The following is a 144,179-nucleotide window of genomic DNA, read 5'->3' as shown; positions in this document are numbered from 1 at the left end:
GGGCTCCCTGCTCAGCAGGGAGTCTGCTTCTCCTTCTGCCTGCCGCTCCCACTTGTGTGTGTGTGTGTGTGTGCATCTCTCTCTCTCTCTCTCTCTCAAATAAATAAATAAAATGTTTTTAAAAAATAGTGTTTCTGTCAAACAGTTGTTGGGAGAATTAAATGTGGACAGGGCTTAGAACAATGCCTGGGACTGAGTAAGTGCTATACAAAGAATGCAAATGCATATCAAGCATTCTATAACCCAGCTTCTGAAGATGACAACAGCAACATGGAAAAACCTCATTATCTCCCACCAAGCGTCCTTTTTCACTCACTTTCCCCCATTTATTCATCCGTAGATTCTAAGTTCTAGGAAGAATAAAACATGCTCCCTGCCCTGGAGGGTGGGCCTCCAGGGAGAAATAGGCCAGAAAACAGAACAATGACTATTCTCTGCCAAAATCCATGCATAATAAATGGTTGAACAAACATGCCTGGTGGGCAGCCAAAGCAGCAAGTGAAAGACCCTGGACTAGACAGGCTGGTGTTCCACATGCAAGCCTGCAATTCTCCTGTTAAAAAGCAGCCAGTGCCCCGAGGTAAGGCTCGGCTGGCATTCACCCTTCACCCGCAGGGCTGCCCTTTCCAGAAGTGCCTCAGAACTGGGAACCACTGGGGCTCTTCCCTGCCCTGCTTCCTGGTGGCTCACCCTCCGGGCCTGGCCACGGTATCTCCTCACCATGCCTGTTCCTCACAATTTATTATTTTTTTATTTTAATTTTTTTTAAAGATTTTATTTGACAGAGAGAGTCACAGCAAGAGAGGGAACACAAGCAGGGGGAGTGGGAGAGGGAGAAGCAGGCTTCCCACCGAGCAGGGAGCCTGATGCGGGGCTCGATCCCAGGACCCTGGGATCATGACCAGAGCCGAAGGCAGACGCTTAATGACTGAGCCACCCAGGCGCCTATTCCTCACAATTTAAATCAAAGACTAAGGCCAAAGCCTGAATGCTTTGACAATGCTGGCCAGGAAGCTCTGGGCAGAGCGTGAAGACGACAGAAAGGAGGGACCCATGCCTTTTCTGCACAGGAGGGAGAAATACATTCTGCAGGGGAGGTCTTGACTAAAGAGCCCTGGATGGTCTGAATCAGAACAGGGCTCCATTCTACCCTCAACTTCAGGGGGTTGTGATAAATGTGTGGTGTCTCCCCAGCCGGGATCCCGCTTGTGCATACTCACAAGGTATATTAGTGCCCATACTTGGAAGACATTTAAACTATCATACAAATGCAGTCTATTTTTAGTAACTGGACTTGAGTCTCATATCCTTGGATAATTACTTAAAAAAAATCTCCCTTCACAAATGATAAAAAAATTCAAATGAAGTGAGAATTCAATTTATACTAGGTCTTTCAGATGAGGTTTAAATAACATCACAGTCCCACTATTAGAATGGGTCAATAACCTGGACTTGAAACATACGATGGGATAATAAATATTAAGATAGATATCTAGCTACTGTTACGGAAAAGCATGCTTTTAAGTAGGAAAAAAAAAAAAGAATGTTAAAGTAACATGTAAAAAATACCTGAACCAGGTTTGTACATGCAGAGGTATGTATGTCTGAAGGACAGACCATGAACTGGGAAGGGGGCTCACACTCTGGGGGGACAGGCAGGATCGGGAATAGAGAGTAAGAGAGACTGTCACTTTGGCTGAATTTCTCAAAACACAAGAATGTGTTTAAGTATAACTTGGGCAATTTTTTAAAAGGAAAAATAGAGGGGCACCTGGGTGGCTCAGTCGTTAAGCATCTGCCTTCAGCTCAGGTCATGATCCCAGGGTGCTGGGATGGAGCCCCACTTCGGGCTCCCTGCTCCTTGGGAGCCTGCTTCTCCCTCTCCCACTTCCCCTGCTTGTGTTACCTCTCTCACTGTGTCTCTCTCTGTCAAATAAATAAACAAAATCTTAAAAAAAAAAAAAAAGAAAGGAAAGAAACAATAGATACTGTTGCATGTAAATATACTATCGTCTATGAATAAAGTAAAGCTGGTTTATAATTTTAAATTCTTCCTCCCTTTATTCTGGTCAGAAGGGGGCTCATTTTCCACTCTTCAGAGATCTGAAATGACGGTAATATTAAATTCTGGTTCTGTGTGACCTTAAGGAGCACGTAAAGAATAAAAGACCCCAAGCCAAATCTTAAAATATATTAATAATGGATGTATGATTTAGAATGTGATGTTCCCAGGAGAAATGATTCTCCTGGGTTTATCTGGCTAAGCTTCCTTTCAAGCTTGTTTGTGGATGATGGTGATACCACTAGGAATGAACTTGAGGCTGTGTTTAAATAACTGCAACCAACTAGCTCCTCTGACATCTTTGTATTCACTATTGACACAGTTAATCTGCTTAATTACAGTTTTGTTGATATCTCCAATTCCCTTATTTACTTTGCATCCTGAAAAGTTCTTTGAAACCTAAACAGTCTACCTCTCAGCTCTGTTTGGAAAGGTTACAATCTTACAATTATTTAAGGGGCATACATCCAGCACTGAGTGCAATGTGGAAATAATCTAGGAATAGATAAATATACTGAGTTATTCTCAGCAACTTTTGCTCTCTTGGATCATCATTGTTCAGTTTGAGGAAGTGATTTCTTAGAATTTATAGTAAGACTGATAAATACAGAAAACAAAATATATTCCAAAGTATAATATACTGTATGTGTACCCACTATGGTGGGCACAGCACCAGCATCTGCCACACAGCATGTTCTCAATAAATATTAATTGGCTTATTGCATAGGAAAGAAGTACCAGATGACTTAAATAATGAAGAAATAAAAAATCATTTCTATTTCTTTCAGCAAATACTATCTGAACTCATATGTGTGCCAGGCACTGCCCCAGGTACTGGAGAGTTACAGGCAAGGTGAGATTTCTTTCTTGTCCTTAAGAGTTCACAGATTAAAGAATGAAAATAAAGCATAAGCACTTTCTGTTGGGGCAAAACATCAAGGGTTGCTTATTATTTCCAACGCTCAAATTCATGTCAAACTTGTTGTACTATTATATCTAATCTAAAAGCATCCATTTCTGCCCTTGACCACCCGGTAACATTTTGATTATTTTAACAGCATGTTCAACATCAGTACTGATCTCAACAAATATTTCCTGGTACCAATATGTGCTAGGCATGAAGGACAATACAACACCAGGTCCATATTCTAAGAGCTGACTCGTTAGGGAAATGAAATAAATACATTCATTCAACGACAAGCCTTACATGACATTTTAATGGGACAAGAGAAAAGATCAAGGGCCAAATTATTCAGACAGATCAAATTAGTCTGGGGATCTGGAGTAGCAGGTGATCTTTTCTAGCTGGCTGGTCCAATAAGGTGTTAGAGAGCAGATGGGGTTGGCTGAATGTTAGAAGACATTCTAGGCCAGTGAGAGAAATGACACGCTACTCGTCATCAGCAAGTCCAAAGACAAGCCGGTCTGTATGAACTATGCAGAGGCCCTGAGCATAAAATAGAAAACTAGAGAGAGAAGCACCTTCACAATCATAATGGGCTGCCTTCAGGCCTGTTTATTAACATATTCCAAAAAAATCACTGCTTAGTTACATCCACATATGCCTTGACATGAAGGTGACTGCCTGGAAAGGGATACAAGTAGAGGGCAGTATATAATGCCTTGACATTTGTAATTTTAAAAGAGTTCATATGAAGGGCAATGGCATTAGCATAATACTGGTTCTGGGGCGCCTGGGTGGCTCAGTCGGTTAAGCGACTGCCTTCGGCTCAGGTCATGATCCTGGAGTCCCGGGATCGAGTCCTGCATCGGGCTCCCTGCTCAGCGGGGGGTCTGCTTCTCCCTCTGACCCTCCCCCCTCTCATGTGCTTGCTCTCTCTCATTCCCTCTCTCTCAAATAAATAAATAAAATCTTTAAAAAAAAAATACTGGTTCTGGACTTTGGATTTTTAACCAAATGTTCAAAATGAGTCGTTTCTCTTGTCTCTGTGTGTGTTTCCCTCACTCTCTTGGCCCATTGCTCTTTTCTCTTCCTTTATTTTTCTCTCTCCACCCTTTTCTGTGTAAGTTAAAAAAAAAAAAATCAATGCCACAAGCCTGTATGTTTAAATTCAGCCCACGTGACATTTCCTTCGAGTTTAATTGCTTCCATACAATTTATATCCGCTAGTCACGCTAGACCCCAGAGTATTAAACATGCTCTTTTACAAAGAAGCTCTTGTCCTATAATAACCCCCATAATCAAAAGTGCAGGAATTATGGGTAAGGCCCAGCCAGATGATGGGCGAAACAAACAGGTTTTTAATTCGGGCAGGAAGCAAATCGAAGCCAGCCACTCCACCATCAGGCTTGAGAGCAGAAACACTGGGGCACTAGCTCAAACAGAGGTCTGGGTATCTCTGCACGTCCAGCCAAGTCTAAATGAAATCAGATAGTTTATCTTAGGGTCACCACACATGCCACTTAAAGACACCAGGTTACATTCTCTCTGCTTTCAAGTCAGCCCATCCAAAAAAGATCTATTGGTGGTCTCCAAGGGCCCCTCTTCAAAACATCTTTAAAATGAACAAATCGGGGCGCCTGGGTGGCTCAGTTGGTTAAGCGACTGCCTTCAGCTCAGGTCATGATCCTGGAGTCCCGGGATCGAGTCCCGCATCGGGCTCCCTGCTCGGCGGGGAGTCTGCTTCTCCCTCTGACCCTCCTCCCTCTCATGCTCTCTGTCTCTCATTCTCTCTCTCTCAAATAAAAAATAAAAAAAAAAAAGTTTAAAATGAACAAATCGGGCGCCTGGGTGGCTCAGATGGTTAAGCGTCTGCCTTCGGCTCAGGTCATGATCCCAGGGTCCTGGGATCGAGTCCCACATCGGGCTCCCGGCTCAGCGGGGAGCCTGCTTCTCCCTCTGACCCTCTCCCCTCTCATGCTGTTTCTCTCTCGCTCGCTCTCTAAAAAATAAATAAAATCTTAAAAAAAAAAATAAAAAATAAAATAAAATGAACAAATCATTCTTCATTTTTATTCTGAGTAGACTAAAATTACCTCTTCTATCCTCCTATAAACTACTCAGGCAGTATTTCTGGCCATGTTCTATAGGAAAGAACATCTACAAACATCTCAATGTGTCTTATAAACCCTTATCTTTCTGGACACTTGTTCGACCTATCCCATTAGCTTTCCCTCCGCTAAACAAACCGCCTCCCCAAAAGTTCACCTTTGAAATTTACACCTGTACAGAGGTGTAACGTGACTCCTTAGATCTCCCTTATTCGGGTAGCCCACTTTGTTCAAGAACTGTGCCTATTTTTCTTACAAAATCCCTTTAAGCAACATTTTTGGTCCTCCTTATATTCAGAAAAATGCCTCTCTAGAATGATCAGGAGTTTCAAAAACAAAAAACAAAAAAACAAAAAAAACACCAATTTTTTTTTTTTTTTAAGATTTTATTTATTTGACAGAGAGAGACGCAGCGAGACAGGGAACACAAGCAGGGGGAGCAGGAGAGGGAGAAGCAGGCTACCCATGGAGCAGGGAGCCCGATGTGGGGCTCGATCCCAGGACCCTGGGATCACGACCTGAGCCGAAGGCAGACGCTTAACGACTGAGCCACCCAGGCGCCCCAAAAAACACCAATTTTTAATTCCATGCAATCTCTCCTCATGTTCAAAATCCATTCAGGGCAAGAGCAAACAATCTGAACTACTTATCAGATCCACACACTCACATCTTAAAGGATTTATTCAATGTTTCTACAGCTTACCTCTCTGCTTATGTTTCCTCATTGATTTTCATAAACCAGTGATTCTGTCTATGAATAAAGGTTAGAACCAATACACTTTGGATCAGGTATGTTATTCTAGTCTTAGAAACTGACAGATGAAAACGTTTTGCTTACTTCCAATGAGCTACTTTCAACCTATTGTAATAAAAAACCAATTTCTATGGTATCACTAAAACACAATGCCATTTGAGTTTTATTTCTCTTTTGCATGCTATACATGTGTATTATTTATTGTAGTCCAGATCTGTACACATTCAAACCCATAATCTCTTTATGCATCAAGTCACTAGGCAAATCAAAGAAAAATCAGACTTTTAAAACATCCATTTAGAAGCTCATACTTACATTCTGGGAAGGAAACCTTATATTTTAATGGTATGAGACATTATTTATTATGCAATGTCCTTTTATCTTATTCCACAATATAACTTTTTTGTTCTACACTTGGCAGACTTTACTCTCACTGTACAAAACAGACATTGTTTTAAAAACCCATTTGTAATAAGTGTCAGTAAGTGTGATCTTTCACTTCAGCTGAAGCAACCCTGTGGCATCAGTTTACACCTCCATGCTCACTTGGAAATGTATAATACTCTTTTTCAACAGCTCTGGAAATTAGACTCCGAAGAGATACATACCAGTCAACCAGGATGTTGACCAGGGCTCAGAAGGACCTTCAGAGAACTCTTCAACTTTGTTTCTAATGCTTTGCTTTAAGGGGAGTATAGACAATGACTTTAATTAGCCGCACCATGGGCCCTCTAATCCACACACGGGATGAGCCGGACATTCCAATGCATGTGCAACTGGGAAATCTGCGTCCTATAATGGTTTTCAACTAATTAACTAGGGCTGGCCAACTATTAGGTTAAATGAAAAGCACTGTGGCAAAACCTGACTCACTTTACCATGGCTAATAATTTAAAAGGCTGTGCTGGTCCATCCTCTGCACTGCTCACCTGACAAAGTTTCAGGCAAAAGTTTCAACAATTCTGGATCTAACCTTTAAAATCATTTCTTTCATGTTGACGCTCCAAGTTGTCCATAATTACTGACCCTACAATCTAATCTGCTCCTACTGTTAAATATCTGTTAATAATCACTGACTGCTCAATAGTTATTAAAATGTAAGCAACAGACAAATACAGAGAACAATGGATCCACTGTCTACTCAATGGGTTTACAGCCCTCGGACCTTTGCTGAGAACTCTGCTTTCCAAAGCCCAAAGCATAGCCCTTGCTCTCCTAACACAGAAATGCAACATCAATAAATTCGAATTTAATTTTTTTAGACCACAGATAACTAAACTTTAAAAGCCTAAGTAAAGAAGCAATTGTATTTGTAAAATACACTTGGGTAGAACTTTACCTTTAAGTAGCTCATCCTTTCTCTCTTCCTGCCTTTCCTTCCTTCAAGTTTTTCTACAACATATATTTATGGTTGGATTTTATGTTAAAATGCACAAAAAGACAAATACATGTTGGATGGTATAATTACTTAAGAGGAATTCATATTTGCCAAAAGTTCTATATGCATAGGCTAGTATTTCACACAGTATGTAAAACAAAGACCCATGAAAGTGGAAACAGTTGCACTAGAAAATGTGTCTTCAGAAAACATAAGTACTTTTATAAACAGCACCAAAGTTCGTTGCTTCTTTTATGATTCTCAATCCCAGCTACTAACTTTACATGTTTATACAAATCCCAAACCAGTAATAAGGCTACCAGGTACTCCCAAATTAGCAGAAGGCAGCAGAATGGCCTTTTTTTTTTTTTTTTTTTTTTGTCAGAGAAAGAGAGAACACAAGCAGGGGGAGCGGCAGAGGGAGAGGGAGAAGCAGGCTCTCCGCCGAGCAAGGAGCCCGATGTGGGGGGTCAATCCCAGGACCCCGGGATCATGACCTGAGCCGAAGGCAGCCATCCAACTGACTGAGCCACCCAGGTGCCCCCAGAATGGTCTTTTGACTACAAAATGTATCCAAACCCAAACTCCAACTCAAACCAGTTTGATACAATCAAACATGTTTTATTTACCTTACATTGTGAAAGGGTAAACTGGCCTCCGCATTTACCTGCATTAATTTCGGAATCCCCTTTGCCAGGTACCAGAATCAGTTCCGGAAAATGGAGAAACAAAAGATAGGAGAGATAAACGTTTATCTGTAACAACAGTTCCATAATATTCTGAACCATAAATTTTTAACTGACACTCACCAACCATAATCTGCTATTTTTATGGCCACCGTTAAGTAGGACACGTCCCAGCAATAACAGTCCTGCGTGTCACAAACTGTGGCAAAGGTTTTACCACAGTCAGGACTGGAGACTGTAATTTTCCTCACGGCAAGGGATTATCATACCAATTAGAGTAATATTTTTACCCAAGTCTTTTAACTTATCTCAGTCAGTTATAAAACACTGATTTCAAACCTTGTTTTAACAGGATGTTTGAATAAGCAAATGTGTGGTCTTTCCATACGGCACTGGATCTGCACCGTGAGAGAACCATGCTCCTTAGCAGGGATGTGGTAGAGTATACGGGAATTTGGGGGATGCCCCTCATCTAACTGCATGCTTCTTTTCTTCATTTTTTCCCTCTTCAAAAACTAGATTGTAGAATTCGTACCCCAGGCCCCAGCTTTTGCTCTACCCTGGGGAAAGAAAGCGGCCTCAGTGGAAAAATCCATTCACTGAAAATCTGTCAGTTCTCATCTTCCTAGAGCTCTAAGAAACATGACACAGAATTTAACCGTTCCTCTTTCTTACAGACAATTTCCTCCCTGGATTTCTTGTACTATTTTCTGCCTTTCCTCCAACCTCTCTGGCTGTCTATCCTTTACAGAGTCTGGACTTTTCTCACTCGATCTGTAACCTCTCTCTCCGGGATCTCATCCACACCTGGATTAGAATAATTATATGTAATAATTACAAATTACAAATAATTACAAATATTACAAATAATAGATCCGTCATTCTAATTAGAGAGAAAGGTCTGCAAATATACATTTATCTCCCTTGGATATCTTAAATTCACCTCAAACTCAACATGTTAAAAATTTTCTCCACCTCTTCTAAACTTACTTCCCACTTGTCACAATTACAGGCACCTCTGTTCGTTCCAGGGACAGCCAGCAACTTGCAAATCTTCCTTCTCACCTCTTTTCCTCACTCCCCATATTTAATCCATTGCCAAAGCCTGTCAAATTACTTCCTTAATATCCCTTAAATGGTTTCACTTCTTCCCTTTGCTAAAACCACCCAAGCAATTTCCCAGCCATTAAATCACTCTTATGAGTTCCTTCATTCCAGAGTGGGAGATTATTCAAGTCACTGCTCCTGAATTCTGAAACTGCAGCTAGAATGTCTACCCCCATTTCATCCCAGTATGGCCCACAGCAGAAAGTCTTTGAAAACCTGATCAGTTTTGGCGCACCAAAGACATCAACGTCCTGAACCACAAAGCTAAACCCCAGGCTCTGAACCACAGTTACACCAACAAAGCTTTTCATCCTGAGACCTCTCCATCAGGCATCACATCTAGTTCTCCATAATTTAATCCATAGCTATACTCAGTCCTGAGGTTATGTGAGGGTCAGCAAGGAACAAAGACCACCTACACTGTGCTTCCCACAATACCAAAACAACCAACTGATGCCATTATAAATGAAGTCATGTAATGCATAATAAAATGCCTGGAAAATATACAAGCAATTGTGAATAGTGGTTACATCGAAGAGTAAAACTAGTGGGTGGAGTACTTTTACTTTTCATTTTATATCCTTCAGTTCTGCTTCATTTTTTATTTAAAAAAAAAAAACAACTTTTAGGGGTGCCTGGGTGGCTCAGTCAGGTGAGCATCCAACTCTTGGTTTCGGTTCAGGTCATAATGTCAGGGTCCTGGGCTGGAGCCCCATGTCAGCGGGAAGTCTGCTTGTCCCTCTGCTCCTCCCCCTGTTCCTACTCTCTCTCTCAAATAGATAAAAAAAATTTTTAAAGCCAGTTTTTAAAAATAAACCTAAAAGTAAAATCAAGTCAGTAAGAGTTATGTCTGAGCCTGGGTGGCTCAGTCGTTAAGCGTCTGCCTTCAGCTCAGGTCATGATCCCAGGGTCCTGGGATCCAGCCCTGCATGGCGCTCCCTGCTCAGTGGGGAGCCTGCTTCTCTCCCTCTCCCACTCCCCCTGCTTGTGTTCCCTCTCTCCCTGTGTCTCTGTCAAATAAATAAGTAAAAATCTTTAAAAAAAAAAAAAGAGAAAAGGTTGTCTGTTCATTTTAATTACATTTATCATTTGTTTGCATTTTCTACTTTCTGATGGGTTATCAATGGCATCCTCAACCTCTGAACCCTAGGCCACGAACTGTTTTCCATGAACAAACTGAGAGAAAGACAAATATTCAGTATCACAGTATTTGCAGAAAAGCCACCCCAAAGGAATATGTATTTTTACTAAATTATCCAGCATGTGTATTTTTCTCCACTCACCATGTTTTGCACTGAGTCTGTAGCTGACAGTGCTTGCAGGTAGATTAGTCACAAGAAAGAACAGGATTTAGGATTATCCACAGTGTTCAGAATTGAAGGGTGCGAAAGCATATTTTTAAAACAATGAGCACAGTGGCCAAAAAGACATAAAATATATTATGTACTAGAAAATAGATGATAATCATTCTTTGTGCCACAGAATTTGTTTTCATATTAGGACTCAATATCCAACATCTTAGATTAATTATTTTTGTGAAGTTAATGAGAGGTATAATAAACTGATACATAAAAGGCAGTTGTAAGGATGGATGGAAAAATAAAATGATACTTAGGTAAATGGATGGTGGATGAGAAGAAAGAAGAAAAGAGAAAAAAGAACAGAAAAAAAAAGAGTTAAGAGAAACATATCAGCATCTCTCAAACTATCTGTGGAAAGGGATCAGGGTTTTTCTATTTTCAATCTGTCAAGATCAGTATGTGGTCCTATTGTAGATGCCTTGTACATAGCTTGGGCCACACATGACTCATCACACAAATTTGGCACACCCAAATTACCGTGTTCCATTAGACAATCCCACTGATCACATGCTTAGATGTCGAAGCCGTATCATTTTGTATACAAGTCTCTAAACATTCTTGACTTCTGTATCTAGTCTGTAACGGGTGAGTTACATACATCTGCACATTAGTGTCAGTTCAGAGACCCCACTTTGAGTCACACTGAGATACTTGATCAGCCACTTCACGCTGGGATACCATTCATTCTAATCGGTAGGGCATCCATCTAACTGGCCAGCGTGCATTTGCCAGACCATGCACCACCCTTGTATAAGAAGGGTAGGTATAATGATTAATAGTTAGGATAGTAGATGATAGATAAATTAGGTAACAAGCAAGCTAAATAGGTAATTAATTAGATAGGGGCCATACTGCTGCTCTTTGTGTAGAGTATCTCTGGATAAAGTGTTAACAATGGTTCTCTATAACCAGGGATCCAGGGAAGATCAGAAGAACTTATTTTTCCATCTTCATTCCATTTTCATCCCTCCAGTAGTGTTTGGGCATATATTATTTTTATAATTAAAAAGAGAAAATCGGGGCGCCTGGGTGGCTCAGTCGTTAAGCGTCTGCCTTTGCTCAGGTCATGGTCCCAGGGTCCTAGGATTGAGTCCCGCATCGGGGTCCCTGCTCCGCAGGAAGCCGGCTTCTCCCTCTCCCACTCCCCCTGCTTGTGTTCCCTCTCTCGCTGTGTCTCTGTCAAGTAAATAAATAAAATCTTTTAAAAAGAGAAAATCAGAAACAATCTAAATGTCCCATCAATAAGGGATCAGTTAAAAAAAATTATGCTACATCCATACGATAGAATACTACAGTCATTAAATAAAACAGATACATACGTACGGAAAAATAACCATCAAGAAATACTAAGTGAAAAAAGTTGCAGCTGAGTAATGTATAGTACACTACCATTTGCACTGTACTGAAAACAGTCTAAGTGGGTATATGCATACACATGCTTACACTCACATAGAGTTTCTTTGGAAAGACAAAAGAAACTGGTGCTCTAGGGAGGGGACCAGAGGATTAGGGTAGGGTGAAACTTCTCACAGTATGTGCTTTGGTACTATTTGAATATTTTTTATCATTTATGCGTATTTACTACCTAGTCAAAAACTTTTTTTTTTTAATTTAAAGAAGTTATCTGAAAACATTAACACGTGACTGAGCATTGTGACTTCGTGTGCAAAGGCTCTCGATAGGCTTCCCTAACAGTTCAGGAACAGCATCAGGAAGGATGTGCTTGAGAGGGAGGTCCTGAGCTGCTCAGCCAGGCACCCTCAGGGAACAGGACCTAGGCGGGCTTCGGTGGAATAACTGCTTCTGGAATCTCCATTTTGCCTCTGCCCAGTTGATCAGTCTCAGAGAAAACTGAGAAACTATCCAGAACCACAAGAAAGTATTCTGGAATCAGCCAGACCCGCAAGCTATTCGTTTATAAGCAGAAATGGCAGATTCAGTGGGGGTGGGCCTGACTCAAGCGTAGCCTCATACCCTACTGACTTGGAAAGCAAAGACCACCCACTACTGTGGAACAGCATATGCTAAATTGAATATATGACAGATGGATAGATCTATGGAGGGACAGATGGGCGAATGAATTGTTATGAAAGGTTCTATTATTTCAGATTCTTAAATCAGTATAAAATCCTTAGTTCCTTAAAGAACTAAGAATATCTCAACATAGGAGGCAATGGTGGGGTCTTGTGCTACATTTGGATAAAGCCAGGACTGGTGTATCTCAAAATTAGGGAATGAGAAAATTGACACTGACTAGCAAAATGGTCAGTATGCCCATCCTAGCTGAGGTTCCAGAGCCTCAATGGGATGCACAGGTCATCCACCAAACATCACTTACTTTCAACCCAAGTCAGGCCAAATGTTTCTGGGCCTCAAAAACACACCCTGAGCACTTCCGCCCCTGAACTTCTCTTCCTGCCCCTCTTTCCTAGAAGGCCTCTTTGCTCACCACATTCCTCCCATTTTTCAAGGCTCCATGTATGTCCAACCACCTTTACAGAGACTTCTCTGAAGAACCACTCCCCCTCTGTCCACCTTCTCCACCGCATCACAGTATGCGGAGCTAGGATTCTAAACTTGTAGTCCAAGGGGCACAGACATGATGCGATTATATTCCCAAGCATGGGAGAGTCCCATGAGGAATTCTAGTGCACGAGCTTGCAATGCAGATGGCCACCAGAAAGTATTAGAGGAGTCCTTCCTTATCAAGCATGCACCTATTTGCCAGGCACTGTGCTCAACTTATACAATGATGAGCAAGACAAATATCAATCTTGCCCTCATGGAGGTGATGATATAGTGAAAAAGACAAATAACTAAATAGAAAATGGCACTAGTGTGGGGGGCCTGTGAGTCAGGGAAAACCTCCTGCAGCAGCATAGGAGTTAACCAGGCAAGAAGCAGGAAAATAATGTTCCAGGCACAGGTAACAGATTGTGCCAAGTTCCTGGGGCCAGCGGGAAGACTGCCAACGAGAGAACTAAGGGACGTTCAGCACGGCTGCAAGTTTCAGACCTGTAACCATAACAGAAACGATTGCCTTATTATGACACCCCTCCCAAGAGCTTCCAACACACAGCGAGCAGCTGCTCTAGGCTCTACGGCCACAGAGGGCCCAGAGGCTAGCCTGATTTCGTCTGTGTTCTCCTCGTCTCCCCAGCTAGACCATCAGCTGCCTGAGGTTGGGGAAACCTGCCACACATTTCTCCCCTCACAGCATACTGCACAGGGCTAGCACACAAGAGAAGCTGGTGATTTTTCATTGTTGATGCTGAAACAGCTAACGATCCTTCCGGTGGCATAAAGGAAAGGTCCCGGGAGATCGCACACACATCCCTGCCACCGCCATCTCAACTGGGACCAGTAACAGTAATAAACTGTCAGCAGTGCTTACTGTGCCAGCCATGTCTCCCTTTCTTATTTATCATCTGCTGTGCCTGGATGGAACATTAGAAGTCCAGGAAGGAGGGCATGCAAATAAAGAATACGCTGAAGGAAACTCGTGTGACCTAAGGATCTGCCATAACCCTACCTCTTATCCTGAGGTAACTTTAATGGAGAATTCTGGGTTAAGAGTTTAGCAATTACTGTGTCAGTTCATTCCTAAAAAAAAAATAACCCCAAACAAGAAAAACACAAGCAGTTCCCAAAGAGCATCCATTTAGTAAGATAAGCTCCAGGCTTCAGTTACTGAGCTATGGCTGAGAGATTTCCCCACACCCTACCACACCTACCCAAATCTACGACTCCACCTTTTTTTTGTTTGTTTTTAAGATTTTATTTTTAAGTAATCTCTACATCCCATGTGGGGCTCGGACTCACAACTGAGATCAAGAGTCGGAAGCTCCATCGACTGAGCCAGCCAGGCGCCGCTACGACTTCATCTTTATATGCTTCTTTGCTTTCTTTCTCCTGAAGTTTTTATAACTCTCCCACCCTCCAATTTAAAAAGAAATATATGGGGCGCCTGGGTGGCTCATATGGTTGAGTGGCTGCCTTCAGCTCAGGTCGCGATCCCAGAGTCCTGGGATCGAGCCCCGCGTGGGGCTCCCTGCTCGGCGGGAAGCCTGCTTCTCCCTCTCCCCCTACTGGTCCCCCTGCTTGTGCTCTCTCGCTCTGTCAAATAAATAAAATCTAAAAAAAAAAAAGAAGAAGAAAAGAAAAGAAACATATGTTTATTGAAGGACATCTGGAAATACAGAAAGGCAGAAAGTAAACAAGAAAAATCATCCAGAATTCCAGAAATGACCATCGAAAACATTTCGGTATCTATCCTTCTAGCACATACACACACACACCTTTAAAAGTAAAATCAGGATTATGCTATTATCACTAGGTATTGTAATTGTTGGTTTTCTTCTGTTATATCCCACTTGTTTGATATTTAGGACTTTTTATTTCCAAGCATTAATAATTAACTATTAAATCAAGAGATATAAATGAAAATATACTACGTATCCACAAAGCACACTGAAAAAAAAAAACCTTTAACTTGATTCAGATATAAAAATCTCAACTATAGGCGCCTGGGTGGCTCAGTCGTTAAGTGTCTGCCTTCGGCTCAGGTCATGGTCCCAGGGTCCTGGGATCGAGCCCCGCATCGGGCTCCCTGCTCAGCGGGAAGCCTGCTTCTCCCTCTCCCACTCCCCCTGCTTGTGTTCCTGCTCTCGCTGTGTCTCTCTCTGTCAAGTAAGTAAAATCTTCTTAAAAAAAAAAATCTCAACTATAAAAAGGCACAGAAAAGGTTTCCCAAAGTATGGTCTATATCCTGAGTGGATGGCAACAGACGATAGTTGGAATAAAAATGTTCAAATCACATGTGTTTGTGAAATACTGGCTTAAACAAAAATAAACCAGTTTTTCTGATAAGTGACTTTGGAGTATAATGTATATTGTGAAATTCCAAGAGAGGGATAGAGCATGCAACATATCCCAAACTTCCTGGTCCAGAAACCCCCATGTTCACAAAGCATCTGAATGGACTGGGGTTCCAAAGAATACAGTTTGGAAAACCCTGCTCTCCTGATATTTCAGTGCACTAAAACATGCACAGTCACCCTCAGACCAGTGAAAGGGCCACCCTCTCAGAATCTGCCCTTCATTAATAAGCTAATTACTTCAGTCCTGTCCTTCAAACCACCTTTCTAAAAGAAAACCATCCCCTGGACTGGTTGATTATTTTTTTTTTTTTAAGATTTTATTTATTCATTTGAGAGAAAGACAGAGAGCATGAGCAGAGGGAACGGCAGAGGGAGAAGCAGACTCCCCGCTGCGCAGAGCCCAATGTGATACTCCATCCCAGGACCCTGGAATCATGACCTGAGCTGAAGGCAGACGCTTAACCAACTGAGCCACCCAGGCACCCCTAGGATTGGCTGATTTCTTTTACTCCCATCACCCTCTCCTGTGATTAGATACATAAATAAAGAAGGAAGGAAAAGAAGGAAGAGAAAAGAGAATGATATATAAGGCTGTAATTCCTACAAGTCCTAACTGGTCAACAAACAAAAACCAGGACTCAATACTGCCTCAAACCTCTACAGCAATTTATTTCTCATCAATCTCTGCAACGATAAAGGCAATAAGAAGCAACCTGGCTCTTTTCTTCCCTTGCAACTACTTTACTAACATTATTTAATTAACCCTCTTAACAAGCCCTCGTCAGTGTACCTGATCCTGACATCCATTAGGTCATCTGCCTTCCCGGTCACATCTGTGTTCCCTATAAAATGATACACATTTATTAAAGGTGGAAACCTTGACATGAATAAAATATAAATAGGCACTGTGGATATACTATCCACTTCTGGTTTGTTTTTCTCATCACCTCTCTCTCTCTAGCACCCAGAGCTCCAAATTTGACCACCCAGACGGAGCTCAGAAGCAAACTCCAATGCTCCATCCACCACTCCAGAGTTATCTGGTCACCAAGGAGACCTAATTACAGGGCCTAATTATGGGCACGTAATTGGCATGAGGCATCATGGTGCAGGGGCAGGAGTACAGGTTTTAGAATCACATAATTCTAATCACATCCCTGCCACTCACCTGATACGTGACCCTGGGCCACTTACTCCACTTCACTGAGCCTCAGTTTCCTCAAGAACAAAATGAGATAATAGTATGTACCTATTCACAGGGTCACTGTGAGGGTTTAAAAAAAAAAAAAAAAAGAATATATGTGAAAGTACCTAGGGTTATTAAAAAAAAAAGAAGTTTCACACACACGTGTTGGGAGTGTACTCCACAGGTGACACTGGGGTTGTCTCTCTGGAAAGCACTGACTCCGCTCTCTGCCTTGTCTGGCACAGAGCAGGTCATCAACAGATGTCACTTACTCCCCTCCTCTTCTCTCTCCACTTCTTGATCCCTCCCCCCTTACACACAAAATGGGCCCAACTAGTAGCTATGAGCCAGATTCCAAAACACCGAAAAGTAGACCCTCTTCAGAAGAGATGCCGTATCCTCTGCCCAAGGAGCTTAAGTCACGGCGCATTCCTATTTAAGTTGTTTAACAGGAAAACTGACTCAGTCTTTATTTTAAATTTAAAAAGCTGACTTACAATTCCAGATTCAGGTTGTCATTCAGAGCCATAACTATAACCAAGAGTCACAACCAACTTTCATTCTACTGTCAAGGTTTCTGCATCTGATTTTGGCCAGGTAGAAAGGGTATGTGTGTGGACAAAGAGGCAACTGGAGGCAAGAATGAACTTGTACTGAAATTCTGCTATGTGCCAGACACTTCAAATATGTTATCTCATCTAGTCTTTCAAATATCATGAAATAGGTATTACTCTTACTAACAGGTGTTTTACAGACAAGGAAACCAAGGCAGCTGACAATATTTAAGGACAAAAGGCCCTTCATGAAAACAACTACATTATATTGCCACCCAAAGGTAAATTAAAAAAAAAAAAAAGTCAGTTCTTTTTTAAGAAAATAAATATTTTCAAATTAAAAAGTATTTGAACATTTTACCTCCCATAAACACTTATTAAGTTACTCAAGCATGGGCGCCTGGGTGGCTCCGTCGGTTAAGTGTCTGCTTTAGGCTCAGGTCATGATCCCGGGGTCCTGAGACTGAGCCCCGCACTGGGGTCCTGAGACTGAGCCCCGCATTGGGCTCCCTGCAGAGCAGGGAGTCTGCTTCTCCCTCTCCTCCAGCCTCCAACTCCCCCCCTTGTTCTCTCTCTCCCTCCCTCTCTGTCCCTCTCTCTCTCTCTCAAATAAATAAATAAATCTTAAAAAAAAAAGTTACCCAAGCATGTACTCCAGCAAAATGAGGGCATAAATCAAAAGAGGGAGACATGAGAAAAGGAAATGGAAATGATGCTACTTCCGGCCATGGAGAGAAGTAAAGAGAAGTGCCAGGATGACAGCTCTGTTGGACGCCTAGAGAACAATCAGAATCCAGAATGGCATAGAAAGATACAGGAATCTGGGCATAAAAGCTTAGGGAAACAAGACTTGATAGAACTGATGGAATTTAGAGCCTAAAAAATTCTGAGAAGCAAATAATATATAAACAAATAAGAAGGCAATTAGAAATACTTGAAAAAATGTTTCAGAAAGTCAAGGTCCAATTATGAAGGTCCCATCCCTGCCACTCACGTTATCAGGTGAGTGGCAGGGATGGGATTAGAATTATGTGATTCTAAAACCTGTACTCCTGCCCCTGCACCATGATGCCACAAATTTAAACAACTGGTTAAGAATTTGAGGGGGGCCTGGGTGGTTCAGTCAGCTCAGGTCACGATCTCAGGGTTGTGGGATGGAGCCGCATCCAACTCTGTGCTCAGTGCTTGAGATTCTCTCTCCCTCTGCTCCACCCCCCCCCCACTTGCACGCTCGCTCTCTATCGCTAAAATAAAAAATAAAATCTTTAAAACGAACAGAAAAAGAGTTTGATGGAAAGAAAGAATCCATTCAACTTTGGTGCTAGATATATCCTCCTCTGATTGCCCAGGAGTCCTGACATGAGACTGAATGTAGCAAGTCTAAACTTTAACCTTAATATAAAAGGCAATGAATTATAGTTATAGAAATGTAATAATGTAAATGTTGTCTCTAGATTTTCAACTTTAATAATAATTTATGAATAAGAAGGTCAAGTTAAGAGCAAAGCACAAAACTTTTATTGGTTATGGGTTCAGGGCCTGGACCGTTAAGGTGTATGGACAGAATGAATTGTAGAACAGGTAGCCCCCAAATCTCCTTGACTTGCAAAAGGGGGAATCAAGAAATAAGTTGACAAAGAATAACAAAGGTGATCTAACAGACAAACTAAAAATAATATAAATATTAAATTTGGGGGAGAAAAAAACAGTTTAAGGAGCTACATTCTCATTTTCAATCAGAAGTTAAGAGTCGATAAATCAAAAAATTGTGGTAAAAGCATACTAGGGTTAAGGAAGTAACAATCTAAGAATTAAATACAGAAACAGTTAAAATAAAACCTAAAAGGCTCCCTCTGTGAGCCTTGAGGAGGTGAAGGAAACCATTGTTTTTCAACAAAAGTCCTTCTGTACTATTGGAGTTGTTACTGAGTGCAAAGATCACTTTGACAAAAATAATTTTCTATGACACTTTTCAGAAAAGGGAAAACACCAAAATTATTACTAAAAACTGGGAGTGGCAAGCAAATGTTATCGCTGAAATTATATTTAATAGTGGGGATAACAGGCTCCCGGGTGGTTCAGTCGGTTAAGCGTCTGCCTTCAGCTCAGGTCATGATCCCAGGGTCGGGGGATCGAGTCCTGCATCGGACTCCCTACTCAGCGGGTAGTCTGATTCTCCGTCTCCCCCTGCCCCTCTGCCTGCTTGTGCTTTCTTGCTCTCTCTGTCAAATAAATAAATAAAATCTTCAAAAAAAAAAAAATAAAGGAATGGGAATAAAGTATTTTTTCTTATAGAACGTTACTCATATAAAATTTTTCTGTAAGAATATAAAGTCCTACTGAAGCCAACTGTTTTGTTCTTTATAATTCTGTTTTCTGGTTTATGTGTAATAAATATGTATCCCATTTATACCCAGAATTTCTTTTTTAATTTTTAATGTGATCAGTGGTCAAAATCAGTGTGCCAGGTGGCTAAGAGCCCAACACCTACATGCCCCCAGCCTGATTTATGAGCTTTAAAGAGCAGCAGGAACAGGGCAGTAATTTTCAGGGGCCGTGTGTTTTCACATCAACCCTCTCCACTTGTGTATGCTACCCTAAAGAAACACTGCAATGAAAGGTGTGACCGCTCAGAAAAGGTCCCCTTTAAGAGGTAGCAGAAAGTCATTACATCATATACATAGGAACAATCTTACCTAAGAAAATCACAAAAAGCTTTTTAAAGCTTCTTAATGGCCCAGCTTTGTTTCCCATAAAAGTCATTGTTCAGCTGGGGAAGTGACAGGGGGGATAAAGGTAGGAGTGAGGAAAATGGAAAAGTGCTCTGTAAGTAGTTGTCAACAGACAAGAGGTCCAGTCCAGGGTCTACCATTAAATAACCACATGACTTTCCCAAAGTCACACAGTCACCCTTCCCTGGCCTTGGGTTTTCTAGCCAAAAAAAAAAAAAACAAAACAAAAAAATCAAACCTGACCCTGGTCCAATCTGAAATCCTTTTAATTTCTCATTTATAAAAGCCTTGAGACAGAATCAATGATAGGATGGATGCCACTGTTAGCCCCATTTCACAGATGATGGAGCAAAATAGATTTTATGACAATCAATTCAGGGTCAGTTGCCACTATTTTTCAAGCTTCTATTTAATCCATCAAAATACGTTGCCTTTGGTGGCTATGCAACGAAGTATGACATACAACATTTAACTTACTCCAACTTTAAACAACGCCCCCCAAAAACCTCAGACAACTCCTGGCAGATTGCTTGTCCTGAAAGACAATAGTCACAATGACTTAAACTTGGCCAGAAAGTTTCCAGGGACCGCATCAAATCAGGCTAGCCTACTACCTACCCATTTTTTCAGCTGTGGTCTTCACTGACTACCCAAAGTGAAAGAAGATGTACTCTGCTTTGGGCTGCAGGGTGGTTGTAGTTGGGGGGATGGACAAATGAATCTGAGCAACTTTCTCTAAACCCAAAGCTAACTTCCATTTTTGTCCTAGTTTCAATCATTCCATCATTATGCACTTGTGCATAGAAGGGAATTTTTTTGCTTTTGGGGGGGGTCCTTTTTTTCCTAGCTTTCCTCTAATATTAGGCAAGCCTCTTATTTCATATTTTTAATAACCACAGTTATACTGATCATATATCATATACTTGTGCAAGTGTATATTCATAAGCACAGTTTAAGTCATTTGGGACCAAAAAAGATAACCCTAAATTACTGTAAATTATTGGACCATTTTTCTATTTGCATTTATTACTAAGTCCATTTCTAGAAAAGTCACAATAAATACTCAAAACCGCACTTACCTAAGTAACCTTAATACAAGATCATTTTGGAGCTTTATGTACCATAGAAACTAATGTCAGCCTTCAGAACAGTATCATCACATTTAGAAAAATGTCATGTTATTACATCACATACTTGAATTCCACCAGCCATTAGGAAGTCAAAGCATCGAGTACATGTCCACACTAACACTCAAAGCCTGGGGGAAGGCCAGTTGTGGAATGACCATCAAGTCTGTTTCAGGACAAGTGCTTCTCAGCATCACACCAACCCCAGAAACAAAATAAAGAACTCCTCCTTGCACAAGATGTCAACAGCATTGGGATGGGGAAGCAATAATTGGTCACCAGTATGAGTCAAAGAGTTGACTGTAGCAAACCTCATTCATTACTGTGTATTTGTTGTAAGATCCAACTGACAGCAATCAAATACTAGTGCCAAAGAAAGGTTTGATTATACTTTTAAAAGAGCACATAACGTCCTAGCATAAGTTTTAAACTAAGGCTTCTCCATCAAAGCAATTTCGGCTTTAAAATAAAGTCTACGGCAGGTTCTAAGAAGCGAAGTTTCTTTCCATGGCAGTGAATGGCCAGTCAGTGCAGGCAATCCGGAACCAAGTGGACCAGCTGCTGGCACAACCTCCAGCCAGGCCATCAATAGCCTGACCCCCCTTGACCTCACTGGTTATATTTCAAGTTCCAGCGCGTTTCTCCTCTGGAACATAATTATCTTAGGGTACCACAACTGAAACAATCGTCTTTATGTCTGTGAATGTATTTTCCCTTACAGTCTAATTGTAAAAATCATCACATCAGGAAAGCCCTAACAATGTGAAAGGGAAGAGTAACAACAAAACAGGCTCCTGATCCGTTGGTATTTTAGGTTACTAACTGCGCCATAATATAACTCCTGACCCAATTTCCGCACAATTGATTTTCCAGCCCACAACTACTTCACCACGGAGTTGCTAATTACATCACCGTGCGGTGTGGTCATTACATCACTCAGCTGGGAGCAGAAAGGCCTACCAGGCGGTGTTCACTTTTCTAGCTTGCTTTTCCTAAGAATGGAGAGACTGTAGACCACCTACACTACCAAAAGTCCCTCTCCTTCCCAAGCCTCAAAAATGTTCTAGAATTTATCTCCATGTCACATCCCAATGGACCAGGCTCTGGGACATCTAAGTTGGAGTGGACAGGTAAGGGCGTAAGGGTTTGTGCCCAGAAGTCACTATTCCAGATTCAGGGCAAAGTCACCTATGTGTTTCATGAGAATCACCCCAAAACTACTTTTTTTTTTCCCTCCTACTTCTACGAGTTTCCAGGTCCCCAATCTCTTGGAAATTCCAGGACCCTGGAAGAACCTCACCAGATGCTCTTCTTCTGATCCTTTACCATTCCAACACCCAGAGACACACTCTCTACTTCCATCTTCCCAGATCTTTCGGAAACAAACGTGGAAGGACCCACACCGCGCGCGCGCACCCCAACAAGCATGCGCACCCTGGGCACCGTGACTGTGCCCCCTGACTTCGGGCTGACTTACTTGAGGAAGTACCTCTGGCCAGTGGCCGTGAAGGTCATCTCCCAGCCCGGGGGCAGCGGCAGCTCGTCGGTCACATCGTAAGACTGCTGGCGGAGGTGCGCATGCTGCTGCGCTGGACTGCCTGCAGCACCCGCGCCGGTGCCCAGCTGCAGGGACGCGGGCGACGAGTGCGAGCGGACGTGCTGGGCGCCGCTGGCCAGCCGGGGCCCGGGGTGGCCGCCGGACGAGTCGGTGCTCGACTGGCGCGAGTGAGAGCCAGAGTCAGGCTCCTTGAAGAACGACTCGGGCAGGATCTTCTTCCGCCACGAGCTGGGCTTGGGGTTCATGACCGAGTTGAAGAGGGCTTCGAGGTCCGTGTCTAGGTCCTGCGTGACGTGGATCACTTGCTGCCCGGGTGGCGGGAGCGGGGGGGGCACCGAGGCCGGATTCATCTTCTGCAAAGAGAAAGGTCAGATCAGCCTTTTATTTAAAGTCGCAGGAAGGGGTCCGGGGGCAGAACAGAAACAAAAGAAAAAGAGGCGACAGATAGGTGTCCGCCTCGGGATCCCAGACACGCAGCGGTAAGGCCAACCGGATGGGGGAGGGGTCCCTCCTGGCCTGGAGAATTATGCAACTTTCTTGAAACAAGTAAGTTGCCGGGAGGAGGACGACAAGGAAGGGCGGGGGGGGGGGGGGAGTAACTAAACTCGGGAGGTGGCTGAACTGCTGCTGGCGAAGGACAGGTCGCAACTTTCCCGGGCAGGCAGCCCCCCCCCCCAAAGTCTCAACCCAAGCCAGCTCCACGACATCGCGACTCCGGAAGCCCGAGGAGCCCAGGCGCCCTGGGGTGGAACGGGGTGAGCGGGCGCGCTCCAGCGGGCTCTACCTGGGCGCGCAGCGAAGCCGAGTCTGGGCGTGCGGCGGCCGCCGTCCCGCCCGAACTCGCCGTCGGGCCTCAGTCGCTCGGTGCGTCCCGAGCTCGCAGGGCTGTAGCCGGGGCCCGGCTGGCAAATCCCGACGTGGTGCCTGGCAGCCGAGGGGCTTCGGCTCTCACATCCCCCGAACTGGCCTCAGGCGTTCGTGCTCCGCGAGAAGGAGGCGGAGGAGAAGCAGACAGCGCGGCCGCCGCGGCTCCCGGACTGTCCCATAAACAAAGTTTGGAGCGAACTCCCACTCCCAGAAAAGAGGCGGGCCCCAAAGTTGAGCTGTTGAATTATGCATAACCTTCAAGTCCTGAGCCTGCCTGCCCCCGCTCGTCCCTCCCCTTCCTTCTCCTCCTCCTTCTCCTCCCCCACCTCGGCTCTAGGGAGCCCCGGGCGTGATAGGTACTTTGCTGGGTAAGCGGAGACGGGTGCCCCCCATCCACTCCTCCCGGTCGTGCGGGCCTTTCCCGCGGAGCCCTGGACCTGCATTCCTTTGAGTTTACCGCGGACTTAGGGCGGGATCAAAGGGAAAGTGGCCTGCGCCTGTTTAATCAAGGGCTTGTGGACCGAAACTAAGGCTGGGGGCGGCGGAGGGCACGCGGGTGAGCGGCGCAGGCGGAGGAAGGGCCGGTCCTGGCTGCCGCGCCCTCCCTTCGTGCTTGGTGCCGAGGCCCGGAGCGCCCAGAGCGCCGCGCCGATCCGAGGTTCTGCCTGAGGGCGGGCTCGGGTCCGCCCTGGCGCAGGGAGACAGGCCAGCCTTTCCACGGGAGGCTGCTTAGCGCTTGTGACCATATTTGGTCTGGCGAGGAGGCATCTTGGCTGTTTGGCTTGCAGTTGTCTGCTAGAGCGCAGACGGTGCCCAGAAAGTGCCTCTGTCGCTAGAGCTGCGGCTTCGCCAGTGGGTGCGTTGTAAACAAACAACCTTGAAACCATCCATCAGTCTTTAGTCTCCTTGCGTGACTCGGGTCACTAGAACTTGAGAGGAAACCTGGTCAAAGCTGGGTACTGGAAAGGGAGAGCAATCGCGCCCCCCTCCCCCGCGACATCCGCGCGGGTTGTGGGAGGATTGGAATGTCCCTGACGCCCTCCAGAGAGCCTGGAGCCGGCATGGAACCAGAGCAGGTGGCTGGGAGTAGAGAGGGTGCACCAGTGACCCGGAAAAAACCACCCACCCTCCCACCGGCTGGATCTAGGAGAGGGGTGGAGACCCCCAGCCCCTAGATCTAGCTTGGCAAGACAGCTGCGGGAAGTGGGAGGCAGCCTTGGCCTTCGGAGCAGCTCAATTCCTTTTTCCCTTGTCCCCTCTCCGCTGGAGGGAAAGGGAAAGCGGCTGCGAGGTAAGTCACGTTTCACAAAGCCCCTACCCCATGCCATTTGATTCAAACAGAAGTTTTTCGAAATAAGTCAAATGAGGCAATATATGTACAGACAGTCGGGACTTAACAGTGGTTGGACTTAACGATTTTTCCACTTCAGGATGGTGCAAAAGGGATATACATTCAAACTTTACTTGGAATTTTGAATTTTGACCTTTCCCCAGGCTAGTGACACGCCGTGCCATGTTCTCTTGATGCTGGGCCTGGGCGGCGGCAGCCACAGCTCCGGGTCAGCCCTGCCATCAGAAGGGTAAACAGCTTACACTTACAGCTATTCTGTAACCATATACAATTGCCTTTCACTTTCAGCAGTAGCCAATAAATTACTTGTGATATTCAACACTTTATTATAAAATAGGCTTTATGTTAGATGATTTTGCCCAACTGTAGGATAATGTAAGTGTTCTGAGCACATTTAAGATAGGCTAGGCTAAACTGTGATGTTCGTTCGGTATTAAATGCATTTTCAACTTACGGTGTTTTCAATTTACAGTGGATTTATCAGGACCTCATCCTACCTAAATCGGGAAAGATCTGTAAAACACTTTGAACAGCACCCAGCCCATCCACATACCTCTCTGTTAAATAAAATAGAATTGTATTAAGTGCAAGTATGCACCTCACTATTTTTATAAGGGTGAAATAAAGTCAAAATCTGGAGTTACTTTGAAGGAGAAAAGTTTACAGTAAAAGACAAGACCACCCCATAGTTTTGCCTTGGAAAAGGCCAGGGAGTATTTAGGGGCCACTCCCTGAATGGCTACTCCCTGTCATGCCCACAATAGAACAGAGCCCACCAAAATGAGGCACCTGTCAGCCCATTATCTATACTTGAGGGTGTGCTCTGATTCCAGACTCCCCACAGAGGAAAAATCAGGGCTGCCTTAGAGAAAGACAGCCACATGGGTCACCTTCAAAGATAAGCAGAGCATAAGCTCCTCTCCAGAGACTCTGGAACCCCAGATTTCCCATGCAGCAAAACCCTCTGCCCATAGGACCAGCAGAAGGAAGGGGGAAGCGACACGTCACTCCACTGGAAATAGTATCAGCAAGCTATCGTCAAAAGCCACCACAGTTATGACAATGGGGAAATTAGCTATGGAACTAGAGGAAGTAACAGGACCAAGTGATTACTAATCAGAAGCTGCAAGGCTAACTTGATGATTAAAGGATGGAAACTTGAGTCCAGCCCTACTCCAGGAAGCTCCTCACCCAAGAAGGAAGGGCCCACTTTGTAAGGAGTATCTGGCAGCTACCAGAGAAGAAGAAAATGCTGAGGGAGCCATGAGAATCAGCCAGTGAGAATCAGGATTGGGATCGGATGGGCAAGGATGCTGTCTTCATTCCTTGCCAAGCTTCAAGAAACAGATGGTGAAAGACAGAGAAGTTGATGCCTGAAAAGGAAATTGCCCAGATCACAGGATAACTCAAAGGGAAAATCCCCAGTTCCCAAATAGCCTGTGTGATGTGATGGTGGATGGTTGAAGACATTTGCTCCGTCCTTCGAAAACAGCAGCTTCAGATGCCATAACGTTTACAGCTGCCTTGTATGTGTCACGTACTACCCACGTGAGGCCGCACGGTGTAGTGACTAAATGTATAAGCTTTGGAGCAAAATACCTGAGCTCTCTGTTCCCCAGTTCCTCCTTTGTAAATTAGGTGCAATAACAGTACCCTTTTCACAGGGTTCTAGGTTAAAACACTACAAATTTTATCCATTGACCCATGATAGAACACAAGTTTTGAAGTGCCTAGCTCTACTCTTTTCATTGGGCAAGTAACTTAGCTTCCCTAAGTCACAGATTATTCATTACAAGTTGGTGATAATATTGTGGTAGTCTGTGACATTGCTGCTTTTCAGGGGACCACCCTCCCTTATGGAGTCCCTTCCAATGTAAATCTGGACTAGGCCGGTGACTTGCCTTAACCAGGAAAATACAGCACTGAATATGTGCTAGCTCCCCCAACCCCACCCCACCCCCACCTTAACCCCTAAGAAGGTGTGGAAGTTTCTATTTTTGTACTTTTGGAACACCTAAGTCCCTAGATAAGTCCAACTACCCCGCTGGAGAAACCACATGGAGAGGGAGAGGCCCTGAGATATGTGGAGAGAGGGAGAAGTCCAGTCACCCCACTTCTGAGCTGAGCCCAGCCCCTAGCGGCCCATCAGCTGACTGCAAACACATTAGTGACTACCATCTAGATGAATAAAAGAACCACAGAGCCTAGCCCAGCCCAGATTGCAGAACTGTAAGCAAATAAAATGGCTATTGGGTTAAGCCACTAAATTTTGGCATTTTTTTTTTAAATGCAGAATGAACATTCTAAGAATTAAAAAAGAAAATGCAAGGGCGCCTGGGTGGCTCAGTTGGTTAAGCGACTGCCTTCGGCTCAGGTCATGATCCTGGAGTCCCAGGATCGAGTCCCGCATCGGGCTCCCTGCTCAGCGGGGAGTCTGCTTCTCCCTCTGACCCTCCCCTCTCTCATGTGCTCTCTCTCTCTTTCTCATTCTATCTCAAATAAATAAATAAAATCTTAAAAAGAAAGAAAGAAAGAAAGAAAGAAAGAAAGAAAGAAAGAAAGAAAGAAAGAAAGAAAGAAAGAAAATGCAAATAAAGTTCTTAACACAAATTCTGTTACATACTAAGGCACTCAAATGACAGTGATTTAAGCCTCATGGAGACCCAAAGAATAGATAATATATTTTATATCCCCATTTTACAGATAAGGAATCTGGCCCAGTGAACTCCAGAGCATTTTGTCTTAAGTACATACAACGAATTCATGAAAAAACCCTCCGATTCAGCCTAGGATTTATCCTAGATCAGAGTGCTCTTTCTATTCTCCCATCCTGTGCGAGTCACCATTTGCTCCCTGGTATTGTCATTTTAAATCAGTGTGCTACCTCCTGCATGCCTATCTCATAGAGAAACTCCACAGTTTTTATAAGATAATCAATTGAGAGTAAGTAAATTTTTCTCCACTTGCAAAGACTTTCCACTAGAAGTTGATTCCTGCTTCCTAATCTTCCCCTCAGCACACTTCCTACTGAAAGCTTCCCTGAGCCATCCATCCCTCCTCCCTCTCTGTCTCCATCCAAGCAATAGCAAGTGATTCTTTATCCTGGTGTCCCTCAAAACCATCCTTCCCTTCCTGCTCCCACAACAAGACCTTATCTCAAAATGCTTGCAGTGGCCTCCTACCTGGTTTCTCTGCCTCCAGTCTCTCCTTTCTGGCCTCCTATTTTCATGGTGTCATTCCCTGGCTCACGAGATTTTAACAACGGCCCACATGAATAAAGGTCAGAGCTATCAATCTAGCACCCAAGGACTTGCAACAAACTGCCATCTTCATTGCTTTCTGACCTTGATTCTTACACAAATATGTCTTCATCCACTCCAGCCAGGCTCTGACCCAAGCATATTTAGCCTATTCCTTCACTACATATATCTCTATTTGAACCCTGCTCAAAATTGCCCTCCATATTCCATTGTCAAGCCTCCATTAGTCTCTCTCCCCTAAATTAATATTATTCATGTCTTTTTGTTTTCTTGTCTGTTTTTTGACACATAATCATATAAAACACTGTCTTATATTCTAACTTTTACCTCAGTTATCTCTTGCCTCCTGGGGCTAGAAGAATCCTACATGTCTTTATGGAAATGCTCCTTTGAAGCCCATAATTCCTTATTGAGGCCATGATGATCCTTACATGATTTTGCCCATTCTTCTTTTAGCACCCACTGGCATACTCCTAACAGTTTGTAAGGTAGCCTCTTACCATTCGTTACAGTTTTGGGACTTCATATGGAATCAGCTCCCTAAGAGAATTGCAAGCTCTTTGAGGACAGGTCTAAGAGGGCTTCGTTTTCTTCTTGTTTTTCCCCACACCTAACAAGGTGTTCCCTACACAGCTGGGTTCAGTACCGGTGGTCACCCAGCCCAATGGCTGTTGTCTTGACTTTGTCATCTGCCATATTTGCCTCAGGAAAGCCACAAGCTGCTTTCTTCAGCCCTACCCCTCTGAATTGCTGACTTGGTGTGGGTGACTGGTTCCTGCTGAGACGAATGGTCAGAAACTTGGTGGGGTGGGTAAGTTGTTAGAGGATCCAGCCCAGAAGCCCTTGAGGCAGAACCGGCCTGGGCTTGCTGAACTAGTCTGGAGAAAATTCTCAGAGCAGGATCACCATTAGCAACTGAAAAGGAACTAAACAGACCAGGACCTTGAACAGATAAGGGTTTGAATAATAAAGAGTCCAGAAAACTGTTGCATAAGATTAATCTTTATTTCACTAGGAGGATCAGCGTTGACCAGTTCCTTGACAAATCAAATGTGACACTTGTGTATTCCTAATTTACTGCATCCCAAATGCCTAGCAAAATGTCCAGCGCACAGCAAGTTTACAAATACTTAAATCACAATGAGTTGGTCCTGCCACACATTTTTGCACAATATTATTCTTTGCAGGTACAGGTCTCATTGTCAGGCTTCACTCTAGTGTTCCTAATAAATACATCACTGGCATGATCATAAGGAAGACAATTTTGATAATGATGATGATGGACGGGACTGTTCTGCCTTATGTTATCTCTTGCTTCAGCAATGCAGTTGGACTAGAGGAAAGGGGGATTTCTGAGATTTAGTCTTTACTTGAGTACTGTGTGCAAGTGGTCTGTCCTCTAGTATTTTTGCTTTTTTTTTTTTATACTGGGGAAGATATTTTTAAATGGAAAAAATTAATTAATACATATTTTCTTTTTTTTTTTTTAAAGATTTTATTTATTTGAGACAGAGAGAATGAGAGAGAGAGAGCACATGAGAGGGGGGAGGGTCAGAGGGAGAAGCAGACTCCCTGCCGAGCAGGGAGCCCGATGCGGGACTCGATCCAGGGACTCCAGGATCATGACCTGAGCCGAAGGCAGTCGCTTAACCAACTGAGCCACCCAGGCGCCCAATACATATTTTCTTAGAAAAGAAAAATAGAGGGGCGCCTGGGTGGCTCAGTCGTTGAGCGTCTGCCTTCGGCTCAGGTCATAATCCCAGGGTCCTGGGATTGAGTCCCACATCGGGCTCCCTACTCAGCGGGAAGCCTGCTTCTCCCTCTCCCACTCCCCCGATTGTGTTCCCTCTCTCGCTGTCTCTCTCTGTCAAATAAATAAAAAAGAAAAATAGAAAAGAAAAATAGAGTTTAGCTATCAAGCTATATTGCAAAGCTATATTGCCAATTGCAGCATAATCTTAATTAGAAGTATCCTAAATATTTAACAAGAGATTGGCTAAGTATTTGTGAAAGCTTAATACCTAATGAAGTTTTTGGTAGCTATCTGAAATAGTACTTTTGAGGGTGCCTGGGTGACTCAGTTGGTTAAGCAGCTGACTCTTGGTTTCAGCTCAGGTCATGATCTTAGGGTCCTGAGATCAAGCCCTGCTTCGAGCTCTTCACTAAATGCAGAGTCTGCTTGAGATTCTCTCCCTCTTACTCTCCCTCTGCCCCTCCCTCCACTCATGCAAGCTCTCTCTCTAAAATAAATAAATAAAATCTTTTTAATTTTTATTTATTTATTTATTTATTTATTTATTTATTTATTTATTTATTTATTAAGATTTTATTTATTTGACAGAGAGAGAGAGGGCCAGAGAAGGAACACAAACAGGGGGAGTGGGAGAGGGAGAAGCAGGCTTCCCGCAGAGCTGGGAGCCTGATGTGGGGCTCCATCCCAAGACGCTGAGATCATGACCTGAGCCAAAGGCAGACGCTTAACCAACTGAGCCACCCAGACACTTAACCAACTGCCCCCCTTTAAATAAATAAATAAATAAATAAAATATTTTTTAAAATATGAAATAGAACTTCTGTAGATAATGTACCAATGTGAAAAGGATAATTTTTATTATTTTTGAAGAAATATATCTGAAAACAAGTATCTATGAACACTATAATTACAACTTTGTTCAAAAACATGGGGAAAAAAATGAATGAAAAGATGCTAAAAATAATACCTAAATGCTAAAAAATAAAATGTAAAAATAAAAAAGTTAAATGTTTCTATGTACTTAGATCTGTGTAAATCTATAAATGCATTACATGATAGAGAAATTGAATCATCACTCTCAGAAGCCCAAACCATATTATTAATATCATTTTGGGTATGATGAGAGAACTAATTAGCAGTGTTTAGAGGTAAATTTCAAGGTTCTCAGCATTATTTATATATTCAAGAAATATATATATTGTTTGAGTGCCCACTGCATGCAACACAGAAGTGATCTTTCAAGCTAAACTTGAAAGAGTCTGCCACCTGATAGGATAGTCATTGGTTGACGATGTCATTGAACTCCTCCCTCTACCCAAATAAGTCCCAGATCTGGTTACACCAGCTGTTCAAGCCACTGCCCTTCTCTGGTCTTATTTGTCACGTTGACAGCAGCCCAGGATATACAAGCTCTACTCTTATCCCTCTGTCTCAGCATTGTCCAGACTCAAGGGAGGCCACCTTTCATGCCTGGTCAGAAAAGGTCAATGCCTTTTGGAGCCAAGAAGAGGAGAGGAGCAGTCAAACCAATGTGGGATGGAGAGAGGGCCCAGGACTCAAATTCTGCTCCACGGGAGCACTGACCCGATGGACATAGGTTCAAGTCACACTTAAAAATGACAGAAGTTTTCTTTAAAGATACATATTTACAGATAATCTTAAAGAGTGAATTTATTCTCATGTAGTGTCTGCCACATAAGTCCTAATTGGACCATTTGACCATAGACATTTCCACCTAGTCATAATAATTAAAAGTTGTTAGTACTTCAATTATCATGGTAATATTAAATAATATTTATATATTTTACAGACTATAAAACAATTTCACCTGTACAATTATACATGAATCTTACGGTAACTCTGAGAATTGGCAGACAAGCATTACTAGGCATCCTATTATACAGAAGAAAACAAAGTTCAGAAAACTTTGTGCCTTGCCAAAGGTCATCAGCTTATAACAAGAGAGCCAGAACTCAAACCCTGTAATGCCTCTAGGCTTTCATATTATATTTCTTTCATAACTTTTTTTTTTAAAGATTTTATTTATGAGAGCTAGAGAGCACAAGCAGGGAGAGAGGCAGGGAGAGGGAGAAGCAGACTCCCCACTGAGCTGGGAGCCAGATGTGGGGCTCAATCCCAGGACCCTAAGATCATGACTTGAGCCGAAGGCAGATGCTTAACCATCTGAGCACCCAGGGAGCCCATTTCATTCATTTCTTATTTTTTTTTAAGATTTATTTATTTATTTTAGAGGGGGGTACAGGGGCAGAGGGAGAGGGAGAGAATCTCAAGCAAGCTCCCTGCTGAGTGCAGAGCCCAATGTGGGGCTTAATCTCATGACCCTGAGATCATGACCTGAGCCAAAAATCAAGAGTTGGATGTTCAACCGACTGAGCCACCCAGGCTCCCCTATTTCTCTCATAACTTCTTAACTGAATCAGAGTCTTAATTGCTTCCTTCTTTGTGAGATTCCAGAATTCTGTCCCTCAGAAAGAGAGAGAGAGGGGGTATTTTTAGTTCTTTTTCTTCCATTGACCTATCCCTCTAATAACATTTCATAATTGCTTTGTCATCTAATGGCCATTCAGTGCACAGAGGCTCCTAAAATTTAAATTCTAGTTGTCTCCTCCCTCTCATTAAATAAATGAAAACTCAAATGTGTTGGAGCATACTTAAAATGCAATCAAACTCTGATTAATGGAGTACTTGGTGTATTAAAGAACCCTTCTGTCATGTGAAGCCTCACTACTAATTAATATGGAGCAGTCAGTCCCAACTTTTTTTTTTAAGGGTTTTATTTCTAGAGTTATTTTATAAATTGGTCATTTGAAACTCAGAATGTGTTTTGTTAGAGAAAAAAATATATTACAAATGATGGCTAGGCACCACAGCCATCCTTGGGAGCCCCAAAATTTCAGTGTGTCCTGGTCCTCAAGTTGAGTCTTTCTAGACCCTTAGAGGACTGGTGTGGGAGGAGAACACAGAAAGCAGGCAGATTTGTTTTACAATAGCAGCAAGAGGAGGCTCTTGAAGGGTCAATACATATCCTGTGACTTCAGGACTACGTGGTTGGGCAAATTCACATTTTCTATATCATACATTCTCGAGAAGTGGGAGGAAAAGTAGTTAAGACTCCTCTTGGATGCAGGTAAAAAAATTTTGTTCACATAAGCAAAAGGGAGCAGTTATAAGGCTACTGCATGGAACATAAGGAAGTGCATACCTCTTTCCCTCTCCTTCTCTTTCCCTCTCCCTCTGTCTCCTGTCTCTGCTTCTCTCTACGTTATCTACTTCATTGTTTCTGGACAAATGACCCTTTTCTGCTCTTCAATCTACATGGTACATCGTTTTCTATGCCTCACAGTTTCACATATTACAAGCAGTTCCTCTTTTTCTTTTTTTAAATGATTTTATTTATTTGAGAGAGAAAGAGAGTGAGTGAGAGTGAGCACAAGTGGGGGGAGAAGGAGAGAGAGAAGCATACTCCCTGCTGAGAAGGGAGCCCCACGTAGGGCTTGATCCCAGGACCCTAGGATCACAACCTAAGCCGAAGGCAGACGTTAACTGACTGAACCACCCAGGTGCCCCTACAAGCAGTTCCTCCTAAAAGAGAAACAGACTTTTGCCTCAGGTCTAAATCCCCAGGGAAAGGTCTCTGATTGGTTTAGTTTGAATCAGGTGTCCATCTTTGGACCAATCACTTTTGATGGTGGGGGAGGAGGATGATCAAGGTCAAGAATAAGTACAATGAGCATAACCCTAAAGGGAAGACAGGAAGCTCCCAGAAAAGAAGGCCCAGGTGAGAACCCCAGAGATGGAATAACTGCCTGAGTTCATATGCTTGGTGTTTCTTAGCATGAACACAAGTCTTTCAGCTGTTTGCCTTTTAGAAATGAACCACAACAAAATCCTTGGAGGAACCACATGATGCTCTTGACAGCTAAACAATTTTAGGGCTACCTGGGCACTAACCTAGAGGCTGCACGTTGTAATTCTATTAAATCATCATCTCCCACTTTTTGAGCAGAGATTTCAGGCAAGAGACATTCGTTCTATTTATTTCCTCCCACCTGTCAAAATTGTGTTTCACAGAAGAGAAAATAATCTGCAGATACTTGAGAAGAGTTTTACTTAAAACACCTTGATAAAATGGCAAAGAAAAAGTGAATGAGAAGATCCCTGAGATTTAGCTACCACTTTACTAAAAAAAAAAAAAAAAAAAAATCCATGACTACTATCTGTGAAAGTGTCAGTCGAGGCTGTTCCCTTGTATAGATTGCAGGGCCAGGAGTTCAATATTAGAGATTATAATAATTTAGACTTTGGCTGGTTGGCATTGCATCTATAAAAATAAAACTGGTGAATGGCCTTCAAGGAAAAAAGCCTCTAGAATTTTAGTCTTCCACTTCTCTTGTAATTATTACAAGATAGGGGCGCCTGGGTGGCTCAGATGGCTGGGTGTCTGCCTTTGGCTTGGGTCATGATTTCCAGGTCCTGGGATCGAGCCCCCACATCAGGCTTCCGGCTCAGCATGGAGCCTGATTCTCCCTCTCTGCCTCTCCCCCTGCTTGTGCTCTGTCTGTCTCTCTCTCTCTTAAATGAATAAATAAAATCTTTTTAAAAAATTATTACAAGACTGCCTTAACTAATTAAATATGGCAACGTAGACCTTTCAATGAGAAAGGACAAAGTTGTGATGTTGATTGAAACACATTCTCGGGGCGCCTGGGTGGCTCAGTTGGTTAAGCGACTGTCTTCGGCTCAGGTCATGATCCTGGGGTCCCGGGATCGAGTCCCGCATCGGGCTCCCTGCTCGGCAGGGAGTCTGCTTCTCCCTCTGGCCCTCCCCCCTCTCATGCTCTCTCTCTCTCATTCTTGCTCTCAAATAAATAAATAAAATCTTTAAAAAAAAAAAAAAAGAAACACATTCTCAAGGGAGAAATCTATCTCTTCTGGCCATCCTGTGGACAGGTATATTAAGGTGCTCCCAGGTGCTTCATTATGTCACATCACAAGATAAGGTTTTGAGTTAGAAGTGATGGATTCCATTCTTGGAACAAAATTCATCCCTAATAGAGGGGGACCCTTTTGATGAATTATCTGACAACTCAGGAGCAACAGTTACATTGATTCCTCCACATAAGCTCCTATAGACACTCTACTCACCAAAAGACATCACAGGGCTTTCAAAACTTTTTTGTGTTAGTGTTTGAACACCCCACAAAGAGACTGCCAAGAAGTAAGTTTCAGTCTGTTTGGCTCAAAGGACAGACACAATCTGGTGGTAAATTTCATTCTTGCTAATGAATCCTCCCTTTGACTTTCTGGACAGCTTGGCCAAATAAGTTTGGAGGCCAATCTTTACAGCCTCCAAAGCAAGCTGTTGGTATGAAAGAGACCAGACCATTGTACCTAAAATCACCAAAAACCTTTGTGCCAAGTCCAGACTTTTACCCTTATTAGTCAATCTTTTCTATTTCACCACTGCCGGTGGGGGTTGTTTTTTGGGGGGAGGAAATAAGAACCCCCCATACAGGCGTTTTCCCACCCAGACTTATTTACTTGCAAGGGAAACTTGGTGGCCGCAAAATCCCACCAAAGAAAATCCCAACCGAGTTTATTCTTGTGCCAGTTTCATTAATCCACAGCTTGGAGCAGCCGAGTGTAGCTGGTCTGGGAACAAGACTGTTCTTTCTTTCGGTTTATCACAAATCCATCTGGACTCAAAATGGCCTCACTTAAATCAGGAATTTCTATTCTCCCAAATGTCATGTCATTTGAATTTGTAGTTCTATGATCTAAAGGAAACAAATAAGGTCCCTACCACTGGCGTCCAATGGGAGGAGAAAGGAGGGAACCATGAAAGTAATCCAGGAAAACACTAAACGTGAACTTGCCCTTCAGCAAACACAAAAATGAACCTCTAAGTTCTAGATGACACTAACATGTTCTGTAATTGCTCTGCAGAGTTAGGTTAGAGTAAATTGGCCAGCAGAAATACCTGTATTTATAAGGTAGGTGTCTGTTTAACCTTCAGTATTCAAACTCTTCATCAAGACACAAAAAAATTGAGAAAACAGATGATTACCTGGAAAAGAACTAGCAATAATGATTTGTGGGTCTGTTCAGAGCCACCGGGAAGCAGATGCCAAGATGGAATTAGATGAGCAAGAAATGAATTATGGGATATGCCATAAACAATAAAGGAGAGGAGGCGCCTGGGTGGTCAGTCAGTTGAGTGACTGACTCTTGGTTTCAGCTCAGGTTGTGATCTCAGGGTCATGAGATCAAGCCCTTTGTCAGGCTACGCGCCTAGCCTGGAGTCTGCTTGGGACCCTCTCTCCCTGCCTCCGCCCTGCTCTCTCTCTCTCTCAAATAAATAAATAAATCTTAAAAAAAAGAAAAGAAAAGAAAAGAATAAAGGAGAGAAGGAGGAAGAGTAGGCCAGGAAAGCCTTCAGATTGCCATGTAGGTCTGACACCTATGAAAGAAGGAAAGCGAAGGAAGGAAGATTGTGTGGAAGTGCCTCAGACTGCAGCGCAGCTTGAAGAAAGTCCCAGCCAGGATGATGAGAAACTTCAAGTCAATGACTGACCACTAGAGGTGTCCCAGCACGGGCAGGGATGGCTCAGCTTTAGCGCGCTGCTGGGCTCAATCACCAGCAGACTGAGGAGATCATGGGCTTCCCTGTGTGAATGAGGCAGTAATTCCACAGGGGTGGTGCCTGGAGCTGTCAGCTGACTGCTCTCATAGGAGGTTCTCTACTGAAGGGAGCCCTAAGCAGTGAACCCACATGGCTTTCACCACAGTCTATACAAGCTGCATCAAACAGACTGACTCCTCCATCCATTTCAGGATGCAGTTCTTCCATGGTTCTCCAGGACCTCTCTGCTGAGGGGAAATTTAAGTGGTTAGTGAGACAAATCACAGTCCCTGCTGTGGCAGTTGGTCTTGAGGCCAGAACTGGTATTTATCTTCTCTCTCAACTCCACTATCCACCCTCAAGTCTCCACAGCCTATGCCATCTTCTCTGCAGGTGCTGATGGCTTGCCTACCTGGTGGTGCTTCATTTTTAAGGGGGCCCCAGCCCTTGGAATCCCACCCTTTTCAGACTGGGGCTTCTGAGTATGTTCATTCACAATTATAATGGGGAAAAATAATCCCCAGAGGTACCAAGTGGATCACCTGGTTGTGCACATTCCTCCCTGCCTAACCCCTTGTGTAATAGCAGCCTTTACTCCTCCTGCTGCTCAGGGTCATTGATCCCAGCCAGAATGATGGTGACTCTTCTTGCTGTTGGCCCCTGGACACAGGAGTCTAAAGTGTGTACATGGCATTCACAGATTATAGTTAAATGATACTGTTGTCATGTCCCCCTAGCAAGAGTGCACTCCCGGGTGCCTGGGTGGCTCAGTTGGTTAAGCGTCTGCCTTCAGCTCAGGTCATGATCCCAGGGTCCTGGGATCGAGTCCCGCATCGGGCTCCCTGGTCTGCGGGGAGTCTGCTTCTCCCTCTCCCACTCCCCCTGCTTGTGTTCCCTCTCTCGCTGTGTCTCTCTCTGTCAAATAAATAAATAAAATCTTTAAAAAAAAAAAAAAAAAAAAAAGAGTGCACTCCCTTTGGGGACCTGAACCTCTAACCCCATAGATTCCAAAGTTATGAAAATGGGAAACACAAAGTTCCCCAAAGGATCACTGGGAGTGATGTTAAATAGGTCCACTTTTGCTTCCACCACTTTGTTCTTAGACTCATGCATTCCTCCTATAAGTGATATAATATCAGAGAGAGGTCTTTGATTCAGTATATACACTGCACCCTGAAGGGTGGCACCTCATCCCTGCAGAATATTGCCTATAAGCTGGTGCTTTAGCTGTGCCTTGACTATGAGTTTAGCTAATTCTAAATATTGCAGTATGTAATATAATCAGTGCATTCTATAGCCAAGGGGTAATTTCTGTACCTCCTTCACTGCAAAGTGAGTTCCCTGATCAAGTGCTATGTTGTGTGGGATTTTATGTCTATGCATCAGGCATCCTGTAAAGGTTCCAGATAGTGGTGCTAACAGGCTCTGTAATCAGTAAAGGCAAATCTATACTCAGAATAGTTATTTATTCCTATGCAGACAAACTGGATGGAGCGGGCCTACTATAGTCAACTTGCCAAATGGCTGGTTGGACTCTTCTAGGAATAGTGCCATATTGGAGGCTGTCTCTGTTGTTGGTATATTGAACATTTAGAAGCAGCAGGAACTAGATTAGCTTTGGTAAGTGGGAGCCCATGCTGTTGGATACATGCATAGCTTCTGTCTCTGTTACTTCTCATTTGTCTATCATGTCAGTTCTGGGATGGTTGATGGCAAAGACTGCCTGACATCAACTGGCCAGATCCATTTTGCCTACTTGGGTTTTTTTAGTGCCTCTTCAATGGTGAATACTTTTGAGTGGACATTAATCTGTAACACAAAATCTTCATACTTCATGCCTGCTCTCATATATCCATCTACATGCTTCTGCTTCTGACCTCTTGGCCTTCAGTGTTCCAGTCCTTTCCCTTTCAGGGTCGTTGCACAGGAAAGTGTATATATTCACATCTCAGGCAGTCACCTCTCCTTCCACACAAAGTAAATAACTTGAAATCCTTGAAGCTCTACCCACTGGGAAGTTTCTGAGCCACTGTCCATTTTTGTCTTGTACCCACATACTGAACCGACTGATTCATAAACCAAGCTTGAGCTTTTTCCTCCCCCTGGTTGGGACCCTACAGAGAATGAGGGCAGCTGGTACATGCTTGGTGGATGACACAAGATCTGGGATACCTACTCATGCAGTTTACTTACACCCTCTGATCCTTCTCAGGCTCAATCCCAGATGTACCACTACTCTTGGGCCTATCCAATTGTATGACTTGATGGATCCAAAAGAACCCAGCTTAGAATAGGCCGTTCTAAACGCAGGCTCACGGGCGCCTTGGTGGCTCAGATGGTTAAGCTTCTGCGTTTGGCTCAGGTCACGATCCCAGGATTCTGGGAGCGAGTCCTGCATTGGGCTCCCTGTTCAGCGGGGAGCCTGCTTCTCCCTCTGCCTCTCTCTATCTCTTATGAATAAATAAATAAAATCTTTAAAAATAAATAAATAAATGCATGCGTACTTAGTGCCCCATGGCCAACTGCTCTATCTCCACCAGGTCCTGGTAACACACCAGGAGCTGTTTCTCCAAAGATGTATAACTCTCAGCTGTGGATGACAGGGCCTTGCTCTAGAAGCCCCAGGGCCTATGTTGTTATTCTCCCACTGGGGCTTCCTATACATCCTGCACTGTATCTTTTCCTACCTCCAATACTATAGGCTCTGGCAGGTGGTATGGCAAAGTAACAGCGTTGCTCCCACCACAACCTGCACTTGCTATAGAGTCATTTCTAGCTCTGGGTCTCTCCCATAAATAAAGCCTTCCATAAATCCTAGTGTTTGGGCTACAATAACATTCCTAGGTATGGACTATGTTGCCTCTAGTACATAAAGAGACCCACCAGGCATTGTGTTTCCTTTTTTATAGTAGGAGATGCAAGATACAGCACTCCATGTTTTACTTTGGAGAGGTTTTCCCAAATTACCCCTGACTACTGAATCCTTCTAAACTTTACTTAAGTGGCAGATTTGTGAATCTTCGTAGAGTTTGTCTCCTGTCCTCTGGTGTGAATGTCTCCCCGCCAAGGCTTCCAGCATCCTAGCCGTATCTTGCTCATTCTGCCTGATCAGCACAGTGTCACTGATGCAATGAATCACAGTATTGTTCTCTGGGATGTTCAGATGGTCCCGATCTATATATGAACTATATATAACAAAGGGTAGGAGAGTTAACATATCTCTGGGGAAAAACTGTAAATAAATGTTGTCCCTTCCATGTGAATGCTGTTTCTGACCCTTTTATCTAATTGGAATGGAAAACAACTCATTTGCCAAATCAACCACTCATACCAAGTACAAGGAAGATGTGCCTGGCCTATCCCTCCGTGATAGATTTCACTCCACAGGCTAAGGGCCCAATATGGGATTAATCCTATTGCCAAGTGTGTCAATCTCAATTATGTGCTCAGAGAGATGGATCTGCAGACTTAGGGAATCTGTTCTAAGTCAAACTTTAGCCAGAACTCCATTTATTTATCTGGTCCCCACATCCCTATATCTAACTGTAGGCAAAGGGGCATGACAATGCTTCAGGGCTCCAAATGTCAGTATCAACTGAGAACCTCTATCTGATAATCCTTGAAATGTCTGAGTATTCTTTCTCCAGTATACAATCACCCAAGAAAATAGCCATAGACTCCTTTGAAAATGGCCGAGGATCCTTCCAGTATTACTTGCCATGGTGTTCCAGGGACCCTACTCCTGAGAACTTGGTCCCCTCTTCAGACAGTTGGGCTCCTGACTGACAACTGGCTCAGATCCCAGGAACTGAGCAACAGTTGGTAATGTTTTATTGGTTTGACCAGTATTAACTTCCTTTTCCTTTATTCTTGCCTTATTCTTTTTTTTTTTTTAAGATTTTATTTATTTATTTGAGAGAGAGAGAATGAGAGAGAGCACATGAGAGGGGGGAGGGCCAGAGGGAGAAGCAGACTCCCTGCCGAGCAGGGAGTCCGATGCGGGACTCGATCCAGGGACTCCAGGATCATGACCTGAGCCAAAGGCAGTCGCTTAACCAACTGAGCCACCCAGGCGCCCTTGCCTTATTCTGATTATAGATGTTAAGCAGCACCCTTCAGGTTATGGACAATATCTAGAATGTGAAAAAGGCTAAGGAATATTTTAAATGCTGTCATTAAATGTCAAAGATGACTCATTTAAAAACCAATCTTAATAGTCCAAAATATTTAAAGCCACGAACTTCCACTTCTAGGTACAAACCAAGCAGAAACTTTTACATATGTTCTCCCAAAGGTATGTATTAAAATATTCATAGTTCATAGCACTAAAAACTCTAAATTTAAAATGCCCAAATACTCTTCAAGAGTATGTTGAATACATAAATGATGAGGCACTATGTAGCAATAGAATGTAGAATAAACAAACTATAACTACGAACATCATATGATCTAACCTCTGAAATCACCACCCAGAGTCACTTCACCACATTCTGTTGGCAGAAAGGTCACAAAAGTCCACCCAGGTTTAAAGGAAGGGATCTAGATGCCACCTCTTTTTTTTTTTTTTTTTTAGTAGGCTCCCAGCATGGAAACCCAAAACAGGCTTGAACTCACAACCCTGAGATCAAAACCTGAGCTGAAGTCAAGAGTTGGACACTTAACCGATCAAGCCACCCAGGCACTCCAGCCAACTCTTGATCAGAAAGGAGCAAGGTCACATGGTAAGGTGATCAGGTGGGATGAGAAATATTGGTACAGCCATCTTTGGAAAATATTACCTGCCACAGTAAGTTTCTTTCAATAATGTTGAATAGATGCTGGCTGAGTGAATACAAGGTATCTTTGTTATCTGAATATTAATTCTCAGGAGCTCCACTGAAACACTGTAATATAGGAAAGCAAAAGTCACCATAATAAAAATATTCACTAATATACACTCAGGCATCTCTCTCCGTTCAACACTGCGAGTATCTCTGATTATTGGAAGTAGTATTTATTCACCTATACAATGCAAAATGAAAAGGTAAATCTTGAAAAAATAAAGATTTCATTAAGTCAATTATTTTTAGAGTATACAGTAGTCCCCCTTACTTACAGAGAATATATTCCAAGACTCCCAGTGGATGCCTGAAACCACAGATATTACTAAATCCTATATATACTATATCTTTCCTCTATATACATACCTATGATAAATTTAATTTATAAATTAGGCACAGTAAGAGATTACCAACAACACTATTAATAAAATAGAACAATTATAACAATACACTATAATAAAAGTTAAGTAAATATGGTCTCTCTCTCAAAATATATTATTGTACTGTACTCACCCTTATATGATGATGATAAAATACCTAGTGATGAGATGAAGTGAGGTGAATGATGTAGGTATAGTGATGTAGCAATAGACTTCTATTAACCTTCTGATAATACATCAGAAGAAGGATCATTTGCTCCTGGACTGCAGTTGACCATGGGTAAGTGAAACCCCAGAAAGCAACACAGTGGATAAGGAGGGACTACTGAATTTGGAATCTTGTGTAACTGGTAGACCAGTTAACAACTGGAAAAAAAAAAAATCATCGAGCATATGTTAGTGGAATTATCTGAAAATCCAAAGATTAAGAAAGGCACTAGGGAAAGATTTTGAAACCCTTTGATTATTTCTACATGTTAAAGTGAAGGGTATTCTGTGTGTTGTTATCTTTTGTTGGAAAAATTATGTGCCCTCAAAAAAAAAAAAAAAGCAATACTTGACCCAGTTTTTGTACATTTCAAGGACTAGCCCTTAGTTTCTATAATAACCTAAATTTGGTTACCTTTAAAATAAAATTATTTTTATAATTTTTAGTTCTAATAATCAGATATAGTCCAAGTCGAACTTCTTCCTGTGAAGTTTTGATCCCTTTTTGAGTGGATTGACTTCAGTGGCCTTTTTTTCCATTACTGAGAAACAGCCCTCTTATAATCTGCATAAGCTTTCATCCTTCTCTGGGAAGTTAAGTATGAGCAATATCAATTAAAATTACTTCAGTGATAGTATTTTTAGAGCTTTCTTAGAAAGCCTATTATATTAAGTGAAATGAAACCTGAGATCTTACAAGAGTATTAGTTTTGCCTTAGATATGAGAGCAAGATGCATCTGTAGTTATCTGCCAGATACTCTTTCATCAAACATTTATGGAGCACCTGCTTTTTGCAAGGCAGTATGCTAACGTACTGTGGGAATTATAAAGATGAACTGACTCTGTGATGAAAACATTAGCTTATGTATTTTTATTCAAGGTCACTGTGAAGTTTACACCACTGTGTCTACCATGGCCCCCTTCACCTTCACCACCACCACTACCCCTACCACCATCATCACATCATCACCTCTACACCATCATCACCACCACCATCAGCCCTACCACCATCATCACCACCATCACCCCTACCACTGTCATCACCATCATCACTTCTACCACCATCATCACCATCATCACCTCTACCACCATCACCACCCCTACCACCGTCATCACCACCATCACCCCTACCACCATCATCACCACCATCACCCCTACCACCGTCATCACCACCATCACCTCTACCACCATCATCACCACCACCATCACCCCTACCACTGTCATCACCATCATCACTTCTACCACCATCATCACCATCATCACCTCTACCACCATCATTACCACCACCATCACCCCTACCACCATCATCACCACCATCACCTCTACCACTGTCATCACCATCATCACTTCTACCACCATCATCACCATCATCACCTCTACCACCATCACCACCATCACCTCTACCACCACCATCACCCCTACCACCGTCATCAACATCATCACCTCTACCACCACCAGCAGCAGCCACACAGATCTAACAGTATAAAACACATTTATTATGAAAACTGGAATTAAATAAAGAACTTTATTTGGATAACAGCATCTCTCATTCATTTAATTCGGTTGTATTTCTCTTGGCATATATTGCACATTCCCAAATGATACATACCAATATACTGAAGTTTTCAGAGCATTTTTGCAGCATTTTGACATGCTAAGAGGAAATTTTTAAGTGTGAAGGACCCATAGAAATTACTTATTCCAATTCCCTCATTTCTTAGATCAGGAAAAAGAAGCTCAGAGAGGTGAAGTGACTTATGAGTCACTGTGAGTAGACAAGGACAGATCAAAATAAGAACTCAGTCCTCATAATTTACTCACTGTCCTACTGACTCCTGGAGTAGGAGGACAAAGGAAAGACTATCAGTTCTGCCTGAGGACAAAGTTATCACACCTCTTAGGCGGACAGAAACTCTCTGAAGAAAAGGAGAAAGTGCAAATCCTCTCCCAGGAAACATTTGTTAGCTCAATTTGTGTGGCTGGTTATGTAAATGAAGAGGCCTTGCAAGGGGATGGGGTCAACAGTTTCCTGGGGGTTCAGCTTGGTAATGGTGTATGGCCTGGAAAGAAAATGATACTTTGCACTTGCATAATACTTTTCATCCCTCCAACAATAACAAATGCAACTTTGTAGTTTCAGCCAAATACTGCAAAGTACTTCACAAATGTTTAACTCAGGAATCCTCAGAACAACCAAGAAAGGAAGACTTCTGAAAGGAAGGAAGAAAACAGCTCTCATCCTCATGATTCAGTGAGGAATCTAAGGTCAGAAGAAATGTAGTCTACCCCTAGCTGAGTGACACCACTGGCAGGACTCTTGACATGCAAAGACATTCCTCTGTTTGCACACTTTCTAAAGTGACCTGGACACGGGATTTCAGAAAGGGCAGAGGTGGACCAAAAAAGCCCCTGCTTGTTCTTCCAGCCCCGTGAATCTATGAAGCTTTCACAAGAGGTTTGGTTTTGAGTCTTTAAAGGTTCTTGGAATTCTCTTCAAAGATTTTTGGCATGTCTCCTAAGGGAATTTTTTAAAACCATGAATCCCTTCACAAAATTTTTAGTTGACATCTAAAATATTTCATATGTTTAAATAATTGCAAAGGCTATAATTTCCAGCACATTATTAATATACATATTTTAAAATAAACTATAGCTATATTCTTTTTAAAATATCCAGTTGCATCTAAAACCCAAGCAATTTAATGCCCACCATCATCCATATATATATATAAATATATATAAACAAGTTTTTTTTTTTTAAAGATTTTTTAAATTATTTATTTATTTGAGACAGAGAGAATGAGCGACAGAGAGCATGAGAGGGAGGAGGGTCAGAGGGAGAAGCAGACTCCCTGCCGAGCAGGGAGCCCGATGCGGGACTCGATCCCGGGACTCCAGGATCATGACCTGAGCCGAAGGCAGTCGCTTAACCAACTGAGCCACCCAGGCGCCCTATAAACAAGTTTTTTAACAGTCAGAAATTTTATATCATTCCCTTTTCTCCTTAAGTTCATATTCTTGTACCACTTCTCCTATGTACTTTTATCTATATTATTGTGCCCAAAGGTCTTATTCATTATCATACTTTTCTGCAATAAAAATCTTTGTAAATTAATTTTTAAAATTTTCTGTATTTTTGCTAGGCTGAGCTACAGTAACGAGTTGGCCCAACCATGTAATGGCTCAACACAAGGTCTATTTCTTTCTCACATAATAGTCTTGGTGAGATGCTCTAATAAACAAGGTGCTCTCCTCCACACGGTGATTAAGAGACCCAATCTCCTTCTATTACATGGCTCTGCCATTCCCCTGAACAACGATCTAGCTTGTCAGCCTACTTTTATGTGCCCTGGGAGCTTTACATTTTTAAAGGGCTATTTAAAAAAAAAAAAAAAAAAAAAAGGCAGAATATGAGACAGAGGACTTACCTGGCTTTGTAAAGTCTAAAATAGTTATTGTCTGGCCCTTTACCAAAGTTTGCCAACCCCTTTCCTAGAGCCTCATGAAGAAGCAAGGAGTGCATAGAAGAGATTTTACAGGGAGAGTCCTGGAAGTGACCTGCATCACTCTCACGCACTTTGTGTTAACAGAAGAATTACATGGCCACACCCTACAACAAGGAAAATGGGAAAATGTAGGCTAGCTGTGCAACCAAAGAAGGGGAGAACAAATTTTAGGAAGCAACTAGTAGAATCTACCACTGTCAGGCTCTAAAGTATCAAAAAGAATGTTATGATGACCAGTTGTGTAAAATTTATCAAAATAACCCACATATATGATGGATTAAGATAAATATTAAACAAGGGTGACTGGGTGGCTCAGTCAGTTAGGTGTCCAACTCTTGATCTCCGCTCAGGTCTTGATCTCAGGGTCATGAGTTCAAGCCCTGCACTGGGCTCCGTGCTGGGTGTGGAGCCTACTTAAAAAAAAAAAAAAAAAAAAAGATAAACATTAAACATAAAAACGAAAATTTTATTAAAGGTGCAGTTCTTTGTTTTTAAAGATTTATTTATTTATTTTAGAAAGATTGGAGAGAGCATGCACAAAAGTGGGAGGAGGGCCAGAGGGAGAGCGAGAAAAATCCTCGAGCAGACTCCACACTGAGCAGGAGCCTGACTCCAGGCTCGGGCCCAAGACCCCAAGATTATGACCTGAGCCAAAATCAAGAGTCAGATGCTCAACCGACTGAGCTACCCAGGTGCCCCAAAGGTGCAGTTCTTTTATTTATTTATTTATTTATTTATTTAAAGATTTTATTTATTTATTTGACAGAGAGAGACACAGTGAGAGAGGGAACACAAGCAAGGGGAGTGGGAGAAGGAGAAGCAGGCTTCCTGCTGAGCAAGGAACCCGATGCAGGGCTCGATCCCAGGACCCTGGGACCATGACCTGAGCTGAAGGCAGACGCTTAACGACTGAGCCACCCAGGCACCCCCAAAGGTGCGGTTCTTAATAAGATGGATGAGAGGTCTCTTGCAGCAACGCGAGTGGGAGCACCAGGCGCCGGCTCGGAGCGGAGCTCCACGGATCGCTTTAAGAAATGGCAGACAAGCCGGACATGGGGGAAATCGCCAGCTTCGATAAGGCCAAGCTGAAGAAGACGGAGACGCAGGAGAAGAACACCCTGCCGACCAAAGAGACCATTGAGCAGGAGAAGCGGAGTGAAATTTCCTAAGAACCTAAAGGATTCCCCACCCCCGTCATCTTCGAGACACACCAGTCGTGATGTGGAGGAAGAAGAGCCACCTGCAAGATGGACACGAGCGACAAGCTGCACTGTGAACCCGGGCACTCCGTGCCGACGCCACCGGCCTGCGGGTCTCTGAGGGGAACCCCCCAATCGGACTGCCAAATTCTCCGGTTTGCCCTGGGATATTATAGCAAATTATTTGTATGTTTAATGAAAATAAAACACACCTCGTGGCAAAAAAAAAAAAAAAAAAGATGGATGAGACTGTTTTCTTTTCAATTAGCTCGTTTCCCAAGTTAGAGCATCAGTTTTATTTCTACTTTTCATTTTTATAAATGTTACTGCCAAGAAAGTTCCATAAAAATAAGAAAATGGGAATGGAAGAAGCTTTATTTAAAGGCAGTCTTAACTAAATTATATGAACTTATTCAAATCATCAGCTAACAACTCAACTAAGGACTCCTTTAATTTTATGGAAAGTTTTTTATTAGAAACAACTTGACTTGGGGTGTCTGGGTGGCTCAGTTGGTTAAGCGTCTGCCTTCGGCTCAGGTCATGATCTCAGGGTCCTGGGATCGAGCCTCAAGTTGGGCTCCCTGTTCAACAGGAGTCTGTTTCTCCCTCTCCCTCTTCCCCTCCATCCAGCTCATGCTCCCTCTCCCTCTCTCTCTCAAATAAATAAATAAAATCTTAAAAAAAGAAAGAAACAACTTGACTTGCAAAATGATTTGGTACCCAGTTATAAAAGCCATTCATGGGGCGCCTGGGTGGCTCAGTCGTTAAGCATCTGCCATCAGCTCGGGTCATGATCCCAGGGTCCTGGGATCGAGCCCCACATCAAGCTCCCTGCTCAGCGGGGAGCCTGCTTCTCCCTCTCCCACTCCCCCTGATTGTGTTCCCTCTCTCACCGCGTCTCTGTCAAATAAATAAATAAAATCTTAAAAAAAAAAAAAAAAAAGCCATTCTCATCTGCAATTTACAGGGGGTTTGTTAAAAATTTCTACTGGGGCGCCTGGGTGGCTCAGTTGGTTAAGCGACTGCCTTCGGCTCAGGTCATGATCCTGGAGTCCCGGGATAGAGTCCCGGGATCGAGTCCCGCATCGGGCTCCCTGCTCGGCGGGGAGTCTGCTTCTCCCTCCGACCCTCCCCCTCTCATGCTCTCTCTCTCTCTCTCTCTCTCACATAAATAAATAAAATCTTTAAAATAAATAAATAAAAATAAATAAAAATTTCTACTAAGATTTATCAAACAACTACCTCTGTTCTCTTTCAATTAAATGTGCCTTGTTGGGGCACCTGGGTGGCTCAGGCAGTTAAGCTTCTGACTTTGGCTCGGGTCATGATCTCAGAGTCCCGGGATCAAGGCCCACCTGCACTCCCCAGCAAGCCCCACATCTGGCTCCCCACTTAGCAGGGAGTCTGCTTGTGCTTGTCTCTCTCCCTGTGACCCTTGCCCTGCTTGTACTCTCTCTCTCTCTCTCAAATTTATAATAGAATAAAAATCTTTCAAAAAAAAAGGTGTCTTGTTTACTCTGTAAATAAAAATTTTGATTTTAATATACCTTTGCCAATACATTTTTTAAATGCTTTTATTTTAACATTTTAAATATTTTTGTCAGAAGCTTAGGGCTGCTGATTTAGCTCATTCAACTTACAGGAAATACTTCCCATACAGACTAATTGGAAAAGGCATTCCTCATTGTCAAACCAATCAGCTAAATCAGATTTATATTCTATTGGAAAAGTCTGAATTCATTTATCAATTCAAATAAGTAAGCTAAAATGCAATTTGAGGAATAGTATGAAACCACTGAAAAATTATGGAACACATCTTATAAGATAAATTATTAAAAGCCATATATCAGGATGTACAGCTAATGTAATTAATGTATCCACTTTAAAAATGTATACAGCAATTTAAAAATACTCTTTCTTGAGGCACCTGCGTGGCTCAGTCCGTTAAGCATCTGCCATCGGCTCAGGTCATGATCCCAGGGTCCAGAGAGCCATGATCATCAGGCTCTCTGGCTCAGTGGGGAATCTGCTTCTCCTTCTCTTTCTGCCACCCAGGTGCATGAAAATATAATATTTTAAAAGAATAAATGAAAACTAACTACCACTGGAAAAATATTCCATGATGTCATTTCATATACATAAGTTTTAATTACTCTATTCAATGATGCCCATATAATATCAAGAAAGCACATAAAATTTTTATCTATAAGTCATCTCGTATAGTAGAGTAGTGTTCTCAGAAAACATTTCAATTAAATTTTTAAAAACTGCATATCACCCCCCAAGTTGCACAGGTTTAGAGAGCATCATTCACAATGTATTCTAGTAAAGGTGAACAACACTCAGGATGTGTATGAGAATCCAACGTGTGCCCCATTTTGTTGTCACTCAGCCCTGCATGAGCATCAGGAACCTGCACAGATTCTAATTATGCATAGATGATTCTTTCCAACTCATGGTACCTCCTAGGGCTGGATTTTGAGAATAACTGAAAACAAATAGAAGACACCATTTTCAACCCTTGAAGTATTCTTTACTTTGCTATCATGGGTCTCTCTCAAGAGTTATGCATTCTTTGAAAATAATCAGGGAACAAGAGATACTGAATCACTCCACCTCTACCTTCTTACAACACACCTAAACTCAGAGCCTCCCAACACAGGCCCAAATACCCCACATCTAAAGCCACACCTCACCCTTAATGGAAAGATCTGGTGATTTTGCTTAATCATTAAAGGAGGCTTTCCCAAAATCAATACTTCAAATCATCCTTTTGTCTCCCTTTCCCCCCATTCCCCAGAGGTTCTCAAGACCCTGGAGGTAATGTCCCAAGGTAAGATCCAAGACGGGTAAGGAGAAGGAAGGTTTTTTTGAAATGCACAGTGAAAATGAATTTGTATTACCTCATGGCTAGTTTTCATAAAGAACAAGTTGAAAATCTGGAAAATGATTCTCTTAGAAAAATAAATCCATGTGCATACACCCCCTTGGAAAGTTGCTTAACTCAGTTTGATGATTGCTCTTTTAGGGAGATTTCTATAGATTGTGCCTTTGGTTAGACAAAAATAAATGTTTAGGTGAGACCACACACATCTGTTTTCTAGTCCATTTAAAGCCAATAGTCCTGGTGCCTGCCTTTGACATTCCAATCTCCCTGGGCCGTCCAACTCTTATGTTCTGTGTTTTGAAATTTTTATGGTAAAAGGCACCTGCCTGGCTCAGTGGGTAGAACATGTGACTCTTGATCTTGGGGTCATGAGTTCAAGCCCCATGTTGGGGGTACATCCTATTTAAAACACTAATTAATTAATTAAAGACCTCTTTCCATTAAAAAAAGATATTAAAACATTCTATGGTAAGATTGAAAAATGTTTCTCTGAAGGTCAGAGAGAACTGATGACATTTTTTGATGAAAGGGTTATGTGGCAAAGCAGTGTTTTTGGAAGATGAATCTGACAATATTGTGTAAGTGGGCTGGGAGGGAAAGAATGTTGGGAGACCAGTTAGGAAGCCATTATATTTGTCCCTGATGGAGGTCACAAGGGCTTGGACTAAGATGGTAGGAAGAAACTAGAATGACATATCTTCCTTCTTTTGATTTCTTCTTCCTTTCTTGTTAGTAGAACTTTTATTTGTGTATCCACATCTCAACAGAAGATGACTCTATCCCTGGCTCAGGGGTATATCCTGATTGGTTGAAGCCAATCATGAGACTCCTATACTCCTTGCTATTGATTGTTTTAGTAATAAGTATATGACCCAGTTTCAGTCAATGAGATGTGAGAAGTCTGCTAAGGGACTTCTAGGACAGATTTCATCATTCTTACTAGACATACATGAGATGGTGTCCTCTCTTTATCTGCACATCGGGGTGTCTGGTTTTGATGCCTAGATCTCTGGCAACCATCTTACAACCAGAGGGCCTGAAGATCAAGAACATTCGAGGTCCTCGATCATTTAATTCAGCCACCAAGCCTCCCAATTTTTGAGCTTGTATTATTAGAAGAATAAAGGCACTGACGAGAGAAATAAGGAAGGTCAGGGCTAAGGAAGGATCTGGAGGAAGACAATGAAACTCTGTATTATAAATGTTGAACATGAAGAGAGGCAGTGTTTCAAGGTGGAAATGGCCACCACCTAATTAGATGCATGAAAATAGAGCTTAGGGGTGATATCAGAGCCCCAAATGTCAATGTGGATTTCTTTGCAGAAACTGGTATCTGCAAAGGAAAGACGTAAGGAGGAGCATTGTCCCTGTCCTAATGTCCCACACCTAAATCCCTGAGGGGAATCTAACATCGGAGGAAAAATAATAAATTACCATCTGCTTAAAGAAAAAGGAGAGAGAGCCCTGCCAACCTATGCTTACGATAAAGATCTATTCATATTCCAGAACAGGAATCTTCTTTCTCCATAGGGAAAGGAAAGAAACAAAAAAATTTTCAGCACTGCTTCTTCATCAGCAAAATTTAATGGGAATGTTTCTAGACAGTTTAAGGATTTTAGCACCTCTGGTTTTAAAGGGGAGTCCCAATCCTCTACCATCCCCTCAGCAATATGAAAATTCAGTCTCATTCTTATTGAGTCAGAGCATAGTCTTTAATTAGATTCTTTGTGTTTTTCACAGAAAAGAGAAACAAGAAAAAAAAATCCATTAGAGTAGATGCCCTATTTGATGAGAATAGCCCCAGCTTTAGTATGTCAGGTTTTGTATAGGATGCTTTTACATATGTATTGTTTCCAGTCCTCTCAGCAACTCTACCAGGGAGATATTGTTAGTCAGATATACAGATGAGGAAAATACAGAATTAGACAGATTAACTTGTCCAAGGCCACAGTTAGCTGGAATTCTCAATCAAGCCAGCCTGCTGCCAAGGCATATACCCATTTTGCCACGCACCACTTTTTTAAGGCAGAGAGTATAGAGCAGAAAGGCAATGGGCCTTGGAGTGTGCACACTTTTTAATGGAAGAAATATGCTAAAAAGTCAAAGAAGGAACAACCTAAAAGAGTGTTAAACCCTGAAGTCTATTACCACTATCCAGTCTCCAAAGTCACCTGGATGACTTTAAGACTCTTAAATGTAGAGAGCACAGTCCCAAGACAGTGTGATACTCCACTTTGGGAGCCATTTCATATTTGCTAAAAATGTCTTTCTCCCAAAATACCATTGATGAAAGAGACCACTGTAGATGCAAATAGCCCTAGGACTGGAGATGGTGGTCGGAGTTCTGTCCTTGCCTTTTTGTCTTCTCACTACACGATTATCTTGGTCAAACTCACCCATTTTTATGGCTTTTACTACGTTTCATATGCTGACAAGTCCCAAATGTATAGCTATCTAACGCTTTCCAGCTCCAGACACCATCTCCTCATGGTGCTCCCATAGGCACTTCAAACACAATGTGTCTAAAACCGAGCTTATCATCTCACTCTCACTCCTCAATCTGTTTTTCACCCCACATTCCCTCTCTTGAGAAGTGCCATCACAGCCAAGTGGTGGTTGAAAATGGAAATTTGTACATCATCCTCACAGTTTCCAGCCCTCTGTTCCAGTGCAATTCTACTGTCTAAACATCTCTCTAATCCTATACTTCCAAACCTTCTTCTGCATCATGGCATACAAACTAAATTTGTGAAACTTGGACTTGCTCTGACTGAAATAATCTATTTTTAGTTTAGTTTTTACAAACCAGAGGATGAACACATAGGTTCATGGCTAACTCATAAAAACCAAGAGCATTTAGGTGATGCATTTAGGTCTCGGTAACCCTCTAGATCTAGGGTCTGAAATGCAGGAGGGAACCCCCAAATCCCTCTCTTTCTCATCTCTCTTCTTTTTTGTTTTATTTTTCTCTTGAAGGTCAGCTCTCTCAGTTTCCCTATTCACTTAGCAGAAGGTGATCACACCCAGTGGATGAACTGGAAATTTCTTAATACCAATTCCAAGGTCCCAGATGAAAGGGCTCATTGGCACAGTTTGGATCAAGCAGTCATTCCTTGTCCAATTGACTTAAAATTTTTTTTTAGTTTTATTGAGGTATAATTAACAAATACAATTTTAATATATTTAAGGTGTACAATGTGATGCTTTGATGTATGCATGCATTGTGAAAGGATCCCACCATCAAGTTCACATCCATCACCTCACATGTGTACTTTTGTTGTGGTGGTTATTGAGAACATTTAAGTTTTACTCTCTTAGCAAATTTCAGTTATACAAAATAGTATTATCAACTACAGTCACCATGATATACTTTAGATCCTCAGATCTTCTTCATCTCATAAATGAAATTTGTACCATTTTACTAACCTCTCCCTATTTCCCTTACCCTCCAGCCCCTGGCAGCCACCACTCTTCCCCTACCCCTGAAATCAGCTCTGCCAGGAGGGCTATCAGTTGTAGGAATCCTCACTTGAGCAAATAAAGTCAAGGTTTAAAATGTAGAAGGTGTTAACATTTACCATGGACCTAAATCCTTGCTCATCTTGTTACTCACCTGGTTACTTTCTACCCCTGATGCCTTAAGTCCAAATCTACCCACACCTCACTTTATAGAAAGAAGGTAGAATATGAAGTTTCCTATGAAAATAGATATTGAAATGTAAGAGTTTCTCATTATAGAGATTTTAGTCATCAGAGATTTCTCCCTTGAGAGTTGCCAGGACATGAGCTGAAATGAGTAGATTTAGGGACTTGTGTTTGGAAGACTCGGGTGTTGTTAAGGAGTATGTCACAAAGTGGGAGCCTGGATTTCAGAGCCCATCTGGGGCACACATGTTGTTTACATCTATAACCACATAAAAGGTGATGAACAACCCAAGAAGGTTTTGCCAACAAATAGAAACATTTACCACACAGCAGTTGTAATGGACAAAATATTAAAAACTGGTTAGAAATTAATGAATACACTTATAAAAATATTCAAGTAGATTGGTTGATCTCAACAGAATTCTTTGATCTAGGATTCTGGCAGAGAAAATCTAATTTTTCTTTTTTTGAAGATTTTATTTATTTATTTGACAGAGAGAGAGATAGTAAGAGAGAGAGCACAGAGAGGAGAAGCAGGCTCCCCTCTGAGCAAGGAGCCCAACACGGGGCTCGATCCGAGAACCCTAGGATCATGACCTGAGCTGAAGGCAGACACTTAACTGACTGAGCCACCCAGGCACCCCTTAATTTTTCAAATAAATCATTAAATTAAGAATATCTTCTATGAAACATACTGATTAAAGATGGATGATTGAACAAATGTCTTTATCCCTCCCCCAAATATCCATTAAAAATAGAAATAAAGGGATTTTTAAAAATTAAAAGGAGGAGGACATAATGATAGCAATGAGATATTAGAAGCTGAAAAATAGGACAATTGTTATCTGATTTAGTAAATTGAGAAAGCTAAGTCCTAAACTAGCAGAGAGGAAAACCAGGAAGCAACCGAGTTCCCAGGATAGGTCACACCAAAAATCCTCTCCCAAATGCCCCTTAGTTGACTGCCTCTCCCCAGTCCCATGAGAACACTTGAGGTTTTCTTCTATAAAGGGTATAATAAAGGTCCCTAAGTCAGAATTAGGGGCACTAGGCATGATTAGGATTGGGAATACTATACTGAAAGCAGAGAGATGTGGAAAAAAGGTTTATATAATGAAGTATTATGATCCCCAGTCCACTTCCAGAACACTGACAGCTTGGTATACCTGACCCCTGTAGACAGAAAAAGAGTAAATTTTTTTAAAAATATTCAAAAACTTAAACAGACCAAGAAAAAAACCTAAAGACAATGACATTCTCCCGACCCCCAATATAAATGGCCCAGGCAGATCATCCTAAAGACTGAACTCAACAAACTTCATCTATGGCACAGAACTTCCCATCAGATCTAAAATATTAATAAAGGGCAGGGATTATCAGACATCTGAAGAAAGCCTCTACTAGGAAATACAGAGACAAAAAACGAAACAAAACAAAACACCACAAAGGGGGGAAAAAAAAAACTAGAGAGGAAACAGAGACCATGGAGCAAAATAAAAGCTTCAAAAAGAAGCAAATATTAGTATCTTCAGAAAAGTAAAATAGATATTATAAGAATAGAATGCTATAAAAAGAATCCGTAGAGAAAAAAACTCTTGGAAATTTAAGATATGGTAAAAGAATTTAGAAACTTAACAGAAGGTTTAAGGTGAAAAAGTTGAGGAGCTCTCAGAAAAATAAAGCCAAAAGACAAAGAAAAGGATAATAGGAAAGAAGAGAGAAGACAATCAGAGGATTAGTCTAGAAGGCCCAATATTCTAGTAAATAGGAGTTCCAGAAAGAGAGAGCAGAAATAACGTGGAGGAACTCATAATAAATCAACAGTTCAAGAAAACTTCCAAAACCAAGAGACACAAGCTGCCAGACTGATAGGGCCCAAGAAATACCTGATGCAATGGATTAAAATAGACCAACACCAAAGCACATCATTGTGAAATTTCAGAACCCCGGAGATAGGAGAAAATCCAACAAGCTTTCAGAGGGAAAAAGCAGGTGTCATACAAAGAACCAGGAGTCTGGGGATGCCTGGGTGGCTCAGTGGGTTAAGCATCTGCCTTCAGCTCAGGTCAATCATGATCCCAGGGTCCTGGGACCAAGTACCGCATTGGGTTCCCTGCTCAGCGGGAAGCCTGCTTCTCCCTCTCCCACTCCCCCTGCTTGTGTTCCTTCTCTCCCTGTGTCTCTCTCTGTCAAATAAATAAATAAAATCTTAAAACAAAACAAAACAAAAAAACAAAGAACCAGGAGTCTGAATATTGGAAAACCGTATGAGATGGGAATTATTAATTTATATAAGAGACAGAATACCACTTTAGTTTCTACAGAATAAAGTGAAACAGTAGGTAGAACTCTAGGCTAATACTTGAGGAGAAATCCTAATCTGAAAACATACATTTGTAGGCCAGAAACTGAAAGCAAATACTCCATGTTTTGTTGGAGTTGGAATGAGAAATAGATTATAGCTAGGATTTCTTCTTAATCCTTGGGTATCAACAAAACCACAATCATAATAGCTAACCTGGGCCAGGCATCTCACTAAGCACTTCTAACACACATTAGCTTGTATACACTTTCTTTCCTTTTTTTGGAGGGGGGGAAGGGGCAGAGAGAGAGGGAGGGAGAGAATCTTAAGCAGTGAGGAGCCAGGCGTAGGGCTCCCTCTCAGGACCCTGAGATCATGACCTGAGCCAAGATCAAGAGTCAGATGCTAAACCGACAGAACCACCCAGGCGCCCAGCTTGTATACTCTCTATGACAATCTAAATAGGCAGAAATAATTACCACAATTTTATGCTAATTAAGTAATTTGCACAAGGTCACACAGACCTAGAATCTAGAATCCAAACTCTAAAACCCATTCTTTCAACCACTATGCCATGAAGCGTTGGGAAGTAATGTTCATATTTAAATATTTCAGTCACAGTTTTTATAAAGCTCAGTATTTCTGACAACACTGACTTCTTAGAGGCAGCAAAAATATGTGTACCAGAACTATATCTTTATATTTTGAGAGAGAACAAAAAGGAAAAATGGAGATTAGCTTAAAATTATTATAAAATAAAATACTAGTTCATGATTCTTCAGAAAAGAGTATCTTGGTTAGCTGGCTAGGAGTTCTAGGAAAGCTTTTAAGAAAAGGAACTCAAAGATAAGGACCCAAAAGAGAGTAGGAGTATTTCAGTTTTAGCTGGCTTACCACTCAGTTGCTCAGTGGTATTAATGCCCAAACTACAAGAGCGTTTTGCATAAGGCTTTTAAAGTTGGCCTGGCAGCCATTTTTATGTACACAAGCCCCCCATACTGAATTTTCCACATTAATGTGCTTCCATTGTTCTCAGTTGGGCCTGCAGTAACTTTAGCCCTCTTCCAGATGTTTCCTGACATCAGCATCCAAGATGTGCTGGCCAGCTGTCTTTAAAATTGCAGGAACTCTGTGTTGTGTGCATTAGTTATGCAAATGTGAAAGCAAGGACAAGAAGCCAATGTAGAGGATAAAAAAGAACCAGGGGAGGGATTGGACCAGGGCTTTACTGGCACATGTAATGTAGGTAGAAAGCCAAGACAGCAAGCTGTCTTTGATCAAAACCCCCAGCAGCCTTCACTACCACTCCCCACGCAGAAAGGTCAGTGTCCTCAGTTCCCAGGTCAGGCCTGGATTTCTGGAAGTTTCCTCACTCCACTTTGGTGACTTAATAAAGCCACACTGAATACCCACAGAGCTACCAACCCTCTAACCAGTTTCTCCTTTGCTCTACTTTCTCAACAGAAAAATATCTGCATAGACCAGAGAACAATTCCCTACTGTGTAGTCCTCAGTAAATTAATAGATGTCTCATGAAAAAAAGGATTGGGTAGTCAAATGAATTTAGAAAAACCTAGGTTAAACAAAGTTAAGCAGTTCTCTTTCCCAAAGCACTCTCAGGGCCTCTGATATGTTCATGGGCACTGGGAATATCAGAGGGAACCAGTTTTCAGAGGACTGAGTCCTCATGAGAAAATGCTGGACAAGTGGCAATGTGGCTTCTCAGCCCCAATCACCTTTTCAGATGTCAAACTAAGTGCCTCCTGAATAGCTTTGCATTTTCCAAACTTAACACACACATTACTGAACTCACAATCGCCTCTTCCACCTGCTCAGGCTCCAGCTTCCCCTTCTTGGGTTATGCAGTACCATCACCATCCTCCTAAACTAGAATTAGGGCAATCATCCTCCATGTTTCCTTTGTCCTCACCTTCACCCTCCCCCATCTAATCCACCCTGCAGTAAAGGGCTACTGCTTTGTCTTCCTAACGCTTCCATGGGTACAGATCACCAGCCTCAGACCTGCATCCTTAAATGATGACGGGACATTCCTATTTGGTTCACTCAGGAACACTGTACCTGAGCCGGTCAGTGACTGGGTTCATGCCTTCCTTACCCAATGGGCAGGCAGCCTTTTTTTTTAAAGATTTTATTTATTTATTTGAGAGAGAGAGAATGAGAGGCCGCCTTTTTTTTTTTTTTTTAAGATTTTATTTATTTATTTATTTGAGAGAGAGAAAATGAGAGACAGAGAGCAGGAGAGGGAGGAGAGTCAGGGGGAGAAGCAGACTCCCCACTAAGTGGGGAGCCTGATGTGGGACTCGATCCTGGGACTCAGGATCATAACCTGATCCAAAGGCCGTCGTTTAACCAACTGAGCCACCCAGGAGCCCTGGGGCCAGCAGCCTTTTAAACTCTATTACTCTGAACAATAGAGAATCACTGTGTTCTCAGTCCCACTATGGTGGGTTTTTTTTTTTTTTTTCTAGTTTTTATTTTTTCATTTTGTTTTATTGGTTGGTTTTTATTTGTTTGTTTTATTTTTAATTGTGCTCAAATGCACATAACATAAAATTTACCATCTTAACCATTTTTAAGTGTATAGTTTGATGGTTTTAAGTACATTCACAGTGTTGTACAACCAACCTCCAGAACTCTTTTCATGTTGTAAAACTGAAACTCTGTATTGATTAAACAACTCTCCATTTTGCTCTCCCCCCAGCCTCTACTATTTTCTACACTCACCATTCTGCTTTCTCTATGAATTTGTCTACTCTAAGTACCTCATATAGTATTATGTACCTCATTCAGTATTTGTCTTTTTTGTGACTAGCTTATTTCACTTAGTATAATGTCTTCACGGTTCATCTATGTCATAGCATGTTTCAGATTTCTTTCTTTTTAAAAGCTAAATAACATTCCATTATATGTATATCCCACATTATGTTTATCCATCAGTTGATGGACACTTGGGTTGTGTCTACCTTTGGCTATTGTGAAATAATGCAGCTATGAATATGGGTGTACAGGTATCTCTTTGAGACCCCGCTTTCAATTCTTATGGATATACACCCAGAAGTGGAATTGCTGGATTACATGGTGAATCTATTTTTAATAGGTTGCAACCTAGGATAGATTACTTAATATCTGTGTTTTGGTTTCTTCATCTGTAAAAAAGATTTAATTACAGCACCTATCTTATAAGGTTATTGTTAAGATTAGAAGAATTAATACCTGCAAAGCACTTATAAAACATAATAATTATCCCTTTTTAACAAAGGAAGAATTTGAGGCATAAAGAAGTTAAAGAACTTGCTCAAGTTCTCATATCTCATCAGGAGCAGAGCCAGGATATTTACCCAGGCTCAAGGCTGAAGTCTGTTCTCTTAACCACTCTGCCAAAGTGATTTCACTCCCCAGTTCCAGGACACTTTTACTGATGAACTCCACGTAAGCTGATCATGTACTGATTGACTTACACGGGCACAGTTTGGGAGGAAAATAAAAGAGGGCAGAAGAGGGAGCCCTACATACCAGAAAAAAAGAATCACCCAAATCTTGATATACTGCCAAAAGGATATGAGATCAGTAGTAAAACATAACAAATAATTCTATTATTATTAGCGTGACTTGTTAGAAGTGATATAAACCAAGTAGATTCACTTCTGTTTATTTTGAGTTGTTATTTTGAGTTGAGTGTCAGCAACTTCTAGAGTGTGTGTCTGTGAGCGGGAGTGAGGGTGTAAGAGGGTGTATGTGTGTTGGGAAGCGGGGGGACATTATTGTGCCCCAATTCCACTCACCTCACCAGCCATGGGACACTCACTATGAAGTTATTTCTTTTTCTCTTCTCTTCTTAGGGGTTTATATGAAGGCCATTTTCATAAGAAATAAATGCCAAAAATGAAGGGAGAAGGATGTGTAATAATAATATTTTACAACGAAACTATAGCTTTAGGTTTGGTACTTATGTTTCTTTATAGCAATGCTTCTAAAAACCGCAGAAGTGGCTAACAAGTTTTCTGGCAACCCCGCTTATCGCGTGAAGAAATTTCACAGAACGATTAAGTAAGTTGCTTGTTCAGAGAGACTTAGTAATACACTCTAGGCTTTCATGAAGATGAGCTAATGGATAAATTTGGTGGTGTGGTCATTCTGAATGAAAGTAGTTCAGCTTGGCCAGATGCTCCATTGAGTGCCACAAAAGTCTGTGCAGTTACACCCAAGAGAGCTATAAGATGCATTTGTTTCATGAGAGAAAGGCACTGGAACTTGTTATGTTGTCTCTGAGAGAAAAAGTGACCTCGGAGCCTGGGCATACACAACCTGGTTCTGTCCTTTGCAGACTTCTCCCCCTCAGCCTTCACCAGCTGGGCTTCCATCCAGATCATCCACTGACCCCGCTCTTGCCCAGGTCACCAAAACCCATCTCAAACAGTCACTCCTGGTTTTCATCTCACCTACTCTCGGCAGCACCAGCCAACCAATCTCTTTTTCTTGAGACATTTTCTTCTCTTGCTTTCTACCGCACCACATTTTCCGGGTTTTTCAACTACTGCATAGGCTGCTCTTGCTCAGTCTTCTCTGACAGCTTCCTGGCCATCCGTCTGACCTCTTAAACATGGAGGGCCCTATGGCCCACAGGGATTTCTCCCAGTGCCTAGTGCACAGCTCTCCAGGCCCTCTTGCTGTTTCCATACCAGCTTTGCCCTGGCTCTGCCTAGAACACTCTTCTTCCAGGGATCCACAGCGCTAACTCCTCCCTTCTTGGAAATCTTAACGGTCACCTTGTCAGTGAGACCTCCCTCACAATCCTAATCCTCCTTATCCTTCCCCTTTTTATAACACTTGTCACCTTCTAAGATAATTATGTATAAAATCTAAAACCTAACCACCGTCTAGACAGTCTTTCACAAAATGTCCTTCCCCCTAGCCTACCTCTCTGACCTTCTCTCCTACCATTCTCCCATCACTCGTCCAGTTCTGTTCCTTACAACAAAGTTCATTCCCACCACAAAGCCTAGACTTCTGCTGTCCTCCATACCTATAAAGCTCTTCTCTCAGATCTGCAAATGGCTCAGACCTCATTAGGCAGGTCTCAGTTCAAGGTCACTCCACAGAGAGGCCTCCTCTGACCAACCCATCTAAAGAGGCTTCCCAGTTACTCTGTTATATTTGTTCGCTTTATTTTCCTCATAACATTTAGCATTCTTTGAAATCATCATATTATTTATGCTCATTTATTTATTGTTGCTTACTTACTGTCTGCCTTTCTAACCAATATGAGTTTCATAAGATCAAAGACTATGGCTCTTTTGCCCATCATTGTATTCTCAGTTCTTGGCACAGTGTCTATTATGCAATAGGTGCTCAGTTTATATGTCTTGATTGAATAAATGCTGAATGAGGTTGAAGTGGCCAAAAGGCAAGAAAAGGGGAGGGGAGGAAGGCAGAATTTTATTTTGCTGTTTTAAATCTTAAACTATTGGGAACTTTGATAGAGAAAAGAGAAGAAGGAGTGAGCAAAAACACAAATAATGATCAATTCCCCAAGTCAGATTTTCTCCTAGCCATGGTTCCTGAATTCACAACAATTCCTGTGTTGTGATATGATATGACCCCACTTCTTGACTACTCAGCGTGGGTGTTTTAGTTGCTGATAAAAGTTTGTATCAGGGGCGCCTGGGTGGCTCAGTCGGTTAAGCATCTGCCTTCAGCTCGGGTCATGGTCCCAGGGTCCTGGGATTGAGTCCCACATCGGGCTCCCTGCTCAGTGGGGAGCCTGCTTCTCCCCCTGCCCCTCCCCCTGCGTGTGCTTTCTCTCTCTCTCTCAAATAAATAAATAAAATCTTTAGAAAAAAAAAGAAAAAAAACAAAAGTTTGTATCAAGGGGAAAAGCAGGGGCGCCTGGCTGGCTTCCTTGGTAAAGTCTGTGACTCTTGTTTTTGGGGTTGTGAGTTTGAGCCCCATGTTGGGTGTGGAGATTACTTAAAATTTTTAAAATTTTCAAAAGAAAAAAAAAGAGGAAAAATAAGCTTCCCTGCACATTAGGATTGTGTACGCCACCTTCACATTCTTGAAATTTATGAATAAGACATTTTTAAAAATTAGACACTAGTTAGCGTGAGGCCAATCCAAAGCTAATTCCTTTGGCATAGTAACAGCCCTAGGTTTCCTGACTGTACTCACTACTCTAAGCCATAACTGAAATGGTAAAATAATTAACTGGTAGGTATTACCCAATTTACCAATAAAGAGGATGGGAAGTATTTTAGAACCAATTACACTCTAGACCAATGCAAATGATATTTCATTTAATCCTCAAAATAACTCTAAGAGGTATATATTATTACTGTGTGATTGCTGAGGTGGGAACTGAGGCTCAATCAAATCACCACTTTTGCTGAAGGTCATGCTGTCAATGAGTAGGGAAAGGAGGTGTCTGATGCCCAGGGCTACATTTTCCTCTCTACCCACACTGCCTCTCAAGCAAACATCCAGATTTGACATATCCTGTGATGTGAATGACTACCCTGGTGAGCAGGGTATGTGGATGGAAAGGAAGGGTAATACTGTAGTCCCTGGTTCTCCCCAGGGGATCTGTTCCAGCAACCCTAGTCGGTGCCTGAAACTGCGGATGTATCAGACCCTATATATACTATGCCTTTTCCTCTATACACTACCTATGATAGAGTTTAATTTATAAAGTAGGCACAGTAAGAGATTAACGACAATAACTAGTAATAAAATGGAAGAATTATGACAGTATACTGTAATAAAAGTGATGTGAACATGGTGTCTCTTCTTTCTCAAAACATCTTATTTGCTGTACTTACCCTTCTTGTGATGATGTGAATGATGAAATGCCTAGGATGAGATGAGGCAAGGTGAATGAATTAGGCTACTGTTGACCCTGCTGATTCCTCTGAAGGAGGATCATCTGCTTCTGGAGCAGGGTTGACCACAGACAACTGAAGCTGCAGAAGACAAAACCGTGTATAAGCAGAGACTACTGAGCTGAAGAATGAGAAGGGGTCTGGAACTTATGATTTGGGATCTGATTGGAGTTGGGGGAATTGAAATTCAGAATATAATTTTTCATGTACTCGGTATTAATTTTAAAGTATATTTCAAGTTCAAATATTTGACTTAAAAGAAGTTTTTCACACATAAACCATTAGAAATACAGGACTGTGGTCTATATGCCAATTCTAAAAAAATAGAAAACAAAAACAAAACACTAATTTTCCTGTAAAGATGTGTATCTTGAATTTTTAAATCTATCAACTTATTTAACTTCTCTGAGGCAGTTGCCCATCCCATAAAGTGGAGATGTATTTCACATGAGTGTTGGGAGATGGATGAGTGTGAATATGTATGAATAAGGGCTGTACAAGTATTAATGTCTCTTCCTACTACTTACAGTAATCACAAAAACAGTTAAAGTAAGTTGACAAAAAAATCTTTTTATCCAGGGAGGGCTGTTTGTGTTGAATTTAGAAACTGCCAGCTGTGGGGCACCAGGGTGGCTCAGTCAGTTAAGCGTCTGCCTTTGGCTCAGGTCATGATCCCCGGGTCCTGGGATCAAGTCCCAAATGGGGAATCCCTGCTCAGTGGGGAGTCTGCTTCTCCCTCTGCCTGCCACTCCCCCTGCTTGTGCCCTCTTTCTCTTTCTGACAAATAAATAAATAATCTTAAAAAAAAAAAAAAAGAAACTGCCAGTTGTGATACTCTGAAGTCTCTGATCCCTTCAGCTAAATCTGATCATAGTTGTCAAAGGATGAAAAAGACATTAAAAACAATCCTAAGAAATTTAAAACTACTCTAAATATACTGTGACTGAGGAATGGCCCAAGGGAAAATAAAAATATTCTTATTTGGTACTAGGGAAAAAAGGATATTCTACATATCTGTACTTCTACATTTTCTCTTGGAATTATTTACTTATTGATGGTTGAGACCTGATTTCTCGCAGTAAACAAAAAGTCATATTTTACTTTTTAAATTCAATTTCTAGATTTCTTAAAATCCACAATATTCTATAAATGAATAAATGTCTAGTTGAGTGGTTCTGAATGTGAAGTTTAGGATAAGTCCACAAGAGTTAACAGGTTTAGAAAATGAAATTTTTTCTTCTTTTCTTTCTTTTTTTTTTTTTTTAAAAAAAAGGAAGCTCAACAACAAACAAAATCGTAAGAAAAAACAAATTATAAGACTACATTCACAAGGACCAAAAGTTTAACTTTACTCCTTTAAAAATGAATCCCTGGCAATCATTGTTGACCATTTATCGATTACTTATTAGGCAAACGACCTTGTCTTGTTAACATATCTCCTGGAGGTAACCTACTTTGCAATTATATGGTTCTTCTTTCCCCTTTGAAAGCAGTTTCACTTCTATTATCTTCATAAGCTTTGAAGGCTAGAGTAATGAATTGAATTTCAGATTGTCTTTAGCCTAAAAACAATTAAAAGTTAACAAGAACAAAAAAAAGATTATGAACTGATTGTTTACAAAGACTATTTACAAGGACACTTTTGATTGTGCAGATTGATAAAGAGTGGTGGGGCTGCCTCCTGAGTTATCCTTACTTTCTGTCTCTGGTAGGTGTGTTGAACTAACTAGCCATTGGAAAGATATTGTCAGGAAGAGCAAAACTGAATTGTTCCTTTAAACTTCTGCAAGGTGCTGGAGCAAATCCAGAGAAAACTTTGCAGTGGAGGGAAAAAGGGTTTGTGTCCTGGGTAAGTGAGATTTAAGATGTCTGCCCTCTGGTGCCCAAGAGGTGAAGGACAGGGTGACAATTTTCGCGTAACCAGTTCATAAATGTGAAACCAGTTGAAGGACTTTAATTCCCTAATTAGGTGTGAAGAAGAGGTAGTGAAAGAGGATATTCATAGGTAAAGGTAAAGACATAAAAATTCATACATTTGGAAGGTCTGACTTAAGTGGAAATTTAGGAAAAGACTGTAGTAACTTTGAGTATTCACTTTTTCTAAGCATTGATGTTTCTCTCCAAGATTTTATATCACTGTTAATAAAATAAGTAACATTATTTTTTTTAAAGATTTTATTTACTTATTTGAGAGAGCGTGCGAGCATGGGGGGAGGGGCAGAGGGAGAAGCAGACTCCCTGTTGAGCAGGGAGCCCAACATGCGGAACTCGATCCCAGGACCCTGAGACCATGACCTGAGCCAAAGGCAGACGCTTAACTGACTGAGCCACCCAGGCGCCCCAATAAGTAACATTATTATATTCATTTCTGAAAGAACAGAAATTGTCATATTATGAAGGCTGGATTTATATGGAAAAATAAGTGAACAACAGGGGGAATTAAACAAAATTCTATCCCTAAAATGCCTATTCAGGAAAACTAGACCATCAACCCAAAAATATCATAAAACTGTTTACTCTTTTACACAATGCCTCAGTATCAGTATTATTAGGTTACTAGGCCCTAGAGACTTTTTTTAAGTCTATGGGACTGTCAGAAAATTAAAGTACTTTCCATTAGTAACCTCACACCTTTTTTTTTTTTTCATAATCATTTCATCAAACTTGGCATTTAAGATCTCAAGAAAGTGGGTTATTCTCTCAGAAAAGCAAATCAGGAAAAGGGAATTGAGGAAGAAAAGGAAGCAGATGGTGGGGAGATCATTACCAACCACTCAGCCACAGGGTGACATGGGCCATTCACCTCTGCTCTCCTGACAAACTCAGTGGCTCTCAGGGACTTTTTCTCAGGGTCTTCTTGCTATCTCATCTGGGGCCCTTTATTTAATTTTTTTTTCTAATCTTTTTTTATTGTGGTAAAATAAACATAACATAAAATTTATTATCTTTTTTTTTTTAAGATTTTATTTATTTATTTGAGACAGAGAGAATGAGAGAGAGAGCACATGAGAGGAGGGAGGGTCAGAGGGAGAAGCAGACCCCCTGCCGAGCGGGGAGCCCGATGCGGGACTCGATCCTGGGACTCCAGGATCATGACCTGAGCCGAAGGCAGTCGCTTAACCAACTGAGCCACCCAGGCGCCATTTTTTTTTAACCATTTTAAACCATTTTTTTTTTTAAAGATTTTATTTATTTATTTGACAGAGAGAGACACAGCAAGAGAGGGAACACAAGCAGGGGGAGTGGGAGAGGGAGAAGCAGGCCTCCTGCAGGGAGCCCGATGTGGGGTTCGATCCCAGGACCCTGAGATCATGACCTGAGCTGAAGGCAGACACTTAACGACAGAGCCATCCAGGTGCCCCTATCTTAAACCATTTTTAAGTGGTATTAAGTACCATATTGTTTTTAAGTGGTATTAAGTACCATATGGTTGTGCAACCTTCACTTATCATCCATCTCCTGAACGCTCTCCATGTTGCAAAACCAAAACTCCATACCCATTAAACAATAACTCTCCATTCCTCCCTGCCCCTATGCCCTGGCAACCACCATTCTACTTTCTGTCTCTATTATTTTTCTATTCTCTGTTTTGTTTACTTCTGCTCTGATCTTTTATTACACCCTTCCTTCTTCTAGCTTTGGGTTTAGTGTGCTCTTTTTTTTCCTAGTTCCTTAAGTTGTAAATTGATGTTGATTTGAGATATTTCTTGTTTGTTTTTTTTAATATTTATTTGTGAGAGATGCATGCATGTGTACACTCATGTACAATGAGCAGGGTGATGAGGGGCAGAGGGAGAGAGAATCTCAAGCAGACTCCCCTCTGAGCATAGAGCCCGACGTGGGGCTGGATCTCATGACCCTGAGATCATGACCTGAGTCAAAATCAAGAGTTGGACGCTTAACCAACTGAGCCACCCAGGCGCCTGAGATATTTATTTTTTAATGTAAGCATTTACAGCTATAAATTTCCCCCTTAGTACTGTTTCACTGTGTTCCATAAGTTTTGGTATGTTGTGTATTTGTTTTCATTCATCTCTAAGTGTTTTCTAATTTCTTGTGTGAGTTCTTTTTTAATTTCCACAAATTTGTAAATTTTCCAAAATTCTCACAGAGTTTCAGCCATTATTTCTTCAAATCTCCTCTCTGCTCCTTTCTCTCTTCTTCTGAGACTTCCACAATGTGTACTTTGGTCCACTGATGGTGTCCCACAGGCTTTGTTTCCTTCTATCTTTTTCCTTTGTTCTTCAGATGCTATAATTTTTATTGTCCTCACTTCAATTTCACTGACTCTTCTACCTGTTTGAATCTGCCTTTGGATCCATCCAACAAATTTTTAATTTCAGTTATTGTACTTTTTAGCTACAGAATTTTTTGTTGTTAAGGTGTCTCTTTTTTTTTTAAGATTTTATTTATTTTTCAACAGAGAGAGAGAGACAGCAAGAGAGGAAACACAAGCCGGGGGAGTGGGAGAGGGAGAAGCAGGCTTCCCGCTGAGCAGGGAGCCCGATGTGGGACTCGATCCCAGGACCCTGGGATCATGACCTGAGCTGAAGGCAGACCTTAACAAGTGACCACCCAGGCGCCCTAAGGTGTCTCTTTATTTATGTTTCCATTTTGTTCATATATCATGTTCTTGACTTTCTCCACATCTCTTTTAGTCTTTGAGCATCTTTTTTTTGATTTTTTTTTTTTTATTATTATTCATTTGAGACACAGAGATACAGAGAGAGAGAGAGAGAGCATGAGCAGTAGGAGAGGCAGAGGGAGAGGGAGAAGCAGACTCCCGGCCGAGCCAGGAGCCCGATGTGGGGGCTCGATCCCAGGACCCTGGGATCACGACCTGAGCCGAAGGCAGACGCTTAACCATCTGAGCCACCCAGGCGCCCCAGTCTTTGAGCATCTTTAAAACAGTAGTTTTATTTTTTTTATTTTTTATTTTTATTTTTTTAAAGATTTTATTTATTTATTCACGAGAGACAGAGAGAGAGAGAGAGAGAAGCAGAGGGAGAAACAGGCTCCCAAGGAGCAGGGAGCCCGATGTGGGACTCGATCCCAGGACCCTGGGATCATGACCTGAGCCAAAGGCAGACGCTTAACCATCCTAGCCACCCAGGCGCCCAAAACAGTAGTTTTAAAGTCTTTGTCTACCAAATCCCCCATCAAGTCCTTTTCAGGGACGGTTTCTGCTGGTTGTCTTATTTTTTTCTTTGAATGGGCCATACTTTCCTGTGTGTGTGTGTGTTTTTTTTTTGTATGCCTTGTGATTTTGTTGATGTTGTTGAAAATGGGACATTTGAATCTGATAATGTGATACCTCTGAAAATTAGGTTCTCCCCCTTCCCCAAGGCTTACTGTTTTTTGTTGTTTTTCATTTTTGTTGTAGGCTGTCTCTGTGCCAAGGATCAGCCTGAAGTGTAAGCTTAAGGTCTTCTCAAGTTTTTTATGAGCTTGTGCCTTACCCTGAGCATGTGCAGTGACTTTCCAATTTCCCCTTATATGCAGTTGCTTTTCAATGTCCTAGTTTTCAATGCCTGGCTCGCAAAAGGGAGAAAAGAAAAATTGAAGGGTGGGAGGAAGGTGCCCACTCTCTAAATCCCTTGGAAGTCACTTCAGCCCCAGAAGGGTAGGGGCTTGCAACAACAGGGGGACGGGGTGGGAGGGCGGCGCAGGGTACAACAATGGCTGCCTGCCTCTTTGTCTGCACCTCTGTGATCAGAAACAGCAATCTATAATCAGAGCACAGATCCTTGGTATTTGGAGGACAGAGTCCTTTATTCCCACCCTGGCTCCTAAAGACTGTGTGCAAACTGCTCCAGAAACACACACTGGGCGGCCTGCCAAGGGGCTGAGGGGTGGGAGATGAGTAACTACTACTCTACTCAGAACTGAAATTGACCAAAATTAACCTCAACTTACCATCCAACCCTTCTCCTGGAATTTGCAAGCCTTCCATAGACTTGAGAGTTTTACCATAGTTATATCAGACAGATTCTGCCAGTGCAATTAATGTCTAGGTGGGAAGATAGATTTCTGGTGCTTCCTACTCTGGCATCTTCCCAGAATCCTCTCTGGGGTGCTTTATTTTTTTTTAAATGTTTTATTGCGGAAAATTTCAAACCTAATTAATCCCTATGTACCGTCATGCAGTTTCAACAATTACCAACTACCTGTTCTCGCACCTGGAATTTCCATCTATGTTTCTTATCCACTTCTTTGCCTTGCCCCCCATGGCAGGCTTCAAACAATATGATTACCTGCCTTCTGCTCCAGCTTCAAGAATCAATGGGATCCCTCCAGATAGCTGACTAAATCAATATGCCCTCTTTTCTATTTTCCTAACTTGAAGATTTTATTTATTTTTCGGAGAGAGAGAGAGCACAAGCAGGGGGAATGGCAGGCAGAGGGAGAAGCAGGTTCTCCACTGAGCAGGGAGCACGGTGTGGGACTCAATCCCAGAACCCTGGGATCATGACCTGAGCAGACGCTTAACTGACCGAGCCACCCAGGTGCCCCTCCAGACTGTTTTAAAAAAAATAAGTAAGGAAAAAGGAAGCACTATTTAATCCTTTCCAATGGTTTGAAAATCTGATAAAAGCCTTGGACCATTTCTCCAGAAAAAAAGGGCACATACACAATTTTGCTTGCAATTTCCGGAGGTTCCTGGATACCTCGAAGCTCTCCAAAGATTGCAGGTTAAGAATCCCAGTTTAGTTTACTCTATAAGGTAAGTCCCCCTTCCTCGGCCTCCCTGCCTTCTTGCAGGGTGCCCTTTCACAGACACTCAGAGCTCTTTTTTGTTGTGCTATTGAGGCAACTAGACATAATGTGCTGGCCCCAGATCCTGGAGAGTGAGCAACAAAACTAGAGGCTCCACTAACAGTTTTCACACTAACTGTATGCTGCTATTTTCTTGCCCCTTTGAAGAACAACTCCAAAATAATCCTAAAGCCCACTCTAAAAATACCTTCTTTAGCATAGTCTATTCTCTCTTCTCCTGTTTATTCACCTGCATTGCATTTTCATGAAATGCAAGGGGGGGAGAAAAAGTACTAATAGGCTCAAAAGCCAGAACAGATTAATTAAAAAATTAATTCAAAATAATTTCTTAACAAGTATATTTTAACTACAAGGGTGTCCATGCTTCGTTGTCAAGATTCAGTTTATGTTTGGCTCTGCTATTTGCTCATCTGTAGGGAATCTTCGGGACGGGTTAGTCAACTAATGCTTATTCACATTGTGTAGAAGTTTGGGTTGAGTCCTCTGGGGGTGTTCCCTGTACATTCTCCCCAGTTCTTCTAATGCAGGACCTCAACTGTGGCGGTACATCAGAATCACCCGTAGAATTTTGGAAATTAAGAAAAGAGGTAGGCTCACATTAGTCTACTACTCCAGGTTTACTGATGTTGGGGCCTGGCTGCAGGTGTGCAGCCAGGGATGAGAACCCTGATCTAATGCTGCGGGCAAGGAATTAACATCATTACTAGTGGTGTAAGCGTGGGGGAATGCTAAAATTGTTCCACAGCTTGTAGTTCAATAATAGATATTTTTTTTTTTGTCTTTTTGTTTAAAAGAAGGGGGGAGGATTTCAGAAGGAAAATTTAGAAGGAACTTGGCAAATGTAAACCACCCTGGGGTGATATTAAAATATGCTATTTTTTCTCCCTTATTTAATTCCTAATGTAGCATAAGCTTCTTGGCTTAGCTGGAAAATGGTTTTAGGTAATATATATTTTTAAATATACATTTCTATCTTAGTTAATTTATGTTATAAAAGTAATACATATATTTTGTAAACATTTTTTTAATGTATCAAGAATACAAAGTGAAATCCCAAAGGGAACCCTGTTAACAGTTTCTTTTTTTTAAGTAGGCTCCACACCCAGCATGGAGCCCAATGTGGAGCTTGAACTCACAGCCCTGAGATCAAGACCTAAACCAAGATCAAGAGTTGGATGTTTACCCAGAGGAGCCACCCAGGCACCCCCGCACCGCCTGCCCCGCCCCCAACAGTTTCTTATGTAACCTACAGATTTGCTATCCACATCAACTATGTATATGACATGTTAATATTTATTTATCTCTGGTAGGCTCAGGATTCACAGGTCATATTTCCTTTACTTCTGTCCTACCCATGGGGTAACAGGAAGTCCGATCTTCATCAGGTTCCCTTCCCTAATAACCCTAAGAATCCTTAGGAATATCCCACTGTCCCATAGGACCATCATAGTCATTGCACTTGGCTTTGAGGGGTGAGGGATGGACCTCTGTGCAAATGCCTCCTGCAATGTCAGGACTGGTCTCTCATGGCACGTTGCTGCTACTATTGTACTGATTTGTCCTATGTGTGTACCCAACCTCTTTTCTTAATTTCACACCAGCCTGGTGAAATCAGAACACAACTTTTAATAATGACTTTGTTGAAGATTCAGAGATTATAGAAGGAAAATACAACATAGAAGACAACCTATAATTCTTCTTAGATGTGGCCTCTATCAGAATGTTTAGCCTATGATCTTAGACCTTCTCTGCCTAACTCCCAGCCGGACTGAAAAACGCAAGGGCCAGGTCTCCTGCCTCTCACCCAGGTGGCCCCCTAGCCTGTTTCTCCTAACTGGAATATGAGCCCTCAAGTTCCCTCAGCCCATGAGAGAAAGGCATATATATTAATGTCAGTCAAATCCCACTGTGGCTATCTACCTCCAAATGACAATGGGAATGTCTACTCCCTTCAGGGAATGCCTTTACCTTTTCACTTAGAAGAAACTGTGGTTTTTGACTCAAAAGGTAGTCAGAACTCATGACATGTTTTCCACAGTCTGGAATCTTCAGTGGTAGAACAAAACCACGTGTGGGAGCAGGAGTCTCCCATGGCCCACTGTGCTGAGTCAAACCCGGGCTGGTTCCCTAAGACTCAAGGTGAGGACCTGGCCCGTGCGCCTTTCCTGCAGTCCTCAGACTTGCTCTAGATTTCCTGTGGTCAGCCGCTTAAATAACAGCACGCCTACACTCCACCGAGAACAAATGAAATTTTACTGGTATAATGCAGCCAAATCCCATACTTAGCAAGGATACATTACTGTAAGGGAATCATAATCTGAAGAAATGCAAGTTTCCTAACTGCAGTGACCATTTTCCTATTACCATCCAAAACAAGTTAGCTCTTCAACTAAAAAAAATCTCCATCTCAGAAATGTCTGAGATTTGATTCAAAATTACATGGGAGTGGAAGTGGGTGCCACAGAGCAAAGTGGGTGGGGTTTCAATGAAACAAAATCGGCCATGAGTTCACTGTTACCAAAATTAAGTGATAGGCGTATGAGGGTTCATTATACTATTCAATCTACTTTTGTATATGTTTGAAAAATCCCCTGTAGCTAAAAACAAAAACTGCATCTCTGCAGAGGGTTTGCCCATGATGTTTCATCACTGGAAGACCCTCAAAGTGTTTTAAAGAAGAGTAGACCTTGAAGCCCTGCAGATGAATTTGGTCTCCACCTCTTGCAAATAAGCTTCTTTTCTCCCTCCATGGGAGAAGTTTCCAAAGATTTTATGGCCAATATTTACTCAATGCTCACATTCTAGCTACTGAGTTCTTCACCACAAGCGCTCTGTTTCAGGGAACTTCTAGGTTGATGAGGATACCAGAGGGTCTTGTTCTCTCTTTACTACATCGAGGGATGTGCACTATCTTGCTAGGTATACAGACAGAATTCAGGTACTGCATTTCTAAATGGTAAAAGAAACTCTACCTGTGCTATTTTATGCCTCTCTTTTAAATGGATTTTACTGGTACAATTTGAACAGAAAAGATCTGGTGAGGGTGGCTTGAACGACGACTGTCAGGCCACCAGGACAGGATAACATCTCTGGTCTTAGTAAAGTTTTTGTTCTGGAATGTGGTCTTCAGTTTTATAAACTCAGAAACTTAAATGTTAGCACACAGACACAGTGTGTGGTGTCTAAGTCCTGATGAACCCCAATAAATTAACTTGCAATGAGAAATATAACTATAAGCAGACTCCAAATCTGGTTATGTCTTCTGGTTAGCACATTTTCTGTCTATGGGAAACTTTTTATGCAAAGCCGCATTATAATTAGAAGGATATTTGGTGAGAGTAAGCTCTAGAACTGTGAGTTTCCAACTAGGGAGAGTTAGCAGCCCCTGGGGGATAGGCAGAGGGAGGAGGGCTTTTAGGGGAATTTGTGTGTGTGTGTGTGTGTGTGTGTGTGTGGTATTTTCTTTTTTAGCATGTGTCATTAGGAATGGCTTACCCAATATTATAATTCAATAATATATTTCGGGGGAAATTTAAACCCTATCGCCTTCATAATGAAAATTATAAAAAGCAAAGCTCAACAGAATCTTTTTGGCTGGTAACACTCAGCTTAGAGGATGGGAATCCACTAATCAGACACTCTGGAGGGTCTAAGATTTTTTTTGTTTTGTTTTTCAAAATGAGGCAAAAAAACCATTGTTCACTGAGGCACTAAGCAAACACCATACATGAGGCAACTTACATTTGCAGGATCCAAATAAAATTTTCTGGTCTTAAGTTCTTTCTCACTAAATGGTTTTGTATTGAATACAAATCATATTTAGTTTATTAGTAGTCACTAACTGTAGAAATTGATGTGGAAACATATCTATGTTACTTACCTTCTTGAGTTATTTTTTGTTTCTGAAATACAAATGATCTATGTTACTTGTAACATACTATGTACTTTATAGTATAGTATATAGTATAATACTATAAAATACTACTACAGTTTTGTGAACAAATTCTGCAGGTAGGCCAAACCACTGTGGAGTTATAGCAGACATTTATTTGGTAGTCTCAGCATTGATTTTTCTCCCCTTGTCCTTCCCCAAAGACCTTCTATTTGTTTGGGAATTGGTATGATTCCTGGTAAGACAGCTCCACTTTTGTTCTAGCACATTCCAACCCATTGAACACAGCCATTGGTTTGTAACTTAAACCAGTCCAATCAGAGTGAATCTAAGAACTTCTAATAATGATACTGGGACAAAGATGGGCTCACCTTCCAGGCACCTTTGGCAGTCATCTTTGGCCATGAGGAGGGTGTAAATTAGGAGCAAGCCAACACCAGGACAGGTAAGAGAAACAGAAGGATATGGGGTCCCTGGGGCCATCACTGGGCCACTGGATCAAGTTTGCCTGAAACCAACACTTCCTCTGGACTTGACAATTTTTTGTCCCAGCAAATTCTTTTTACTGTTTCAGCCATTTTTAATTGCAGTTGAAGCACCAATGGGTGGATCAGGGCACTGTTGAATCTGGATTGTTTGAATTTCTTGTTCGCCAACAGGTTCAAATATCAGTCAATGAAGCATGTCACAAAGAAAAAAGTCCAGTACCTGTCATGTTCTTAACTTCTGCTGTAGATCAGAATCATGCAGATAGCTTTCACAAATCTCAGTCCAACTAAATGACAATCTACAAGGATGGGACTCAGGAAACAGAATTTTTAGAAATTCCCCAAGTGATTCCAAAGGACAGCCTAGGCTGGAAACCACTGTTCTAAGTAAATATCTGGTTTTGTCCATTCAACAGAATCTGCAGACTAAATGTTCTAAACATGTCTTCCCACTAAAGGAAAAAAAGAAATGCTGATATATAATTGTATTGTGAGGTTAATGCAAACCATACTTGTGTGACAGAAAAGCAAAATTTGTTTGGAGTCTTGCTTTACCTTTAAAATGTGTGCAGATTTTGTTCTGTGCTCCATTTTATATTCCTTTCTCTCTCTCTCTGCAACATTTAATAGGAGCTTAACATGTACCAGTCATAGTGACAGACATCAGTGATACAGAGGAAAACAAGAAAAACACAGTTCCTACAATACAGAAAAAAAGGTAATTAACCTAGTAATTACACCAAAATTTGTTAAATCTATGATAAGAATAGCACAGGGTACAATGTAAACAGAACAGCTCTCCTAACCTCCTTGAGGAAATGATGTTTAAAGCTGAAACCAGAGGAATGCATATGAGTTACTCTGGTAGCTGATGGAAGAGGATCCAGACAGTGGAAGTGCAGGAAATGAAAGAACATAGCATGGGAAGAGGAGAATGTGAGAGAAATGAGACTGGAGCTAAAGGCAGGAGCCAAGGCTTTATCCCAAAAGCAATGCAAATCAACTGAGGGCTTTTAAGCAGTCAAAGGATGTGATTTCTATTTTGGAAGATAATTCTGGCTGCTGTGTAGGGAATGCATAAGGGTGAGGAGAATGGGGAGCTTAATAAGAGGGAGTCAAGGGACCAGTTAACTGGAGACAGAGAAGGTAGCCCAAGCATGAGCAGGGAGGCCATGGGAATGGAGAGAAGTAAACTAATCTGAGTGATATTTAAGAAGGTGGAATTGATAGGACTTGGTAATGGACCATTTGTGGTGAGTGAAAGGGAGAGAAAGAAGCCAAGAGTGACACACATATCTCTGATTTGAGCTACTGGTTGGAAAGCAATGTTATTTCTTGAATAAAGAGTACTGGAAGAGTAAGTTTGTAAAAGATAAGTTGAATTTTGTTCATCTTGAGTTTGAAGTACCTGTTAGACATCTAAGCACAAACAGATGATAAATAGTTACATGTGTCTCAAATTCGGGAGAGCAAAAAGGGCTAGAGATCTAAAGTGGATAGTCATCAGCAAATTGATGGCAATTAAAGCCAAAGAAATGAACCAAATTACCTGGCATATGTCTGTGGAGAGAAATGGCTAAGGACAAAGCTCTGGGAAAAATGTACAGCTAAGAGGACTGTCTTGCAAAGATTGAAAACACATTGCTAGAGATGTAGAGGGTAAAACAGAAGAGTGTTTGACATCCCTCCCCCTCCAAAAAGTGTATTTTTTAGAAAGAGAGAGTGATCAATCATGTCAAATGTTGCTGTAACATCTAGTAAGATGAGGATGTGCATTGGATTAGCAACATGGAAGGTCCTGGAAATGTTACCAGGAGTGGCTTGGGAAGGTGAACTTCTTCAGAAGTTACTGAAATGGAGGAGAGTGTGTGGTAACTGGAGAGGGATGTGGGTCAAGGGATATTAAGATGAGATAGATTGGGGAAAAAAAAATTTTATGAGAAGAAATCAGGAAAATGGATAAATAGAAAATACAAAAGTGGTGAGATAACTGGAAAAGACAGAATCCAGAAACATGAGGGATGCCTCTTCTACTGGAATAGGAGAGAAAGAGGATTATCAGCACACAGAACAGTAAGTTTGTTGGTCAGAAGTGGAGAAAATTCCTATCTGATCACTTTTATTTGTTCTGTGAAGGAGACAGTTATTGATGGAAAATGAGAAGGAGTGGTGAGTGGGTCAGAGGCTTAACAGGAGCAGAGAAAGCTTGAGATAGTTGTTGAAAATGAGAGAGCTGACTAAGGAAACAGTGGGCTAGTCAGGCAGTATTAAAGGCTTGAGATTAAAGACCATTAATATAGAAGCTTGGTAGTCTGGGTGGTTTCTGCATATTCTTTCCCGTAGGTCTCAGCAGCCTATATACTAGCAAGAAAAAAAGATGGACAGTTGAATTCTTATATGGTAGACAAGATAGGTCCAATGCAAGGTACAGCAGAAAGGATCTGGAATATTGGCGGTAATGGGTTGTGAATCCAAGCTGGATAAGGAGGGAAATATAGATAGGCAGAGGCTTTTAAATAGAGGTAGGGCAGTGCAAGGAAATTGAAGGTCCATCTGAAGCTGAAGAACTGGGCTGTTAGAAGTCATATTGACCAGGGTGGGGTGGGAGGGATGGGGTGACTGGGTGATAGACACTGGGGAGGGTATGTGCTCTGGTAAGCGCTGTGAATTGTGCAAGACTGTTGAATCTCAGATCTGTACCTCTGAAACAAATAATGCAATATATGTTAAGAAAAAAAAAGAAGAAGATAGCGGGAGGGGAAGAATGAAGGGGGGAAATTGAGGGGGTAGACAAACCATGAGAGACGATGGACTCTGAAAAACAAACTGAGGGTTCTAGAGGGGAGGGAGGTGGGAGGATGGGTTAGCCTGGTGATGGGTATTGAGGAGGGCACGTTCTGCGTGGAGCACTGGGTGTTATGCACAAACAATGAATCATGGAACACTTCATCTAAAACTAATGATGTAATGTATGGGGAATAACATAACAATAAAAAAAATAAAGAAGTCATATTGACCAATGAGTGGGATCAATTTCAGAGGATGGAATGTCTGAAACTGATTTCAGAAACAGCACAGTTCAGGTGGGGACAAGGTCCAGAGTGCAGCAGTGGAAGCAAGTGGCTGAAAGAAACAGAGGACCCCTTGGGAAATGAGACCAAAGAAATGAGAAGCAGGCACCTGGATGGCTCAGTCAGTTAAGCATCTGCCTTCGGCTCAAGTCATGATCTCAGGGTCCTGGGATCAAGCTCCACATCAGGCTCCCTGCTCAGTGGGGAGCCTGCTTTCCCCTCTCCCTCTTGCCCCTCCCCTCAGCTCATGCACACACTCTCTTTCTCTCTCAAATAAATAAATAAAATCTTTGAAAAAAAAAAAAAAAGAAATGAGAAGCCAAGATGTTGGATTGATCATCCACATACCCAGTTTGGTGGAAGGACTTGGGCGAGAAGAAAACATGGAAGCTAAAGGCCCCGTATCTTGCTGCTGCCTAGTCCTCTGATCACTTCTATCCTCACTTAACTCCAACCACACCAACCTCTTAAACATACCAAACTCATTCTCATCTCAGAGCATTTGTACACTTTTCCTGCTGTCTTGAATGCTCTTCTTCCAAATATTCCACTGCATACTCTTTCACTTCATTCAGGTTTCTGCTCCAACATCACCTCTTCAGAGATTTTTCTGGCCAGTTTACCTAAAATAGCAGATCTCAACTCTGACTCCTCACTCCGACCCTTAATCTGTTTTTATTTTTCTTCAGAGCAGTTAGCACAACTTGAAATTATAGTTCACATTTATTTTCCCTATTACCCATCGCCCCACTAGGACATAAGCTCACTGAAAACAGTCATATTCTCTTGTTCCCACTGTATTCCAAGCACCTAAAACAGACCCAGGGCATATCTGCTCAAATCCTGCCCTTCTCTCAACAACTCAGAAACATTTTTCTGACCACTCCAAGCTGCAGTGCTTTTTCCCTACTCTGAAGTTCCACAGAGCATGTTGTATATACTGTTCACTCATCACTCTTATTTACTCATTGATTTGTTCATTAATTTAACTATTATGTGTCAGCAACTAATATAGGCATTGTTTCATTTGATTAATTACTGTTTCATGTTTTCATCTTATTTCTACAAGCAAACTGTAATATACTAACTAAAAGGATTACAGTAAAACCACCAGATTTTGTAAGTTCTAAGGAAACAGCTTACAGGCACAACAAAGAAGATACAGAAAGCAAATAAAAGAAATAGTAGTAGAGCATTAAAAGGAAAATGCTAATTAAGATCGTTTGTTTTGAATCTTGTCTCACTAATCAGATGGTGAGATCCTAACATGAGTTTGTTACAGTCAACCTACATCCTAAAATAATGTCTTTTAGATGCATGACAATTTGCAAAGTTATTTTACAAAAATCCCACTTTATGAAATAAAGTATGCAATTTTACAAAATTAATCTAATTGTATTTTTATCCTTTGTAATGCTTAGGGTTTGTTAGATCCTAACTTTAACAGAGAATAAATTTATTGGACATATTAGGTACCCTACAGAATAAAAGGGCAGCTCTGAGCAGGTCCTTAAAGGACAGGAACATTTTTATGAGGCCATGTAACAAGTCTCAATCATCTTGCAAGGCTGCCACTAAAATGAGTTTGTGGGGTATCTGGGTGGCTCATTTAGTTAAGTGTCAAACTCTTGATTTCAGCTCAGGTCATGCATGGTCTCAGGATCCTGAGATTGAGCCCCGCGTCGGGCTCCATACTCAGTGGGGAGTATGCTTGAGATTCTCTTTCTCCCTCTCCCTCTGCCCCTCCTGCCCCCTAAAATAATAAATCTTAAAAAAAATAAAATAAAATGAATTTTGTCAACCAGTCTCTCTGACTCCTCAGGTTTCAAAGTCCCAGGAGAGACTTATATTATAGGCTCAGCATGAAGAACAGAAGGCGTGGAATCTTCTGACAGTCCCACCAAACAATATCCAACTGGGAAGAGATTATTTCCCAAATGTAACTTGGGATGCAATTACCAAAAGAACAAAAATGATCAAGGGAAAAAATGTACCAAGCTGATGACCCTAGTGAGAACCACTCCCTCCCTCTCCTACGTATGCAGAACTCCTTAGCTGTTGTATCTCTTCCTATGCCTCATCACACTCTGAATCAATGTTTATGTACCTTTCCATTTCATCTACTAGCTTATGAGCCCCAGACAGCAACTGGCTGCAGCAGTTGTATTATCCAGAGAATGGTATCCTAGAGATTCCCCAAAATTAGTTTAGAAATATTCTGAGAGAGGGGCACCTGGGTGGTTCAGTTGTTAAGTGTCTGCCCTTGGCTTGGGTCATGATCCCAGGGTCCTGGGATCGAGTCCCGCATCGGGCTCCCTGCTTGGCGGGAAGCCTTCTCCTCTCACTCCCCCGGCTTGTGTTCCCTCTCTGTCAAATAAATAAATAAAATTTTTTAAAAAATAAATTAATTAATTAAAAAAAGAAATATTCTGAGGAGTAAATTTAAGCAGAAGTAAATGCCTTTTTTCTCCATTCTATTATAGACAATTTTTATAAATTTTTAATAGTTTTACCTAATATGAAAATACATGTATCAAATATGGGAAGACATAAATCCTCCTTAGTTCCTTTCTTATCTTCTCTAAATATATAAAATGTTCACAGAACATTCCTCATTTTAGCTGGAAATCTTTTATATTAAAATAAAAAAGATATAATATTAATCTAATTTTCTCTGGAGCGGATTTCAGCTAAAAGTCTCTCCAACAATTTAACTGTTGGTATAACATCTGGTATAACTTTTGAATAAGGCTAAAAATAAAACATTCTGTTCACTGGAGAATAACTCTACTATTAACTGGCTAGGAAGAAACTGTTCTCTGACTTTTCTTCTTTTTTTTTTTTTAAAGATTTCATTTATTTATTTGAGACAGAGAGAATGAGAGAGAGAGAGCACATGAGAGGGGGGAGGGTCAGAGGGAGAAGCAGGCTCCCTGCCGAGCAGGGAGCCCGATGCGGGACTCGACCCCGGGACTCCAGGATCGTGACCTGAGCCGAAGGCAGTCGCTTAACCAACTGAGCCACCCAGGCGCCCATGTTCTCTGACTTTTCTAACTTGTATTTGGGAAGGTAATTCTAGAAAACCACCATGGTAGAAAATACATGATTAAATCTGTCAGAGTCTCTCTTATAAACACTATAAAATAAAATACAATAGATTAATTCCATTGTAAGACCAAGAATAAGACTCAGTCAAGTACTGTAAAAGTCAAATACTGAATATCCATACAATGGAATATTATTCAGCCATAAAAAGGTATGAAGTAATGATATATGCTACAACATGAAGCTTGAAAACATTATGCTAAGAAGCCAGGCACAAAAAAGGCATATATTATATAATTCTATGTATACAAAATGTCCAGAAGAGGCAAATCTACAGAAAGTAGATCAGCGGTTGCCAGGGGAGGCAGGAGTGGAGGGCGGGGCGAGGGGGGTGGCTGGAACGGGGGGTAATAGAAAGTGACTGCAGATGGATATGGATTTCTTTTTGGAGTGATGAGAAGGTTCTGTAATCAGATAGTGGGGATGGTTGCACAACTCTGTGAACATACTAAAACCATTCTTTGAAAGGGTGAATTTTATGTGAATTATTTCTCAAAAAAAAGTTTTTTTAAAGGAGGGAGGAGGCTTAATGAGATTTGGCATGAAAAGAAATTGTTGTAAAGGCCTAAAAAAGGCATGGAATTTGGTATTAATATCCAGGCAAAGACAAAGAGTGGAAGAAAGAAAGCATAGAAAAGAATACCCAATAATTACATCCTTAAGAGTCTAAACTTTAAAAATAAAGGTTTTAATTACATTGTTCATGAGACAAATCATTTTCCCCTTTTGGGAATGTATATGGTAACTTGTTTTTTTTTGTTGTTTTTTTTTTAAGTACTAAAAAATTACCAGCAGCCTTCCTTAGTTCTTTTAGGCTATGAATTGTGCAATAGTCTCAGCTGCAAATCAAGCAACTTTATGATGTTGTATCATTTAAAATCACTTGAGCTTTGTTAAGAACTTTTTATTTATTTGCAATAAAAGCATACAGTTTGTACTCCATGCCAGGAAATCATATCCTACCCATCTATACTTGCCCCAGTGAAACTCAAAGACTTCCCTGGATTTTCTTTTCCTCATTCTTTGAATTTTAATCTGTGTGTTTTTAGTCTTTGAGTTAACTAAGAAGTCTTTTCGTTCTGTGAACTAAGCACATTCCTTCAAAACCACAGGCATCCACTTCTCATTGGATTTATGACAATCACAACATTGGCATGCAGGTAAAAAAAAGAATTCAATTTGCTTTTCCCATCACACCTCCGGTTACCTCAGGGAAGCCCACTTTAATGGGAAAGAAGGAAGGACAATTTATGCCATCCTAACCATGTCCAAGTGTTCCACAATATTCCTCAGTAGTCTACCCTTTCCTCTAGAGCTCTAGTATTGAATCATTAGAGTTTTGCCTTTCAGAAAAAGGTGGCGTTTCAAGGAAAAGGGATTCTAACAAATAGCAGCCCAGAGGAACTTCCCTTCTTCAAATAGCCTCTTTAGGAAATTCCTTTCTAAATCTAATAAATTTATGGATTAAACTACTTTCAAGGATGGGATGGCCTGAGAGCATTCTAAACTGAGATTAGGACTTTATCCTTTGTTCAACACACAACACGGATCACTCAAAGCACTTAATAAATATTTAACAGAATTGGTCAGTGACATTCTAAGAGTTAGAAAAGGCTTTAAAACTTGCTTTGTTTTTTCTATCAACACAATGACAAACATAAATGGGTGGATTATAGCTCAATGTAAAGAGAATAAAGAGAATAAAGATTAAGAATAAAAGAGGTGAAACACCTCATATGGTTTCTGAGAAAGGCCAAACATCCTATTTGTGTTGCTCTTTTTAGCTGGTTATTGGGCAGACTGCTCTACAAGAGAAAATGTGATAATCATAAGAGAGGAAAATGAAAATTGTAGTCTTTCCACTAAAAAGGGTCAATTCAGTCTCAAGAACAATAAAAGAGCACGGCCTCCCACACTGTCGGCTATATAATTAGTAATATTTCCTACGATAACAAACATAATTTACACTATAATTATTAAAAAATTCATCCTACAAAAAGTTGCTTGAGTTTAAAACGACAACCTTAGTACAACATTAGAGTACATTGATGCAGCTATTTGTATTCCTGATACTCCATTGTACTTTGAGTCCACTAAGAACATAAAATTACTTTTCTTAGATTTTCCCATATGTTAAGTACAATCTTATGGATTCGTGGCTATCAGGCAGAATTAAGTCACTTGAATTCCTGGGCAGAGAGGAGTGGAGCTATATAAACATGAGAAAAAGAGCCATTACCATTCAGTGATCAAACCATTAAAATATATATTTTATTGCCATAAAGTGTATCATTGTTTTACCACCATAGTATACTGTTTTTGCAAAGTTGAGAAATAATGGGTTTATTCTGCTTTTATAATTAAAACATCACTTTCAAAGTTTGTAAAGCTCACTGAACTAACCACAGTAATGGTGGAGTTGGGCTTCCTTATTTTGTTTTTAAGGGAAGTGTTTAAGTTTGAAAGCAACAGTGCTGGTGGTTTTAAAAGTAAATACACTGATATTAGAAGCAATGTAGTATGATACTCTTTTCACCAAAATATTTTCTACCATTTGTGAAAGAAAGGAAAAGAGATGAGAATAACCTATGATTATGTAAACTGTGGAAGGGTAAATTAAGGAGGGACTTAATCAAATATATATTTTTAAAAATAAATACAGATAAGAGTACTCCAGAAACCAATATTGCACTGTATATTAACTAACAAAGTTTAAATAAAATTTAAAGAAAGAAAAAAATACAGAGAAGAGTGAGTATATTAGGGCGCCTGGGTGGCTCAGTTGGTTAAGCGACTGCCTTCGGCTCAGGTCATGATCCTGGAGTCCCGGGATCGAGTCCCGCATTGGGCTCCCTGCTCAGCAGGGAGACTGCTTCTCCCTCTGACCCTCCTCCCTCTCATGCTCTCTGTCTCTCATTCTCTCTGTCTCAGGTAAATAAATAAAATCTTTAAAAAAAAAAAAAAGAGTGAGTATATTATAGTAGGAAGACTTTAATACAGCAGCTGACAGAACTTCCCAACCATAAGGGCAGTGAAAAACTGAAAGAAGTATAATGTGTTTTCCTTTGGAAATTGAGAACACAGATAATTCTCCTTAAATGTAATGTTATATAGAAAAGAGAACTGGTTTGGTTAATGTCTTGACAGTCTCATTTTTTTTTTCACTAGTATGAAGGTAAAAAAGACAGAAAAAAGGGACTCTGGGCCAAATCCATATGTACAACTCTCAGCTTGAGTTCTTTAGGGACTGAGTAGTTTTGAATAGCTGAGTTTTCTGGAGAGGTATGTGTATATCATCCCAAGAATTAAAATTTTGAATGAAAATATTACTAAATTGTATTTATGATCTTTATTCTTCCCTTCAGACTTCAAAGGCTTTTTAAAAATACTATGTGAGTCATGGAAACTTATAGAAATTAAAAAGGAAAAGAAACAGCCATAATCTTACCACCCAGAAACCACCAGGAGGTACACAGAACGTAATTCAAGGCTGTAAAATAATGAGATCCTCAAATCTACATGAGTATTTTCTAAAGCCTGTTACTATGCTATCCATGTTACTCTGCTAAATTCAAACCCTTTTGTCCAGCTCCAAAGACTAACCTCTTAACCTTCTCCAAGGCTTGTGCCCTAAAAGGCCACACATTGTTATAAATTTTAAGAGCTCCCACACATGCATCCTTGACACTATAATTTTTCAAACTTTCCTTAGCATCAGATTCTCGTTTTTCAGTTTTCAAAGATATATTTTCTTTTTATGGTATTCCCACCACCTTTCCAATTTGCTGCTTTAAATTTGCTTAAGCTTGTAAACATCAGTAACAAAACAAGCTCACTGAAATCTTGTGAAACACAAAAAAGACTTCCAATAGGTGAAGTAGCTATAGACTTTGTGATATATATATATTGATCATTCCCTACTCATAGTTCTGTTCTGATAGAAGAGATGTTACTATTCTGGCTTTGAGACATGAAAGATAAGACATTTAAGTCTAAACATGCATTAGCCAATCTTGAAAAATCAACATACTTATAACCCAAAATGATTTAATAAAAATTTAGATAGTTATAGATGGAAAGGCACATTACCCAGTCAAGAAACCTGCTCATACAGCAGAGTGGAACAGTGACTACATCTGCAGAAAATATGTTCATATACAAGCTACAAAAAAATCAAATGTGCCATAAAACAAGGCAGGTGAGGAGTCCCTAAGGATAAGGAATGTTTAAACAAGAAAAGAGGCTCATTCAATGCTCTGTACTAAAAAATGAGTCTCAGGTTCAAAAAGAAGTTAGGAGGGGCGCCTGGGTGGCTCAGTCAGTTAAGCGTCTGCCTTTGGCTCAGGTCATGATCCCAGGGTCCTGGGATCAAGCCGCACATTGGGGCTCCCTGCTCAGCAGGGAGCCTACTGCTCCCCTTGCTTGTGCTTGCTCTCTCCCTATGTCAAATAAATAAATAAAATCTTAAAACAAAACAAACAAAGTAGTAGGAGACTGCTCCTAACTCATTCTGGCCCAAAAAGGTGAAGAAGGCAGACCACCAGAAAGAATAATGGAGTAGAGAAAGGAGGCCAGGGAAGTTTGACACAAATAAAGACTAACAGCGGCTTTCTTGTTTTGATTAGGGGAAGACCAGTGGATATAGAAGAAAGGTTGCCTTGAAGGCAACACAGTGCTCTTATTTCAATCTTGGCTGGGGTCAGCCCTGTTTATCTTCCACCAAATGTGGATAAATAAGAAGCCTCAAAGAGCTGTTTTTATCATATAAACTTGGTAGGTATATGGCTTTTAAACCTGATGACACATAATATATATGTGTGTATGTGTATAATTTCATTATATAAAGTTTCTTTTTGTTTGTAAGGTTAACATGACAGCTTCATTAATCAAGTTATGATAATTAAAATTTATTTGATTAGAGTTTAACTAATATGTAATATTAGTTATTTTGCAACTATAGAACATATGCCTCTGGGAAAGGGGGCCCAATTGCTTGCAGTGGCAATTAAATGGATGGCAATTAAACCTGTACTTTCCTTCCACTGGCCTCTGTTCCCTGCTAGGCTCTCGCTTAAGAGAGAAGAAACATGATGTCACTCTGACCCAAAAATCTCTAATTCTTAGGATGGAAGGTATTGACAGAACCTAAGAGTTTGATGGTTCTAAAGGCATTCCTGAGTTGCTCCATGGGGATGAGGCTCTCAGAATAAGACCCTGGATACATATTTAAGACTGAAACCCCATTTCCACCCTTCCATGATTTTTCTCCTTAAGTCTGCCACTCAAGTCTCCTTGTCCCCCTAAGTCTTCCTGTGTCCTTGTACTCTATCAGGATGATGTGACACATCAGCATCTGAGTTTTTCAAGCCAATAGCTTATAGTTACTTACTAAAAAACAAACAAACAATCAAGTTTGTAAAGAAGGGATACTTACATGTAGTAACCATGGCCTCCCTTTGCCCTCTTTATACTTTATTCAAATAAAATTATAAAAAGGGACTGTAATTTATATTCAGATAATTAAGAAGTGATTTTTTACTCCTGCATCCATTGTATATAAATGTAAATGACAACATCTCTTAGATGCTTTGGGTACTAGGGGAAAAAAGTGGTCCTTGATAAAATGCAACATTATCACACAGATTTGAGTACCATGTAAGTAATTAGCCATGACAACTCAAACTTAAGCAACATAGTAAGTACTTATTACCTTCACTAGCAAGGAAAAATGCATGAACTGCCTAAACAATGTAGCATTTTAAAAAATTCTTATTTACTTCCAGCTATTCTGTGGCTATTAACATTGTGGGTGCTTTTAAAGGTCAAAAACAATGAACTGTCTAAAAATATTCTGAATAGCAATGGTATTACATTGTGAATTTTATTTTCAAATTTTGGTCAATAAAGAAGAAAATAATAAAGTTAAGCAATCAAAAGAAGTACCAAAAAAAGACATTCATATACACAAAAGATATGAACAGTATAGATTCACTTCCAGTTGATTCAATTCTACTTACACATTTAAAATATAAAATACATCTTAATTTGTGAAGAAACTGACCACATTTAGCACCAGGAAAGGAACTTTACTTTAGCTTTTGATCATGACTTCAATATCTTGTCATAGGAAAAGAAACTGCATGGAAACTATATGTATTTATCACTGTCAATTAATAAAAAATTAATTTTGAAAAGTAACTGTTGCTTATCATCAATTCACAAGTGATTCAAAGGGAATAAATCCTTAAAACTGGAACTACTTGATATTGCGCACAACTCTCCTACAGTGGTTTGTTTTCATCTCTTCCAATGCTTGTTCCAATTGCTGAACCAAATGGAGAAGAGTGGCTGGGTCTGTCTGCAGAACTCTGGTGTTGTGATCTCCGTTCTGATTAAGGTGTAGCTTTATAGTCACTGATGGTTTAATCTGTTGCCTGAGGCTTCTGCTTGCAAGCTTCATTTTAAATGGAATAAGAGTATAATAACTATTTAACAATCATGCTGAACACACAGTATTTATAATTACCTTATATCATATACAAAAATCAAGTTTTACATGAATCATAGACTTCAAAATGAAAAATAAATTTTAAAAAACTTCGGAAAGAAAAAAGAAGAGAATATACACACAACCTTGCCATACAGGATTTCTTAAACATGATATAAAAGACATAAACCATAAAGAAAAAAAACAGATAAACTGAACCACATTCAAATTGTTACATTTTCTTCTAAAGGATACCTAAAGATGGTGGGAAAACAAACCACAAACTTAGAGAAGATAGTTTGTAACGCATATAGCCAAAAAAAAGATTAGTATTCAGAATGTATGAAAAACTGTTCTGATTAAAAAAACAACAAAAACAACAACAAAAAAAAACCCTACAAGACCAAGAGAAAAATGTGCATGAGACCTAAGTAAGCACTTCACAAAATAAATAACATAAATAGATAAACATAGGAAAACATGTTCAACTTTATCAGAAATCAGGAAAATGGCCAACAAAACCATAAAGTTCTGTTTTATACATATCAGACCAGCAAGAATTAAAAACCTGTCCAAATGAAGGCACTGTGAGCAACAGTCATGGGAACTCTCCCACTGCTGGTGAGAGTGAAAAGAGAATGGCTTCGGAAAATATACATTACCATCAATTCCACACCTAGGTATATACCTTGAATTTTTACATGTATATATTACATTCATAATAGTAATTGTTTTTGTTTCCAAGAGTCAAAAATTAGAAATGTCTCAAATATTCTTTAATAATAGAATGGATACATTGAGAATGCTCATACAATAAAATGCTTACTAAATGGCAATGAAAAGAAACGAACTACAGCAATATAAATTGTTATGGAGAAATCTAAAAAAATGAAAAATCAAGTTGCAGAGTAATACATAAAAACTAAAGTTAAATGAAAAAACATGTGTAAAAAAAGAACTATAAAGAAAGGATTAATAGAAAATTCAGGATAATGGTTACCTCCAGAGGAGTGGGAGGGGTTGTAACTGGGGGAGGTCATGCATGGTTTTGTTTTGTTTCTTAAGCTTGGCAGTGGGTACTTGTTTTATTATTATTCTTTAAACTGAATATCTATAATCTTGATATAGATATTCTGATATAGAATATATCAGAATGATATATTCTGAAATTTTTTTAAAAAGTACAATTGACATATTTTTAAAAGAAAAAAAAATCCAAATACTAGAAACAGTGGCTAACTGTCCTAGCACAAGACTGTTCTCTAAAGACTATTCTTCCTTAAAAGAAACCAGGACCTCCTTAAAGGAATACGTGGTTAGAGGTCTGGGACAACAATTGTACAAGATGAACCTGAAACATCTTGTTATACAAGAAAGCAAGACTGTTACCTAAAACTATTGGAGTCATGGCAAAAGGACAAGAAGCCAATCTGAAGAGACTGCCAGTGAGTAACAAATCTAAACCTGAGATTTCAGGATTAATTTCATACCACAACACAGAATATTCTGACTAATAACTCCTTCCAATTAATTCTAGGTGATCTGGCTTCCAAAAGAACCTAATATACTGACCCATGGCTGAAATTTAATGTCAAAAATAATCTGGAAACAAGTCAATCCCCTTGAGTGAGCCAGTTCCCAAACAGAATATAGGTACTTTTAAGTTAAAGTATGATCATTTCTCTAGTACAGAAAATTATAGGTATGAAAGATAGGTAAACTATTAAGTATGATGACTGAAAATACCACCTATTGATTCACTTATGCACTGTTTATACTTCTTTTTTCTCTATATAACTGCATTGACAGATGGGGACCAAATGTATCTAGGTGTGTAATTAAGCCATGAACTTTTTGTTTAGAGACTTAAGGTCACTCAATCTATCCTTAAATTTTTAGACAACATAACACCTAAATTAATATCCTTTACAAATAAGTATCCATACCACTCTTTAAAATTTCTAAATAAAGATTACATAACATCCCTAACAAACACCTAGTAAGACATAATCAAACCTAATTTTTTCTCGGAAAGAAATTTCGATGACAATACAGGATAAAGAACAGTAGGCCACGAAGTTCTTGATATGGACTTATTTTTTAATAGGGAGGAAATTCTGTCCTTCTTGTAAAAATAACAGCAATTTAAATGGATCAGTCCTAAAGGTAAAATCTCAGATGCATTCAATTTACTGATGCTATCAAATGCATTAACTGTGGTGGCAACTTATGAAGGGAAATGTTTCTATTAGAAACTAAACTATGATGATTAATGTAAGCAACTGCACAATAATTAGATGGTAACTGTCCATTCACTACCAGTGTTCATGAGACAAATCAGTTACTCAAAAATGAAAGGTCCTATATCCTGTTATTAGTTTCCCAGCCATTTAGCTGATCTTCATCTGACAAGTCTTCCTCCCATAAACAGAAGAATCTACTCCAGTTAAACTCCCTTGTAATAATTAAGACTAATGAGCTCAGAAAATCAGTTAGTTCTTTAAGTAGCTTTTTAGCCATAAATGCATTTCACCACATGAAGCAATATTCATTCAGTACACCCTCAACTTTAAAATGTATTAGTCCTTGCAATAACACGGCTATTCAAACCTATTTCACTGGGTAAATGAGCTCTCCCGAGTTTTAGAAAATTCAATTGCTTAAGTTTCTAATTTCTAAAAATGTATTCATAACGGAAAAACTCAAAGCAAATCACAAAGCCAAAAAAATAACTTCTAAGGGCTACCAGAACCCAAATTCAGAAATTATCCCCATTCAAAAGAACGGTAAAGATGTACAAGATAAATTACTGCTGAATCTCATGAACATGACCATCCCCACACCTCCTCTACCTGGTTATTATGAGAGGACTGAAACATAAAAGCTTAGCAATAGTGATCTCCTCCCCGGGAACCCCACAGGATTTGCTTCTTATGGTGTCTCCAAGAGCATGAACTGTGTCTGGTTCTTTGTGAATCCACATCACCTAGCACATTATAACTGTACAAGAAGCTTTTAAAAATTCAGCACTGGATGCCTATTATGTACCAGGCATTGTGCTGGGGACAGACTAGTGAACAAGACATAGTAATTGCCCTCATGGAGCCTATAAACTGGTTTATACCATATCTGTGTTTGTACCTATTCAAGCACTCATCACATTGGATTATACTTGCTAAACCCTCTCACTGAATTTCTGTAACCTGTTTGGACCATCTTATCACCATTCAAATCAGTAAGAATCCACTGTAACAGTGGTTTATAAACTGTAAGCTAGAATTACCTGGGTAACAATGTTTAAAAAATCCTGATGCCCAGGTCAAACCCCATAACAATAAATCAGAATCTCTGGGGGTAGAACACAGACATGAAAATATTTTAAAACTACCCAGGCCATTTCAATATGCAGTCAAGTTTGAGGACTAGTGCGCTATACCACATATTCAACTCTCATTCCCACATCCATGTGGGCTTTTACAACTACGCTGCCTCCTCTTCCAAGAATATTAACACTGGTTTTCTCCATTCATCCTTCTGAAATTTCATCTCCTTTTGTTGAAACTTTTCTGGACTGTGCAAGCATACACTGAACCACCTAAGCTATAGGTTTTTGAAATATAATAAATACTCAGTTGTACCTTCATTTATATAATTATATTTTCCCCCCTCCAGAAATCTATTTTACAACTATCTTTAAGTACTAGTTATTTTGAGAACATCTAATATCCCTAACTAAATGATAACATCTTTTCCATCTGAGAAAATGTCCTATGCTTCTTTTTTGTCCCAAAGCATTTAGCACAGCTCTAATCAGCAAATGGACGACATTCAATAAACATCTATTAACTTATCTGTCACTGCTTGATAAAGGGCTACATGCAAGAGTCTGAGAACTCCCTTTCGGTTATCTGTGTGGCTTTACAAACAACTAAATAAACAGGATGTGTAAAAGAAGCCAGACACAAAAGAATATTTACTGAATCATTCCATATATAGAAAGTTAAAGAACAGGCAAAAGTAATCTATGTATCTGAAGTCAGGACACTGGTTACCTTTGCAAAGGAAGGAAGGGGAAGTAATTGGTAGGAGGCAAAGAGGATGCTTCTGGGGTGCCTGTCATGGGCAAGTGTTGGTTTCATGGGTGTTTTCACCATGTGATAATCCAGAGCTTTACAATGCCCTGTGCACTTTAATATATGTGTGTTTTGTTTAAACATAAAAGTTTCATAAAATCAAATACAACTTTAAAAATCTGCATGCCCATCTCCTTTTCAAAATAACCTATTTCTTACAAGCTATGCAAATTAAACTAATCTAAACACATTAAGCATATAAGAAAATGAGCTATTGGGGCGCCTGGGTGGCTCAGTTGGTTAAGCAACTGCCTTCGGCTCAGGTCATGATTCTGGAGTCCCTGGATCGAGTCCCACATCAGGCTCCCTGCTCAGCGGGGGGTCTGCTTCTCCCTCTAACCTTTCCCCTCTCATGCTCTCTGTCTCCCATTCTCTCTCTCAGATAAATAAATAAAATCTTTAAAAAAAAAAAAAAAGAAAAAAAAGAAAATGAACTATTTGTGAAATAGTCTCAAAATAAACATTGAAAAAAAATTAGTTTCAAACCAAAGTTTGGTTAAGGTGGTAAAGAATAAAATAAGCTTAAGAGCATGGAACTAAAATTAATCTTATATTCTACGTCAGGTGGGGAAAAAAAAAAGCCATACCTGTACATCTAGTCGCCATTCAAGGCTGTGGTAACTTGGAAGGTCTGGTGCCAATTCACTCAGAATAGTTCTGATCTCTTTTCTGTTGTCCAGATAAAGCTGAAGCAATAATTTGTTCAATTCTTCAGAGAATCCCAGAACAAAAACAGAGTCTTGGAAATCCAGTTCAGAAATCTGAAAGTGAATCAAGTTTAACAGAACATTAAATTTATCTTTGTCTAGTAAATGCTAAAATATTTGAAAAGAATATACTATCCCCTAATTCTTTTCTGCCTGGTAAAAGAAATAACATCCTTTATATTTAAAGGTAACTCTTGCCCACTATTCCAAAATCTGAGTCTCTGATACATAAAAATACTTTTATTAAAACATAAAAAGAATTGTTGGGTGCCTGGGTGGCTCAGTTGGTTAAGCGACTGCCTTCGGCTCAGGTCATGATCCTGGAGTCCCGGGATCAAGTCCCACATAGGGCTTCCTGCTGAGCAGGGAGTCTGCTTCTCCCTCTGACCCTCCCCCTTTCGTGCTCTCTCTTTCTCATTCTCTCTCTCTCAAATAAACAAAATCTTTAAAAAAAACATAAAAAGAATTGTTAAAATGGCCAGTTTCTCTCCTATTCTCCATCAAGCTAGATATTGCTAATATGCCAAAAAAAAAAAAAAAGTCATTTAATTCTCCCTCCTCCTAGGATACATACTACTGTATATGGTTTAATAACATGTAGAATTAGAAGTAATTCTAATTTATACTAGAAGAGGCATTCATGCCAGCAGATCACATTATAGTCCCATATTGTTTACGCATGGCTTCACTAAGTCAATTATAAACCATTAACATTACTGAAACAAGCAGATGCCTGCCAGGGCTATGATGTAGAGTATACTGGACCTTTTTAAGGTCAAAGAAATACAAAACAGTCCACAGAAGCCCTTACCATAAGCTTTGAGCTTTCAGTGAGGAGGTATGTTAATCCTTCCACACCATGCTGGACAGTGTCACTGCTCACATTGAGTTTTCCTGGGAAAATGGTAAAATAAGCCAATAAATTATTGTGTGATATTTATCCTTTTATTCAAATTCTTATTTAGGCATAAATATTATCCATTATTCCTATTTTCAGGCACCGTAATGAAAAATAATGAGTTGGTAATAGCCACCTGTTCATTTTCCACTGCCAGGCAGATGCCTCCAGTATTTCCCGCCATGTAACCTTCTTTACAAAATGCAGACCCATGGAGTCTAATATCAGCCGTACAGTCCTTCTCTTGAATGCTCAGCTATTTCAAGTCTGGCGTAAGAGGAACTCCAAGGACTGACAAGCTCAGAAACCAGCCCCGTCCAGCAGGGAAAAAACAATACTGCAGCAAAAGCGGATGTCTGAACAACTAATTATAACCAAACACCTGCGGGATATTAATGCCTCACCCAGCCACTCCACACACTTGGGTGCATTTAAGCATCACGGTATCTCTGGCAGATGGTATTATATGCTTTTTACGCATGACAACACCGACTCAGTGGAAGCTTTAAAGATCTCAAAACTACTCAGGGGGCGGGCAGGATTTGCGCCCAGAAGAGCCTTTCTGCTTTTATTCTACCACAACGAGAGTAAGACCCTTGGAGCTGCAAAAAACCCTTCCTCTCCAGGGTGCCAAAGAATGGCCCGCACTTCCCCGTGCAGCAACTCTCCCCGTCTTACTGGCGGCGCCTTCGTAGATCTTGGGGTTAGAGCCTCGCCTCAGGAACTCCACCGCAATCCGCCCAAACTCCGCGACCACTGCAAGGGAAGCCAGGAGACCATGAGCGCTGGGCGCACCCCTTGGTCCCCCAAGCCACAGGACTCCACCCTCTGCTGCCGCGCCCCTGACCCGTGCTGTCCACTTGCGGCAAAAAGGCCAGGTGCTCCTTATGCTCCTCCGACAGGTCCAGCAGCATCTTCGCGAGGCGGAGGATTTCTCTTGGCGGCGTTGACCCCGCCCTCGCCACTTCCGGGGCCAGCGCCAAGCGCAAAGAGGCTCCGGCTCCTCAACATCCCCAGCTTTTGGGTTCCGGTCTGTCGCAGTCCTACCCGCAAACGCCCGCGGGTGGTGTGTTCTGGGCTCAGAAGATTCCTCCGTTCGCAAATCATCCTGAAAAGATGTAGCCGGGTGGTGCTCGGTGCTATGCTCTATGGAAGAGGAAAAGATGTTTAAAATCCGACACGTCCCCTTGTGGAGCTTACATTAATAATATCAATAGCTAGCATTTTTTAAGCACTATGTCAGGAAATGTTCTTACATTTATTGGAGTTCAAAAGAATTCCACGAGGTAGGTACCATTATTGTTCCCATTAGAGATAAGGAGACAGAGAAAGGTCAAGCAACTGAAACTAACTTTTATAGAGCTATTAGTTTGCACAGAGCTTTTGTATACGTTACTTTATTTGATTGACCTTATTTAATTCGCTCAATAGCTACGACCTCGTTTTTACAGATGAATCAAAGCTCCAAAGATTACATAATAAGCCAGAGACAGAGCTGGAAAGAGAGGTCAGATCCCTTGACGACCTGCTCCAAAGCCCATCATTCTACACAGCAGGCTGAAACCTGAAGGTTTGTAACAAGTTCTGTGAATGATTATGAATTAGGACAAAGATGGTGATGACGACAACAATGACTGATGCTTGCAGGGTTCAGAACGATATCTTATTTTAATGTGTTGAGAATAGGGTGAAAATTTGGTTCCTTTCCCAGCTTTCTCTTCTCACCTGCTGTGGTTCAAATATCAGAGTACAGAATTGCTAATTGATAATAATATGACTCTCCAAATCTCAATCCCTTGGAGGGGGAGTTGTTGGGGGAGAAGGGAAGGGGGCGGGAGAGAGACTTCATATCTATTGTTGTATCTAAGGATTGAGATAACTCTTTCTATGCTCTGATTCTCTTGGGCAGAAATGAAAATTGGAAGTTTTTCAGCTCTGTTCACTGTGTGTACTTTGTCCTTCACATTGTTTGTTTCCTCCACTGCTGCACGGAAAGGCACGTCCTTAAACTTGTTAATTAGGTCATGAAACAGCATTTGCAGAGAGAGCACAATCTTTTCTGAGACTCTAAGTTGCAGATCAGGAAAAATGGCATCATTTCCTGAAGAAGGTTTTATTCATACGTTATTGAGAAAATGTCCATTATTTAAGAATAATTTTCAGAAAAGGTAAAACCATGATTCTTTTACAAATATATAATGAATACATGCCAAAGATTGTGTTGGACCCATGGGTTAATGAGGGGATCAGTAAGATTACAGTAAGAGCCAGTTTCAACTGGCACGAAGGAGATAATTCAAGAACCATACATCCATAGGGAATAAGGAATGCTGAAATGAATCTACAAATAGATATAATGCTATGCCAATATGGTATAGCCTTTCTTGCCTGTGATCTCAGGAACTGAAAATGGGAGCAGGGGAGGGAGATAGGGAATAGGAGTAACAGAATGGGTGACCAAAGAAGGTGGTCAAGAAGCCAAGTTACAGCTGAGGGAAAACAGCTTGGGAGTTAAAACTCTCTGGGATAATCTGCAGGGAAACTTTTTGTTACCAAATGTCATACAGTTGTTTAGAGGAAATTACCTGAATGAAAAATCAAAAGTCTAGATTCCAGATCTGGCTCTCACACCTGCTACCTGTGAGGCTGCTAACAAGTTCTTTTTATATGTTATAAACTTAGTCTCTTCATTTGTAAATGGGTGTTTTAATGATTATTGCCTTTATGTGCCATGCAGGGCTGTTATCATGCTTAGATGAACTAATAAATTCACATTAAGAAATTGATTTTAGGGGCACCTGGGTGGCTCATTCAGTTAGTTAAGCGTCTGTCTTCAGCTCGGGTCCTAGGATCCAGCCCCACATTAGGCTCCCTGCTCAGTTGGGAGTCTGCTTCTCCCTCTCTCTCTGCCCCCCCTCCATTGTGCTCTCTCTCTCTTTCACTCTATCTCAAATAAATAAAATTTAAAAAAAAGAAATTGATTTTAATGATCAAATGAAATAAGTCAGTGTTAAACACTTGAAAGTTTTTTAAACTGAAGCATTTATATTTTATAGAAGATTTTATGTGCCCAAATTATTGAGAATTCCGTGTGCATAATCATCCTAAAATCCATTCATCTAATGCAACAAATATTTGCTAATCCATTTATCTAATGCAACAAATATAGAGAGCAATTACTCAGAGGTTCAACCATATGCTATGCCTTGGCAATTTGGAGATGAATAGAACAATGACCTTTCCTCTAGGAAATGACAATAAAGTGAGGGAGACAATCAAGTGAAGTAAATACAGTATGAGGAGTGATAATTCTTGAGGGTTGAACAAAATTATATGGAACCATAAAGAAAGTAGCAATTGACTATGATTCCAATAGATTCAGGTTTAGAATAAGTGTTCCAGGGTATGCCTGTGCATGCTAATACTAATGCTTTACAATTGTATAACCTTGTAATTATATAAGGTCGTAAAGTCACTTCACGCTATTTTACTTCTGGGGCTAAAGTGAAGAAAGAATAAATACTCCGTATTTTTTCTGTTGATTCTGGCAGGGAACAAGGCTTCATATCAGTTGTCCTCTCACATTCTCTCCTTATCTTTCTATCTCCCTCCACCTCATCCACTTTTCTTTTCCTTTAGATTTCCCCACCTTCTTTTTCCCTTCTTAGGCATTCCAGCCTCAGAATCTTTGCACCAGCATTTCCTTGGCTGTGTTTCAATGTTAACATAAAATATTATCATCCTCTGCAAGGAATTGCAGTTCAGTTCAGCATACTGTGAAGAGAATAAAAGCATGGTGATACCCATCACTCACATAAATTGCCCTCTCATGAATCTGAGGCAGCCACAAAATGCATGAATTAGTTCCTTAGATTTTTAAATAATTATTTTAGTTTATTTATTTATTTGATTTATTTATTTGAGAGAGAGAGAGAGAGAGCATGTGAGTGAGCATGAGCAGGGGGTAGGGGCAGAGGGAGAAGCAGGCTCCCCAATGAGCAGGGAGCCGGACAGACAGAAGGACGCAGGGCTGGATCCCAGGACCCTGAGATCATGACCTGAGCCTAGGGCAGACGCTAAACAGACTGAGTCACCCAGGCAGCCCTAAAAAATTATTTTAGTTCACTTTTTCAATTGGATTATAAAATTCAAACAAACTGGGAAAGATAAAAAATACTTTTTGTTGAATTGCCTCAAATTGAGCACACCTAGTAACCCAGATTGAGAAATATAATATTACCAGTACCCCAGAACCTCTGCAGTGCCCTCTTCCAGTTACTATCCCCTCTTATTGTCTCTATAGTGAACTAACACCTGTACACATGCTGCTTACATCATCTTTGTATTTACTTTTACATTAACCTTCTATGTGCCCCAATCCCATAGGATCTAACTAGAAACTTAAAAGTATTTTTAAAAATGAACTTTAGGTTTTAGGTGCCTTTGATTGTTGTAACAAAGTCTGTCTTAGAAATCCTAGCAAATACCATCAAAAAATATAAAATATTTAAGAAAAATCTAACAAAAGATTTGTAAGACCCCTACCCTAAAAACTGAAACTATTGATGAGAGAAATAAAGGAAGATTTAAATAAATGGTGACATACACCATGGGTTGTGGTATTATTAAGATATTATTTGTGCTTTTTTATAGACAATGACAAGTTTATTTAAAAATCTATATGAAAGTGCAAAGGACCGAGAATAACTTAAACACACTTGGAAAAAGAAGAATAAAGCTAGAGTAGACATACTACCTGATTTCAAGACCAACTGTAAAGCTATAGTAATTAAGACAGTGTGGTATTAGTATAATCATAAGTAAATAGATCAATGGAACAAAAAAGAGAGTCTGGAAATAGATCCATACATATATTGTAAATTGATTTTTGATAAAGATACCAATGTAATTCAATGAGAGAAAAGAAAGTCTTTTCAACACCTGGTACTAGAACAATGTGATAAACCTTTGGGAAAAAAATGAATCCTGACCCTCACCTCATATCACATACACAAAAATAATTCAATATGGATTACAGACCTAACATAAAAGCTAAAACATGAGGGACACCTGGGTGGCTCAGTCGGTTAAGCGTGTGCCTTCAGCTCAGGTCATGATCCCAGGGTCCTGGGATCAAGTCCCACATCGAGCTCCCCGCTCAGCAGGGAGCCTGTTTCTCCCTCTCCCTTGGCCCCCTGCTTGTGCTCTCTCTCTCTGACAAATAAATGAATAAAATCTTAAAAAAAAAAAAAAGCTAAAACATGGAACTTCTAGAAGAAAACATATGAGAATATCTTCACGACTTTGGGATAAGCAGAGAGTTCTTTAAGAGGAAACAGAAGACATGAACCATAAAAGAAAAAAAAAAGATAAATTGTACTTCATCAAAGTTAAAAACTTTCATTCATCAAAAGGCACCATTAATAAAATGGAAAAGTGAGACACAGACTGGAAAAAAATATTTGCAATACATATATCTGACAGAGAATTTGTATCATGAGTATATAAAAATCTCCAATAAACCAATAATTAAAAGATAAATAACCCAATATTTTACATGGGCAAAACTCTTAAGTTGATACTTCACAAAAGAAGATACACAAATGACCAATAAGCACATAAAAAAGCATTCAGTATCATTAATCATCAAGGAAATGCAAATTAATACACAATGAGATGTCATTTCAAACCCACCAGAAAAACAAAATCAAAAACACTGATGACACCAAATTTTGATGAGTTTGTGGAGCAACCAGAACATCTGTACCTTGTTAATGGGAGTATAAAATCATAAAACCACTTTGGAGAACTGTTATGCAATTTCCTATAATGTTAAATGTACATGTACCCTCTTACCCAACAATTCCACTCCTAAGTATTTGCCTAAGAGAGATGAAAGCATATGTCCAGGAAAAGACTTTTACAATAATGTTCATAGCAGTTTTATTCAAAATAACACAAACTGGAGGCAACCCAAATATATATACATTTGAACAGATAAATTATGGTATGTCCATACAATGGAATATGCTAGGTAATACAAAAAATCTACAAAAGATCTGAATGAAGGAAGTACAGATATTGGAGTTATTAGATCTGGACTCCAAAAAAACTAAGAATAATATGTCCAAAACATTAGATGACAGATGAAAAATTTAATCAGAGAAGTAGAAACTGTAAAAAAAGAAAAAAAGAAAAGAAAAAGAAATTAACAAATAAGAAAGCAAATATACAATAGAAAGAATTAAAAGTAATAGTTCACTGTAAAAAAACAGAAATCAGAGTAGTGGATGCCTCTACGGTATTGGGATGGACTTTGTTATAGAAGTTTGAACAGATTTTCTGGGGTAATGGAAATATTTACATCTTGATTGGGGTATTGGTTACACTGATGTATATATTTGTCAAAGCCATTAAATCTTACATTTAAGATTTGTGTAATTCACTGTATGTATCAACTTTTTTTATTGACTTTTAAAAAATTTTTATTTTATTATGTTAGTCACCATACATTACATCATTAGTTTTTGATGTAGTGTTCCATGATTCATTGGTTGCATATAATACCCAGTGCTCCATTCAATACGTGCCCTCCTTAATACCCATCACCAGACTAACCCATCCCCCCTCCCCCTCCCCTCTAAAACCCTCAGTTTGTTTCTCAGAGTCCATAGTCTCTCATGGTTCATCTCCCCCTCCGATTTTCGCCCTACATTTTTCCCTTCCTATTAACTTCTTTTTTTTTTTTTAACTATAATGTATTATTTGTTTCAGAGGTACAGGTCTGTGATTCATCAGTCTTACACAATTCACAGCGCTCACCATAGCACACACACTCCCCAATGTCTATCATCCAGCCACCCCATCCCTCTCACACCCCACCACTCCAGCAACCCTCAGTTTGTTTCCTGACATTAAGAATTCCTCATATCAGTGAGATCATATGATACTTGTATTTCTCTGATTGACTTATTTTGCTTAGCATAATACCCTCCAGTTCCATCCACGTTGTTGCAAATGGCAAGATTTCAATTTTTTGATGGCTGCATAATATTCCATTGTATATATATACCACATCTTCTTTATCCATTCATCTGTTGATGGACATCTGGGCTCTTTCCATAGTTTGGCTATTGTGGACATTGCTGCTATAAACTTTGGGGTGCATGTACCCCTTTGGATCACTACATTTGTATCTTTGGGGTAAATACCCAGTAGTGCAATTGCTGGGTCATAGGGTAGCTCTATTTCCTATATGTATCAATTTTTAAAAATTAATAAAAAATGATATTTTAGCAGAAGTTCAAAAGATGTCCAAGACCAGTACTTGACCTAAATGGTATTTGTAACTCTCCTAGGGACTTTCTCTATAGAGAGTTTTAAAATTTATTTATTTTTACTATGTACTAACATTCATATGGTTTAAAAAACAAAAAGCATTAAAAATAAACCCAGGAAAACAAAAACAGAGAAAGAAACAGTAAAAATTCTCACCCCCCCCCATCCTTCTAGTTTTCCTACCCTGTAGGCAGCTACTTCTCTCAGTTTTTTAAGAATTCTTCAATAAACTATGTAAAAACACATGCCTGAAATGTTCACTTACAGTGATGGGAGTCGAGAAAACATGATGTTAAACATTAAATATCCTGTTGACAGTTGTGTAGCATTAGAACAGTTATTAGAAAGGGCGCCTGGGTGGCTCAGTTGGTTAAGCAACTGCCTTCGGCTCAGGTCATGATCCTGGAGTCCCTGGATCGAGTCCCGCATCGGGCTCCCTGCTCGGCAGGGAGTCTGCTTCTCCCTCTGACCCTCCCCACTCTCATGTGCTCTCTCTCATTCTCTCTGTCTCAAATAAATAAATAAAATCTTTAAAAAAAAAAAAAAAAAGAACAGTTATTAGAAATTACAGCATTAGTTACTTGAAATATTAACATTAGAACTGAAGGTTCTGTTTGTCCAAACTGGGGTTGTCATGACTTTTCAAGGCACAGTTTCTGGAGGATTTTCACATGCTGTTAGGCTTCCTTGTGTAGTCAGGTTAGAAATGCTCTTTTTGGCTAGAACTCTTGCTATTCCTAACTGCTGAAGCCATCGTTTCTCTTTAAAGGCACTGCAAGAAAACAAGACAAATAATTTGTAAGGAAGTCCAATCTTGTCCCTATTTATTGCTGAAATGATAGAAATCTCTAGGTTGATTTTGTAGCTGCCGCTAGCTTATCTTGTCACACAAGATAGGTTGTAAAAATAGAAAAGAGGAATCTTTCTCAAACTAGTTCCTTGTGAAGTAGTGGAAATGATATTTTACCAGGGCAATACTAGAAATTTGGCACCCACACCTAGAAACAGAAAACCATTCAATGTTATATAGAATTCTCTAGATGGAAACTTTTTCTGTCTGTTTCCCCAGGCATCCTTATACATCATATATTCCCTGATGTGTCTCCCTTCTCCTCCTTTTCCCCCACCACAAAAACATATTTTGTTCATTGATAAAATATTAAATAGCTTTTTACCAAAATGCAATGAAATTTAATGTTTTATGGTAGCTATTCTCTGGCTATATGCTAATAAAGACTTACAGATTTGAATATGATGACTCCTACTTTGTAAGGTATAAATGTGATTTACTACAGAGGGGTCCTCTGAGATTCTATCCTTTGTCTTCCTCTCTCTCTGCACCCTCATCCTGGGAGGCCTTATTTACTAATTGCTTCAACTCGCATATCCTTGACTCCTAAATCCTGACCAACACTTCCAATTTCCATGTCTTTTATCTTCTTCCTAAACCTGCCCCCTTTCAGTATCTCTGCTCTAACACAGCCACTTTGCTATCTCCTCACCATCTCTCCATCTGGAAACAAACCTCAATTCCTCCTTCTCTCTCTGCTTCTACATCTAATTAGTGATCTAGTTTTGCAGATCATTGCTCAGAAATATCTGTCATATTTGGCTTTTCTCCTCTTCCCTACCTACTTCTGCTCTAGTCCAGGTCTTTATCATTCCTTGCTTCTTTTATTACAGCCTCCTAAATATACTGTAGGCCCTCCACAGCTTCAATAAGACTTCTTCCCAGTGAAGAAGTCTTCCACACATCTCCACCAGATTTGTCTTCAAAAAGAAACACAAACTGATTATGTGACTTGCCTGATTAAAAAAAAAAAACAAAAAACCAACTTCTGTGATCTTCCTACCTACTTCCTAAGAAGCAGACTCTCCATTGGGCACACAAGATGCTTCTCAGTGTAGGTGCAATTTACCTTGCCAGTCTCATCTTCAGCCAGTTTCTCCCTGTCTCCTAAAATGCCTTTTGCAGATCCACTTACTTCATAGAAAACTAAATTTCTCTCTGACTCCTTCACAAAACAGTGCCCTTGACCATGTTGCCACTTCTACCTGGCTCCTTTTGTCTGACAAAGTGCTTTAAATTTAAAGGGCTTTCAGTAAATCTGTGAGAAGCAATCTTGCATTAAAGTACCTTAGTGTTTCAAATATTTGAACTCTGTCCAAGTTTGCCCAATTCATCATTAATGTTCTGGATTAACTCCTTGCTTTACCTTTGCATGTTTGCGTTCTGCCTAGCACTTCACTGTGACATAATAAGCACTTTAGAACATTTCAAAAGTGCATCCTTTGATTTCTAATGTGCATCTGTTGATAAAACTAATCAGTTTCCTATGTTTACAGCCTGATTTTAAGATGGCTATATAATTTTTTCAACCAATCATTTTTTAGTCTTTTTCTAGAATTTTAGAATATCTCTTTTTATACATTCTAGTCAGAGCTATCTCACAAATTACAAAGACTGAAGTTGGTAAGCAGTTTCTTCATCTTCTGTCAACCTCATTGTGCTGTCCGGAATTTTACCAGTTTTAGAGCCCAAATTACTGTGACCACTAGGTGGCAACAGCTTCACTGAAATAAAGTAGAGCTGAACTAAAGACCAATACAGATAGGCAACGAAAACAATGTAGCCTTGTTTTGTTCTTTCCTTTTCATTATATTGAGTAGAGGGAAAAGCTGCTCATAAATCTATATTTCTACTGTAATATTAGCACCCAATAAGACCTCATAAGTAATGGATGGGACCTGAGATCTGATCAGAGTTGTGTTTTCAGTGAAATCTGATGACCAGTATGCAAAAGTTTATCTTATGAAATGAATATACCTGAGAAGTCCACTCCTGATACGCTTGTTTTTGTCTTTAAATGTGACAATGGATTACTTTTTAAACTGACCTAAAATATTAATATCAACTCTATCACACTGACCAGTATAGATCTTCCCCAACCAATATATCTTGCTCAGTAAGTCAAGGGAAGTCTTTATGGTTGTTCTTTTCTCTCCTTCCACTTTCATCACCATCCAGTCTTCCATGACACTTTTGATGCCTCTCTCCCACATTTCAAGTTTCCTCCCCTTCTCCCTTTAATTATAATTAACAATTTCTTATTAGTTAAAAAAAAAAGAACAACAAGCAAGAGACCTTGTTTTTTGATACAACTCTTTGCACTGTGTCTCTTTTCTTTCTGAAAGCTTGAGGAGTCAGGTACTACACAGATTGGATTGGCCAGTAAAATGGGTTCATTTGGTCCTAGACACAAGGCTAAGATGAGGTCCTTGAAGCTGGATACTGATGCATTGGAACAACCTGTGTTACATTATATGGCATGATAGGGCTTCATGGACCATTCCCTGACCTAGACCTGCCCTATGAAAGGTTTGCCCTTGTATGTTTAAAGAGAAAAACGTTACCTGGCCACTGCTAAGCAGTAGATGGCGTTCTCCCTTGGAGTCTTACCACTGTGCTCTGAGAAACACGCCAAGGAGGATTTGAGTAAAAAGTCAGCTCTGGGTGTTGCATAGTAAAAAGATGGGTGTGAATAGTCCACTCTGGAAACTGGGGGGAGGGGGACTTGGGGGAGATATGTATTTTTTATGAGCTTTTCTTTTTTCCTAGCTGTGGCAGTAATTTTTTTCTGATGCTGTTGTTGATGTCTTTGTAATTCAGAGAATGTATTTGCATCTACCAGTGGAGGCAATTTCAAGGTTTGTTGTCTTGTGTCCTGCTGTGAAATTGCCAAAGGATTGACGGGTTTCCTGCTTGCAGTGTCTTCCCTGAGAGGCGGTAGCTTGCCCACAGTGCTTTGTGAGTCCTTGTACCTAGCCTTATTCCAGCTCTTGGAGGTCATTTTTGGTGTGGTGAAACCATCCACCATCATGGTGTCTCCAACTTTTGCCCCAAAGACCCTTGCTCCACAAAGCAGGCTTTTATTAAGGTTGTGACTCTGAGCTCTGAGGACCCACTGTTTTATTTTAATATAAATCCTCATGGGGACTGAAATTTTCGGAAAAGAAACTGTGGACCACATTTTACTCAATAAATATAATACACAGTCTTTATGCTTGTGTTTAAATGCAACAGTCAGGGGAGTTTGTCCCGCTGCATTTTTACATTCCAGGCACAGCACGCTGCAGTTGACAAAGGCCTTCAGAATCAACAGTTGGCCCGCTTCTGCAGCTGCATGAATGGGGCATTTAGAGACATCTGCATGAAGGGCTTCATGGCACCATGCTCGACAGGGGTGAACACCAACAGCCTCTTCGGGCCGCACACCCTGCTTCAGGGCCCATTCAGTGAGCTCAATGTACCCATAAAAGGCGGCGATGTACAGGGCCACCTTTTTCTGATACCTGAAATAAGTAGGAGTGGGTGTTTAGTGAGTCAGCAAACTGATAAATGTAGTTACACTAAATACCCACAAAACATACTAGCTAAATGTTTATTTCTTCCTAACTTTTACATAAAATGTTTTCAGAAAATGCAAATAGTAATATATAGGTTAAACTGCACAGGTCCTGGGGCCCCTGGGCGGCTCAGTTGGTTAAACGTGTGCCTTCAGCTCAGGTCATGATCTCAGGGTCCTGGGATCGAACCCCCTGCTCAGCGGGGAGTCTGCTTCTCCCTCTCCCTCTGCCTTTGCCCCTCCCCTCTGCTTGTGTTCTCTCTCTATCTCAAATAAATAGTTTAAAAAAAAAATAAACTGCACAGGTCCTGCTTATCCACATTATCCCACTATGCACAGGTAAATGTATCAAAGTGCTTTTCTTAGAGTGGTTTTCTTTCTCAAGAGACTCAGATGCTCAGGAAAAATATCAAGCTATCTATCTACATTTTTTTAGCAAGGGAGGGAGAAAGGGAGGGAGAGAGAATCTTAAGCCCAGCACAGAGCCTGACATAGGACTTGATCTCAAAACCCTGAGATCATCCCCTGAGCCGAAATCGAGAGTCGGACCCTTAAATGACTGAGCCACCCAGGCACCCCTCAAGCTTTATAGTAACTGGGAAAGTTTTGGAAGAAATCCGGTATGTTTTAGAAATTCGAAAGTTCTGTATGTTTGTTTTGTCTTTTCTAACAACAGTCCTTATTTTGGGCTTCTCAAAGTCTCTACTGCTATTCTCCTCTAAACCAGTAGGTTGCGCCCCTGCCAGTACTACCATAGTCTAACTGGAGCTGCTCTTACTCCCCTCCAGTGACCTCCCCCTGCAACTGAAATCCTAACTCTTCACTTTGGCTTACAGTCTGGCCCCTGCCCCACTTCCCACAGGCCCCCCTTCCCTGTCACTGCACTACGGCCACATTGCCCTTCCTACTATCCCTACAAGACCCCATAAGGCACAAGTTGAATGACTGGTGCAGGCCGTTCAGAGGGCTAAGAATTAGGGAGGCAAACCTAGACAGGGTCCCACTAGGTATACAGTAATATATATGCAGGATATATTTGGGCACGGCTATCTGAGCCCATCGTAGAGATGGAGGCAAGCTTGCCTGCTATCATCCAAAATCCACTGCATATAACTGACTATCCTCTCTCTGATTACATGCTCACCACACCATCTTGTGATGTGTACGTGGCTTCTTGTGTAAGGAAGATGACCTGCCCAGAACATGTGGGTCTCCAGGACCCACAGTTAGATTATAATTGTGGTGGTTACATTATAACTAATTAGAGCGATTACATTAATACACTGGCATTTTGGTTCACACATCAGTTTTTTTCCAGAATTCATTAATGCAAATCAGCATCTCTGAATGTGATCAGTTTTCTTGATTTGGGGAGAAGAGCCCCTCTTTGGGTGGACTAACTGGCCTTTGCTTTCATCCTTAGCACCGATGTTATGGAAGCTAGAGGCACTCTTGTTAACTGAGACTAACTGATTCTCTTTCCTAAATGTATCTTGTCACAGTGGCTTATGCTGTCATAAGCCTAGTTTGGGCCGCTGTTACCTCTTCACTGTCACCCTGTCCCCTGCCTGCCTCTATTGCTCACACTGCAACCAGGGCCAATGTTCTAAAACTCAGATCTCATCCTAGCTTTTCTCTACCTTCAATATCTTCCCAACACTGAAAATATAAAGTCCAAATTCCTTTACATTCCTATGGGTACCTGCAAGAGCTGGGCTCTTCTTACCCTTCTAGCCTCTAGCCACTACCTCTCACTCTACGATCTACCATGTGGAACTTGTTTCAGTTGCTTGAATCTATTCTCCTGCCCCTTGGGGCTCTGTACATGTGGTTCCATTTGTTTTGAAATATCTTTTTTTTTTCCTCCCTACCGTTTACCTAAGTACCAACCCTTTAGATCTCATCAATTGCCTTTTTTCAGGATGTTCACCTGAACCCCTAAGTCTAGTTGGTTGTCCATACTATACATTCCCATATCGTCTTGCATTATGTCCGTGTCCTAACACTTTCACACTGAATGGTAACAGCAACAACACCTAACATTTATGTCCTGCTTACCATGTGCCAGCTCCCCTTCTAAATTCCTATGATTACTAGGTCATGCAACCTCTAAAACAGTCCTATGAGATAGATGCAATTATTATTCTCTTTTTAGCAAAGAGGAAACTGAGATACAGGATGATTATATAACTTGCCCAAGTCTACACAACTAAACACTTAGGGATGGGGCTTTGAAGCTAGGCAGAAGGCACTGGAGTTTGTGCCCCTAAACATTTTTCAACTTGGCTTCTGAAGGAATTGGTTACTTGTTTTCTGTTGCCCCTGCTGGACTGCAAGTTGCTGAAGGCAGGGACCATATCTTGTTTACTGCTGTATTCCTGGGATCTTGCATAGTACATGCTCAATAGGTATTTGCTGATTGGGTGACAGAATAAAAGGAGCTTTTTAGTTTGTTCGTGTGTATTTTCTGAGCTGTTAGACATATTTTCCCTCTTTTTCCCCTCCTCCCTTTGTGCCTTTCTCCATTCTGTGTGTGTGTGTGTGTGTGTGTGTGTGTTTAAAGCATGATGAGAAATACAGATAGTGTGGGCAGGGAGATTTCAGGCTGGGAACTGATCACCAGAGTCGATAAGGCCTAGAGCAGAGTAAGCACGTGGCCCAGCTGAGTCAGCTGGGCTGTGTGCATGTGTGCATGTTGGGGACAGGGTCTGAAGCAGGCATGTGGGCACACCCCTGCTGCTCACCCTCCTTAGATTTTATCTAAAGGTTAAGTCAAGTGGAATGGTTAAGGATCTGAGCATTAGAGTTAAATTGCTGGGATTCCATATCCAGTTGTGACCTGGCTAGCTGTGTGACATTGGTCAGATTTCTTAATGTCAGTTTCCTCATCTGTAAAACATGATAAAAGAGTATCTACCTTGTAAAATTGTCATAAGTATAAGATTAGGTAATACATGTAACACAGTGTCATGTTAAAAGGTACTCAATAAATACGCACTATTAAAAGTAACGCAACATGGCAATTTCTTTGGATTTAGAGCATGAAAAAAGGGAATTATCACTATCCCCAAATAGAAATTACTTTAAAATATTGAATATTATGTAAAATTGCAAAAGCTGGTTTTCTAATCTGTCACTTCTTTTTTTATTTTTATTTTTATTTTTTAAAGATTTTATTTATTTATCTGACAGAGAGAGACACAGTGAGAGAGGGAACACAAGCAGTGGGAGTGGGAGAGGGAGATGCAGGCCTCCCGCTGGGCAGGGAGCCTGACGTGGGACTCGATCCCAGGACCCTGGGATCACGACCCGAGCCGAAGGCAGACACCCAACAACTGAGCCACCCAGGCACCCCTATTTTTTTTTAAGATTTTATTTATTTATGTATTTGACAGAAAGAAACAGCAAGAGGAACACAAGCCGGGGGGAGCTGAGGGAGAGGCAGGCTCTCCACTGAGCGGGGAGCCCAATGCGGGGCTTGATCCCAGGACTCTCAGATCATGACCTGAGCCAAAGGCAGCTGTTTAACCCACTGAGCCACCCAGGTGCCCCTCTAATCTGTCACTTCTTAGAGCCCTTAGAGCTCTTGGTGCGTCTGTGGGCTTCTGTAAAGCATAATTAAATCACCAGAAGGGAGCACTGTCCGAAAATACCACTGAATTAAAACCTTAAGAGTAATGCAGCTTACACGTTTGGGACCCTGCTGACTGCAGAGTTATGCTAAAATGACCACCTGCAGGGTGCCTGGGTGCCTCAGTCATTAAGTGTCTGCCTTTGGCTCAGGTCATGATCCCAGGGTCCTGGGATCGAGCCCTGCATCGGGCTCCCTGCTCCGCGGGGGGCCTGCTTCTCCCTCTCCCACCCCCTCTGCTTGTGTTCCCTCTCTCACTGTGTCTCTCTCTGTCAAATAAATAAATAAAATCTTTAACAAAATAAAATAAAAATAAAATAAAATGACCACCTGCTACTCTGAGCCTACTGCCCACTGCCCCAGCCACACATGTATGGCAAAAGTATGTACAAAAGCCTTGTACTAAAAGCAATTTGAAAAATTACTTGGGAGCTTAGGAAGAGGGAGCCAGAATTTTCAGCCAATCAGTTAGCAATTAGTGCTTTTTAGAATGATTGAATATGAAGGTGGCAAGGTACTTATTCTGATAGGCTTTAAAAGTGCTGTGAAGAGTCTGATTTCCAAACCAAACTGAAGTCACTCAATTAAATAGCATTTCTTGAGGAAAGTCTACCTGAATTGCAATCCATCACCAAAGGCTGTCGGCCCTGGTGACAATCCTGACATCTTATCTCAGCAAATATCTCAATAATAACGTCTGGTTGAGACATGCTCAGTGGCACTTGCATGGTGCAGCAACCCAGCTATAGAGTGAATTGCAGACTCAACGTCCTATAGAAGTTTAGTAAAAAGTACTTAATTTAGCATTTGCTTTATCTCCGTACTTGAGTACTGGTCCTTCAGTCGATAAATAGCATTGGACTTTAAGTTTTTGTCCCAGAAGACAACCCATCAAAAATTCCTTCCATCCATCCCAGACATCCAAACGAAGTGTCGTGCCTGTGGATCAAGAGAGGCCGTTAATGGTTCCAGTCCATCACTGTGGTTTGGCAATCCATAAAACTTCTAAGGATAGCTTTTTTCCAAGCAGAGGCATAAGCTAGATGCAAACTGAAAAGTAACCTTGGAATAAGTATACAGGGATGCTATTTTCAGCTTAGGCCTGCATTGACCTGAAAAGCCATTTAGCTTCTGTGCACTTCCATTTTCTCATCTGCATGGTGATTGCATATAATGCTGAAATGTTTTCTACAGTTATCTTAAAACAGTCCTGTGGACATTGATTCCATGCTGATATATACATCGCCATGTAAACTAAAACCATTATACTGGAAGAGGAAACTAAAGAAACTGTGGCAGGACTAATGGGCTTTTGGGGCCTTTAGCTCACAAGCAGGCTGTGGGTGGAGTTGAATGATCCTTTCATGTTTTTTTGTTTTTAAAGATTTTATTTATTTGACAGAGAGAGAGAGAGAGAGAGCACAGCAGTGGGGAGCAGCAGGCAGAGGCAGAGGGAGAAGCAGACTCCCCAAGGAGCAGGGAGCCCAATGTAGGGCTTAATCCCAGGACCCTGGGATCATGACCTGAGCTGAAGGCAGATGCTTAACTGACCGAGCCACCCAGGTACCCCTGATCCTTTCATTTTATCCATCGCAGAATAGCCATTCTGTGTAATTACACAAAAGTAATATGTTCATTGCTGCTGGAGAATTTGTCACTTACCCTCTCCTGGTCTACTCTCTGTGGCACCACATTCCCTTTCTTCTTCTGGGTGGTGTTTTTCAGGAGTCTTCTTTCTTCAGCCTTCTCTTCTCTTTACACATTCCCTCAGGATAAAACCCAGTCTCCTTCCTATCTGGCCTTCCCTCATCTCTCATCTCCCTCCAGCCTGCCTCACTCCCTCCGTTCCAGCCACTTTGACCTTTTGCCTGGCCTTCAGATACGCCAAGTCCACTCCATCTCAAGACCTAAGGATATAATTTCTTTTGCTTCAAAGAGTGTTATTCCAGATTTTCACAGGACAGTGTCTTTATTCAGTTTTCAATTCAAGCATCATGTCCTCATAGAGGACCCTCTTGGCCCCCACTGCCTTCCCCAACTGCATTATTTTTTATCCTATGACCTAATTTTAACTTCTTCATAGCTCCTATCATCAGTATTTGAAATCATTTTTCTTGTTTGGAGACTTTTTTTTCATGTCCCCACTGAAAAGAAAGCTCCTTCAAGACTTGCCACACAACCTGGCACTTGGTGCATGCTCATTAAATACTTGTTGGCTGACTAACAGGCAATCTCAGTGACCCTACTGGCTTCACTGACCACCCACGTGGCATTCATTCCCAAGTCCAAACCTCCACACCAGGCTTCTGCTCCAGCTCCAGATTCCCCCTGCTGGGACATCACCATCTAAGGGATTGCACTATGACCCCATTGTTCTGAAAGACAACTCGTCATTCTTCATCTCAGGTGGTAGCACCACTATCTTCCTTATTACCTCAACTAGACATTTAGGAGTTGGTCCTCGTCCTTCCCATTCTCATGCCCTACATCTGTACAATAGCTAAGGCCTGTAAAGTTTATCTGATGAAGGTTTAAGAACCATTTCCTTTCCTCCGTCTTACTAGCTCCACCCTATTTCAGGCCTCCATGATCTTTCACATAAATCTACTTCTGGAAGCTCCCACCAGCCTCCCCACATCTTTATTCTGGTCTCTGCTCAAATGTCATCTCCTCCTCTGGGTAACCATCTAAAACAGCCTTCCCCCACCACATTACCACATACTCTCTGTTACTATATCCTGGTTTTTTTTTTTTTTTGCTTTAGAGTTCTTATTTCTATTTAAAATTCACTGTTTTTCTGTTTCCTTAATGATGCTTATGTTTCCCACTGAGCTGCAAGCTTCAAGAGGGTAGGATATCTTGCTATTCTTGCTCACACTGTTTTGTTTTGTTTTTTTAAGATTTATTTATTTGACAGAGAGAGAGACAGTGAGAGAGGAACCACAAGCAGGTGGAGTGGGAGAAGGAGAAGCAGGCTTCCCGTGGAGCAGGGAGCCCGATGCAGGACTCGATCCCAGGACCCTGGGATCATGACCCGAGCCGAAGGCAGACACCCAACCGACTGAGCCACCCAGGTGCCCCCTTGCTCACGCTGTTATGCCCACTTTCCTCAGTGGTGCCTGGCTCATGGTAGATATCAGTAAATATTTCTTGAATGAAATTCTACCCTAGTCCCCAAATCCATTTTGGACACGTACTGCCCTCCTCACCCTTAGCAGCCCAGGAGGCTGTCCTGCACTTCTGTGTGCACATCAGGCTATTTCTGGCCTTGGAGCTTCTTCTTTTGCTGCTCTTTTGGTGTCTGAATTCTTGTGATTCTTCCCCACACGCTCCTACCAGTAGTTTATGATGCAGCATAAACTGGTATCACCTCCTCCGGGAAGCTCTTCTTAAATATGTCATTGTCTCACCTCTGCAAATAGTTAGAAGGATCGCTCAACTGGCTACCATAATGTATGTTGAAACTCTTTATCATTGAAAATACATTTCTAGGGGTGCCTAGGTGGCTCAGCTGGTTAAGCGTCTGCCTCAGGCTCAAGTCATGATCCCAGGGTCCTGGGATTGAGCCCGGCATTGGGATCCTGACTCCATGGGGAGCCTGCTTCTCCTATGCCATCTGCCTGCCGCTCCCCCTGCTTGTGCTTTCTCTCTCTCTCTCTGTGTCAAATAAATAAAAATCTTAAAAAAAAAAAAAATAGGAAAGTACCTTTCTGCTTTGGAATTGCTAGTTTGTAAACACTAATGGAGAACTCTTTGAGCCCAAGCATCATGTCTCATCCAGTCTGGGGGCTCTGTTCTAGTTATGCTTTTGGGTTGCAAGGAGGCCCTCAAGAAAATGGGATTTATTATACTGAGACAATGGCCAGATCTGTTGTACATTAGGAACAAAAGCACCTCTCAAGATGGGCCACTCCCCTTCTCTCCCATGGGCTCCAGGATCTCTCTCTCTCTCAAGCCCTCTATATCTCTGTGTCTTCTCCCTTTCTCTGTTGACAGGCTGCCCTGTGGCTCCCTTACAGGTTCTGTCCTACCGTAACTGAGGTCTGCATGCAACATCGCTCTGGCCACGACCCAACCTTTCTTCATGGCACCATACATTTTCTGCCCATACTGGTAACCAGTTTTGTCTCTCTGTATTTCCCAGTTTGAATTCACAAGACTAATGATAATTAATAATAATAATATATTGAGTATGGGGCGCCTGGGTGGCTCAGATGGTTAAGCGTCTGCCTTTGGCTCAGGTCATGATCCCAGGGTCCTGGGATCGAGTCCCACATTGGGCTCCCGGCTCAGCGGGGAGCCTGCTTCTCCCTCTGACCCTCTCCCCTCTCATGCTGTTTCTCTCTCGCTCGCTCTCTAAAAAATAAATAAAATCTTTAAAAATATATATATATTGAGTATGAATAGCTAATATTCACTGAATGCTTATTATATGCTCAACATTATTCTAAGTACTTTACATGAATAAGCTAATTTAAAATTTACGACAATCCTAAGTGTGGTTTGTATTATTCTCTCCATTTGACAGTTGAGGAAACTGAGGCACTATGAGATTAAGTAACTTGCCTGGGTTTTACATACCCAGTAAGTAGTAGAATCAGGAGTTGTACCTAGGCAATCTGGCTCTTGTGCCTACATTCCTGTCCTCTAAGTTACCTTTGTCTCTGAACAAGAATTTAATTGACTGATGTCATTGGACAATCTGTAGATTTGCTGGCTGCCTTTGAATCAGTATGATGACATTGGCAGTAGGACCTGGGGGTATATTCATGACTTTGCTTATCCATACATATCCTCAGATTCAGACACATAATAGGTTCATAATAAATACTTACTGGTATTTATCATCCTTGACACCATAGATTTCATTTCTCTAAAGCTTCTTGCTGTACTTTTTTTTTTTAAAGATTTTATTTATTTATTTGAGAGAGAGAGTGAGAGAGAGAAAGAGCACAAGAGGGGGGAGCGGGAGAGGGAGAAGCAGACTCCCCGCTGAGCAGGGAGCCCGATGCGGGACTCGATCCTGGGACTCCAGGATCATGACCTGAGCCGAAGGCAGTCGCTTAACCAACTGAGCCACCCAGGCGCCCAGCTTCTTGCTGCACTTAATTTTCTTATTTAAAGGTTTGATTCCTATGGGTAACATTGAAAACAAGGGACTTTAAACACTGTTCAAATTGCATTTATTTCATCTCCTGACTTAAATGATTTGCTATGTTTGTAGTTTACTATAAAAATTACCCATAGATGAGTATTAAAAAGCTTGCTTGGCACTGTATCCCTGCCTCCTTGGTCCTCCACAGCTGAGGCCACACAGCCTCCATTTTGAAGAACCAGCCAAGCTTGAGGCCCAGAGAATAATCTTAATTCCAGTAAGAGGGAATATGTTAAGATTCCAGACTCAGGTGGGAAGTTGGTGTTCCTGTTCATCCTGTGTGGATATTGTCTCAGTTCTAATAACTTGCCCTGTTCCTCCTGACCAAGCTCCCACCTTGTGCCCCAGAACATGAGTGCCTATATCCTACCCTACCTTTTGGGTTTTAGAACTGAGGTCCATCTGTCTCTGAGCCTAGAACTGAAGTTCCTACTCTGAACCCCAATCTCTGGGGTTAGATTTCTGTTACATGTTGCCAGAGCCTCTGATGTCAACAACCAGCTTGTCTAGTTTTTCACCTCTTGTGTCATTCATTTATTTATTCATTCGCTACCTTGATGCTCTGCTATGGTTCATTCACCCACCAGGTCCCTGCTAGGTCTCTCTGAGGTCAACTTCTGCCTTCCTGCATCTAGTTGCAGAGTGATCTGCCTGCCTATCCCAGGGCTCCCACCGGCAGGACTTACTTGAGACTAACTTCCCTCTTCCTGGCCCATCTGCCCTTCCCTAAGTGGTTGTCTAGTCTCAGGATCTCAGCTCTTCCTAGCTCAACCTGTCCACTGTTGATGAACCCTGATTTTGAAAACACCAGAGAAGCCTATATGATTCAAATCCACATCAGCAGGAGGACACCTCCCTCGAGCTCTGTATTTTATTCTGCTTTAATTCCCTATCTGGGAGCAATTGTTACAGGTTTTGTAATTATCAATTTCAGTTCCTTGCAATGAAGCAGTCCTAATTTCTCAAAGAACAAAGGTAACAATGGCTGGTTTTTCTCTTAATGCTCAACTTTTGAATATCCAGAGAACTTCATTTCTTTTTTTTTTATTTTTAAAGATTTTATTTATTTTTGTGAGAGAGAGGGAGAAAGAGAATGAGCACAAGCAGGGGAAGGGGCAGAGGGAGAAGAAGGCTCCCCAATGAGCAAGGAGCCTGATGGGGGACTTGATCCCAGGACCCTGGGATCATGACCTGAGCCAAAGGCAGTTGCTTAACTGACTGAGCAACCCAGGTACCTTATCCAGAGAACTTCTAAGCAAGTTAACCAGCACCATTTACTGGATAATCCTTCCATCCCAATTGGTTTGTAATGCCTCTTTTGTCACATGTTAAATTCCTTTGTAAGCTTAGGAATTCTGTTGGAAAATGGAAATTTACTTGGAAAATGCTACATTGCTGCAGAAAATACAACTAAAATCTAAAACTGAAAGGGAAGTAAAACTAATGAGACTTAAACTTTAGGGCCTTTCACTACATGAGTTTTTAAATTCTCTATTCTTAATTTTGGATTTTTTTTTAAAGATTGTATATATCTACAAAACCTGGATCTGCTCACTTTCTACTTGCAAACCCATCACCGTGCCAAGCCATGCAGGAAAGCAGGTATGAGCAACAACACCCATTCTAGGGAATTGTCTCCAACCTCTACCCATGTGGTCCTTGTATCCCTGGTGGGGGGATACTTACTTTGAGGTCAATATCTGCCTATCTGATTTGAGATTTTTTCTTCCTGAATAGGGAAATCATTTCTCTGGGTTGAGTTTCCCCTAATGGGAAACAAAACATTGATCAGAACTTAAAGAGTACCAATAAAAGTAGATATCGATAAAAGCATTCTGGGTTGGCAGTATAAATTGTTGGAAAGAACCCAATCCTGAGTGTGTGATTACCATTTCTTGGCAATATGACCTTGAGCAGGTCACTTCTCTGAGCCTGTTTTCTCACTTGTAAAAGGAATTAAAATAACATGGTAGATCTCGAAGGGGTCTAAAGGTTGGTAGAGGGGCCTTGGAGCCAGCTGAGATTTCAGGGTCTGAACTGCCAGGACTCTGCTCCTGGAATAGTCTCTCAGATGTGATTGCTCATTCTGGCCATGAATACATGCCGTGAGGCATTTACCATTGGCATATACCAATGACAGCATTCTGTAAAGGAAAGGGATTCATTCATTCATTCATTATGCACACCTTATTCCAGAAGGGATTAATGTCAGTTTTTAAGCATATAGAAAATATAGACAGAGTAATTAGCAGACAAGCATGTAGGTAGATAAGCAAGAGGAAAGCGAAAGTCAGGATAGAGATTTAAGAACTAGAAATGAGGCTAAAATGAATATTTGTCCTATATACAGTGGTACGAGAAAAGGTGTGCATGTGTGTGTGTGTGTGTGTGTGTGTGTTGGACCTATATGATGTGCCACTAAGCCTCAGGTCACAAAATCACATATATTAGGGAATGTTTAGCTTTGATAAGTTCTTGATAACTTAATCATTAAATATTCTATCACCAAAAAATCCCTTTATCCTCTTACTACTTATCTTCTTAATCCCTGCAATCTTTCTGTCTCCATCTACTTTATTAAAACTGCTCTATCTGGGTTCACCAATGACCTTTAGGCCAAATCAAAAGGTTTTTCTCAGACATTGTCTTTGGCCTTTTACCAGCACCCTAAAAACAGTTTCTGTCATCTGGGACAATGAAAGTCCCACTTTTCCTCCCACCTCTGACAGCTTTGCATGTCTAAGTTTCTGACTCCTATTCTATCTATTTGCCCTGACTTCAGCATGTCCTGACTACTGGCCCTTGGCCCTTGACATGTTCCTCTCTGTATATACTCTCTAAGGAAAGCACCTCTAACAGGGCTTACTTCCCTGACTCCATGGCGGGGTGCCTACAGCAATATCTGCTAACCAGACCCATCACTAAGCCCTCACTCCACGTTTGTCATGGAGGAGGATCGGAAGATGTCAGTTGGACTTACAGCTTTGCCACTAATTAGCAGGGTAACTTTTAGGGGAAAAAAAATATATACTCTCTGCATTTCTTTATATCTAAAGTTTAGTACCCAAAGCATAAGCTCCTTTTCCCAATTTCACCACCACAGTCCTAGTGTCAGAGCCTTGGTGCTTCCCTCTTCTTAAATGTGATTCAGCCTGACATCCTGTCTCTACTTTCTGGGTTTCTCAGATTTGTCTCTCTCTTCTATTGCTAGTGGAATTAGTTAATACTGGGATTCTCAAAAGTGCCTGTTGGCATATCACCTTGCTTCTCCCCCTCACTCCTTTCTGTATTTCATGCTGCTTGCTTCCAGATTAAACTTCTGTTAAAACACTTCTGTTCCAGAATGTACATGGCTCTGGTTGTGAGCATATGAATCCTGTGCTCTGTTGCCTCAGCCCTAAGACCCTTCTCAATCTGACCCCAGTTGTGTTTCCGATTGGCCTCAGTGAGGCTCCTCCACTTTTCAGAAGTCTCCTGCTATTTGTCTTCCCTGGAGTAAGCCCATATTCATGAACCTGTAGTTTGTGTTTTTCTCCTGGCCTAGAAGCCTGCAATGTCTTCCCTTTCAAATTTCCATATTTCCCGCATCTTTGTGTGCTCACACCCAGCATTCTCCAGAATACCTTCCTTAAGCCCTTCAGCCTACATTGAGCTGACTTACTACTATAACTAAGTATATGTGCATGTCTTATTTCTACCACTTTATTATGAATGCTCAGAGTGCAGAGGCAGATCTGTGTTTTTATATGAGCTGATATGTCCAGTGACTAATTGAGCTACATAAGTCCTTGATTTTTAATGTGAACTTGACTGCTTCTCAAAGACCTTCTGATTTTCCACTGCCTTTGGAAAGGCGTCAAGATTCAACTCCTGAAAGCATCAGGGATGACTTATTGACTGGGAAGGGGAGAACTTGGAAGATAGGCTAATCAAGAAGTTCTTTACCCTCTAGTTAAAAAAAGGTGGGTTGGGGCACCTGGGTGGCTCAGTTAAGCATCTGCCATCTGCTCGAGTCATGATCTCAGGGTTCTGGGATAGAACCCCTGTCCCTTCCCACACTTCCTCTCTCTCTCTCTCTCTCTAATAAATAAATAAGTAAAATCTTAAAAAAAAAAAAAAAGGTGGGCTGGCTGCTTGAGGAATGCTAGGGATGCTTTAGGCGAAGATATGAAGCCAATCAAAGACTTTTCCTCCCTTCTCTTTGAGGCTCTTCTTTTCTTGCCTCTCCTCCTATGCCCTGTGTTCTTATGGTGGCCAAAGCAGTCTACTCTGGTCATGCTTGAGCCCCTGACCTGACATTTGAAAACCCTCATTCCTAGAGGGTCATTTTAGGAGGCCTGTGTATTGTCCTTCACATACCCTTAACTATCTGGAACATTTTTGCTTTCTTTAAATCTGTAAAAATTTGGGATTGGGCCAAGCCATTTCTAAATTCTCTTCTAGCTCTAGCTCTAAACTGTTACATCATGATCTGAGCAGCATAGGCCTAAAGTGCAGTCACCCTAATTTTTTTAATGTATTCTTTTGTGTTTCAGTAAATAACTAGATCATAAATTGCTTGGGGACAAATCCCTCTTGTGTGTCCTTACTCACATAAGCCCCCACCATGTTCTGGGTAGGTCTGATTCCCTGGCAAGCATTAAAGCAGTATGTGCTTTACTGTGAGGGACTCTGGGGACAAATCCTAGAACATCACTTCCTTTGATCAAAAACAGGGATGAGGGCACCTGGGTGGCTCAGTTGTTAAGCGTCTGCCTTCAGCTTAGGTCATGATCCCGGGGTCCTGGGATCAAGCCCCACATCAGGCTCCCTGCTCTGCGGGAGGCCTGCTTCTCCCTTTCCCACTCCCCCTGCTGTGTTCCCTCTCTCCTGTCTCTCTCTGTCAAATAAATAAATAAAATCTTTAAAACAAAACAAAACAAAAAAACAGGTATGATAAATAATGTCAAAGTTTTGAGAGCCTCAATTAAAAATACCATGAAAGAATAAGCAAATATAATAGTCAGGAGAAGTAACAATAAATGCAAACTTAGCAGTTGTAAAAAGCAAAACTGCTTAATTCAGGGATGTTTACAAAGCCCTACTATAAATTGGGAGAACTCATATTCCATTGCAACAAATGTGACAGCACATAGATAAGGGTCTGCTGATTGTCGGCAAAGATTCATTCACCTCAAGCAAGAATCTCTATGAGGTTTGAACTATTTTCCAATAGGGTTAAAACAATCTGACAGTCTTTTGAGTTTGTCTTAATGGTGTATGGCTACAGCAGACACAACCTGGAAGTATAATATTTAAAGAAAGGTTGTAATCTGTCCATCAGAGATGAATGCCAGCTCACTAATCTATCCATCAGGGATACTGCACAGTATCCGCTTCACACTATTTAAAATATTAATATAACCGACAGTATTTTAAAATGAGATTACATAAAGTAAGCTCAGGACATTGTGTATCATATGCTACCACTGTGTTAAAAGGAAGAAAAAGAATGTGTACTTGAACTTGCTTCTATGTATTCTTGAAATATATTTTGAAAGGGAAAAATATAAACTGGTCTGAGTCTTGCTCTTCTAGTCTGAGGATATTAACAAGTTATCCTGCTTTGAGTAGAGAACAAGACATGGCAGGTCCATGGGGCATTTCTTATTTTTTAGTCTATAGACCTAGATACCAGAGAGGGGTGTTGATAATTTACATCCCCAGTGAGGTTACAGAAGTTTTAGTTTGGAAAGAACTCCTCCATTTGTTGCCAATCTGGTAACAAAGAACCGTAGTGCGGGGTGCCTGGGTGGCTCAGTCGTTAAGCGTCTGCCTTCGGCTCAGGTCATGATCCCAGGGTCCTGGGGTTGAGCCCTGCATCGGGCTCTCTGCTCCGCGGGAAGCCTGCTTCTCCCTCTCCCACTCCCCCTTCTTGTGTTCCCTCTCTCGCTATGTGTCTCTCTAGCAAATAAATAAATAAAATCTTAAAAAAAAAAAAAAAGAACCATAGTGCTGAGCAGTAGCCAGTATTGAATATCGTGGGCAGTACCGATGTCTGTTTGGTAGTCCCTCAGGGTGTTGCAGTCATACATCTCCAGTCCCTCTGGGGTCCGGAGGCAGAAAACACTCACAGGGAAGCCACATCTCAGAGCTACCAGGGTTCTCAGATCAGACACTTTTTTACCAAGAAGGGAAATGTTCTCCATCATTGGCATTGTCTCTTGGGTCACAGCATTAAACACATAGAGAGTTGGCTTGTCTTCTTCCTAAGGGAAAAGAAAAGGAGGAAACTCGGGAATAAACATTGTCTGGGGGCTGGAACGAGGGAGAAACATTTTGGAGCGTGGCTCTGAGTGCCTCTTACTCCCATGACATGGGTGCTAAGGATGAAAGCGAAGGCCAGTTAAGTTCCCTGACTTCTGGTCTGACTCCTGTTCATCTGTCCTGAGACTATTGAGGAAATCTCCTGCTTTGAGTAAAATGAAGGAGGCTTGGCAGGGTTTTGCGACCCTTATTCTTAGTCTACAGACCAGAAACACAAGAGGAATGTTGATAATTATATCCAAGCTGCACTTCTGGAGGTGTTAGTTGAGAAACAACTCTACCAGCATGTACTTGGTTTGGAAGTACTATGGTTTCTAAATCTTCAGTCAATTTTTAAAATCCTTTCTGAGAGTTTATCTCTGGGGAGTGGAACGCAGTTCAAGGTGGGGGGATGTTTTGCTTATCGTTTTATGCTTTTCATTGTCTGTATGGTTTGACTTTAAAAAAACATGTATTTTTACTGTTTAAAAAAGGAAGTTCTAAATATAAGTGACAAAAAGTTTCCTTTTTTTTTTTCTTTTGCAATCTAAGTAGGAAAGCAAGTGGAACTGATATATCTCAAGTCGAGTTAAGATGGAAAGTTTGGGAAAAATATTAATCCTCCTGTTAACAACAGAAGAATCAAGCCAAACCAAAACTAAAAACACAGCAAACTGGGAAAATGGGAAGGGGGCAGAGAGAAGACTATTAACATTTTCAGTTTTCAAACCAAAAAATGAAGCTGGCTTTTCTTCCTCTTTATTGGTTTCAGGACAATCATGTTTGTCTTCAGTGGCCTCTTGTCGGCTTGGCAGGTGTGAGGGTGCAGCGTGCCGTCACTGTAACCACTGTAACGTGGGAGTCTTGGAGAGGAGCCTTAAGCAAACTGACAAGTGGGCATGGGTTTGTCAAGGGGGCTCCAGCCAGTCATTGCTCTCTTGTTCAGCCCTGTTCAGTCCTCCCCTTCTCCTATCAAAATTTGCCTCCAGGGGCCTGGGTGGCTCAGTTGTTAAGCGTCTGCCTTAGTCTCCGGTCGTGGTCCCGAGGTCCTGGGATCGAGCCCCGCATCGGGCTCCCTGCTCTGCGGGAAGCTTGCTTCTACCTCTCCCACTCCCCCTGCTTGTGTTCCCTCTCTCACTATCTCTCTCTGTCATATAAATAAATAAAATCTTAAAAAAAAAAAAGAAAGAAAGAAAAACTTAAAAAAAAAAATTTGCCTCCAGATTCCCCTCCCTGCTTCAGGCTTATTTATTTATTTTTTTTAAAGATTTTATTTATTTATTTATTTATTTGAGAGAGAGAGAGAGAGAGTGAGAGAGCACAAGAGGGGGGAGTGGGAGAGGGAGGAGCAGACTCCCCGCTGAGCAGGGAGCCTGATGCGGGACTCGATCCTGGGACTTGATCCCGGGACTCCAGGATCATGACCTGAGCCGAAGGCAGTCGCTTAACCAACTGAGCCACCCAGGCGCCCCCCTGCTTCAGGCTTATAATACATTACTTCATTCCCCTCTCCCAGATCACACATTGCTGTAACATAATCAACACGCAGATCTCTTTGAAAGAGCCTTTAAAGAGTAATGAATGTTATTGCTGAACGATTAGACTGCAGTGCTTTGATCTGGGGCCCACTTCAGTGACTCAAATCACCAAAAGCAGGTTCCGACCCTCTGCTTCCTGAGTTCAAACTGCTTAGGACAGTTTTTCTCAACAGCTTCTCATAAACCCATGCAATAAAAATTGAAAGGACATAGGATTTACCCTTTCCCTTTCAACCTGCTTATGCTTTCCTATGGCTCCATTAAAGTCCAACCTAATCTATGTGATATTTATAGGCAGGAAGAAATTCCTATGAAAACTAAATAAAAAGATGGGGGGGGAAGAGAGACAAATTATATTTTAGGCAAAAGCTTTTCCTTATTTCTTTTATGGTTACTCTGATTTCTTGTTAGCCCTTGGTACGGATACTAATTCATACTTAAAATTAAATGTGTAATGTGCAAACAAAGTAACAAAGGCCCAAGTCACTCTTCATAGCGAACTAGAAACTACATGATGTTAGAAGAGTAAGTTAAAAAGGAGCTTCTCAGAATAAGAATAAACATAAGCATCTATGACCTAGGTATACATAAAAACTCTGAAACAAGTAATAAGGGAGAATTGCAAAATATATAGGAATGTTTAGATGAAAATCAAAAGTGCAAGTAAGAAAATATGTTAGTTACTAATGGAGCTAGGTTCTTAAATTGCAAGAAAATTAGCACCTACAGAGTTTGTTCTTTCTTTCTTTCTTTCTTTCTTTTTTTTTTTTTTTTTTAGCCCCCAGGAACTTCCCAGGCCCATTTAATTCATGATGTATCTGAAAATAGTTCTCTTTCTACTATTAACTCTATTTATCCACCATTTCATAAATCTTATTTTTGTGAGAAAACTCATTTTATGTTCTAATGAGGCACACCAGTTGGAGACACTTCTTCATGTTGGTTATTTGGAGAGGGAGCAGATGGATGTGGATTAACAGCAAATTGTCAACTCACCTTATGTACATAAGAAAAGGCATCTCTCTATATGATACCCTTCCTCGAATATTCTAAATAAGGAACATTGGTAGTTACACTCAAGGAAGTCAGATGTTATTAAATAAACAATACCATCACAAATCATTGTTGAACATATGTAAAATTAGATTTTCCCCTTTACAAAGAAACCAAGATACCATGGTAGGAGGTACATGTCTTACTTTTCTTTTTTCTTTCTTTTTTTTTTTTTTTTTGCTTCTGACTGAATTGTATTGTTTGAGCACAGTTATTTATGAGGGTTTTTTTATTATTAACATATAATGTATCATTTGTTTCAGGGGTAGAGGTCTGTGATTCATCAGTCCTACACAACACACAGTGCTCATCATAGCACATACCCTTCCCAATGTCCATCACCTCACCACCTCATCCCCCAATCCCCCTCTACTCCAGCAACCCTCAGTTTCTTTCCTGAGATTAAGAGTCTCCTATAGTTTGTCTCCCTCTCTGATTTCGTCTTGTTTCATTTTTCCCTCCCTTTCCCTATGATCTTCTGTCTTGTTTCTTAAATTCCTCATATCAGTGAGATCATATGATAATTGTCTTTCTCTGATTGACTGATTTCATCTCTAGTTCCATCCACATCATTGCAAATGGCAAGATTTCATTTTGTTTTTTTTTAATGGCTGCATCATATTCCATTGTATATATATACCACATCTTCTTTATCCATTCATCTGTTGATGGACATCTGGGCTCTTTCCATAGTTTGGCTATTGTGGACATGGCTGCTATAAACATTGGGGTGCAGGTGCCCTTTTGGATCACTATATTTGTATCTTTGGGGCAAAGACCCAGTAGTGCAATTGCTGGATCATAGGGTAGCTCTATTTTCAACTTTTTGAGGAACCTCCATACAATTTTTCGGAGTGGCTGTACCAGCTTGCAATCCCACCAACCATGTAGGAGGGTTCCCCTTTCTCTACATCCTCGCCAACATCTGTCATTTCCTGACTTGTTAATTTTAGCCATTCTGACTGGTGTGAGGTGGTATCTCATTATGGTTTTGATTTGTATTTTCCTGATGCCAAGTGATGTTGAGCACTTTGTCACGTGTCTGTTGACCATTTGGATGTCTTCTTTGCAGAAATGTCTGTTCATGTCTTCTGCCCATTTCTTGATTGGATTCTTTGTTCTTTGGGTGTTGAGTTTGATAAATTCTTTATAAATTTTGGATACTAGCCCTTTATCTGATATGTCATTTGCCAATATCTTCTCCCATTCTGTTGGTTGTCTTTTGGTTTTGTTGACTGTTTCCTTTGCTCTGCAAAAGCTTTTTATCTTGTTGAAGTCCCAATAGTTCATTTCTGCCTCTGTTTCCCTTGCCTTTGGCGATGTGTCTAGGAAGAAGTTGCTGTGGCCGAGGTCAAAGAGGTTGCTGCCTGTGTTCTCATCAAGGATTTTGATCGATTCCTATCTCACATTGAGGTCTTTCATCCATTTTGAGTCTATTTTTGTGTATGGTGTAAGGAAATGGTCCAGTTTCATTTTTCTGCATGTGGCTGTCCAGTTTTCCCAGCACTATTTGTTGAAGAGACTGTCTTTTTTCCATTGGATGTTTTTTCCTGCTTTGTTGAAGATGAGTTGACCATAGAGTTGAAGGTCCATTTCTGGGCTCTCTATTCTTTTCCATTGATCTATGTGTCTGTTTTTGTGCTAGTACCATACTGTCTTGATGATTACAGCTTTGTAATAGAGCTTGACGTCCGGAATTGTGATGCCTCCAGCTTTGGTTTTCTTTTTCAACATTCCTCTGGCTATTTGGGGTCTCTTCTGGTTCCATACAAATTTTAGGATTATTTGTTCCAGTTCTTGGAAAAAAGTTGATGGTATTTTGATAGGAGTTGCATTGAATGTGTAGATTGCTCTAGGTAGCATAAACATTTTAACAGTATTTGTTCTTCCAATCCATGAGCATGGAACATTTTTCCATTTCTTTGTGTCTTCCTCAATTTCTTTCATGAGTATTCTATAGTTTTCTGAGTACAGATCCTTTGCCTCTTTGGTTAGGTTTATTCCTAGGTATCTTATGGTTTTGGGTGCAATTGTAAATGGGATTGACTCCTTGATTTCTCTTTTTTCTGTGTTATTGTTGGTGTATAGAAATGCAACTTATTTCTGTGCACTGATTTTATATCCTGCCACTTTACTGAATTCCTGTATGAGTCTTAGCAGTTTTGGGGTGGGGTCTTTTGGGTTTTCCACATAAAGTATCATATCATCTGCAAAGAGTGACAGTTTGACTTCTTCTTTGTCAATTTTAATACCTTTTATTTCTTTTTATTGTCTGATTGCTGAGGCTAGGACTTCTAGTACTATGTTGAACAACAGTTGTGATAGCGGACATCCCTGCTGTGTTCCTGACCTTAGGGGAAAAGCTCTCAGTTTTTCCCCATTGAGAATGATATTCACTGTGGGTTTTTCCATAGATGGCTTTTATGATATTGAGGTATGTACCCTCTATCCCTACACTGAAGAGTTTTAATTAAGAAAGAATGCTGTACTTTGTCAAATGCTTTTTCTGCATCTATTGAGAGTATCATATGGTTCTTGTCCTTTCTTTTATTAATGTAGTGTATCACATTGATTGATTTGTGGATGTTGAACCACCCTTGCAGCTCAGGAATAAATCCCATTTGGTCATGGTGAATAATCCTTTTAATGTACTGTTAGATCCTATTGGCTAGTATTTTGGTGAGAATTTTTACATCCATGTTCATCAGGTATATTGGTCTGTAATTCTCCTTTTTGGTGGGGGTTATTGTCTGGTTTTGAGATCAAGATAATGCTGGCCTCATAAAAAGAGTTTGGAACTTTTCCTTCCATTTCTATTTTTTGGAATAGTTTCAGAAGAATAGGTATTAATTCTTCTTTAAATGTTTGGTAGAATTCCCCTGGGAAGCCATTTGGTCCTGGGCTCTTGTTTCTTGGGAGATTTTTGATTACCTCTTCAATTTCCATGCTCGTTATGGGCCTGTTCAGGTTTTCTATTTCTTCCTGGTTCAGTTTTTGTAGTTTATACATCTCTAGGAATGCATCCATCTTCCAGATTGTCTAGTTTGTTGGCATATAGATGCTCATAATAGGTTCTTATCATTCTTTGTATATCTTAAGTGTTGGTTGTGATCTTTCCTCTTTCATTCATGATTTTATTTATTTAGGTCCTTTCTCTTTTCTTTTTGATAAGTCTGGCCAGGGGTTTATCAATCTTATTAATTCTTTCAAAGAACCAGCTTCCAGTTTTATTGATCTGTTCTACTGTTCTTTGGGTTTCTATTTCATTGATTTCTGCTCTAATCTTTATTATTTCTCTTCTCCTGCTGGGTTTAGGCTTTATTTGCTGTTCTTTTTCTAGCTCCTTTAGGTGTAGGGTTAGGTTGTGTATTTGAGACCTTTCTTGTTTCTTGAGAAAGGCTTGTATTGCTATATACTTCCCTCTTAGGACTGCCTTTGCTGCATCCCAAAGATTTTGAACAGTTGTGTTTTCATTTTCATTGGTTTCCATGCATTTTTTAAAATTCGTCTTTAATTTCCTGATTGACCCATTCGTTCTTTAGTGGGATGCTCTTTAGCCTCCACATATTTGAGTCCTTTCCAACTTTCCTCTTGTGATTGAGTTCCAGCTTCAAAGCATTGTGGTCTGAAAATATGCAGGGAATGATCCCAATCTTTTGGTACTGGTTGAGACCTGGTTTGTGACCCAGAATGTGATCTATTCTGGAGAATGTTTCATCTACACTATAGAAGAAAGTGTATTCTGTTGCTTTGGAATGGGATGTTCTGAATATATCTGTGAAGTCCATCTGGTCCAGTGTGTCATTCAAAGCTCTTATTTCCTTGTTGATCTTTTGCTTAGATGATCTGTCCATTGCAGTGAGGGGGGGTGTTAAAGTCCCCTACTATTATTGTATTATTGTTGATGTGTTTCTTTGATTTTTTTATTAATTGGCTTATATAATTGGCTGCTCCCATGTTAGGGGCATAAATATTTACAATTGTTAGATCTTGTTGGATAGACCCTTTAATTATAATGTAGTGTCCCTTCTCATCTCTTATTACATTCTTTGGTTTAAAATCTAATTTGTCTGATATAAGGATTGCCACCCTACCTTTCTTTTGATGTTCATTAGCATGATAAATGGTTTTCCACCACCTCACTTTAAATCTGGAGGTGTCTTTGGGTCTAAAATTGCAGACAGCATATCAGTGGGTCTTGCTTTTTTATCCAGGCTGATACCCTGTGTATTTTGATTGGGGCATTTAGCTCATTTACATTCAGGTTAACTATTGAAAGATATTAATTTTGTGCCATTGTATTGCCTGTAAGGTAACTGTTACTGTATATTGTCTCTCTTCCTTTCTGGTCTGTGTTACCTTTGGGCTCTCTCTTTGCTTAGAGAACCCCTTTCAATATTTCTTGTAGGGCTGGTTTGATCACAAATTCTTTTAGTTTCTGTTTGTCCTGGAAGCTTTTTATCTCTCCTTCTATTTTCAGTGACAGCCTAGCTGGATAAAGTATTCTTGGCTGCATATTTTTCTCCTTTAGTACCTTTCATGTCTTACTTTTCTTTCTTTCTTTTTTTTTTTTTAAAGATTTTATTTATTTATTTGACAGAGAGAGATATAGTAAGAGAGGGAACACAAGCAGGGGGGGTGGGAGACGGAGAAGCAGACTTCCCACTGAGCAGGGAGCCCGATGTGGGGCTCGATCCCAGGACCCTGGGATCATGACCTGAGCCGAAGGCAGACGCTTAGTGACTGAGCCACCCAGGCACCCCCGTGTCTTACTTTTCAATAAAAACAAATACGTAGGTCTATTTCATGGTAAGAATCCCACTTTTGTCTTAAAAACCCACATGCAAACTCACTGTAAATACATACATGTGCATTAACAATAAAATAGGAGGTGTGCCTGGGTGGCTCAGTTGGTTAAGTGTCTGCCGTCAGCTCAGGTCATGATCCCAGGGTCCTGGGATTAAGCCCCACATTGGGTTCCCTGCTTAGCAGGGGGTCTGCTTCTCCCTCTAACCTCCCCCCCCCCTGCTTGTGATGTCTCTCTCTCTCTCACTCTCTCAAAAAAATAAATAAAATCTTTTAAAAAAGTGAAAAAAATAAAATAAGAAAAGTTAAAGAGAAACAGATGGAAAGAAAACAGAAGTTAATGCAAGTTTTGAACAGGGCTGTACAGTTTTCACAAGTTCTGTTTTTTTATATTTTGCTGTTTTGGAGTTGCAGCACTAAAAAAGCAGAAACTTGCCCCAATTATTCCAGAGTAGATGAAAAGAGGAAATAGTATTTGTTTTTGTTAAACTGAATGAATTCAAGTTGAGATGTCTTCATAAACATCTTGACATCATAACCTTCTTTTGTATGAAAGTCATCCTGGAGAGGTTATACTTGGATTCTAAGACATTGAATTAAGGCACCTTTCTTTACATACTCTTCTTTATGGCTTATTTTAGAAAAGATAGCCATTTTTAAATTTTTAAAATTATTTTTTAAAGATTTTATTTATTTATTTGATAGAAAGAGCAAGCACACAGCAGGGGGGTGCTGGAGAAGGAGAGAGAGAGAAGTAGGCTTTCTGCTGAGCAGGGAGCCTGATGCAGGGCTCCATCCCAGGACCCTGGGATCATGACCTGAGCTGAAGGCAGACGCTCAACCAACTGAGCCACCCAGGCACCCCAAGATAGCCATTTTTTTTAGAAACATGTTTTCATTTGTAAATTATACATTGTTTTTATGTTAAAATTTTTTTTTTTAATTTAAGTAATCTCTACACCCCACCTGGGGCTCGAACTAAGGACCCCAGGATCAAGAGTCCCATGTATCTCCGACTGAGGCAGCCAAGCATCCCTCATTTGTAAATTATACATTTTTCTTTTTTTCCTTTCTTTTTTTGAGAGAGAGAGAGAGCGAGAGAGCACACATGAGTGGTAGGAGGAGGCTCAGTGGGAAAGGGAGAGAGAGAATCCCAAGCAGGCGCCACGCCCAGTGCAGAGCTCAATTTGGGGCTTGATCTCACGACCCTGATATCATGACCTGAGCAGAAATGAAGAGTCAGATGCCCAACCAACTGAGCTACTCAGGCACTCCTAAATTATACATTTTTAGAAACATATTTATACATTTTTTGGGGTGTGTATAAAATATATTTAAAATCTAAAGTCACATATTATGTGTCTCCTGTACTTTGGTGTTTATGCATTAACTGTGTCTTTCAAAAGCTAAAGGTATATTATTTTGAACCAATTTTAGACCTTTTTTTTTTTTTAAAGATTTTATTTATTTGAAAGAGAGAGTGAGAGAGAGAGAGAGCACAAGAGGCGAGAGCAGGAGAGGGAGAAGCAGACTCCCTGCCGAGCAGGGAGCCCGATGCGGGACTCGATCCAGGGACTTCAGGATCATGACCTGAGCTGAAGGCAGTCACTTAACCAACTGAGCCACCCAGGCGCCCAATTTTAGACCTTCTAATTTCATTTAAGAGTCTCCAACTTGTCTGATAGACATCTACTCAGTACTACCACAGGGGCACCTGGGTGGTTCAGTTGGTTAAGCATCTGCCTTTGGCTCAGGTCATGAATCCAGGGTCCTGGGATTAAGCCCCACATTGGGCTCCATGCTCAGTGGGGAGCCTACTTTTCCCTCTCCCTTCCCCAACCCCCCCACCCCACTGGTTCTCTCTCTCACTCTGCTGTCTCTCTCTCAAGTAAATAAATAAATCTTAAAAAAAAAAAATACTACCACAATAAACTCAATCTCTCACCATAAAACAACATTCCAAGGATGCCAGAAAGGATGAACTAAGTTTTAACCCCTGCCCTTGCTTGGTTGGTGGAAATATGGTGAGAGAAGGAGGCAGGGAACCCAGCAGGAGTGTTAGGGAGACTGAGCCCACCTCACACTTTATTTTATTTTTATTATTTATTTATTTATTTATTTATTTATTTATTTATTTATTTATTAAGAGAAGGAGAGATGAGAGAGAGGTGGCAGAGGGGCAGAGGAAGAGGGAGAGAGAGAATCCCAAGCAGACTCCATGCCTAGTGCAGAGCCTGATACAGGGCTTGATCTCACGACCCTGAGATCATGACCTGAGCTGAAATTAAGAGTCAGACATTTAACTGGCTAAGCCACCCAGGTGCCCCCCACCTCACACTTTAGAAGGCACGACCTGTCAGAGAGTTGCTTGTTAGCCCCGTTTGCAGCAAGGGCTGGACATGTGGCCAGAGTGCTGCCAATCCGGCCTGCTCACCAGCCCTACTTTGAATTAGGAGCCAGTAAGACCGAGAAGCGGCAGACACAGGGCATTGTCCCTGGCGGTAGCAGATCTGATGATGCATTGCTGGTCTGGTGGCAGGGCTGGAGGCAGTGTCCAGTGCTGGCTTTGAGGGCTCAGAGGTGGCTGCGGGGGTGGACTTCCTGGACTAGTTCTGGGCATGATGAAGACATTGTTTCTGGCTGCGTACTTTCTGAACCCGATTCTCTAGTCTTCCTGTCAAGACTGTGAACTATCCAGTAGCCTCTCAATATGTTTATTTTCTGCTTAAATTGTCCAGGCTTTGTTTCTGCTGCTGTTTGCAATTAAGAACCCTGATGCTGGAAAGGAAAAAGGGCAAGGATGCCGGAGCACCTTGCCTTGAGGGTACAGAGGGTGGAGAGATGTCACGGTTAGGGAGGGAATCCAAACCCTGAAATGCATCTCAATACCTTGTTATGATGTTTCTGATAACAATCATATACCTTCTTGTTAATTTTCAAACTTTACCTCTCAAGTCCTTTGTCAATTTATTTATTCATCACATTTTTATGGAGAGCCTACTATATGCCAGGTACTATTTTAGGCACTGGGTGCCAACAGTGAACAAAACTCAAGCAATAGTTTCCACAGTAACACTGGTTAGAGGGAAGGGGGCAAATGGGATAGTATTTCTGCATGCCCAGCAATAACCTAGGACTTTCCACTGCATCATGCCATGGTTTATAGAACACAGTGCCCTGCAGCAGCAATGAATGGGCAGGATTGACTCTTGCGTTAATAGAACTTGGATGTATATCCCATAGAAGATATTTCTTATGGTGTCTATAGGACTTTTTCCCCCTGAGAAGGAAAAATTAATGCAATGTTCTTTCCCCACTATTCTCATATCACCCCCCCATTCACTTTTCCAAATATGTCTACATTACTATTAAAGGAGAAGGTATAATACACAGGGAAACTGGAAAATATATTAACTATTTAAAAAATGTATTTAGGGGGGCGCCTGGGTGGCTCAGATGGTTAAGCGTCTGCCTTCGGCTTAGGTCATGATCCCAGGGTCCTGGGATCGAGCCCCGCATGGGGCTCCCTGCTCCACAGGAAGCCTGCTTCTCCCTCCTCCACTCCCCCTGCTTGTGTTCCCTCTCTCGCTGTGTCTCTCCCTGTTATATTAAAAAAAAAAAAATGTATTTAGGAGGAGATCACCTCTTAATTTACCTAAAGTCTTTCCCTCTTTTCACATAAGCAAAACCTTGTAATTCACACAAAATATAAGGACAATAAAAAAACCAAATATTTTGGATTTATTTCGCATCACATAATGTGTACTTATATATTTTTAAAGATTTTATTTATTTATTTGAGAGAGAGAGGGAGAGCTTGGACATGTGCATGAGCAGGGGGTGGGGGGGATGGGGGAGAGAGAGAAGCAGACTCTACACTGAGCAGGGAGCCTGATGCGGGGCTTGATCCCAGGACCGACCTGAGCTGAAGGCAGATGCTTAACCGACTGAACCACCCAGGCACCCCTCTACTTGTATTTTTTTAAAAAAAGAAAATTGCTTACTTGGCAAATTTTTAAACTTTGCAAAAGCATTGGTTTACATCTTGATATGTCTAAGTTGTACCAAAATAAATGAAGAGACAAGCTCTTCAAGATTTTCAGAAGGTAGAATTAATTGCACAAAGTAACAGTTAAGAAGGAAAGGTACTACTTAAATTTGTATATATCTAATTATGCAATAAAGCAACAACATGACTTAGAATGTAACCTTTTGTTACCTAAAATAGACTGCTTAGAACTGGTCTGACTGCATTCTCTGAGGTGTGGGATATTTTCATGAAGTATTTTTGTTGTTGTAAGCCCACTTTGGGCTATGATTATCCATACACAGTAAATAGTGTGGACTTTTGAAATAGGCCTCTTTTATCATCTAATCTAAACAGGAATTAAGTCAGGATGAAAACCAATATTTATGGTCTTTGCAGGTAATTCTCTTCCTTCAGATTCAAGATACTGTTTTTCTTCCCAAATCCAGTCATATGAAATTCTCTAAATGTGATTCTACTGGAGAAGGTGAAGATTAAGATCAGTAAGATTTCCATGGAACTTCAGAGTTTTTATTTAAACCCTGTATGTTGGCCAGTCCTGGGATGCATAATTATATTCTGCGTCTCTTGAGTAAACCCATTTTACCTCTATACTCTATTTTTTTCCATTAGGAGTTTAACTCCAGGGGAAGGTTAGAGTTCAGTGCAAAGACAACTTGCACCACTGTGATAGATGATGCTTTATTGGCAGAATTTATGAAGTATTTTTATTTTTTTAAAGATTTTATTTATTTATTCATAAGAGACAGAGAGAGAGAGAGAGGCGGAGGGAGAAGCAGGCTCCCCGCTGAGCAGGGAGCCCAATGCGGGACCTGATCTGAGCCAAAGGCAGACACTTAACCATCTGAGCCACCGAGGTGCCCTATGAAATATTTTTATAAGTAAATTTATGAAATAGGTTGCCTCTGGGGAGGGAAACTGGGGGCCAGAGGTGGGAGGAAGACTTTTTACTGTATATACTTTTTATATCTTTTGGATCAATGTGAATGTACTACCTAGTCAAAAATAAATAAAAGTTAGAATTTTTTAATAAAGGAAAATAAAACCAGTGCTGAGTTAAATAATAGTAACCTATTTATACCCTTAACACACATTATCTACATCCCTGAATAGCTGTGGCTCAATCCCATCCCTCCAGCAGCTCAAATATTAATAATAAACTTATGCCACTCTCTCCAAGTAAGCAAGCAACAAGGTCTCGAACATCATTATTGGCGCTGGAAAATTCCAGAATATTTTAAAGGGTTTATCCTATACACCAAAAACATAGTATATATACTTAAAGATATAAGGAAAGACATTTAAGAAATGAGATGAAAAAAAGAGAAATGAGATGGAATTTAGTCTGCCTAAAAGAGTATTATACTATAATTTTCTTAGTGTCAGAAGGAGAAAACAAGAAATCAGAGTTGTTTTTATTTACCTTTTTGATAATTAAACATTCTTCAAGAATATAACAATAATACATGAATAAATGCTCATAAAACATTACAAACACATGTACAAATATGTTATTTTTGTTTACTTAAATGGGATCACACAATGCTAATTTTTCTGTGCCCTGTTTTTACTAGTTAGTAGTAAGTATTTTAGATTTTTTATTTTTTTATTTTTATTATTTTTTAAAGATTTTATTTATTTATTTGAGACAGAGAGAATGAGAGAGAGAGAGCACATGAGAGGGGGGAGGGTCAGAGGGAGAAGCAGGCTCCCTGCCGAGCAGGGAGCCCGATGCGGGCCTCGATCCCGGGACTCCAGGATCATGACCTGAGCCGAAGGCAGTTGCTTAACCAACTGAGCCACCCAGGCGCCCAGTATTTTAGATTTTTTTAAAACAAAGACTTCTCACTTAGTCAATCAATGAAAGAGGGTATGTGCTATGGTGAGTGCTGTGAATTATGTGACTGTTCAATCACAGACCTGTACCTCTGAAACAAATAATACATTATATGCTAAAAAAAAAGATAGTAGGAAGGGAAAAATGAAGTGGGGGAATCGGAGGGGGAGACGAACCATGAGAGACTATGGACTCTGAGAAACAAACTGAGGGTTCTTGAGGGGAGGGGGGTGGAGGGATGGGTTAGCCTGGTGATGGGTATTAAAGAGGGCACATTCTGCATGGAGCACTGGGTGTTATACGCAAACAATGAATCATGGAACACTACATCAAAAAAAAATTTGGTTTTAATAAAGGTTGAAATAAATTAAAATGGTAAAAAAACTCAAAAAAGTTAGCTTTGGCTATCATAAAAATTTTTTAATGCTAAATATGAGAAAATTAGTGCTCCATTTAGCAGAGAATGTGAACTTAGTTTCTTGGTTCCTTGTGGCTCATGTTTTCATATAGGATAAAGAACTAGTATTGAATAACATTTCTTCCCTAGAGATCAGCTCTTAAACTCTTTTTTTTTTTTTAAGATTTTATTTATTTATTTGAGACAGAGAGAATGAGAGAGAGAGAGCACATGAGAGGGGGGAGGGTCAGAGGGAGAAGCAGGTTCCCTGCTGAGCAGGGACTGCCCGATGCGGGACTCGATCCAGGGACTCGATCCAGGGACTCGATCCAGGGACTCCAGGATCATGACCTGAGCCGAAGGCAGTCGCTTAACCAACTGAGCCACCCAGGCGCCCCAGCTCTTAAACTCTTTAGGCCACCTGTCTCTTTAAGAAATTGTCAGAAATTTAAAAAAAAAGAAAAGAAAAAAAATTGTCAGAAATTAAGGATCCGGGCGCCTGGGTGGCTCAGTTGGTTAAACGACTGCCTTCGGCTCAGGTCATGATCCTGGAGTCCCAGGATCAAGTCCCTGCTCAGCGGGGAGTCTGCTTCTCCCTCTGACCCTCCCCCCTCTCATGTGCTCTCTCTCTCTCATTCTCTCTCTTAAATAAATAAATAAATAAAATCTTTAAAAAAAAAAGAAATTAAGGATCCTCCACCCAGAAAATCTCTAGGCGCATAATTTTGCATATTTTATAATTTTAGGGTTTTGTAAAGTTCTTTTTTTTTTTTTTAAAGATTTTATTTATTTATTTGAGAGAGAGAGAATGAGAGACAGAGAGCATGAGAGGGAGGAGGGTCAGAGGGAGAAGCAGACTCCCCGCTGAGCAGGGAGCCCGATGCGGGACTCGATCCCGGGACTCCAGGATCATGACCTGAGCCGAAGGCAGTCGCTTAACCGACTGAGCCACCCAGGCGCCCCGGGTTTTGTAAAGTTCTTAAAGCCCATCCATGGACCCCCATTTAAATACCACTAATTAAGTACACTATAAATGGAAAAGGCTATCTCCAGGTGTAGATATGTACACCTAATTCATAAATGGCTACTTTGGCTGGATTTGGATGTAGAAATTGCCTTTTCTTTTTTTTTTTTTTAAGATTTTATTTATTTATTTGACAGAGAGAGAGACAGCAAGAGAGGGAACACAAGCAGGGGGAGCGGGAGAGGGAGAAGCAGCCTTCCTGCGGAGCAGGGAGCCCGATGCGGGACTCGATCCCAGGACCCTGAGATCATGACCTGAGCCAAAGGCAGTCACTTAACCAACTGAGCCACCCAGGCGCCCCAGAAATTGCCTTTTCATTCTTATTGTTACTGAGAATTTCTTCCCTCTCCTCACTCCCCTGCCCTTAATCCATTGTGAATCCAAGGAAATGATCAAATTTTCCTTCTACATCAATATTTCAGATCTACCCCTTGCCCTCATTCCAATATTGGTTTGTGCGATGTTCTGGGATGACTGGTGCAGCAACGAGGGGGATAGAGGAGGGAAAGGACATAAGGAGTAAACAAGGGGAACTCCATCCAGTCTCTCCACCTTATTTCCCCGTGCAGCAGAAATCATGTGTAAGACCAGTTAGACAAATGGAAGAGAGGAGAAGCCAAGAAGAGAAAACTTCTTCCTAAGTTATGAAATGACTTTTGTTGAATTATCCACAACTTTATTCAAAATGAGGTAGGTATCTGGAACAATTGTTATTCTGATCATCATACCTTAACAAAGCATTTGAGAGTTGAACCAAAAGATATTCCAACATCAGCAAGATTCCAGCTGTCCTTTAGGACTGCTCCAGCATACATCAGCTCCAGATACCACCTGCCTTGTTCATCTTCAGAGAGAGGAATGTGGAAATAATCCTTAAAAATCAATAGCATATTATAAAAACAGTGTATCTTGACATTACTAGACCAGTAATATAATCTCTTTTCTTTTACATTTTTTTTTTCCCACTGAGAATTATAAAATTGTTTTGGACAGATGAAGAAGTACGGGACAAGGGTTCTTAACTTGGAGCCTATACACCTCTCCAAAAGTTTATGGATAGAGTTTAGATGGGAAAAAACTATATTTTATTAACTCTAAATGAAACTGAGATTTTCTTTCAATTATGTATGTAGGCAACAAACTAAAGAAGCAGTAGTTGGCTATACCTATGACTTTGTCACCAATAGAAATCACAGATATTTTCATATCACATTATAGTTGTTGCAGAAATCTCAAAATATTATACTGATCACCACTTTGAAATTACAACAGTTATTAGATACATTGCTAAAATTTGATAATGTGTTAATAAAGAAGCCCACGTGTTACTATATCACAAATTTGTTTTTTAATGTTTGAAAATTGTATTTCAATATGCTGGTTTCCTTTTCTTTGTATGTATTTTATTGTATGCATTTGAAGACATTCTGAGGAGTCCATAGGCTTCGCCAGACTGCCAAAGGGATTCGTGACATAGAAAGGTTAAGAGCCTCTGTGTTAGAAGATCTAGATTTCAGTAATCACAGTGATCTATCAAATATCATGTAACTGTGATTCAATAAATGAGCCTTAGCAAATGGGAATGATCATCTCCGAGTTAAATACCATCTGATGGTTGAGACCTGATATTTGTCTTAGTTTCCCAATTGTAGAGGGAATATCTCTTTCTTTCTTTTTTTTTTTTCAAAGATTTTATTTATTTGACAGAGAGACACAGCGAGAGAGGGAACACAAGCAGGGGGAGTGGGAGAGGGAGAAGCAGGCTCCCGGCAGAGCAGGGAGCCCGATGCGGGGCTCGATCCCAGGACCCTGGGACCATGACTCGAGCTGAAGGCAGATGCTTAATGACTGAGCCACCCAGGCGCCCCATAGAGGGAATATTTCTAAAAATTTATAAGAAAGCTACTGAATCCAAATTATTTCTTATTCTGGTTCTGTAATCGTAGGTAAGATGGTCAACCTCTCTGAGCTTCAGTTTCACTGGATACAAAATGTCGCTGTAGCTCAGAAGTTGTTTAAAGTTCTCTCCATCTCCAAAATCCTTTGTATCTTTATAGTTGCTTGCTCACCAAACGTGCCATCTGACAACTGGCATGCTCTTATATAGTTAAGAGTTAATGTCCTGTTTTTGTCCTTTTATGAAGAATTGCAGTAATACTCTGGCCAGTGCGCAACCCACACATTTCATAAAGAGAGGTCAAACTTTTTTTCTTTTTCCGGAGAATTCACTGACTCAGTTTGCTTCCTGTCTAACACCTCCATAGTTACTATCTTCTTATCAAACTGTTGTGTAAGCAAATAATGATATTTTCAAATAGTTTTAGTTTCCTGTTTGCTGAAAATGTGCCTAATAGTATCTCTACCTCATGTACAGTTTAAAGCCACTGTGTAGTTAAAATTAGTGTACATCTTAGTGGCTTAGGGACAAAGTACATACCTTTATCATCAGCTTGACAGCCTCCACAGTTTCATCTGCTGAAACATCAAATGGTTCAAAAGATCCCTCAAAGGCTATGAAAATTCTCATTCTCTCAACAAATAAAACAAAGCAAGCAAGCAAACAAACAAAAAACCTCAACCCTACAACTTTTTTCAAAGAATTGGATAGCTAGAAAAATTCCAACTCACAATTATGAACAAAAATGATGGTCAGAGGCAGCTGTTACTATCTAGCTTGAAAGTCGAGCTGAGAGAAAGTGAAGAGACAAGTCCTGCTGTATGAGTACTGGGCAACACAGACAGCAGCTGTATTGGAGGAAATGTTTCCCTGCCAATGGCAGTCAACAGCCACCTTGTTCCTATAGTACAGAAGCCAGCAAACTTGACAATGGTTGGGGCAAGTGTGAACAAGCACCAAACATGAATTGCAGAAAGGCCACACATAAATTATACTTTTGTGATGTGACCACCACCCAGGGACTCTTGAATCTGTATTCACTCAAGTGCAGCTGATCGAAGGACCCTTCAAAATAGATAGGTGATTGGGATGTACTGGCACACAGTGAAGCAAAACAGATTTGATTTTATTGAATGTGATAATCCTGAAAGTTCTCTGTAAATAACTCTGAGCTGAAGCATTCTGGTTTCCATAACAACTTTGTGTACTTGTTCCCTGGTGGTATTTCTAATCCTGCCATGGGGTATAGAACAATGCCCACTTGCACCAGGGAGATGAATGCATAGGCAAATGACTGTGGTTTTCCCTTGCCATCTCTGTGTAATAGAATCTGCCCAATAACAACATATAGTATGTCTTTTAGTCCTTGCCTTTATGTTATTTACAAAAATTTACCATTGTTATCTTCTTCAACTTCCCTTAGCAGTGGTGGAAAATATTTCAAACTCCACTCAATAAATGAGCAAAGATATTAAGCACCATTACTCAAGTTTACGGAGTAAGCATTGTACTCGAACTTAATTCTAAGACCCTCCTGGTATGATACGCTTGGTTTAGTGCTGTCATGTCTGATTATTCCCTTGTGTATGTAAATCTTTTCTTCCTCAAATTCCTCCTGATCTATGACAGAATCCTCATTCTGCATTTCTTTTTATTCTTAGCAGCACTTAGTACAATGTAAGTCACATGATAGGTGCTCAGTAAGTGTTAACCTCTTGGTTGATTCTGTTCCGATTTCCAACTTGTGTTCCAACCACAAGAAATGTGAAAAAATGGAAAACATAAAAAGGGCAGAGGATTTCACAACAGAGCTAACTCTTTTTGCATATTTTTCAAGTGTTGCAACATCAGGATATCTCCTCATGTTGTCACTGTTTTGATAGAAAGTTTATTACCATAGGGTGTGGTTGCTGCCGTTTTAGTGTCTCCCCAAAAGCTGCTGTGATTGTTGACTGGTGAAAGCTCATAGCTACGGCTCCTTCTCCAAGGAATTGCCCTTGGCTGATGGGAGCTGCCTTGACAAAAAAGCTGGGCACCCCCATCAGTAACTGATGGCCAAGGGGCTACAAAAGGCCTGCCTTCTCATCTGAAGGAGAGAAAATTCTGCAGAGGATTCTTATAGATCAGGCCGCAGCTGGACTTTACCTGAGACTACATTCTTTCTCACTTTTTCTTCTTCCCAGCTCTGCTGAACTCTTTCCCTGACTAGTTTTTCTTGTGCACTCCCTCAGTAGTTGATACTCATCTCAATCCCTATCTCAGGCTCTGCTTCCAGAGAAACCAACCTACACCAGAGGATCTTAAAGAAGCTCATATGCTTTAAGAAATCACAACCAACTGCTTTGTAGCTTCCTGAAATACATGTTTATTTTTACATGTGTATTTTTGTATGCTGTAGTAGACTTGCCTTTAGAGTAAATGCCCTGCTCAAAATTATGTCATTAAGGACTTGTTCCTTACCTGTGTCCCCAGCAGTGAGGTTTGTAATGTGACCCTTTTCTCATCATCACAGTTATTTGGACCAGAATGGAACTGTCAGAATCCTTTCTTTTTGGACTGAAGGAAAATATGACTTTGCGGTTTGATCTGTAACATGCAAATTAGCGACTGTGAGTGAATCATCTTCTTCCTCCAATGTGACTGAGTGGCAGAGAAAGCTAAGAAGAAAGAATGAAACAGACATATGCATTTTTTTTTAAGATTTTTTATTTATTTATTTGACAGAGAGAGACACAGCGAGAGAGGAAACACAAGCAGGGGGAGTGGGAGAGGGAGAAGCAGGCTTCCTGCTGAGCAGGGAGCCCAATGTGGGGCTCGATCCCAGGACCCTGGGATCATGACCTGAGCCAAAAGCAGATGCTTAATGACTGAGCCACCCAGGTGCCCCTGAAACAGACAAAGAGGAGCACAGGACATAGAGGTCACTCCCATGGTTTCTGTTGCCCTTGAATTGTGAGACACCATCTCTCTATATAACACATGCCCCCGATTTTGCTTAAACATGCTTTAGTTGGTTTCTGTTACTTAAAATCAAAAGAGTTCTATCAAAAACTAATGATGTAATGTATGGTGATTAACATAACATAATAAAATTAAAAACAAAAAACAAAAAATAATAAAAGAAAAAATCAGAAGAGTTCTAATTCATATTTATCCCTTAAGATTTAGCTTCCTTTGGAACAAAATAAGAATATTCATTATCACCACAATTGTTGTTTAATGTCGTTGCCAAGATATTAGCCAAAATGTTTTGGTAAGAGACATAAACCATGCACCAGTATGGAAAAATCTCCAAGGTAAATCATTAGGTGAAAAAAGGTGCGAAACAGAATGTGTCATATACTACCATTTGAGGGAGAAGGAGGGAAATCATATCTGTAGATATGATATACGGTACAGATAGTTTGCATAGACCTCAAAATCCCTGGAAATATACTCAGGAAACTGGAGTCTTTGGTGCCTGTAGAGAGGAGACTTGAGCAGCCAGGTGTCAAGGACGAGAACAATACTTTTCACTCTATTTTCTTTGTCTTTTTTAAAAATAGACTTTATTTTTTAGAGAACTTTTAGATTTACAGCAAAATTGGGGTGCTTGGGTGGCTCAGTTGGTTGAGCATCTGCCTTCTGCTCAGGTCATGATCCCAGGGTCCTGGGATTGAGCCCCGTGTTGGGCTCCCTGCTCAGTGGGGAGCCTGCTTCTCCCTCTCCTCCCGGCTTGTGCTCTCTCTTGCTATCTCTGTCACTGTCTGTCTGTCTCTCTCTCAAATAATAAAAAAAAAAATTTACAGCAAAATTAATTGGAAAGTACATAGCGTTCTCCTATACCCTTATACCTCCTGCCCCACACATTACAGCTTCCCCCATCAAAATCCCAATCTGAGTGGTACATTCATTACAACTGATGAATCTACACTGACACATCATCATTGCCCAAAATCCATATTTGACATTAGGGTACACTCTTGGTGTTGTACATTTTATGGGTTTTGACAAACTCATAATGACATGTGTCCATTGGTATAGTATCATATGGAACAGTTTCATTGCCCTAAAATCCTCCGTGCTCTGCCTATTTATCCCTTTTTTTCCCCTAACCTCAGGTAACCACTGATCTTTTTACTGTCTCCATGGGTTTGTCTTTTCCAGACTGGTCATATGGTTGGAATCATACAGTATGCATCCTTTTCAGATATGCTTCCTTCACTCAGTAATAAGAATTTAAGGTTTTTTAATGTTTTTTTATGACTTGATAGATCATTTCTTTTTAGCATGGAATAATATTCCATTGTTGGATGTACCACAGTTTATTTATCCATTCACTTACTGAAGGATGTCTTGGTTGCTTCCAAGTTTTGGCAATTATGAATAAAGCTTCTATAAACATCCATGTGTAGGTTTTTGTGTGGATGTAAATTTTCAATTCCTTTGGGTAAATACCCTGGAGTATGATTGTTGGATGATTTGGTAAAAGTATGTTATGTTTTGTAAGAAACTACCAAACTATCTTTTGGAGTGGCTGACCATTTTGCATTCCTACTAGCAATGAATGAGAGTTCCTATTGCTCTACATCCTCACCAGCATTTGTTGTTGTGTTTGTATTATCTTTTTATTCTTTTCAAATTTTGAACCATGTGAAAACATTAACTACTCAAAAAATTAAATTAGATGAAATACAGAAAAATGGAGAAAAAAAAAAGCCCAACTCAGTCCTTTCAAGAGACCTTTTTGATCTCCCCAGGAAAGTTGACCTCTTCCTCTATTCCTTCACTTCATCATATGTGTTTAAACTATTGGACCTTTTATACAGCATTCCATTTATTATGTCAGTGTCACCCTCTCCCATTAGACTGTGAGCTTCCTCATGGAGGGGCAGTATCTTAATCACCTTTGTATCCCCAGTGGTCAGTGCCTTGCAGTGTGAATAAACAAGCTAGATTATTGTAGATTGATATCATTAAAAGTTACCTTGTAATAATGAAATGATAAGTAGACTTGAAACTCTCTTAGCAATCTAGGGACAACTTGAACTGATAAAGAGTAGACTTGAAAATTTTCTTAGTTGCAATCTAGGAATAACTCGTTTTAGCATCCAGAAGATCTAGAAGCTCTTTTTGAGTTTTTTCCCCTGGGAGTTTTTAATTAATGTAGTTAGCCTACTGGGTACCTCCTATATACAATGGAATATGCTAGGTCTTTGGAAGATTTGATGATGAATGTGATCTTAAGGGTTTTGCCATGAATATAGAAAATGGCAGCTGCCCAACACACCTGGACCAGGAACTGTATTATAGGATGAAGTGTGATAAGAGATGTACAAACAAAATTGATGGTATGGAAGTGAAGAGACATTTGATCTGACATAAAGATATACTGTTCATTCATTTTAGTCATTCAGTACATATATACTGAGCCTTTACTATGTATCAGGCACTGTTCTCTGCAGGATCATTGCAGTGAATAAGATACGGAGCTTCCAGTTTAATGTGAATGTGTGTGTGTGTTTGGAGTGGAGGAAAGGTTAAGGGTAGGTAAGGAATAGTGGGGAGGGACAAAGACAATAATTAATAAGCAATAAATAGCTAAGCTCTATTTAAAGAGAATGGTCAGTTAGTAGGGATAAGCATGGAAAAAGTAAAGACAAATCTAGCGAAATAGGAAAGGAAGTGCTTGTTGGAATAATTGTATGAAAGAATTAGGTTCAATACAGGGAAAACAAGTAAATAGGAAGATGACACATACCAAGGGAGAAAGAACAAGAAAAAAATGTTACAGATCTGGGGCGCCTGGGTGGCTCAGTCGTTAAGCGTCTACCTTCGGCTCAGGTCATGATCCCAGGGTCCTGGGATCGAGCCCCGCATCGGGCTCCCTGATCCGCGGGAAGTCTGCTTCTCCCTCTCCCTCTGCCCCTGCCTGTGTTCCCTCTCTCGCTGTGTCTCTCTCTGTCAAATAAATAATAAAATAAAAAAAAATCTAAAAAAAAAAAATGTTACAGATCTGTACTGGGGTAAAAAAAGGAAACGACTATGTCACAATCAGTGGCTAATATTTTATTCCTCTGATCTCTCATATATTTCATATATGGAAATCTATGATTCTTTATTCTTATTTCTGCATTTAGAGTCATGGCATTCTCCCTATTACAGTTTAACCCCTTACTTCAGGTTCCTTTTAAAACTCTGAAATAGTCACATGTTTACACTGATTTTAAAACGTTTTCTGATTTATGAAATGTTGATACATGTCATATGTGTTATATGATATATACAAAACAAGAAGAAACAGAACTTTATGTCACATGGTAAATAGTACTGTATAAGAATACTGGATGATTGATGATCCTTTACAATACTAATTACCTTAGGAGTATATGCTTTGGTATGAAAAATGCTCAGTACTGATGTGTTGAGAGAGAATTGATGGCATCTGTTTTTTTATTGAAGGTTAGTTGACATATAATATTATATTAGTTTCAGGTGTACATCATAGTGATTTGACAATTCTATACATTACTCAATGCTTACTGTCATGTGTAGTCACCATAAACGCTTTGACAGTATTGTTGAGCATGTTCCTTATGCTATACTTTTCATCTCTGTGACTTATTTATTTTATAATTGGACATTTGTACCTCTTAATTCCTTTACCATTTTGCCCATCCTCCCACCCACCTCTCCTCTGGCAACCACCAGTTTGTTCTCTGTATTTGAGTCTGTTTGGTTTGTTCATTTCTTTTGTTTTTTTTGGATTCCACATGTAAGTGAAATCATATGGTATTTGTTTTTCTTTGTCTGACTTCACTTACCATAATACCCTCTAGGTCCATCCATGTTGTCACAAATGGCAAGATTTCATTCTTTTCTATGGCTGAGTAATATTTCGTTGTATGTTTGTATGTGTGTATGTGTATATTATATATGTATATACATTTATATACTGTGTCATAATATATACCACATCATATATACCACATTTTCTTTATCCATTCATCTACTGTTGGATACTTGGGTTGTTTCCATACTTGGCTATTGTAAATAATGCTGCAGTAAACATAGGAGTGCATATATCTCTTCGAATTAGTGTTTTCATTTTCTTTGGGTAAATACCCAGTAGTGGAATTACTGGATCATATGGTAACTCTGTTTTTAATTTTTTGAGGAACCTCTATACTGTTATAAAGAGAAGGAGAGTTTGAGTCAATTGCTTCCCAATTTAATATAAAGAAAATCAAAGGAAAATTATACTTTAAACTTCCATGAAAAATAGTCCTACAGAATAGTGATTTCAAGTTTGCAATCCCTAATTTTCTTGAAAATGATAAAATATCTAAACAAAACAATCTATTGAGATATGATAGATATCTTTAAGCATTTTTCATTTGTAGAGTAATAAAGGTAAAGTGAGCTACCTTCGGTTTAAAATTCATGAATTTTTAAAAGTTAGATTTATTAAAAAATAATTTTTTAGCAAATGAAAAGAGGCAAGCTTATTTTGACCACAAAGCTTGCTTCACATTTCTCAATCTACCAAAAGTTTAAGAACTAGTAGTCTTAAAACAAAAACAAAAACAAAAACAAAAACTAGTAGTCTCTATTTTGTTTTCTTGGTTTTTTTTTTTTAAGATTTTTAAAATTTATTTGAGAGAGATTGAGAGAATGAGTGGGAGGAGGGGCAGAAGGAGAAACAGACTCCCTGTGTAGCAGGGAGGCTGATGTGGGACTCGGGACTCCATCCCCGGGTCCTAGGATCATGACTTGAGCCCAAGGCGGACCCTTAACTGACTGAACCACCCAGGTGCCCTAGTAGTCTTTATTTTGGATATGCATTAGGTGTAATGATTTACTGTGTTGTCTCCCACTTCTAAATAGTTCTTGGTAATTGGAAAAGCCTTTCATAGAAAGCATTTGTCTGTAGTGCCAGGTTGGACCTTTTTGCAATAGGCCAGTTTTTTGAGAATCAAAACAAGTTTGAAAGAAGGAAGTAGAAGTCTTAATTCTCGATATACTTCCTGTCCTCATATTTTTTTTTTTTAAAGATTTTATTTATTTATTTGACGGAGAGAGACACAGCGAGAGAGGGAACACAAGCAGGGGGAGTGGGAGAGGGAGAAGCAGGCTCCCCGCAGAGCAGGGAGCCCGATGCGGGACTTGATCCCAGGACTCTGGGATCATGACCTGAGCCGAAGGCAGTCACTTAACCAACTGAGCCACCCAGGCTCCCTTCCTGTCCTCATATTATTCCTGATTCATTTAAGGTACAGTTTTAGTTAGGTTTTTGTTTTTTTTAAGTAATTTATTGTGATTTTAATTTTAACTGGAAAAGAAACCATGCAGGTTTGGGCAATCCTAAAACACCTAGATATATTGAGTTAAATATAATATATCTTCATAAGTGCATAGCAGAGTTTGCCAGAAAGTAAGGGATACCCTCTTGGGTCAACCAAAGAGGCAATGAAAAATCAGATTTTACAGTTTCTTGAACTTGCTATTTAGCAAAGAAACACATGAAAAGAAACAATAGACTAAAGAAGATGGACTTAACCTGTAAGAGGAATAGATGAGGGGAGCCTGCATGGCTTAGTCGGTTAGGCGCCTGCCTTTGGCTCGGGTCATGATCTCAGGGTCCTGGGATCGAGCCCCATGTCAGTCTCCCTGCTCGGTGGGGAGTCTGCTTCTCCCTCTCCCTCTGCCCCTGCCCCCTGCTCATACACTCTCTCTCAAATAAATAAAATCTTAAAAAAAAAAAAAAAGGAACAGATGATTTAGAAGTTTGGTCTGAGGATCACCAGCATCACCTGGGTACTTGGCTGGAACTTTAGACTCTCAGGCTCCATCAGAGACCTACTAAATCAGAATCTGCCTTTCAACAAACTCCTAGGTGTTCCTATGTATAATAATGTTTGAGAAGCCCTAGTTTACATGACATCATAGTTGAGGGATACTAGGAAGATTTCTCTTGACTGCCGTTTTTCCACTCATTCATTTTAGTATCTAAAATGCTGTGGGGCGCCTGGGTGGCTCAGTCAGTAAAGTGTCTGCCTTTGTTAGGCTCAGGTCATGATCCCCGGTCCTGGGTTCGAGCCCTGTGTTTGGCA

The 144,179-nt window shown here is 40.6% G+C and overlaps 5 protein-coding genes across 9 annotated transcripts in view; 2 read left to right on the top strand and 3 right to left on the bottom strand.

The window, feature by feature from the left end:
- Positions 1 to 23,497, bottom strand: part of WWTR1 (WW domain containing transcription regulator 1) — a 135,661-nt gene extending 112,164 nt beyond the window's left edge. The window contains exons 1-2 of the mRNA XM_045903573.2: positions 23,182 to 23,497; positions 22,317 to 22,750 (exon numbers count right to left, since the gene is read on the bottom strand). Coding sequence (XP_045759529.1) covers positions 22,317 to 22,747 — 431 coding nt within the window. The 5' untranslated portion in view covers positions 22,748 to 22,750; positions 23,182 to 23,497. The remainder of the gene's footprint in view (positions 1 to 22,316; positions 22,751 to 23,181) is intronic.
- A 105-nt stretch (positions 23,498 to 23,602) lies between these two features.
- LOC135363870 (uncharacterized) lies at positions 23,603 to 46,418 on the top strand. Of its 4 annotated transcripts, XM_064586454.1 has the most exons (3): positions 23,603 to 24,555; positions 40,845 to 43,944; positions 45,952 to 46,418. In XM_064586454.1, the coding sequence occupies exon 2, from the start codon at positions 42,527 to 42,529 to the stop codon at positions 43,163 to 43,165; it is 639 nt and encodes a 212-aa protein (XP_064442524.1). In that variant the 5' UTR covers positions 23,603 to 24,555; positions 40,845 to 42,526; the 3' UTR covers positions 43,166 to 43,944; positions 45,952 to 46,418. The 4 variants fall into 4 exon arrangements, 1 of the variants encoding a protein (XP_064442524.1); XR_010410127.1 differs by lacking the exons at positions 40,845 to 43,944; positions 45,952 to 46,418 and adding an exon at positions 25,088 to 25,449; XR_010410125.1 differs by lacking the exons at positions 40,845 to 43,944; positions 45,952 to 46,418 and adding an exon at positions 24,759 to 25,449.
- Positions 46,147 to 46,455, top strand: LOC123834638 (thymosin beta-10). Its single transcript, XM_045863706.3, has one exon. The coding sequence runs from the start codon at positions 46,220 to 46,222 to the stop codon at positions 46,352 to 46,354; it is 135 nt and encodes a 44-aa protein (XP_045719662.1). The 5' UTR covers positions 46,147 to 46,219; the 3' UTR covers positions 46,355 to 46,455.
- A 15,599-nt stretch (positions 46,456 to 62,054) lies between these two features.
- COMMD2 (COMM domain containing 2) lies at positions 62,055 to 92,678 on the bottom strand. 2 transcript variants are annotated; one of them, XM_054504362.2, is made up of 5 exons: positions 92,520 to 92,678; positions 92,351 to 92,428; positions 91,586 to 91,668; positions 90,655 to 90,828; positions 62,055 to 62,195 (listed from the first exon to the last, which is right to left on the bottom strand). In XM_054504362.2, the coding sequence occupies exons 1-5, from the start codon at positions 92,584 to 92,586 to the stop codon at positions 62,115 to 62,117; spliced, it is 483 nt and encodes a 160-aa protein (XP_054360337.1). In that variant the 5' UTR covers positions 92,587 to 92,678; the 3' UTR covers positions 62,055 to 62,114. The 2 variants fall into 2 exon arrangements, with proteins under 2 accessions (XP_054360337.1, XP_045759528.1); XM_045903572.3 differs by lacking the exon at positions 62,055 to 62,195 and adding an exon at positions 85,315 to 85,901 and having other exon boundaries at positions 92,520 to 92,654.
- A 6,888-nt stretch (positions 92,679 to 99,566) lies between these two features.
- ANKUB1 (ankyrin repeat and ubiquitin domain containing 1) lies at positions 99,567 to 135,717 on the bottom strand. Its single transcript, XM_045863705.2, has 6 exons — positions 135,628 to 135,717; positions 133,919 to 134,062; positions 118,234 to 118,450; positions 107,872 to 107,986; positions 102,425 to 103,363; positions 99,567 to 99,782 (listed from the first exon to the last, which is right to left on the bottom strand). The coding sequence occupies exons 1-6, from the start codon at positions 135,715 to 135,717 to the stop codon at positions 99,653 to 99,655; spliced, it is 1,635 nt and encodes a 544-aa protein (XP_045719661.2). The 3' UTR covers positions 99,567 to 99,652.
- Between the last annotated feature and the right edge of the window lie 8,462 nt (positions 135,718 to 144,179).

Source organism: Mirounga angustirostris, unplaced genomic scaffold, assembly GCF_029215605.1.
Source record: "Mirounga angustirostris isolate CCGP_5_RB_7025 unplaced genomic scaffold, mMirAng1.0.hap1 SCAF_1, whole genome shotgun sequence".
Classification (NCBI taxonomy): Eukaryota; Metazoa; Chordata; class Mammalia; order Carnivora; family Phocidae; genus Mirounga; species Mirounga angustirostris.
The sequence above is the reverse complement of the archived record's forward strand: the minus strand, read 5'-3'. Positions and strand labels throughout refer to the sequence as shown.

Excerpts from the sequence above, each read along its gene's own strand:
- LOC135363870 (XM_064586454.1), top strand. The coding sequence starts at position 42,527 with ATGAAAACATTAGCTTATGTATTTTTATTCAAGGTCACTGTGAAGTTT.
- COMMD2 (XM_045903572.3), bottom strand. The coding sequence starts at position 92,586 with ATGCTGCTGGACCTGTCGGAGGAGCATAAGGAGCACCTGGCCTTTTTG. Across the intron at positions 92,429-92,519 it reads GCCGCAAGTGGACAGCACGG|TGGTCGCGGAGTTTGGGCGG; the intron begins GTCAGGGGCGCG and ends CTTCCCTTGCAG. Across the intron at positions 91,669-92,350 it reads GATCTACGAAGGCGCCGCCA|GAAAACTCAATGTGAGCAGT; the intron begins GTAAGACGGGGA and ends CCATTTTCCCAG.
- LOC123834638 (XM_045863706.3), top strand. The coding sequence starts at position 46,220 with ATGGCAGACAAGCCGGACATGGGGGAAATCGCCAGCTTCGATAAGGCC.
- ANKUB1 (XM_045863705.2), bottom strand. The coding sequence starts at position 135,717 with ATGAGAATTTTCATAGCCTTTGAGGGATCTTTTGAACCATTTGATGTT. Across the intron at positions 134,063-135,627 it reads CTGTCAAGCTGATGATAAAG|GATTATTTCCACATTCCTCT; the intron begins GTATGTACTTTG and ends TTGATTTTTAAG. Across the intron at positions 118,451-133,918 it reads CTCTCAAATGCTTTGTTAAG|GAAGAAGACAAGCCAACTCT; the intron begins GTATGATGATCA and ends CTTTTCCCTTAG.